This window comes from Styela clava, chromosome 5 (assembly GCF_964204865.1).
Source record: "Styela clava chromosome 5, kaStyClav1.hap1.2, whole genome shotgun sequence".
NCBI lineage: Eukaryota > Metazoa > Chordata > Ascidiacea > Stolidobranchia > Styelidae > Styela > Styela clava.
Genome location: NC_135254.1, coordinates 15,178,123 through 15,296,601, shown reverse-complemented (window position 1 = coordinate 15,296,601; position 118,479 = coordinate 15,178,123). Strand labels below are relative to the sequence as shown.

At 35.8% G+C, this 118,479-nt stretch overlaps 9 protein-coding genes across 9 annotated transcripts; 3 read left to right on the top strand and 6 right to left on the bottom strand.

Annotated features, from left to right (window-relative positions):
* The first annotated feature begins 4,673 nt into the window (after positions 1 to 4,673).
* On the top strand, positions 4,674 to 14,438 carry LOC120344586 (uncharacterized). The gene is made up of 4 exons (XM_039413882.2): positions 4,674 to 4,934; positions 5,090 to 5,354; positions 10,712 to 11,252; positions 13,366 to 14,438. The coding sequence occupies exons 2-4, from the start codon at positions 5,105 to 5,107 to the stop codon at positions 13,802 to 13,804; spliced, it is 1,230 nt and encodes a 409-aa protein (XP_039269816.2). The 5' UTR covers positions 4,674 to 4,934; positions 5,090 to 5,104; the 3' UTR covers positions 13,805 to 14,438.
* A 3,668-nt stretch (positions 14,439 to 18,106) lies between these two features.
* LOC120344602 (tRNA-dihydrouridine(16/17) synthase [NAD(P)(+)]-like) lies at positions 18,107 to 26,924 on the bottom strand. The gene is made up of 15 exons (XM_039413896.2): positions 25,915 to 26,924; positions 25,689 to 25,845; positions 25,150 to 25,262; positions 24,552 to 24,685; positions 24,251 to 24,387; positions 23,832 to 23,950; positions 23,279 to 23,368; positions 23,084 to 23,151; positions 22,720 to 22,780; positions 22,128 to 22,235; positions 21,707 to 21,868; positions 21,248 to 21,332; positions 20,238 to 20,384; positions 19,327 to 19,515; positions 18,107 to 18,439 (listed from the first exon to the last, which is right to left on the bottom strand). The coding sequence occupies exons 1-15, from the start codon at positions 26,113 to 26,115 to the stop codon at positions 18,333 to 18,335; spliced, it is 1,878 nt and encodes a 625-aa protein (XP_039269830.2). The 5' UTR covers positions 26,116 to 26,924; the 3' UTR covers positions 18,107 to 18,332.
* Positions 26,925 to 53,886: 26,962 nt separating this feature from the next.
* LOC120344834 (bile acid-CoA:amino acid N-acyltransferase-like) lies at positions 53,887 to 55,311 on the top strand. The gene has a single exon (XM_078113149.1). It carries the CDS (start codon positions 54,040 to 54,042, stop codon positions 55,309 to 55,311), a length of 1,272 nt encoding a protein of 423 aa, XP_077969275.1. The 5' UTR covers positions 53,887 to 54,039.
* Positions 55,312 to 68,921: 13,610 nt separating this feature from the next.
* LOC120344674 (bifunctional coenzyme A synthase-like) lies at positions 68,922 to 72,874 on the bottom strand. The gene is made up of 6 exons (XM_039413972.2): positions 72,173 to 72,874; positions 71,841 to 71,946; positions 71,106 to 71,281; positions 70,290 to 70,771; positions 69,836 to 70,099; positions 68,922 to 69,458 (listed from the first exon to the last, which is right to left on the bottom strand). The coding sequence occupies exons 1-6, from the start codon at positions 72,864 to 72,866 to the stop codon at positions 69,351 to 69,353; spliced, it is 1,830 nt and encodes a 609-aa protein (XP_039269906.2). The 5' UTR covers positions 72,867 to 72,874; the 3' UTR covers positions 68,922 to 69,350.
* A 34-nt stretch (positions 72,875 to 72,908) lies between these two features.
* On the bottom strand, positions 72,909 to 74,565 carry LOC120344675 (solute carrier family 25 member 32-like). Its single transcript, XM_039413973.2, has one exon. The coding sequence runs from the start codon at positions 74,488 to 74,490 to the stop codon at positions 73,567 to 73,569; it is 924 nt and encodes a 307-aa protein (XP_039269907.2). The 5' UTR covers positions 74,491 to 74,565; the 3' UTR covers positions 72,909 to 73,566.
* A 4,776-nt stretch (positions 74,566 to 79,341) lies between these two features.
* LOC144422915 (THAP domain-containing protein 2-like) lies at positions 79,342 to 80,430 on the bottom strand. The gene is made up of 2 exons (XM_078112914.1): positions 80,047 to 80,430; positions 79,342 to 79,897 (listed from the first exon to the last, which is right to left on the bottom strand). Exons 1-2 carry the CDS (start codon positions 80,197 to 80,199, stop codon positions 79,712 to 79,714), a joined length of 339 nt encoding a protein of 112 aa, XP_077969040.1. The 5' UTR covers positions 80,200 to 80,430; the 3' UTR covers positions 79,342 to 79,711.
* A 5,563-nt stretch (positions 80,431 to 85,993) lies between these two features.
* On the bottom strand, positions 85,994 to 95,008 carry LOC120344759 (uncharacterized). The gene is made up of 15 exons (XM_039414071.2): positions 94,680 to 95,008; positions 94,394 to 94,563; positions 93,534 to 93,672; positions 93,019 to 93,181; positions 91,975 to 92,131; positions 91,810 to 91,894; positions 91,508 to 91,705; positions 91,003 to 91,193; positions 90,707 to 90,932; positions 89,682 to 89,893; positions 89,198 to 89,342; positions 88,201 to 88,321; positions 87,373 to 87,715; positions 86,726 to 86,892; positions 85,994 to 86,337 (listed from the first exon to the last, which is right to left on the bottom strand). Exons 1-15 carry the CDS (start codon positions 94,735 to 94,737, stop codon positions 86,175 to 86,177), a joined length of 2,538 nt encoding a protein of 845 aa, XP_039270005.2. The 5' UTR covers positions 94,738 to 95,008; the 3' UTR covers positions 85,994 to 86,174.
* Positions 95,009 to 95,626: 618 nt separating this feature from the next.
* LOC120345061 (solute carrier family 23 member 1-like) lies at positions 95,627 to 104,199 on the bottom strand. Its single transcript, XM_039414449.2, has 11 exons — positions 103,520 to 104,199; positions 102,011 to 102,177; positions 101,305 to 101,590; positions 100,573 to 100,754; positions 99,873 to 99,996; positions 98,159 to 98,295; positions 97,668 to 97,835; positions 97,252 to 97,372; positions 96,877 to 97,049; positions 96,618 to 96,799; positions 95,627 to 96,034 (listed from the first exon to the last, which is right to left on the bottom strand). Exons 1-11 carry the CDS (start codon positions 103,646 to 103,648, stop codon positions 95,841 to 95,843), a joined length of 1,863 nt encoding a protein of 620 aa, XP_039270383.2. The 5' UTR covers positions 103,649 to 104,199; the 3' UTR covers positions 95,627 to 95,840.
* Positions 104,200 to 109,427: 5,228 nt separating this feature from the next.
* LOC120345003 (solute carrier family 23 member 1-like) lies at positions 109,428 to 117,880 on the top strand. The gene is made up of 11 exons (XM_039414364.2): positions 109,428 to 109,981; positions 110,861 to 111,027; positions 111,448 to 111,733; positions 112,278 to 112,459; positions 112,815 to 112,938; positions 114,640 to 114,776; positions 115,334 to 115,501; positions 115,796 to 115,916; positions 116,607 to 116,779; positions 116,852 to 117,033; positions 117,582 to 117,880. Exons 1-11 carry the CDS (start codon positions 109,853 to 109,855, stop codon positions 117,773 to 117,775), a joined length of 1,863 nt encoding a protein of 620 aa, XP_039270298.2. The 5' UTR covers positions 109,428 to 109,852; the 3' UTR covers positions 117,776 to 117,880.
* The last annotated feature ends 599 nt before the right edge of the window (positions 117,881 to 118,479 follow it).

Genomic DNA, 118,479 nt, shown 5'->3' with positions numbered 1-118,479 from the left:
ACCACCACGGGATTCAAACTTACAAATCCACACAGGGTAATCAGAGATGTGGTGGCAAGCGTATTCCTAACGCTTAGCACGACAGATGACACAGCCGAGCCGATCCGGTGACCGTACATTAGAACCCATGTGTATATCCGCTGGTTCAATCTATATGCGGGTGCTAACATGGGTTAGGGTTAGTATGGGTTCAAATATCCGTGAAACAAAAAAAAATCCATAGGTGCAATTGTCGTGGGTGTACGTGGTTCAAATGTACACGGGGACAAATGTAATGGAACCAGCCGATCCTAAATGAGAAGAAGCGTTAAACGATCTCATCATCAGTGAGGCAGTTCAGGCAAGACGCTGATCGACCGAATTTATAGTAACCGATCTGAACTGCGAGAAGACCCGATCCTTGGTATTCGTAAGCATGATTACCGTTTTGATTAGGCACTTCAAGAGCTGTATATGCTTCCAGTCTAAACGTGAATGAAATACCAAAGGATACAAGTCACAACTGTAGTTTGAAACTTTACCGGTATCTAGTAGTCTACCTCGAGGTGGTTCAAGGTTGCTAGATTGAAGGACTGCAGAAACTTTTAAGGAGGTCTCGCGGGTCGCAAGTCGGAGAAAACCCCAAAATGATCGAAATATCGCGAGTTCACTTACTTTAAATTTATTAAACAACGTGAGTTTACCGTTCTAATCAGACTATTATTATGTTGCCTGGCTGGCGTTCTTTTATAGAAGATATAGATATATATATATATAAGGCCTTCAGTTATTTTAAAATTTATTCCCGAGAATTACCGTTGTATTTTCCGCATCTCGCGTTTAATGTCGCTTCAAATTATATTCTTTCGTGACACATATAACTTAAAATCAGACCAGACACTGTGTGATGCGCAAGGAAATACACTTCCGCCGTGTTTTCCTTATGTCACCTTGTGACACTCATTTTATTACGAATTGTTATATTTGAGTAATTTAAAAACCAGCAGCATGAGCAAGTTTAGTGCCATCGTCAAATAACAACCAAGTCCGTCTAAGTTGGTATTTCGGGACCTAGCTAAAAAAAACTGGATTGCGCGGCGTTGACGTCGGCTCTGCGTTTTGTCACACTTTGGAATAGACCTGGTGAGAACGCTGAAGAAGAAAAGATGAGAACTGAAATGGAAGAGACATTTGTGATAGGTGTTCAAAAGGGCGTCTGCGGCATTGGAAGGAGATGTAATAGATTAATATAGCTTTGAGAGTGTTAAAAGTGAGAGTTTAAGGAAAAATGTAATAGTAGGTAACGGCAAAAGCGTATTTCTAACATATTTTAAAGAATTTGGTACAATCGGCGAAAATTTGAACCAATCAAATCGCCGCATCTACCAAATCTAAACATGATATATAGTAATTTTCCAGAATATTATAGGGCACAGACGGCGTATATGGCATTAATAATAAATAATGGTTTTGTTATGCGTTACTCCGATTAATATTAAATGCACCACAATTTGTAACAAATGTGCAAATAGTTCCAACCTCTAATTAATCGTTTCATCATTTTGTCTTCACATGAATTGTTTCCCCAAGTGCGGCTGAATACTTGAACACAATACAATTTTAACAAAGGGGTGCTCCACCTACATTTTGCTGCCAAGTTAAATTGATCGCGTTACCGAAATAGCTCTTCTCTTCTGGCCAAAATAGCCCTTCATGGCGTCGCAAAATTGCCCACGACAGGGCAAAATGCATTAGTAAGCGCGCAATTCGAAATTCAATGTTAGGATATTCTATCTATGACTATTTAAGTGTAAAGATTTATGACGGATAATACTCAGTTATTATTTGCTAGGTAAATTATATGAAACACACATGATGTCGGAGTAGTGTTATTGTTAGCGTAGAAAATGGATTGGTATTTCCAATATGCATTTTATATATTATGTAGTTACAGAGAAGTGGCCATTTTCACAAAGTAAAGAAATCATTGACACGTAGCTGTTTCAAATACTTTTAACTGTAAGTATAGGCGAAGCTAAAGTTGAATTTAAAGTTGCATATATGTAAAAGTATTATAAACATCGTTGAGTTATTAGAAAGTTGGAAATAAGGAATTCACTCCGAATGGGTACTTTTACACAAACAAATGTCTATATCTCGAGACAATTGCAACGATGGAATATTAAAATTTATTTCTATTTTTTCGTTCAAGCTCGGGTGTATCATGTTACTCTTTTCGTACAAAGCTCAAATTGATTTCAAATCCATATTTAGAAGTAACGCATTTAGTTATCCAAGTAACTACGCAATGTCGCCTTGTAACATTCATGTCTAACTAATGACGTATCTTGCGTGTAAACACATTAGTTATCTGGACACATTCACAAAAGCGTCAATTCATTCACTAACAAGACAGATGATGTATCATCTTTGAGGTAATCAAATATTGCAGAGCTGGGTTGATAGAGTCCGTGTGTTGGGTATACACGGATACAAACATCAGGTCATTAGAACCGTTATCAAGCATGTCTAAAGGATAACTACAGTTTGAAACTTTAAAATGTTGAAAAAGTTTGCACGGGTCAGACTGAATAAACTGGAATGACTGATTGCGTCTCGTAATATATACAGAGTGCTGAAGAGAAATTGCTGTGCTTAGATAAGATGGATTGGTTCAAGTGCACGCGTACCATTCGGTATAACATGACGTGCATTTGAGTTGAGAGCGATAGCCAACGTCATTTCGTGATCGCTTTACGTGCTGAAATGAAATTAAGGCCCGTGGGGTACAACGAAAACTTCAAGAAAAGAAAAAGATTTCTGGTAGTTACAGGCACAAAAAGTTTGGTTACTGATCTTATGATATGTGTTGTTCTCTTTGCACAGGCCAGCTGTTAGGGCATTGTAACGTCATAGGCGTGGATAATAAATTGGACTCAGGTATAGGCTTTGCAACGCGAAGAGGTTTGAATTACTCGCACGACTGAAATAAAAACTCGTTTCGCGGGCCGCACACCATTCAAAATTTGCACTTCTCCGCGGGTCGCACTATTTCTCCTTGTCGGTCGCATTTTCCCAAGTGCAGTTTCAAGTATTTTGTGGCGTCTACAGCTGCCGCAAAACCATGGCGGGATTTCCAAACCACGGCCACTAAGACCAAACCCACGGCGACTGACTTTTTAGCTGCCACAAACCAATAGCGAGCTGCCGTGGTTACGGCAGCAAATCGAATACCACCAATTTTACTGCCGTAACCACGGCAGGTCGGCTGTAATAGCAGGGCTGCCCCTAATCTGCTGATGGTGATAAATATTTGGTGAGTTGGAATGTTTTTCTTATGGATACAGTTTGGATGGATTTGGGGTTAGGGTTAGGGTTCAAGTAGATATAATTTCGCATGATAAACTAAAATATGGTACATGAATTTGTAAATATACCGGTAATAGCGCCATAAAACCATGGCAGGAGACGGCGTGGTACGTTCGTGGCAGGAGCTGCCATGAAGTGGTAAGAACTGCGCCTCCATTTTCCTCGCGGTCCGCAGGTTGCACATCCCTGCCACAGAAGTTATTATTTGTTGGGATTCAGGACGGTATACTGTAGCGTTAACGAACTATTTTCAACGTTCAGTTCGGGATGAATACTTCAAAGTTCAAGTATATGTATATATTTGAATGCTTATTTACTAATTAATTTTTGGATACGTACCAGTATATTGAATTTTATTGAAGTATCAATATGCCGTATTCTCAAGCTGTAATTCGCCTAACTTGAAAACGAGTATAGAGTACATATTAAAACTTTTACTTATAAAATTGTGTCCGCTACTTTTCAGACGATTAATCGCGATTAAGAATTAAATAATATTTCCTAGAAATAATTTTTCAAGTGCCACAGGAAAGATTGACAATGAATCGTATGAACGGATAGAAATTATTTCTTGTCTACCACACGTGTAAACAACGCAAAATATTCGTTCTCAGTATCATGTTTATACTTCTCATTGACCAGCAATCAGAATGGTCACTTATTTCACTCATGAAAAATTTAATTTCGTACGCTGGGAATGTTTACATAATTTGGCCACTTAGTCGTCGAATATCGAATTTGAAATGAAAATTGACTATGTTTTAACAACTCACATTAATAAGCTGCTGTAGCCTTATGAAGAGATTATAGCATCCATGACAACATAGCGCAAAAACAAATACACTTAGGATGGGATAGATGTTAATATTTTACATTTTATTTCGCAAGGGAGAGGGACTTTGACGCACCCTTTTTCCGCAATCGAGATATCAATCAGAGAACAAATCAAACTTGGCAATTTGATTTTTTGCTCATACTTGGTAGACTTTTAATTGAAACTCCACAGTCAATAAAAAAGTACTTTGCAATATTTATCTTCCAATCTTATGTCTTCACCAGTCGCGTTAAAAATATTAAATCGGCACGCAATGAGGAGTATTATGTAAGTGTTGAAATAAGATATTTCATTTTAATACGAATGCAGTATGTATCTATTGTATTTATTTAAACTGTTTTGATAGCGTCAAAAGTTGCCCTGAAAAGCCGACCAACAAAGGAATGTCCGCTTAAAAACTAAAATCGGACAACGGCGGAGTCAAGGCCGCATTGTATCATTATACTATCCGCTGTAAAAATAGTAATCACGAATTGAAACTATTCTTTGTACTCTATTTATATAAGACTTATCCGCGATAAGTAATATGGCATTCAGGTTGAGATATCAGTCTCACGATGTTATACGCTCTGTCGTGACTGATGGACATGATACCATTTGGATGGATAAGTTGATCCGGGGAAGTTATCCCAAGATATCAATCGAATCGGGTTCACAATAATTCGATCTCAGAACTTTGGCGTCGCTATTCTGCTGTGGAAGTGTGTTGTATTAGCTGGCAATAGTTACTGAAATAAGAAGATTATTCTAAGTGAGTGTGTCATCAATTTTAGATGAATACTTTTTATTAAAGAGGTATGATGTTGACGCGGCTCCCGCTGATGTTTCGAAAATCTAGCGGATGTTTGACAGTACGTAGATAGGAGGTTTGAAAATGTCACCTAATTCCTAATATATATCTTGCAGTTATATCTTACCAAAATGGCTGCTGTCATTAATGTAGAAGCAAGGAAACTTACAAGATCGTCAAAACTCGAGCAAACTATTTTATCAAATCGAGGAATGAATATTCACCTAAAAAGATGTTTAAACGTTATCGAAGTCGACAGAAAACGAATGTTAAAATTTGTAGCAAGAAGACAGAGAGAATTACAAGCCGATCTCAAAGCAAAGAAAGATGAAAAATTCAATGTGATGTTGAGATATCAAATGCAAAAAACGCAAAATGAAGGTAAGACTAATTGAATTGAAATTCGATTAACCATTGCTTTAGCTTGAAAAAATATATGAATAAATCCTCCAACGGTGCAAATTTATCGGCTTTACGGAAGTCGCGTCAGTCTATTTTTATCGGCGTCTTTGTCAAGTAGAAACGTGTATTCAAATCTATGTACGCCGATGATATCTATCTATCTATTCTATCGGCAGATTTCGGAATTTTTGCACTTTAGAGCCTGGTTTAGTCTATATAATAATTAAATAGAAGCGGTCGTATAACCCACCATCTTCCATAACCCTTATTAAATAGCGCACCCAAAATTAGATGAACAAAAATACCGATTATATGGCTTCTAATATATCTGGAATTGACGATTTTACGGTTACGTTTCTAATGGCATGGTCGGGTAATAATTGTGCGCAATATAATAGTATTGCTTTGAACTGGACGGAAAAATGTGGGAGTTGTTTCCATATTTATCTATAGATAACTTTTGTGGTTATGACTGAATAAAATCAAATACAAACACGCGTCTTGCGGACTCCGAAAGAATTGTATGTGGGATTAACTAAATCGGTGGTGTATTGAGCTCGAGTCATAGATATCCACACGTAAATAAGGACAGAATCGGGTGAAGTATTGTCTAACTAAACTCTAAACAAACACCGCCAACAGATATTCGAATGCGCACAACAATGTTACTATTTAAAATCGCTAAAACCTATAAATGTTATAAATATATATACACAAAGCGGAAAGCTAAAATACAAATTTATTTCCAATACGGGAAGATTTTAGCAAAACAATATATGTCATCCGTATTTTTACGTATTAATTCCCTAGCAAAATCGGACAGTCATGGAGCCAAAGGAATTTTGGAGCAATTACTCAGTTCACTAGAAAATAGTTTAAAAAAATTTGCGCCGGGTTTAATTTTAAGAAAAATAAACATAAAGTTATCCAACATATTGATCAATTGCAATTAAAAACGTTTCTCATCCCAGATTAGAGATCTCGGTTACAAACTGAATTAGACAAATACCCTATGTGTAAGAAAGTCGCGTATCAGCGTTCATTTGTTCACAGCCATATTCAAGGCTAAAATATGTTGCATCTAATGAAAAATGCTGAATTTTCAACATTTATTTTAATATGTACACGCCCCTTTCACACCCATAACACAAAATCATGCAAAACCGGAAAGAATTATCTTTCATATAAAATCTGGAGTGGGGTTAACCGGATCAAATTCAAGTATCATTGTGATATTTTTGGCTGCGAATGTTCTGTCACTTTAGATACCCACTTACGCTACTGAACGTACTATACCAGTGATTCCCAAAGTGGGCGATATCGCCCCCCAGTGGGCGAAAACGATACAGATGGGGGTGAAAAAGTCTTAGGGGGCGATTTTGCGAAACCTGTTTTATGTTCGGCGCACTTAATTCTGTACTCTGTGTGCATTCGCAGGCTTAAATCACGTGGGCGATTATCACACGCGAAAGGATTTCTGGTCTCGTCTTCGCAGTAAGGCAAGGTAGTTTGCGTATCTTAGTGGTCGGCAAAATACGGCCGGAATAAAATAATCTGGCCCGGGACGATTCACTGAATGAACCTTTCCCTGACCTTTGACCGCGGAAAATTCTTCCCATACTTTACCATTTTAAAATTTTCGGTGCTTATTTTAAGAGTGGTTTCGCGAGTTGTTGCCTGTGAAATGGGGTATTTGTTTCAAACTATCATTCTAATACACACCATTTAACAATCTGTTTTTTAAAAGTACCGATAAAGAATTTGAGCCTAGTCTATCACAGCTATTTCTACACTAATTTTTGATTGCTGTATTTAAACTGAAACTCATAGAAAGACAAAGTATTCATTGACTTATTTGATTTATATTCAAATTTCCGAAAAACAACTAAAAACTAACGAATATAATTCAAAAACGCGAAAATGAGGTAATGTTCACGACCACGCCTGAAAATCTGTCTGAGTGAGAGTGTCTGAGCGGATGCGAAAGGGGGCATTGTTACGTATTTTGCATCTTGCTGATTGGCCAATGTCACGAAGTAAACAAGGAAGTCTATGCCCGGGGAAATATCCAAACGGCGGTTTTGACGATGAATTTTTTTTTATTTATAATCTGCGCTCGAGGAGTAAATTACATTTTTTTACGTAACAGAATTTATCGCGAGACACGTTTATACTGAATTATACTATATCCTAACAATTTAGTGAACAGCCACTCGTTTAACGAGCCTACAATTTAATTATAATTAGACAAATGGAAACACGCAGAAAAGTTGATGCTGAGTGCAGGGGTTCAATAGCGCAGTAAATATTCGAATATATTGCAAAGCAATAAGGAAATAAAATTCATATTCTATTCGAGAGATTGATCACTGCATAATTTTTGTAAGAATGTATCTTCTTAAAGAAAATATTTATCAAAATTTCACAAATCATGCGGAAATATTCACTTCGATGTTTGGAAGTACGTATTTGTGCAAACCATTATTTTCGAAAATGAACATTACAAAGAACAAGCAAAGAAGTGGGTGTGGTGATGCCCATTTAGAAAATGTTTCAATCTTGGCGTCGTAAAGCTATCCAGCGTGATGCAGCAACAAGACAGTGTCACATTAAATGTCATTGTAATATTTTTTTAATAAGACGACTGAGTTGAGTTCACGAATTGTCGCAGTTTTTGCGCGCTGTTCCGTTTTTAACTTTCGAAAAATATATGCGACCCGCAAAATACTAGCAACCCTGAATTTGTCCTGCGAGCGACATAAAATTTGCCGACCCCTGGGCCGTAGCCGATAGTCAGTCACGTCTTCTTCCACATCCGAGTCTATGAATCCAAAAACAAATGGCTGGTTAATTATGAACTGGTGATCGGACTGGAGGCCGTGATAGGATGAGGAATCGGGAATGAATTTTTCCGAAGTTTTTTGGTGCAGGTCCTCAGGCTGTACGAATGAATGAGATGTACGAAAATCATTATTATAAGTTTGGGAAAATCAACTTTGGTTTTATTATTTTAATGTGAAATGGGGTGGATTTAGGAAGTGAAATGCTATAAGACAAGAGTACACGGCGATTTTTGAGGAGGTAGAACCCTGGATTCTTTCATTTCCGACCTATTATATGGTAAAAAGGGGGGTTTTCAGCCCGGCTACTATTGCTATTAAAACAACGAAATCACCTTTCCATCAGTAAACGGGGTAATTTTAGATATAATAAAAAAACTCGCTGAAGAACACCAAGCTCATTTATCTCATTAAAAAACACTATAAACTATGATTTGTCTTCTTATTTGGTCTGTAATATATTCGTTTCTGACTTTATATTTTTTTGTAGTACAAGGGGGCGATGAAGTTGTATAAACTACTTTAGGGGGGCGATGGTCAAAAAAGTTTGGGAAGCACTGTACTATACAACAGCTTATAAAGTGTTTACCAAGTATGGGACATGAAAAACTCCTCCATACAAAAGCTTCTTATCTGCTTGCCATATTATTACCGGGCGTTCCAATTTAAAAATACTTTGCCTCAGTTAAGCCCATTGTAACAAGTGTTTGTTTAATTGAGGTATTTTCTTCGGTAACCCACTCGATCACTCGAACGAACGGTCGCTTGTCATTAAAAATATCGAAATAATAAGCTGTCCAGCCCGGCACGATTTATCGTCCCATGATATGATGAAGGAGGTATTGGAGTGTTCTCGGGACATAATCCTGGTTAATTCAAAAAGGTACATTCGGACGGTTTCGAAAGCCGAACAAAATTCAACTAATATAACCTCGTAACCGTCTAAAGCAGAGGTTGGCAATTACTTTTCTGAGTGAGCCAGTTACGAATAATACACTTGGTTACTGGGCCAGAGACTTAAAACTCAATGTGAATAAAAATCACTTTATTTGCAAATAACTAGAGTAACAGCTCAATGTACAACAACCAGCTGGTGTACCGAGTGACACAATGATTAATGGGACTGATGTAGCCGACGATTTGTTATTTTCATCGATATTTTCAGCGGAAATTTACATCCATAAAAACTATAGTCGTTATTCCAAAAGCCCCAAGTGGGTCGAATGAACACTTCGGTGGGTCGGATCGGGCCTGTGGGTCGTAATTTGCCCACCCCTGGTCTAAAGTCTGAACGAAAATTTATTTGGTCATTTACCAAGTTTAGTCTTGACAAAGTAACAATTTTTGACCCATTTGACCTACTTATCACATCGGACGTTTCGTACCAACACTGACTGCTTTGATGCATACATTACGTAAAATCATGTAAACAGCTTACCAACGTAATTATAAATATGTTTCTCTCGTGGAATACATTCGTTAAGTAGGTCTAACTACGAAAAAGAGATGTAATCGGTAACAAATTTGTCATTGTGGTCTTGGAATTAAGTCGTGCAAAATAACATGTGCCTAAATATGTTACCTATACGACTCGAATGAATTACATCTGTCGCAAACACAAGGTATTTCTACTTTATGTAATTACTTTAAGCTCAAGTTTTGCTGACAAAAATTAGTCAAAATATTGGGCAATCCTCGTACTTTGAACTACAATTTTCACATCCCAATAGGAAAGCTAATATGTATGAAACAACGGCAAACTATAAGCGGTGATTTCACGGACGGCCAAAACCAAGCGAATACTAAATTATTGCTCAACTTCATCACCTTCAGTGTTTCTCAAACTTTTTAGGTCGCGCATCCTTTTTAGAATTTGTCAAGTCTCGCGACCCACCTTAAAAATAACTAGCTAACAATAAGCTACAAACAACAGACGATTAACAACAGTAAGACGAAAGCATGTTTTATTAAAAAAAAACGTTGGGATCACATAGATGCAACGTAAATAATGAAATAAATATATATATATATAAAGTTTTGAAATATTCAAAATAAGGCGGGCAAGATCAAATCTAACAAATATTTTTATTTTCAATTAGTTTCTCGCCTCCTCAAAAAATTGTCTACGCCCCAACGTTTGAGAAACACTGTTCTAGTGATTGATGCACTTGAAAAGCTGATTTTATATTTGGATATATACTTATCCCATGCCAATTTAGTCTTGTAGTAATGGGTAACATCAGTGATTATGATATATATATATCGCATTATTTACTGTAAAAGTACGTACTACTTTTTGTCTGTAATCCATCTAAAAACAGATATTTTAACTTTTAAACAACAACTATCACGCCTAAATTAGTTATTTTAGTCAGACGATACCGCCGTAAGAAAAATTTTTTTTTAACGTTTGCACGGTGATGTGACTTTTATATGAACGCCGCTGAAGAGGTACAAACACAAGCTGATAATATCTCTTTATTTTTCCATTTGAAGGCAAAAAGAAAAATACCCGCCGACCTTCTGTCGCCGCTGACATCGAAGGCGCTCTTTTCACTGATGGCTTAATGAATGCACCCGGTGTTAATCACAGAATGAAAAGACTTGACACTCGACGAAGAATACTTCCTGATTTTGAAGATGATATGGAGGATGGTGCAGAAAATTTAGACGAAGATAATGTTCAAATAGCTGCTGTCGAAGGAAGCCAGAGACGGAATGCTGATGAGTCCGCCTTGACCTCTACTATGAGAGTCCAAAATCGTGTTTCAGTCACTGACAAAGCGAAATGTTCTGAAGGCAATAATCATCACTCGTCACATCCTAACAGTGATGATGCCAAGTCAGAAGCAATGATATGGATGACGTCCGGCGTATGTTCCGTTATAAATCAAGATGCAGAATTGAAGCAAATTGCACCTAAACATGACGAAATACGAGAACCTGAGCCAAAGGGTGTACGGTCTCCACCCATTACCGGATTTAGCATGTCGTCGCAAATGCGAGCCCCGAACCAACGGACGTCACCTGCAACAAGGTATTTAACATTATATAAGTTTTATACTGTGAGCAGGGCTGGACTTAGACCATGGAGGCCCCAGATCAGTCTTTTTTCTTCTCGTCCCACAAAAATTCTGTGGTCCATTAACTTTCTCATGCAAGGAAAAAAACAGTAACGGAAAACAGCATCATCATTCATTGCTACTGCAATCAAAATTGATTGATTTATCAATCAATAATTCCAGCAATTTTCAGTAGGTTCGTGGCCCACCTGAAAATGTTTCTGTTACCCAGCAGTGGGCCATGGCCCACTGGTTGAATAGCGGTGCCCTAGGCCAGGGGTTCTCAAACTTTTGGTGTTGCGGAGCCCTTGGAAAGGTTGACTATTATTCACGGAGCCCCAAAATAAATGTTAAAGTTGTTACTTTCAGATTAATATTCCTGAGCAAGTTAAAAGTACTTTACTTAATTTAAATGCTGAACCTTAGGGTTAATACAAGTCATACATAAATCTAAATTTCAAACATAAATTATATATACACTAAAGCTGTAAATTTGACACTTGACAAACATATTAATAAATAAGGGGTCGAATCTTTTCCCTTTTGACATTTTTGGAAGACTTAAAAGGCCGCTAATAACGTGCGCAATTGCATTTTGTTACAATCGCCGATTTTTTTCGTCAGCATGGCGTGTCATGCAATCAATTGTGCGCGCTCCGTGATGTACCTTTTTTTTCATTCTGAAACTACCGACGGAGCCGAATGCAATAAAATAAATTTCAATTGTTCGTTAAATGCTAAGGTGCGGAAATTTCCGATTCCAATTTTGAACCACCACCCTCTTAAGAATCCTGGCTGCGCTCCTGTGTATAAATAATGTCATTTTTTAATTCCGCCTCTTTGCCATATTTCGAGGCTATTTCGTTGTCAGATTTTATCAAAGCTGTTATTGCTTCTTATTAGAACAGTTACAAAACTAGTCAGTATTTTGAAAAGTAATCCAATAGCTCGCGGAGCCCCTGGGTTTCTCTCGCGGAGCCCTGGGGCTCCGTACGGAGCACTTTGAGAACCTATGCCCTAGGCTAAGCCATTTGTGAGGCTCCTTTTCAACTATAGAATCGTGGCATCCATTATGTCGTCATAGAAAGTATAGGTGAAGTATGACATCATGAATAAATTTTAAATGGAGTGAAATACGAAATTCACGCGCTAATCTCTTAAATAGATTGATGGTAAGTTAAATTTAAAAACCTCAAATCTGTAACAAAACATATTGGTACCAGCAGGGCCGGATTTAGACGGTGATATGCTATAGTGAGTCCCCCTTTCAACAAGAACGTCATAACTTATCCGTTTGTACGTCATAACATGCCCCGTAAAAGGTATTATGACTTCAATTTATAGATTGAAATGCAAAATTTAAGTTTTAGGCAAGATAGAACCCTAATCATTCCAGTGAAGCGGTGTTCCAATTATTGGGTGAATTTGACAGTACTGAAAAATATTTTAAAATTTCAAACTTTTTTAACCGAATTCATTTTTCAATGTATATAGTATATTATTTCATTTTCTAACCTGTCAAATGGTAAATATTTGAAACAAAGATTATCAATCAGATTAAAATATTTCAAAGATTTTACAATTCAAAAACGACTTGAAATAAAATCAGCATAGCAGGCGATGAATAATTGATAAAAACAAATAAACAAAAACTAATTAAAGAATCACGATAGTTATAAATTGGATGTCGGGGCCTGGTAAATCTGACCCTGACTGTGGGCGAGTCTTCACTTTATTTGTTATTCAAAGATATTTTTGCCAATGCAATACTTGCAATATTACTCTCTAATATAAGTGCATAGGCAAGGAGTGAATATCACCTGCCTCCGAGCTTCGTTTATAGTCTAAACAGGCTACCAACAGCAAAATACCGCGGTAGGAAATATATATAATTTGTAACCAGCAGGGTAGACGCGAAGTCGTCATTGAGCTTAGAATTTGAGGATATTCGAAATTGAATGTTGTCATTGCTGGTGACTTCATTTGTTTAATAAACTAATTTATATAGTTTGTTTCAGTCTTTATACTGCATTTGAGGATAGAGCATATTTACAATTTATCTTATCACCGCAATATTTCCATTTACAGACCTGATCAAAAACGAGGTTCCAGAAAGTCAAATGAAACTTTGAAATCTGTGAGATTCTCTCGGCATCGAGGATCGTTGGATGGCATAGAAAATCTTTTAACCAATTTTGCGGAGGACAAAAAATCAGCCAATAAAATCCAAGATAAACAGGGACAGTCGCGTCTCTCTGTGGTCAAGTCTAAATTAGAATCAAATGAAAAAGAATTTCTCTTAAAACTTAGAATTCAGAATCAAAAGTTGGAGAATGAAGACGTTGCAAGAAAAGTGTGGGATTTTATTGGCAAGAGGCCAATAAGCATGTCCGGGGAAAGAGTTTCCAACGATAATACACAACTGTCAGATGACGACACTTTATCAGACGGCGAAGAGGAGCGAAATCTTTCAAAATATTTGGCGGCAGCAAGCGTCACTTCGCGTAGACGTGGGAAAATAGGGTGAAGGATAGCTGTTTTACGTATTTGTTGCACAGATATATTTCGTCAGGAAATTGAATCCACAAGGTCAACGACTGAAATAAATTTCAGTAAAATGCACAGATGAAATATATATAATAAATATAACACATGTGGATAAACTGTACAATAACAATATCCCGCGATGGCTGTATTGTCTGACAGGCCTTGTGCTCAAAATTTGGGGATATGTAGCCAACACAAGTGACCCTCAGCTTACTTGAGCCATATATATATATATATGCATATATATCATATTTTCTTTATAATGTATTTTAGTTTTCGATGCTTTAAATGTTATGAAAATAAATTAAGCCCAGAGCGTAATTGCAATGGTAAAATAATATTTACACGATCGTTGTACCCATGGATATTTGGACTTATCGGTATGTACATTTGCATTCGAGGTTATTTCAAAATATCTACTATAGGCTATGGAAGCGGTTCCCAAAGGGAGTGCCACGGCGATTTGATAGGTGCGTCCCGAAAGTTAACAGAATTGCGTTAATTAAATAACTAATATATGATTGAATATTTACATATTGTATTTATTATAAATGTTTTATTGTTTCTTATTTTAAATGCTGTGTATATGAATCAATAAATTCATTTCATCTTTCCATGTCTTTCACTTTCTGTTACGTAGTGTCGGTCTTCCGTGTTACGTAACAATAGAGTTAGACATTACTTGCTGCACTTTCATGAGCTGCAGTTTGTTCATCTTCTGAACCGAGTTTAGCGTACACGAGCGTTTTTTTTTTTGATATTTCGAAGGAAAATCAGGTAGAGGAGTGTTGACATTGATTTTATTCTCTAGGCCAGGCCTGCCCAACCTTTTCATCTCGCGGCCACTTTCACATAAGAAAATTCGTTGCGGGCCGCAAACGTTTGTACCAAACTTTAATACCAACCAAGTCCTGATTTCGTTAGAATTTATATAATACATAAAAGGAAAATATATTAACATAAAATCAATCACGTTAATAATTATTTACTGCATGGTTACTCATTAGTGCTGGCGAAATATTCGTCGAATATCTGGTAACCCAAGGCGTGGACATTGACACTCGCGCGCCGCTGAATCAAAAAAATCAATCATTACACAACGCAATTGTGAATTCATGACAACCACACGAGAATCTGCACAGAGTTACTAACAAACAAAGACGTAAAAATTGAGTCTTATATTTGAGTCATGGAGTTTAATTATTTATTTATTTTCAGTGGCTTTGATATTGTCTCAATGAGCGTAATGTGCGCCAATGCGGGAACATCAAGTTTTGGTGGGCCGTTTCGTGAAATTTGAAACATTAATACAAGTATTTAGTGAAAAAAAAACATTACAATAACTTTTGGACGAATATACCGCATATACTAAATTTGAATATGTAGAATTGTCAATAAGTCAATTTTATCAGAATTGTTGACGGGATACGCAGTGATAATATTTCCTGAATTTTGTTTAACGCAAACATATCATAAACAAAAATACAAACATAAAAGAAAAACGAGTCCCGGAGCCAGAAGCAAAGAATATTGTTGACTATTTTTTTTACGTTGGCGATAAAAACGATCAAAGCCTACACGAAAAAAAGCAATCAGAATGAAACTAATTTGAAAATTTAGGTTCCAAATTCATTCCCACAATTGCGCTCAGCGTTCGTCGCCTATGATCGCACAACATCTTTCGAGATCGTCGAACAGAACGCACAGTTCTGCGAAAAAAAAACGAACGTCGATGTCACCCAGGACGCAAGACTTGATACATAATACGTAATAATAGGAATCGGCATCTGGATGTAGATAGATGGCGGGAATAATTACACCAAAACCACGAAACATACTTAAGCCTATTTGTAACATAGTAAAAAATTGAAAAGTATGCTTAAAAATATTTATTGGTCTGGGCCGCGAAAAACAGTCAGGCGGGCCGCGGGTTGGGCACCCTTGCTCTAGGCCAGGGATGGCGAACCACTGACCCGCGGGTCACAAAGTGACCCATGTCGTTTTATTCGTGACCCGCCAAGGCCATATTATATACACGCTTTGGCCAAGGCACGAATAAAATTTAAAAATAAACTGCTAATATATCAGTGATAAAAATTGATAAAACCGGTCTTAAATTAATCTAACAATAACTAAACTATTATAATGTACCGTCAGTTGGGCAGTCAGGGCTGCGATCGCTCATTTAAATTGTTAATTTCGGTGCCGTTAAGGTAGTTTTCAAAACGCCTAATGTTGGACGCATGTTTGCATCGCTGTGTATCGTTATATTCAGCTATTGGCTCTGACATCGTTTATGACACAACAATGCAATTGATTCGTTCCTTTCTCGCAACGTGTGGTTCCTTTCAGAAGTACATCTGCAGACTGTTTTAGGGGTTATAAGAGAACTAGATATAGACTAGAACGGTATTGATTCTCGCAGCCAGAAGCCCGTTGCTGGGCACGCCATATTGGTTTACTGTATGCTTAGTCAGCATTATTTCGCAATTCTTTGTTGTCATTGAGGCATATCCTTCTTACAGATGTCGCTGTTAAGTCATATAATACGATGTGATCATTGTAGTATCTCGGTGTTTATTTCGATTTTATTTTGTTCTTACTCTGTATGATCGAGTTTAATTAGGTAAATATCTAATACTCCATAGTTATTATGACATCCTGTATTTTATTTTTCAAACTTTCTGTTCCTTTTTGTGATTGAGGCTAATTAAGTGAATGTTTAGGTAACTTTTCGTGGTCATTGTGGCATTCTTTTTGTTGTCCCTTTTATATATATGATTGTGTCGAATTTAGTGACTATTTAATATTGAGTTGTTCGGTTGCTATATTTGCTGCTTCAATGCAGCTACAAGGTGTCGCTGACTGGATGACTCTTTGAGTCTTTCGCGATCCCTCGTCTATTGCAACAAGCCGATATCTGTCTTCGTAATTTGTTATATGTCTTTTTTTATTTATTTTTTCATATCGTATATTGGTTTTGCATGACGAAAATAAAATCTGAATCTAGATGTTACTTTGCATTTTATTAGTCTCTCGCCTACAATGGCGTTGAGAAAGCAAAATCTTCCAGACTTGAAATAAAAACCTAGGAATCTGAAATAACAATGGGGCAGTGTAAAAGTGCTTTAATGTGCTTGAAAGCTGATTGAAAAATATAAAACTATCAGAGTTGAATTAGCTCTAAATTCTTTGTAACCGTAAAATAATTTGCCGCATCATCCTAAACGTTTTTGTTTATTCATATGCGTGTTTTCGTACTCTAGTTTTATAAAATCCAGTGCCATAAAAAGTCCCTGATAGAAGTCCTGCATAGGTAAAGCCTAAAACTACACCACCACCTACAGAAGCTCATAGGATTTCAGAAGTTTTTCATAGATACAAACATTGATTAAATATCTGTGACCCACTCACTTCAGTTCCGCGATAAAAATAAACTTTCTGACCCATTCATTGAAAAAGTTTCGCCATCCCTGCTCTAGGCCTTCATGTTTTCAAACTTTGAAAAGCATAAAGTGCACACTAACGATAACAAAATGAGTTTTATTTGATGGCAGCAATTTTTTTCGTGTAAGTGCGCCGTGAGTTTATTCCCTTATAATTGTCGCCTCGAACCGCTGGGCTATGGAACAAAAACACGGACGTATATTTTATGGAACTTTGCTGCTACAAATATGCCGCTGGTCGGACGCATCTGGCCCGCGGGTACTACATAACACCACGTCAGTCAAAATAAATGTATTCCAAATCCATACATCGATCTCAACAATACCTGCTTCATCGTTATTTCAGTGGAATGTTTCTGGCAATTTCAATCAGCCATAGTCATTGTTTCACCGGTCTTAATTCCTGCGCTGCCCAGACGGGGTACGAAACTAACGGTTCCATTACATTTGAGCCCATGACAATTGCACCTGTATGCTATTGCACCTATGGAATTTTTTCTGTTTCACGGATAGTTAAACCCATACTAACACTAACCCATGGGTTTTAGCACCCGCATATAGATTGAACCCGTGGATATACGCATGGGTTCAAATGTACATGGGTTCAAATGTACGGTCACCAACTCTAACATCTCAATTTAAAACTGATCAGCCATAAACAAAGTTTACGAATCGATAAGTATGGAGTTCTTATCACTCAAGATATTTAGATTACCGAGCTTAAATAAACCCGACAACCTAATCCCTTGTATGAAATATAATACTTGCAGTCTCAGTTTGACAAAGAAATATCCCCAAAAATCGTATTTTTACTTCCGCCCAGTGAAATGCACAAATAGGTAGGCCCGGTATATAATTTTTAAAAGTGTCCACAATTCACATATTTTAAATTTAAATTTTTACAAAATGCGAAAGCAAAATATATATTTCATTTCTCAAGAATAGTCCAGGCATGAATGTTATAAGAAAATCATTCTCGTAAAATGAATACTTTTAATGATTGCCGATAGAGCTGAAATAAATAGGCAACACAATCAAGGCATCTGTGGTGCATAGATATGGTCAGCTAACATCCTCATTTATTAAAAATCCTTTTCTTGGAGGCATTCCTTTCATCAACGCTTCTCTCCAATTCTTAGTGCAATAGTAGGACAACAAGATGTCGAATACTAAATAAAACGTGGCATTAGAAGGAATCCCCATCGCTGTTAATATAGATATTATTAGGTGCTCCCGAAGTATGCGAACCAAGATGGCGGACATCGCAATGTAATATGGGTACTAGGGTTAGGCCATAATTTTAGGTATAATTACTACGGGAGGCTCTTGGCTAGTCTCCGAACTGATAATAGGACTAAAATAAGGAAAATTGGAAAAAAATTATCGCCTAACCCTAACCTGTTACGTTCCGATGTCCGCTATCTTGGTTCGCATACTTCGGAAGCCCTTATTATTATAACATATACCAGTATATATGTATTAGGTTGAATAAGTATTTGAGTATAGATATTCTTTCTTGAGCGACAAGTACATTTAGAGCAACTAAATATTAGTATATAAATAAAAAAAACATTTGTGTTTTGTTCAAAAAAAAAACATACATTTGGTTTAAGAAACATACTAAAAATGACTTTTCACAGAAATAGTATGGACTTAATATAAAGTGTCCTACTCATAAACAATGGTTTGGAATCTATTGTCAGAAACAATATACATAACGAAACGAGCTGGAAAAGTAAAAACACAAACCCCCTTGTGTGTATCAATATGAAGGTAACTAATTGTGCTCGCCTACTTTACATCAATTTGTGCAAATGGACTGAAACCTATGACCAGGGGGATTTTCACTTGGCTAACACAGACAGTCCCCAAACTCTTAATAGAACTAAAATGAGGAAAATCGGAATAAAATTATGGCCTAACTAACCCTAACCTGGTACACATACTACGAATCTACGATAGTACCATATAGATTTTGATCAGTAACGAACACACCATTGAAGCAAGCAAATAAATATCTTAGCGTCAGAAATGCAAACATTTCTTTTTCCCATACCTTGATTGATAGCAAGCACAGTTGAATAACTGTGATGGTGACCAGATCGGTGCATATATGTATGTATGGGAAGACGTCGACAAGATATTCTTATTTCAGAAGCTCGATCATTGGTCAGTTGTTTGCGGACAGTTTCATCAACTAATCCACCGAGTATATAAATATGAGATGCATCGACAGCGTCTAATTCTGTAATTTTAAACATTTGGAGAATGAAAAAAATTATAATTCTTGGCAACTACATCACATCATTTATTGAACTTTTAATCTATGATATAAAGGGAGCATTGGTTTTCAACCAGGGTGCCGTTCAGGGTTCCGGCAGCGCAGTCCAGGGGTTGCGCAAGGTTACACTTGAATACGAGAGTCTATATTATTATTCTATGTATATTGAACAAATATACTCTAATACACGGTTCTAATGAACAAATAATAACTGTTTCGTGTTCCGTGACATATTTTATAATGACAATTACAATCAATTTCACAGGGGTTTCCAGAGCCTAAAGAAATTTTCTATCGTTCCACAATAAAGGTTGAAAACTACTGATATGGAGTTTCATAGTGTTTTGCATTGAAATACAGCAATGTACTTCATTGTTCATTAACATTGCTGGAACAGGGCTTGTGTACTTAAGGAGTTTGGTATGTTTTCAACAACATCGAAAACTCTTTGCAGTCAAAATTCTGAATTTCCCAGAAATGTCAGTCGGAATTACAAACTTTTAATGGTGTTGATCGAAATCAAAATTTCTGACAATACCTCAGAATTAAGACAACAAGGCATTTTCAAAAGACAATTAAAAGAACACCTGAAATCTTGAGTAAGAAATATTTTTCAATTCGAGGAGGTGCCAAAAGTACTTAAGCAGTGATCTACTAAATCAAAATCTTCATTCATAACATCTTACCTATCTCTGCATCCGGTGATAAATAGATAAGATTTTCTTTATCAAACAAAGATAAAAAACTATTTTCTGTCACAGTTATTTTATAATTCTCAAATCCATTGTGTTTTCGAGTACATTCCTGATACAGGTGGGAATCCGAAGAAAAACCTGGAAATTCAAACAAAAATATTGTTTTCTTCTTATACTGGAAACATTTTCAGCTAAAAAGAAATATTAATTGCATTTAACTCATATAAATGCACAAATACTTTGAAAGACATTTGATTTCAAATTTCTCTTAAATTCCGTTCTCTTGAAATCAAAATTATGAAGACAGATTTATTTGCAATTGACTGCAATACATGAAAACCTTTATTTCCACAATGCTTTGGATACTAGACTTTGAAATTAGCATGATTACAACATGGATATTATGCAAAGGGATGAAGTTACTACATGTGAATATTTACAGCAGATGTCAACAATTCAAATGTTTGTATGAACAGCCATTCAAAATTACAGCAAACACAAATATTCCTTAGCATTTTCAACAGGGTTATGGAGTCAGAGTTTAAAGATTGCATGTTTTTATTGTTGTTGGAATCTGGGCCATAGTCACATTTCAAACTCCCAGGAAATGAGAGTCGAAATTTGAATTCTAATAGTCGAGAGACTGAATTTAAGACCTAATGCTGATAATTATCATGGTTACAATCAACGTAAAATTTTTTAAAAAAAAAACTCAAAAAACATCAAGTTGAATAAGTATTCTCAATTAAAAAAGGCATGAGCACGCCAAAGTTCAGCTTATCAAAATTTTGTTGCCACGGAGTTGGGAGTGCAGTATTTAAATTGGGCCGCAGTCCCAATACAGGATAAATTTTGAAGCACTGATTTTATAAAAACAACGTTCAGTTTTCACAGTTACAGGCAACTTAACACAAATTGCAATGATAAAAGTTTTAGTACTGTATTTTTAGGGGACAGAATTTAAAAAAATGCACAGTTGAAATAGAGAAAATGAAACAAACCAGTAAAATACAAAGAAGCAGGAGAAGATGCTTTTCTGTTAGATCCATATAACCTTCCTATTTGACCTGCTAACTTTGATACTTCCTGTACAGAAATGATATAATTTACAAATAGTAAATAAGTGACAGAGAATTCGGATTATCCAAGGGAAAAAAATTCATAAATCTCAAACATTAAATATTTATATAAATTCCTCAACTTGAGAAACTTGGCTTTGTTTTCTCTGAGCAAGAGTTAGGGTGTCACAATATTAAATTTTCCTCCCATTCACAAGATATTTGGATTACACTGAAATCTGTTCTTCAAAAAATCATGAAGAATCTGCATAGATTAACATACCCAGAAAGCACAGTTGGTTGTTCACGATGTTCACAAATTTGATCCAAAATGAAAAAATAAACAACAATCCAAAACGTTTTTGAATTATAAAAGTGTGATGAAACAACTATTAAAACTACCTTGTTATTCATACTATTAGTCCACGACAGATCAACACAAACTTTAAGAGAATCAATACATTGCATAGCTTCTTTTAATCGACAGTTTATTAATGATTTAGCAAGTTTACTTGTAGAATGCGTTCTTGGTGATGGACATGATTCCAGGGTTAAGTCATTGAGCTGTAAAAATTAAACAATAGTTCATGACTGAACAAAAAAGTCAGTATGATGGAGTAGGTGACATAGGTAGCTGGATTTTTCCGTCTATCCCTAACCCATTTCAAGTACCATTGACTGCCCAGCTTGCTTCATGCTTCACCTTATGATTGCCATTATATCTGCATCTTCAATACATATATGTCGTCATGCAGGTCTATAGGTCAACGTGTAATTGTTATTCAAAACGTTAAAAAGTTGGCGTTATTGTTAAAATTCAAACCTTTTCTACTGCTCTTTTTTCCTTTCTGCGTTCCCTTTCAGATTTTCGTTTAAACTTTAATGTTTCAACTTTACGCTGATAACGTAAAAGACGTCTTTGCTGATTACGCTGTTAAAAGTTAATATAATCAAGAGAATAATCCAGCCATAGGTTTATTGCGCAATAATGCAATTTCAAATATTAATATCCTGAAAAGTAGAATGAAAGTGAAAATAGGCAAAGTATCCCCCGAACAAGAGTGAAAATAGCAAATATCTCTATCATAAAATTATATATTGAATATGGATACTTATAGCAAGGTTGCAAGCCTAAATTTGCAATGACTTCTAGATAGAGGAAAAGATAGGAATAGGACCACTGAAAGAGCAACGTGTGTATTCTGTTTTTTTGTTACGAGAATTTTCATTGGATACTGGTTCACACAGAGCTTCCATGTCGATATCTGGAGCGGAACTTCTTGGAAGCTGATATGGATAATTCCTGGCTTTGAGAATCGCTACAGTAAGCATAAACGGAGTTTTGTTCCCAATCTAGTATACAAAAGTATTACGATTGTCTTAGAAGAACTACATAAGCCAGAAACCATACTCACAGACAACTCTCTTTCAGTTTTATTTTCACTTTCATCTTGTTCTTCTTTATGCTTTCGAGTTCTAAAAATAACATACCGGTAGTTTTAAAACAGAGAAAAAATGTAAAAGCAAAAAGTGTTTGATCAAAGATCTGAGTTGTGCAATGGTATTTCACAGATTCTGCAGATTTTTCCAAATAATCTCACAGCAATAATTGACATAATGGCATTGTTGTGAGATTGAAACATTAACCAGTTAACCAGAAAAATATTGTATCAACTCTATCAGCCCCTGACATTGTGACCATGAATCCCCCAAGCAATAATAATAAGCAATGTATCAGGTAAGGATGATACATATATCTGACATAAAAGTAATACCTACCTTACATAAGGTTGACAAACATAGTGAGGAAAACCATTTACAGTGATTGGACAAGCTTCATCATCCTCCTATATTGAAAATTAAAGTTATAAAAAAATTTGGAAATTAAAATGAATTCATTTAAGGTGAATGATATTGAACATTTTCAGTTTTTTCTTACGTGAACGTCTGAACAAATTGTGAATTAATACAAACCTGACAAGCTTGGTTGATCTCATCATTTATATTTTCCATGTCATCAAGATTTTGTGCCCTACCGAGTGCTAATTGGAAGTCGGGATAGACCTGTAGAAAAAAGTTTTAAAATGAAGTTAAAAATGTCACATATCATGACATGACTGAAGCAGAATCATATACTATGCCAAATACATCCTAAATATTTTTAATTTAGAAAATTTCCAAAATTGGGTCATATTCAACGAAGGATGCACAGATCATTTAGTATTCATAGAAACTGATTTTAATAACAAAATTGGTTAAAATACCCATTATTTATTTCAAATGATTTTCTAATTTCGGTCAAAGTCAAATTTTTGTCAAAGAATCAGATATCAAATGTTATATATGACAAATGTTCAAATGAAAATATTTCTACCATCAAAAATTTACAATCACAAATATAGTCAAGTTTTATTCACAGTTTTTGAGTGGATGCAATAAGGAAGTCGATACAACTTTACAGACCAAATTGTTTGAGGCAGAATATAAAGGTATTCCACATAAGATAATACAGATATATAAATGTTACTTTCAAAGTATGAACCCATAGCTTGAAAAGATGGGATCTCACAAAACTGATGGGACATTGATGGATCCGAACAAGGGCAAGATACTCTTTTGTCATCTTATACACACTAGGATTTTCTCCTGTAAACGAAAAGAAAAAATGAACATAAATGAATCTAGTTAGAGCATGAACATATGCTAAAATTTTAGTTCAAATAACGTTCAAAGTTTCACATCAACTCTTGTCTGATAGATGAATGAAAAACCTCGATAGCAATAAATATTACTTTAAATTTAAACCACGTTAACAGGAAATGTTAGAAATACGATATAACTGATTAAAATTTGCTTGCTGAACATTGAGAATAACATCTTTCAAAAGTCAATATTGAACTATATTCTTGGAATTAAATTGAACAACATAAAAACGCCTGAACTTACCAATAAATATACAAGGATTGGATAAATGGGACTCCGCCACCATAACACCATCTACTCCTGTTTGTTCAATACATTGATGTATGTCTTCTAAATTTTGGATGTTTCCATTTGATATCACAGGAATTTGTAAATTTTTCCTGGAATATTTGAAAATAAATTGCAATTTAGAAAAGTATCTGGGGTATGAATGACATTTGTGAAAAAAATTTGTGTCATAATTCATCTTGATTGATTGTATAACCAATGAGAAATTGATAGGAAAACTACTTTTGTAGATCCATAGCTAAAGATAAAAACTTACTTCACTTCTTTCACTTGATTCCAATCAGCCAAACCAGTCATTATTCCTTTCTGCTCAATAGTTCTACCATGTACTGATAACATACTACATCCGGCAGATTCCAACATTTTTGCATAAGCTACAGTTTTCTCCACCTTCGGTATCAAAGAAATTCATGAGAATTCAAAATAGTTTAAAAAAATCGTATTTTACAAAACCGAATGCTCGACACTTCTAATAAATTTTCTACACTTTAGAGATCATTTTGTTTTGTGATTATTAGATTTGCTCTTATATAGATTCATAGTCTGTACAATTTAGACAATTGAACTATTGTACAGGGGGTCCTAAAGTCTTTGAAATGTTACATGGTGTCACTCCACCAAAAAGGTTGAAAACCACTGTTGTATGCTCGCATGCCACAAGTTAATAGTACAGGACAATGTTCAGAGTGAACAGCGAGAATAGCAATCATATTAAAAATCTCTTACATACCGTACCACAGACACTTAAAGTAGATATTCTTTTTCTCAAACACAAGGCTAACAGATTAAAAGCAAACTAGCTTGAACTTTGACAATTTTTTAAATTAAATCATGCTTTGTCAATTTCCACTGACCTCTGGGAAGATTCTGATTTTTGCTGTAACCGGGATATCAAGCACATCGTTAGCAGCATAAATCATTTTGTGTAGCAACTCCCAACTGTCTTGTAAGAACGCACCAAAATGACCTGTTGTATATAAATAGAATATGCAATAATATTGAATCTAGAAAAAGGGATTGAGAAGGATTTAGCTGGTTTGGTTAAGGTGAAAAAATAGGATATATCTACTGTTTTAGCTATATCCTACACATTCAAAATCAATGACAGGTTGCTTCGACTGTGCAAAATTTTTGATAAGAAGGATTTTGCGATGAAAAGCAAACATATATTATAAAGATTAAATTATAGTGTCATTACATTACAATAAAATCGAGCTATATTAAGCTATTTTCGATACAAAAAATGCAAATAAAAATGTAAACGAGGACTATTTTTTTACAAAACATGTAGTTTTTTTCCGAAAACAAAAACGTCTTTGACAATTACAGCCATTGAATCAGACAGTGAACTTCAACCTGATTTAACCCTGCTATTAAATCAATTTCTACTCACCGCGTCTTGCAATGTGTTGAGGACAACCAAGGTTGAGATCAATTGCATCACAGAAAGGTTGAACTATTTTTGCGGCTTCCAATAGCTGTTCTGGGGTATTTGCACAAAATTGGACTATCAATGGCCGGTCTTCTTCACAGGAAAGGTCCTTCAACACCTAAATACAGCAAACTTTAAAAGTTGATTGTTTATCATCGGCTAATAAAACAAATCAAATATGTCTCACCTTTTTGCGATATGTTAAGTCTTTTAATATTACATTTGCATTAAACATTGGTGTAAAACATAATTGTGCTCCATATTTTCTCGCTAAAATTCGCCATGCCAGCTCACTCTGGTCAACCATAGGAGCCAGAATATATTTCGATTCTCCAAGAACATGATTTATAGATTTTGTTTTTTTGCTACTTGCTGAGCTGATGAGCATTCCACAAATAGTATAAAAAATACTTCAAGAAAGTTGAATAGTAATCGAGAAGTAAAAAACTGATGAACTAATTTTAAAAAAAATCATAGAAAAATGTTATAAGCATGAAATGGAAATATTGAGAAAGACAGGTTCGATCGGAAAACACAATTAAGGTATTAGAAGTTTATTCATTATTTAATCCTCAAGAGATTAATGACAGCATGTAAACATTCTGATGTAACATCAACAAGACTGCATGACCCTGGAAATAAAGCATGATTGTGCATAATAATCCTGTTCAAATAATAGGCCATTAATGTTATCAATTTTATTTCATCTCAGCCGTTGCAAGTGACTACTGCTGCCCTAAAAGCTGATATTTACATATAAGTTATATACTTCAGATAACTCAATAAATAGCAGACAACATAAGGCTTGGCATCCAAATAAATATTACCATTCACAGCACTATTTACTAATTCCAAATTAAACAGACTTTTGATATCTATTGTAACTCACCATGCACAAATTAAAATACCGGGTCAAAATTTAATTTGACTTACAGCAGCGCTCAAAAATTCCTACAGTCATTTGAGCTTAATATTAAAGATGTCAAAAGCAGCTTAGCCCAACAAAACAGCAAAATGCTGAAACACAATACCGCATTACTGATCTAACTTCGCAGTTCGATTATTTCAGTACACTATATTCTGATAATGGTCAATGCAACAAGATCCAAAGTACTTTCAACTAATGCATGATGTACAGGGTTGCAACCCTTCCAATCTGCCAGACAGTATAGTGATGCAGTGATGACTGTAAATGCAAGGGTGTCACTCATGTTGAACAAAGGGATTGGGAATTGCTTCCATGCCATCCTGTGGACATATCAAAACAACATTTGTTCCTCGACATACAGTCAGTCCAAGCTGTCTTGTATCTTCTGTGAGTTTGTATGGATCATCTGGATCCCGAAGAAACTCTGTGGTACTGTCCAGTACAAGATTTAAAAGTGGGTCAAATCCTTTCAAAACTCCTGTTGCCTCTCGTCCGCCGTGAAATTTAACCCTTATAGGTCGATCCAAATATTTTGAAAGGTCTAAAATGCTCTCCTTTTTCTTCCTTTCTGCCATAGTGGTGTTTTATTTCCGAAATATTCAACTGAGCCAACGCGCCAAGCCAACAGAATACAGGAATAGGTGTCAGAACAACCAAACAACTGGAACACCAAGTCTCGAAACACGCGCTGAAAATGGCTGTGACGCTAGCACTAATTTCCTATAGTGGTGGTATAGTGATTAGTTACCACTACACATAGATTGTTTGTAGATTGGTCTGGTTTATGTGTTATAACCCCAGCATTGACTGACAATAGTTTTGTCTTGCGTTCGTTAATTCGAACTGTCTATCTGTCGATAGCCTTCGGCTGTAGTAAGGAGACGTTTGAAAACACCTTATGAGTTTATTGCAATTCCGACAATATATACAGAAATACAATGTACACACAATTTGATCAAATCTAGTCTGATTAACACAAAACACATTGCTGAATATATAGCTTTCTACCAAGCAATTAAAATAGAATAAAGAAACAGATTTTTACATTAACGATTAAAGAATCACGCGTCATTCCGGTTTCTGGTTAGCTTTCGGTTCACTATAATCAAACATTATTAAAAGTGTTTTCTTGAAGTTCATTACTAGCAATTAACTTGTTATTGCCAAGTCACCGTGTTCCTGGTCACGTACTTACTCCAATTATGAGATGTAAAAAATTGTTCTCAAGTGGATAATTTGGTTTTAACAAGATATTTCGAATTTACGTTATTGGAATATTACTGGAAATAAATTTTATTTTCACATGGGATGGCACCGAAAGGCTATTAAATCTTGAAATTGGATTTTGAGAAATTGATAATTGCTATAACGGGAATAATTAATTTTGGTTTTCATGAGTTTCTCACGAATTGGGCCAATTTGGTGTAGTTTTGTAGTTACATAACAACTAATTGGCTACATAACTCCCCCGCAGGAGTTCGGAGAATTCTAAGGATGCAATTTGGGCTGAGAAGGCGGAAATGACGTGCTGTTTTCATGAAATTCAACTAAAAATAAAAAATAAATTTTAAGCTGTATAAAGATAGATTAAATATAGTTATTCCTGAGATAGTTATACATGAGGTATATTATTGTTATAGGTATTGATGTAAATGCACGAAGTATTTAATTCTTCGTAAAACACATGTTAGAAAGAAATTATGTTAAAGTATAATATATATGTACAATATGAGCATTGCTATTCGACTAGTCTGCCAGACTAGGGTATAAGTTCGAATTTGATCTATTATTGGGATTTGGTCTAGATTGATAGATTTGACCCCCCTGATCTTGTCTATTGTTTTGCACAAGAGGTTGAGGTGGTTCAACAGGGTTCACTTGTTCCCTGCGAGCAGCCAAGTATTGCCGAAGCCGTTGTATTCTAGGAAGTCCTTGATCTCTCAGTTTTGGGCAAAGTTTCTTGATAAAACAAACGGTCCAAATAGTGGCCCAAATGAGAGATAAATGGAATAAGAGCATATAAATACCTGATAAAATTGACGTCTTAATGAAGGAGAGGGCATGAACAAAAGTGTCTTGCACTTCATGTGAGATAGCATCAGTATCAGTGTCTGATGTGCTATCTGCATTAGTTAGGGTTTGCTCACTTAATATTCGTTCTCGAATAAGGTTAATGTGGCTGATTGATAATAACATATTATTAATATCATCATAACCCTGGTGTCCCCTTGGTAATTCGTTATATGCTTCGTTGTAATCGATAGGATTAAAATTGTCGACAAAAGGCTTGAATGTGGGTCTCAGAAATTTTACATGCATATCCGCATGATTTAAAGTATAATTGACGTAGTTATAGAACCGACCGTCAATTTGAAACGTAAATATACGACCAGGCGTATAATTTTCAAAAAAATGAATACCCACATAAGCGTTAGAATCAGGGAATATTTGTGCAATGATCGTTTCATTGCTATTATTAATAAAGTGCACTAAAGGTCGGGTAGCATATTTACCCTGTAAAAAGAGGTTCCTAAGAACGGTAACGTTAATACGTTGGCATTCAATTTCGGTCAATATATCACCCACGGTGATAGCTGCTCTGTTCCCACCTAGTAACTGACTTAGGATCTTACCGGGGTATTGTTTAGACAGGAGTTTAATATTAGTGGTTAGAATGCTTTCAATTTGGCATTCCAAATAATTAATATCTGCTGTCAATTTGTTTATTACCTCGGAAACCCTATCAGTGCTTTCTTGAATAAACCCAATTAGAGGAGAAGATTCTGAAAAATTCTTCACAGTATAATCGTAATTAAAGGCGGGATATTTAAGAGTAAAAAGGGATGAACCATCAAGTGCAATGCATTGTTGCGTTTCGAATAACAAACCATTATTGGTACAAAAAGTATCAGACTTAAAACATCTTTTAACTGACTTGCCACATGAACCCCAGTTATGGATTGATTGCCCAAGTTTTGGAAAATCTAAGCGGTAAATCTGATTAGAAGAATTATAATGTAAAATAAGTTCAGTAACAGTTGTTTGGTATTGAGGGCAATCAATTAAAGGATGGTGTTTCCAAATTAAAGTTTGACTTCCTAACGTGCATGACCCAGTTAATATGTTGCAGGTGGAAATTGAAGGGAAAGCACCTAACATTACCCCATGAAAAGGATCATACGAAATTTGAATACGAGACAAATGAGCATTGATCACTTGTCCGTGTCTAGAGGATGGCCAACTATAAGTAACTTTTGCCTTGTTTTGAGTGGACCAAGTATCTGGGGAAGTGGGTTCTAAATCTCCAATATTATCAGCTTTTAACGTGTGTACCCAATCTTCACAATATAAAGGGGTGGGTGGTTCTATCATGGTAGAAGTCAGTTTACTCGAATGTGCACCAAAGAAAAAATAATGACTAGACCATTTAGTAGCAGATTTCTGACATACATATAAAGTAATATTTGTATAGCTAGAAGATAATTCATGTACCGTAACAGAGCATTGCTTAATGGTTTGGGGTGTCTCCTTAGTACAATTATTGGGCTTCTGAATAAAGTATTCAGCTTTGGGTCTATTGGGGTGGCATAGGTTTACTGTAACTGTTGGAGTTGGTAAAGCAGATTTAAATGGCAGACTAGACGAATAAACAAAAAGATACATACAGATTGCGAGGCACTTAATAGTAAACATAATCGTCTCTCTGTGGCGGTCTAGTTGTCCTTCCGTGTCGAGTCCTTGATTGTATTGATCCTGAACCTTGTTGATTGCTATTAGTTTCCTCGTTCTGCGTAATAAGTAAAGAGTCGTCAATATCGGTTGATATTGGTACGTTATATCTGTGTATTAGTACGTCAGATTCAAGAGTTGGGGTATTTGAATTAGAAATGTCCTGAGTATCGGGAGTGAAAATTTCTTCATGAGCCGGCTTAACTCTATCAATAGAAACAGTGGTAGGTTTGCCTTTAAAATCAATCTTAAAAAACTTGTCGTATTTTTGTATAACACGAAAAGGTCCTTGATAAGGTGGTACCAGTGGTCTTCTAACTGCGTCAACACGTAGAAAGATGTGACTGCAAGTATTCAATTCTGGTGATAAGAATGTCTTTCTATTTAGAGGTGTTCTCGGTTGGATTGGTTTCAACTTATTGATGAAACTGCTCAAGCGTTTCATAAACGCCTGAGGGTTAGTGTTGATACCCGGTTGGTTGGTCGAGAAAAATTCTCCAGGCAATTTCAATGGTGTTCCATAAAGTAGTTCGGCGCTACTGTATCCTAAGTCCTGTTTAATGGCAGTTCGCATGCCAAGTAGAACTAAACCCAAGTTTTGATACCAATCTGCAGTATTCCGGCAGTGAGTCATCAGAGATGCTTTTAATTGTCGTATTTGTCTTTCAACAGCTGCGTTTGAGGCTGGGTGATAGCTAGTGGTTGAAATGTGTTGAGAACCGAGAAATTGCATTGCTTCTTGCCATAGAACACTTTGAAAGCAACCTCCACGGTCACTGGTGATGATTGCAGGTACGCCATATTTAGAAATCCAGAACAGAAAAAATGTTTTAACTACCGTTTCAGATGTTATGTCTTTGATAGGAATAGCTTCCACCCATCTCGAAAATTTGTCCACAATGAGGAGTATATAATTATATCCGTTAGATGGTGGTAAAGGTCCAGCAATGTCAATGTTGATATGGTAGAATCTTTCGTCTGGAGTTACGATAGTTTGCAAAGGTGAGATCGTGTGCCTTTGAATTTTACATGATTGGCATGGAATACACGCTCGGCACATTTTCCTGATGTCAATGTTCATGTTTGGCCAAATATATCTTGCTTGAATAAGATCTTGAGTTGCTCGAATTCCAGGGTGACTTAATTGATGATTCGTATCGAATATACGTTTTCGAAATTTCTTCGGAATAACTGGGCGTAGTGTTGATAGTTTTGAATCGCATAGTAGATGTAAATCGTCACTAAGTTTCACAAATCGTAATTCCATGCTTTTAGGTTCATTGTACAGGTTTTGAATGTCCGGATCCTTACGTTGTTCCAAAGCGATGTCAGACAAGGTTAGAGTTGTAGGCAAGTGTGAGAATGCGGCAATTGTCGCTCTAGACAAAGCATCGGCTACCACATTACTGCTTCCAGCAATATATCTCATGTCATTTGTGTATTGACTTATAAAATCGAGATGACGAACTTGTCGTGGAGATGATCTTTCAGCACTTTTGTGTAGGGCATACGTCAATGGTTTATGGTCAGAGAGGATGAAAAACGAACGTCCTTCCAAATCATATCGAAAATGTTTGACACTCAGATAAGCAGCCAGTAGTTCCCGATCAAAAGTAGAATATTTCCGTTGGGCTGGGTTTAACGATTTTGAGAAAAATCCTAATGGTTCCCATTGATTATTTCTCTTTTGTTGTAATACACTTCCAATCGAATCTCCTGAAGCGTCCACCGCAAGAGATATTTCTGCTTCTGGGTCTGGGTGGTTTAATAATGCAAAATCACTCAATGCATTTTTCGATTTTTCAAAAGCTTCGTCATGTTCTTTGGTCCAAGTAATTTTCTGATACTTGTTCGAGTAATGAGAGCACATTTTATGAAGTGGAGCCAATATGTTAGCACAATGAGGTAAACATTTTTGGTAGAAAGTGTACATTCCCAAGTAAGCACGTAGCTGTCGTTTGGTTTTCGGACGAGGGTAGTTCCGTAAAGCATTTACCTTTGATTTGATAGGCCGTATTCCTTTATTATTCACATGATATCCAAGAAATGTTAATTCAGGTACTCCAAACAGACATTTGTCGAAATTAATTATTAGACCGTAGTCGTGTAATCTTTGAAAAAGTTGTCTGAGATGCTCTTCGTGTTCTTCCGGTGATTTGGAAAATACCAAAATATCATCGACATAAGCAAAAACATTTGGAATGTTGCGGATTACCATATCGATGAGTCTTTGAAATGTTGAACCTGAATTTTTAGTGCCATATGGAGTCACGTGATATCGAAATGCGCCAAAAGGTGTAACTACCGTTGTTTTGTCCATGTCTTCGGATTTCATCGGAACTTGATGATAAGCAGATCGCAAGTCAACCTTCGTAAAAATTTCCGATCCATGGATTTCATTAGTGAAGGACTGGATGTTTGGTATTGGGTATGTGTCCTTTTTTGTTTGTATATTGAGGTTTTTATAATTTCCACAAATTCTGTATGAGTCAGTTTTATGAATGTCTCCATTTTTCTTCAAAACAACCGTAATAGGGCTACCCCACTCACTTGTAGATGGTGAGATAATACCTTGTTTCAAGAGTTTGGAAAATTGTTCTTTGGCTGCTGTATATTTCATCTGTGGTAATCTATGAACTTTACTTCTCACCGGCAATCCAGTTGTAGTAATTGAATGCCTCACATCATGTTTTGTTGTAAGTGGATTGATTGTTTCTCGTAGTATTGAAGGAAATTCTTTCAATATTTGAACGTAACGATTGTCCTTGTTGATGCCTGAGGCGATGTTTGCCGCTACCAAAGTCATTGTATTTTGCTTCATCTCGTTCGTCGTGCTAGATGGATCAATTAGTAAGCGATTTTTAAAATCAAGTATAAGTCCATAATTAGTTAAGAAATCGCTACCCAACACAGGCATATTTACGTCAGCAATTGTAAAAGTCCATGGCATTGTCTTGTGCTGTCGTAATTTCAAATTCAAAGTTTTATCTCCAAATGTAGAAATACGAGTACCATTAACAGCTTGAAGTTCATGTGTTGCGTGCCTGCTAGTAGAATTGAATTTCGAAAAAGGTAAAACACTTATAGCAGCACCTGAATCAATTAAAAAATCAAGTTTTGTACATTCGTCATATATAAACAATTGCCGACGCTTACCATCCGTGTGCAGACCATTCGCATTCAGCGTCTTAATCGAATGGCATTTGCGTTTGGGTGTTTATAAGTACATCCCGGCATACATTTCTTGGCTTTATCCCCGAATGCTTTATGATAATAGCAAAGTCCATTTGATCTAAAATTTTGGGGACCATCGGTATGTGGAGCTTGGTTTGAATTTCTATAATTATTCATGGGTCGATAAGATTGGGATCGAAAGTTATTCTGATAATCTCGTCTCGGACGCCACTGGGGCCTAGACGAATTATTCGTAAAACGTGTAGATTGAAATCCTCGTTTATTTTGATGATTGACATAATTCGGTTTTTGCCAGTTAGTGGAAAATTCTCTGAAGCTATCGGCAAGGTCATTAATTTTTGCTTCAAGTAATTTATTTTGCACCTGACTTTGTACATACGTGTCTTGTTTTGAAAAATCCGAGTTTTGTACGATTCGATCCGCTTGAATTGCCAATTGGTCCACTGTATTGTCGTAGTTTGACGCCAAAATATTTCTGATAGATGACGGTAACTTTTCTAAAAATAACTTCTTGAGCAGGCTGTTAGCAAGAGTTTCCTGCAAACGTTCAGGTCCGATTAAAAATTTCAAACGTTTTAGCATTTCAGAAGGCATTTGATCTCCTAGTTCGGAAGTGTGCAAAAATGCAGTCAATCTCTGATCTTCCGTGGGTGCAAATTTTGTCAACAAGGCTTCCTTAAGCTGAGCATATGGCCTAAGTCCATGTATCTCTAGTAAATCCAAGCCAATTCTATCGATAACTGAGTTATCTAAAACAGCCAAAACTTCATCAAATTTTTTGGTTTCAGTAAGTATGCCTGCTCGTGAAAATGCGCTCTCAACGCATCTAAACCATAATTGCGGGGAATCAATCCAAAATGGTGGTATTTTAAAAGGATCTCGAGAGACACATAGATTGTTTGTAGATTGGTCTGGTTTATGTGTTATAACCCCAGCATTGACTGACAATAGTTTTGTCTTGCGTTCGTTAATTCGAACTGTCTATCTGTCGATAGCCTTCGGCTGTAGTAAGGAGACGTTTGAAAACACCTTATGAGTTTATTGCAATTCCGACAATATATACAGAAATACAATGTACACACAATTTGATCAAATCTAGTCTGATTAACACAAAACACATTGCTGAATATATAGCTTTCTACCAAGCAATTAAAATAGAATAAAGAAACAGATTTTTACATTAACGATTAAAGAATCACGCGTCATTCCGGTTTCTGGTTAGCTTTCGGTTCACTATAATCAAACATTATTAAAAGTGTTTTCTTGAAGTTCATTACTAGCAATTAACTTGTTATTGCCAAGTCACCGTGTTCCTGGTCACGTACTTACTCCAATTATGAGATGTAAAAAATTGTTCTCAAGTGGATAATTTGGTTTTAACAAGATATTTCGAATTTACGTTATTGGAATATTACTGGAAATAAATTTTATTTTCACATGGGATGGCACCGAAAGGCTATTAAATCTTGAAATTGGATTTTGAGAAATTGATAATTGCTATAACGGGAATAATTAATTTTGGTTTTCATGAGTTTCTCACGAATTGGGCCAATTTGGTGTAGTTTTGTAGTTACATAACAACTAATTGGCTACAGTGGTAGCATAAAAGTCATATTGGGGATGGCAGAATAGGGATGGCGAAATACGGTCGAAAGGTGGCAGATTAGGGATGGCGAAATAGGGACGAAAAGTCAAATTGGGGATGGCGAAATGCGGTCGAAGCGTGGCAGATTAGGGATGGCGAAATGCGGTCGAACGGTGGCAGATTAGGGATGGCAAAATGCGGTCGAAGCGTGGTGGCAGATTAGGGATGGCAAAATGCGGTCGAAGCGTAGTGGCAGATTAGGGATGGCAAAATGCGGTCGAATTGTGGTGCAGATTAGGGATGGCGACGTTTGAGAAAGTGAAGGGCATGGTGTCAGTGTTACCGTACCGTACGAACATTTTAAGGTTCTTAAGTTTAGCATGTAGCCCGAATGTACCTGCATATGCCAGGATACGGTAATAGGTACCACCTACCGGTACGTACCGTAGTGAGTACGGTACCGGTATGTGACCCATTACAGCATTAATCTGTTAATGCTAATCCAGTCCTTGACGGCATGGGCAGCGTAGAGAATGGCAGTAGACAGAAAATAAGAGATTTAACATTCTTCTGGTTCAAATTAGGCTACCCTGGCAATTGTTTTGGTGGTAATTACAAAGACAGTACGGTACCGTACCAAGACTTGGACTTTTAATTAATATGGTAACGGTAGACTACCGGTACCGATACGGTATCGTATCATTGAACTACGGTATGCCTTCGCGGTGGAATTATTGTGTGGCAAGATGTAGGCACGAACACGGTATGTCAAATTGGGACTGGTAACATTGCAGCATTGTGTGGAGCAAGCGATAAACTAAAAAGTGAAACTGCTAAAGCCATTTGACTGTTTGAGTGAACTCCGCAGACCTAAGCAAAAAGTTAATATGCATTCTAACCATTTGATATATTTAATTGCTGAATTGTCTAACTTCAAATTAGCAGTGGTGTGGCTCATCGTGCTAAGCCTGTGAGCGGAATAAGCTTGGCATTGCACCTCTTATTACTTACACTACTGCACTATGTCAGTCTGTGTAGGTTCGCAGGGTAAATGTGGAGATTGTTAGGAATACGCTCGTCACCCCATGGTTATGTGCGGAGGATTACTGGACTCCTCGTCGCAGTTGGGTGGTTCACACAACTGCTGTTCGGTTACAGCTTCCTCCACCATCTGGTCCATTATCTCTCTCCTGGGATAGATATGTAGATCCTATCGTTAATCCGAGCGAGACACATGTCATGTTAATTAACTGTAGTAAAAGCCCCGAACTTCCAATTCCATTATAAAATTTGATCGTAAATGACATTAAGTCTATAATGACTACTTGAAACTCTGTCAAGTATTTTGATATAATTTCAGATATGAAGATTAAGGTTATCTAGTCTTTAGGGATATTGCTGCAATGACTGAAGTGAGTCTATTTGTGCCAGAAAGGGGATCAAGAACTTTATAGTTTGCACTTTCAACAAGAGAGCAATGCTCAAATATATGGACATGCAGCCTGAGCGAAGCAGTAGTCCAGCTTACCTTTGACGGTTCGCTAAACACTAGAAGCACCAATGTTCGCTGACCTCGTGACTCGCTGCGCACGATGAACCGCCACATGGTGGCAATTTTTGATGAGGTCATAGCACAAAAGAAATGAATTCCATGCAGCTCTCAGAAATATTGGAAATACATGAAAGTAATAGCCTTCAGGCAAATCAATCTTAAACCATTGAAAATTTCAAAGCAATTCGTCCAGTAATCAACAAGAAAAGCGGTTTTTCAATATGTGTCAAAGAACAACAACATAATAACAAAACGATTCATAGGTCCACTACATGCCCACAAATGAATTGTGACATGGGACTTGATATAGTTTTATCTCCAAAACTATCTTTGTACTTCAAAACTGTGTTTTGAAGTTGATGACCGGCTCACATACTCTACTGTGTATTGTATCAATCTGCAAATATTCTGAAACTTGAGAATGTTTATGAATTTGAAGTGCTGAAACTTACGTTTCAGTTCAGATTTGGTATCATTGCTGATCATTGCTTCGGACAACTCATTAAAAAGTAATAATAATCGTTCAGCAGACGGAGGTTCCTATTTTGTTATAGTTAACTTTACCCTGGTACAAAAATGTATTGAAGATACTTTCTAACACAATAGCTTTGTGTAGTACCGTATTTCACAAGTTCTTGGAATATGATTATGTTCAAATTTCATAAAGGAACCATTCTAATCTAGTAATATTTAATATTTATTTAGCATTTTAGCTTATAAGGCAAATGTTAAATGAGAAATTAGATACTTGTTATTTGTAAAGGGCATGTAAAGCATTAAACTTTAGTGTATGTTTGCTAATCCATGTTAGTAAGAGTTGTTTATTTGCCATAATTGCTTCTATTAAAATAATTTTCCTATTTTTGTTAATGAAACTTGGATCAATCATAAAAATCACTCTCATTGTTAATCTTGTTTTATAGTTTATTTATTGCTACTGTTTTTTATGCAAACTGTATTCCAATTGTTGCATCCAAGGTTATCCATCCAGCTAATCTAAACATTTTCGTGACAGATCAACTTTTTCATAGATTTCACCTAATAGCACATAGTCAGCCCTATAGTTATCATTTTATTTACACAAACATTTGAAAGAGTGCAATCTCCTGGTCTGATCCTTTACTGCCACGAATATTTTATCATTTCGACTTGCTACTAGTATGCAATCTCACTTACTTTTGTGATTTCCATTTTCGTGTCTTGAAGACATTCTCATAAAATTCAGTTCCTAACCCTACCTAAAATCACTGAGATCACACAATCGCTGAGTTTGAATACCTTTATATGTTTAATAGGTGCTCCCGTGTGTGCATCCCGTCCCATCATGTGCACCAAGATGGCACACAGCCTGAACATAGTATGTGTACCACGTTAGGGTTATCAGGTTGTACGCCATCTCAGTGCACATACTACAGAAGCGTCGTTTAATAACCTAATAGCTCTATTTGTGCTACTGTTCAAATTAATATCACTGACTTCAACTTGTGTACACAAATTCCAAATATTTATTTTTTTTCTTCAAATAACGTGCAACATACTAAATTGTATTTGTTTGAGATTCATTTTTCCAAGATACAGAATTATGTTTTAATTTGCTTTCAGTATTTTTTGCCAATTATTAAACACTATTTATGGGGACTGTAGCATTTGTGTACACGATATTATATACTTTGTCTAGTCCTTGTTTGTTTTGAAGTCAATCAATAAGATCTGATTTCATTCATGAATCATAACCACTTTGTACTAATGCATTGTCTGCAATCCTAAAATAACAATTTCTCTGCTACTACTCCATACTGTGTTATTTTGTTCTTGTTATAAGATAAACTTGTTATTTATGTGGGTGGGTGCATATGCTGTTATATATATTCTATAATGAAGTTCCTGATTACTTTCTGTAGCAATAGTTTTCAGTGTGTAATCTTGAAATCTTGCAGTGAAAATATGTCTTCCCCCAGATAATGTCCTAGCATTTACTAAGTCCTTTGGTTAAGTTCATGTTTTAATATGCCAAACTATGCATGGAAACACAATATAATTGTGTGACAACATTTCGAATCAATATGATATACTGGTGTTATATGCTTTCATTATTATAAAATATTGTAAATTAATTTCTCAATAATGTAATAATTTTTTATTGGTTGGATATCCCAATTTTTGTGTTCACATTTTGAACCTTACTGTAAATGATGTAGGATTTCCCATTTTGCATTTATACCCGATATCTTTATAGCATCATGTCATCTCAAATTATGTGCTTCATGTTATCTCAAATGTCATCTCTTTATTTCCGTTTACAACTTCTTTCTTGCGCGCATGTATGAATAAACATGCATGGTTCACTAGCATTTGCATGTTTTCTCATGAATGTCCTGCTTGTAATTTTCTTAAAAGCAGAATGAAAAACTATTGTAATTTATAATTTAACATTGGTGTTCTTTCTTCTATTTTTATTAATTCCCGGTATTCAGGGAAATGCTGATGCTGACATTATTGCTGATACTAAGCGCTCCAATTAGCATTTAACCCTCACTCTCTATGCCTTCCAATGTCATATATTTCTTGTTGCTTGTGAACACTATTTTTTCAAAAACGGGAATATTCAATTCATCACTTTCATTAGGTGCTGTATACATGATTCATTCTGGCCTTTGAAGGAATATACTCTCACTCTCATGTCAGTGCGCTTTCGTTTCTATAATATAAAGCTTTCAAAATCATATCATATTACATGAGCCAACTTTAATGTTGCTCAATTTTGAAATGATTGATGATGATGATTTTTTTAAACCTACTTAGTTACAACAACTAGACCATTATAGTTACTTTTTAATGCCTTATACCTTACTTTGAGTCATTCACCATTTACATATCTTAAGTAACCAATGCCATTACCTCAAATTTGAAAATACCATAAAACCTACGATCTCTGGTCGTTCTTAGAGCATCGATTCACGGGCTTGTCAAACTCTCTGGTCATTTAGTTTAGGGACATTTAATTCATCCCTACATATATACCGTTCAATATGTTTTCAATGTTAGTCTAGTCTTGGAAAGTTTTGAGATTGTTTTTATCGTGGAAAACTGAATAAAATGAAATAAAGAGGCCTCCTCATTCACTGTTTTTATCGTGGAAAACTGAAAATGAAATGAAGAGTTTATAACGCCTCTTCAATCACGTAGTCGTTAGAGGGTTGTGATTAGAGTGGTAGTGACTTCAACGTGGCAGAAAGCCAATCTAAAAATGCAATTCTCATACAGTGAAATCCCGTTTCAAAGCTCTTTTGAAACCACGGGAATATTTACCGTAGTCCGTAGCGTTGGAACATATTTCGGTAATTAGTATTACACAAATTACATAAAATCAAGTACAAGATATTACCTTAGTCCTTCAACGTCAAAGATTATGAGTCTAACGGAAAAATTGCGGTAGCGGGTTTACCTACGAGTGGCCAATACCGAATAGTTCACTGTTTCGAATACATTTGAAGTTCAAAAAACGCTTATCTATAATATGCGGAAGAATTTGCATGCAATAAACAATGGAATAACTGGCTATATTACCAGGCATTTCATATTCACAGATTACTGCGATATATATTTTAGAAACGTAACGCTTTTATTCTTTCACAAGTCGACGTAATCATGAGTTAGTTACGTTAACAGATTTAAATTAATATGGCAAGGCATTTGAAATAGTGGTATCGGTCATGGATTTGAATATTTGTCGCAACACAAAATCATCCTGGTAAAAAGTTCATACTTTCAAATACCAACCATTATTCAAATTATTTGCCAAAAAGCGGGATAAAGTATAAATTATTTTTCTGACTTGGGACAATTTTTCCAAGAGTCTGAAAATACGAATCAAAAATTAATTATATTCAGGCGCTTTACCACACATTTTAAGTCCGCAAATCGCCGTTATATTTTTGAGTATTAATACTTTTATTATTTTGTGAATACGAAAATACGAATAAAAAATTAATTATATTCGGGCACTTTACCACACATTTTAAGTCCGTGTAGTGTATTTTTGAGTAATATTATTTTGTGAATACGAATCAGAAATTAATTATATTCGGGCACCTTGCCACACATTTTAAGTCCACGAATTCCAGTAGATTTCAGAGTAATAATACTTTTATTATTCAGTAAATCCGAAAATAGGAATCAAAAATGAATAATATCGGGCAGTTCACTACACATTTTATGCTCACAAATTGTCGTCGCAACCATAAGTTACGTCAAACAAAACTAAATTAATAACGCATAATAATTTTATATGCTGGTATCGGTCATGGATATGAATAATTTGCACAACAGAAAATCATCCCAGTAAAAGTCGAAACTTTCAAATATCATTATCAAAATTATTTGCCATAAAGCGGGAAAAAGTATTGATTATTTCCTCTAATAAATCGACTTGTTTTCCGACTTGCGACAATTTATTGGGTATCATAACAATTACGACATTGAATAATCTTCAATTTCTTGACGTAATGGAAATGAATGTGTAAAATCGTTTGAAGATTCCCGCAAAAACGAAAAACCGTGTTTACGATGAAAAGAGACTATATATTATTCGAAAATCAGCCGAAAATGTATTCAAATATTTGATTCGTTTTAGACAACCCTGTCTACGAACCACAGTCTTCTTTTCTACAATACAACAATAATTTTCGACCCAATTCTTTAAAAAGGTTCGCCATTCCTGCTAGACTAACCCATCAAATTGCGTGTTCCCTGACTACTACATGAAACATTAGCGTTTTCTGACCATCAAATGTTTGAGATTGTTTTGTAAAGTTCCAAAACAATTAGGTTGAAAATTTTCAGTTGCAGATTAGTAGTAATTTGACTCCAGTGTAAATGTCGAATATTCAGGGAAGTATTTCACTGGCTTTATTTCGCTAAATGTCCGTACAATTATAGAGACCCTGCTCAGCGCAGAATGTTTTCAAAACATTTCGCCTATAAGTTTTTGAAAGTATAATTTCATTTGATTTCAATTGAAAATCTAGAAAGGCTTTTTGTATCTTATACTCACCAGAACAAATATTACAATCATTAGATATGAATATTGAACGTATTACTAGCTCAAAATTAATCCCTCATCAAACGCATTTGAACGCGAAATAACGGTGCACGAAACTACGCCAGTTATAAGCACCTTTAAATATTAAACAATGCGGATATATATAGCACCAAGGTCTAACCCACCCTATTCCAAACAGCACGGAAAATTCGTCGCAAATGCGTCTTTCCTTGGAATTCAATTGCAACAGAGAACAAGACTTGCGTTACACGTAACACATTAATTTATAAGTTGCTCCTTCGCTATCCAGTAAGACATGGGTTGGATTCTGTACCAAGTAATGGTAATTAAGTTCCTCAAGAAGTAAAGCATGCAAGAAGATTCCTAAAAAGTCAAACTAGTCTTCGACATTTTCTTTCTGAAAAACGATAAAATGGATGAATTTGGTGGTTTCCAACATTTTGTGTTGAAATCTTCTATTAGTTGGTTTTTGAACTGTTTATACCAAAATCCCTATGTTTAATTACCTTGCCTTTTGTAGATTCTTCGCCAGTGTTATACAAAAGTCGCATTTTCATTTTTACGCAGTTCAAATAGTTTGTCGCGTTTTCATGAATAATATTATACAAAAGTGAGTAATACTACAACGTATATTCCTATTCAAAGACTCTCCTCTAGATAGGAATTCACCCAATATCATAAAAATCATTTTATAGCATAATATATCGAACACATCTTTACATCAAAAGGTTATATTCAAATTATAAAACCAATTAACTTCGAAAGAAATTTTGAGAATTGAGCTTAACGAAACACGGAGAATGAACTCTTCAAGCAGTGTGATCGTGAATTATGCCAAAAATATTTTAAAGCAAAACAGGATTCTTCTACATATATACTTGAGCAATTTAAAATATTTGTAATTGAAAAGAATTGTTTAATAACAGTATTTGGAATAGAAATATCGCAAGCTTCGGGGTGGCGTAAAAAATTGTAGGGACAATATTACCAGGGAAAAACTGAAATTTCCATGACGAAAGAGATAAAACATATGACCTCATAAATGATGGCACGATCCACAATGCTATGCCAGCCAATGCAGACCTCTTGAAATATGCGCAATAAGCTGGCGCGCAACCTGAACTCAAGTTGTGTACCAGGTTGGGGTTCAGGTTGTGCGACATCTTGGTGCGCATACTTCAGGAGTACCCAAAACTTGATGAGAGAAACGTAATAATATATCAAACATTAAAAGATTGTATTAAAATTATTAATCAGAAAAATATAATAAAAATGTTCAAGACTTGATGAGAAAAATGTAATAATATATAAAACATTAAAATTAATCATAAAATAAAGACACGATGTAAAATCGGACAATACCTTTTAAATGAATTTTAAAATGTGAAACACTGATCAGATTAGTTCCTTAAATTTGACAATGTTTGTTTCCAAATCTGACACGCATTTCGCCATCCTTAACATGACACCCGTCAACCCACTGCCCTATTTCGCCCTCCTTAATCTGACACGCATCGACCATATTTCATCATCTCTAACCTGACAGGAATCGACCCTATTTCGCCACCCCCAATTTGACACGCTTCGTCCGCATTTCGCCATCCCTAATCTGCCACGTTTCGACCGTATTTTGCCATCCCTAACCTGCCACGCTTCGACCGTATTTCGGCATCCCTAATCTGCCACCACGCTTCGACCGCATTTTGCCATCCCTAATCTGCCACGCTTCGACCGTATTTCGCCATCCCTAATCTGCCACCACGCTTCGACCGCATTTTGCCATCCCTAATCTGCCACCACGCTTCGACCGCATTTTGCCATCCCTAATCTGCCACGCTTCGACCGCATTTCGCCATCCCTAATCTGCCACGCTTCGACCCCATTTCGCCATCCCATTTTGACACTCATCGACTGTGTTTTCCCAGCCCGAATTTGACAGGTACTAATCCATTTCATCAGCCCCAAATCTAAACACTTTGGCCATATTTCTTTGTAATTTTGAGGCAATTGTTTATTGTTATCTGTATACTAAACAGCGCATTATGACAGTCGATTTGGCAAAAACTGACAGCCATCGACCGCATTTTGCCATCCCTAATCTGCCACCACGCTTCGACCGCATTTTGCCATCCCTAATCTGCCACCATTCGACCGTATTTCGCCATCCCTAATCTGCCACGCTTCGACCGCATTTTGCCATCCCCAATTTGGCTTTTCGTCCCTATTTCGCCATCCCTAATCTGCCACCTTTCGACCGTATTTCGCCATCCCTATTTTGCCATCCCCAATATGACTTTTATAAGTTTGCTCAAATCAATGTTCTTATATGTTGAGTTATGCGAACTTTTCACAGATCTACAGATAATTACTCAAGTGTACATTTGGTTCATTGGTCAATCAATATATGCAATATTCCGTGAAAGCTACGTGAATTCTCGTTTGTACAAAGTGTTGCCCTGTCCTTTTGATCAGTGTTCTGTATGTATGTTAATTCGTCTCACAATAATAAGCAATATAAACACGTTGACAATTATTAATATTGGCATCAATTAAATCGATTTAAAAGTTATTGCCGATGTTTTTATCGTGTGTCCAATTTTATGTTAGTTATGCTCGTCTTCCGGGAAATCTCTGTTTTTTTTGTTTGACCGTTTGTTGTTGCCTAATGTACTAGATCACAATGTAGCACTGGTATTATATATATTTTACACATGTCCTCTAAACTCTATCACAATGGGCTTTTAGTGTGTAATCGTGGAACTAAAATATCTGCCTACTCATTCTCCGTCTTTTTTATATTTATATTGTAACAATTAATTCCGACTTCTTAATCAATAACAGTGTGAAATTGGTCAGGAGCCTTGATGACCTTCAACGGTCTGGCATACTGGCCAACACAAAACATGGACTACTTCTATGAAAATCATCGATATTGTTTTATACTGTTTTTCATTGTTTTCATTATAGTCTAACTCTGTAAAAATTATCGATATTATTTAATATTGTTTTTTTATTGTTTGTGGAAATAAATCTCTCTCTCTCTCTCTCTGCCTCGTTTTATGCCAGAGCGACCAAAATAAAATTGATTGGTACTGCAGTAGTAGCCTACTGCCTACTACAGAGCAATGTGACTATAAACCTAGTGCCTAACGCGGGACTGTCCCGCCTAAAGCGGGACGTATGGTAAGCCTACCGATGTCACATATAGAAAAGGTAGACCGTCACAGTAATTAATATATTGCCATTTCTCATATCATAAAATTAATAGATGTAGCTTACTGATAATCGCCGTTATTTGAGTTATTTTAAAACAGACCTGGGGGCGATTCATATGGTCTCTGCGGGCGACTTGGTTCCCGCGGGCAACGGGTTGGTGAGCCCTACTGTAAAGTAACCTTAACGCCACAAATTCTTCTGACTGGTGTTCTCTTCGATAATTTTGAGGTTTTTTCTTCTTGAAATAATGCACGTTTGAAATAGAGATGTACCGATGTATCGGTATCGGCAATATCGGCCATTTTTTCGGTATCGGCCATGTATCGGTATCGGTTAGATTAAGCCCGATATTTCCGATACATTTATCTTTTTGATACGGTCCAGAATGTTTTAAAAGTTAAGTAAGAATACTAATTTTTATTTTTTCGTCTGGAGAGATCGTGAGCTATGAGCCATACATGTCCCCACCCCCGTGAGGGAATAGGATTCACCTGTTTTTAGCTATTTATCAGCAAAACTAGCTAGACTAATTTGGCTATTTTCGCTGTCAAATTTTTATACTGACATTTTTTAATATTACATAGTAATTATGAAGAAATATATCAACACGGCACATAACAAAAAGCAACTAGGCGCCCAGTTTATTAAATCATATAGTGGAGTTGGAGTCCTTATTAACGGCACATGCACTTTGGGCACGGCTTTGAATTCTGACTGTTCGTTGTCAATTACGAGTGTCACTTAGTCCGTCGACATCGATAAACTAAATTCCGACACAATTATCCCTCTACGCAGGTATTAATTTTATTTTGTTTAACTACACAATTTCTTTATTGATATATTGACATGACCGCATAAAGCCCTAGACTAGTAGACTGTCTCAAATATATGATAGCAATTGTAAAATATTATAAATAGGTGAAGTAAAAAAACATCCTCGACGGTTATAGGTAGGCCCTCTTCTTGTCGGTTCTGATTGATATTCTTTAATGTTGGCTTCGATTTATTGCGGCGACGATTACGATTAACCACAAAATAAAATATTTGTAAAATGCTTTTAATTTGAACGAAGGACGGCAGCGCTACAATGTGTGGGCGATATTCGATATTCTTTTAAACACGAATAACGAGATTCGAAGGTCGTGATATTAACATTAAATTCGAATTGGACATCCCGGCTTATGAGTTTTCTAATTGAACAGCGAGATTACTAGCGTCACTAATCAAAAGCATCTGGATACCAAACATCAATTTCATATTATGTGATATCTCTTTTTCCGATCTGAAATAATGTGTACTATGAACGATGCTCAAAGACCATTGTTTTAACCCGTCTGCCCTACACAGCACACCTAATTGAGTAATAATTACATAGTATCGGAATATCGGCCTTTTTGGCGTTTTTAACTGGTATCGGTATCGGCGACAAAAGTGGTATCGGTACATCTCTAATGTGTACCAGGTTAGGGTTCAGGTTATGCGACATCTTGGTGCACATACTTCGGGAGCACCGTTAATTGTACCATGTACAATTATTACTCTATTTCATTGGAGGTATGTAAAATCCGTCATTTTCCCATTCATTTAATAAAAATCAAAAAATGACTGAGTGGAGTATAAATCGCCATCATGGCGTTTCGATTTTATATTTTTAATTTATATAACATATGTGAAGCAAGTTAGGCTTCGATTCTGGAGGCTGCTTTAAAACAATTCACTGGCCAGAGCTCATTTAAATCTTGGCATATTATTCCATATATGTAAATATTAAAACATAAACAGAAAATCTTTTTTAGAACTTTGCTTATTAAGACAAAGTTTCACTATATACACGTATGTACGTGGGTTCAAATGTACGGTCACCTTTTTTTGTAATGGTATGCTCATTGACTGGCATTTCAATGTGATCAATAAATATACACACTGCACGAAAACTTCTTTGAGCGCAACAGAATGTTTGAACGTAAACAAAGCCATATCAGCTTATGCAATGAAAAATTCCAGATCAAATTCCTTCTATCGCATGCCAAAATAAGAAAGCCGCAGGAGACCATTCTTCAAATTGCAAGTGACACATATTAGACCGAAAATTTGGTTGAATTGGTAATATCAAACACCGTGGTTAAGAGCCGTGTTCAGATGAATGTGCTGTTCCAAGTCAGGAAGGTCATGGGTGATCTTGTAAATATCGTTTTTTTTATATGTCAATTGGAGTTTAAAATGCTACAGCCGGTAAATGTACCGTTTGTGGATTCTCTCGGCGGGCCGGTGCAGTCTTCGGCCTCCGAAGTGTTGCCCTTGCATGAGATACAATATTTTGTGATATTACGCGTCACAGTAAGAAAAATTCAAAGTGAAAAAATGCAAGGATTACTGAGAGAATTGCCGTTTCCTAATGTCAAATATTTACAAAAAATTGTAAACACCTTAAATTTAGGGCCTTCAATGATAGCTACGATGGAAACTGTCAAAGATAACTTTGAAACTTGCTGGTATACATTGAATCAAATATGATTTAATTTATACTTGAAAATAACTTCTAGTTTTATCGTTTTACCAGCCTTGACTTCTGATACAACCAACTCTCTTTCGTCGACCACTGTGCCAGTTAGATTCCTAATATTGAAATATAAATAAATTTAGCTGAAAACTGAATTTATTTGTTACATTTAACAATATTTATATCGAGTTACTTCAAATGAATGCGTTTTCACTGCGTCCATTATTGGTAATCCAAGATATTTGTCATTCCGAAATAAATATGGTAAGGGATAAATTTTATCAATTTTGTTACCTGATGGAATCAACAACAAATATTAGAAAACGTGAAATTATTTATGCTTAATTCAATATCTGAAAGAAAAAAATCTATTAAAACAGACCTTATAAAATATACCACACCATCCTGTTTTAACAATTTCTTTTGTAATTGCGTACTTGTGACTAGTCTGTGGAAAAGCTTGAAATGCAATTCTTGCATCAATGAGTCATCTAGTCACGAAGTTCGTGGGGAGATAATGTTACTTCGCCATACATTATTGTGGGCAAAAATGCTGAGTTTGCACAAGTTTAGCATCTTAAAGTTGAATCGGGAGAAGCAATGGGTGTTAGTGTTATCGCCATTTTTGGTCAAATGTAAAGGGCTAACGATATGACTATTGTATTGTTATGAAAGGGATAATTGAACTATTGGTAATTCGATTTAGGGGTAACAAATTAACAATACTAAAAATTTTGGCAACCACTGGTCTAATACAAAACATAACAATTTGAATAAAAGTATTTTTTTCAAATATAAACGCTTTATTATTAAAAGATAAATTTTCGTATCAACCTCAGATTGAAAAAATAGCGATACAGTAAGATGACTCATATTGAAATGTAGATTTTTGGTTTTTGTATTTCTTCCAGGATTTGGCCAAATTTCTCATCACTCATAGAAAATTTTAATGATTGATCGTTATGATTCTTTTTCGAATCCTTCCATGTCCAAAAGCAGTCGAAGCAAAGCTGTAAAATATACAGAGTGTTAAAAAAATAACGCAAATTTTAATCTTTAAAAGTGGAAAAAGTAACGCAAAATTAAAAAGTTTTATTTATTTTATAAATCACATTGAACAAAGAGATGAGGACAATAAAGTGTTCACGATGCAAACGAAGAGACTTTATTAAAATGGTGTAAAATCCACGCTTAAACCAGATAAAATAAGAGCGACAAAATACGGTTCTCATCCAGCGACAGCAGAAACAAGAAGAGAGACTGACACTGCGAATCCGCAGCACAGTTTACATATGCAGTGGTGGTTGGAGTCGAGTAACTGAAATCAACTGTCGGGCGAATTAAGGCTCAGACTCCACACACCAATGCATATGCAATAACTAGACACAAATATAAATATAATACAAAACAATAAAAAATAGGACAACTCCAGTCCCGCCACACAAGCTCTTTCAATGTGTTGAACACAGTAACCTGAGACACTGAAGCATATACTTTGCTTACCTGTCTTGGATACGTCACAAATTCGATGTTGCCACAACAGAGGATTTGCACATACTACGTGATTTTTCTGCAAGGCGGACTGATCCAGAGACACAAATTACACACACGACACTCGACAGCGTATATATCCTCTTTCAGACTGAGAGAAAGTCAAATAGGAGGCCGAGACACTGATGGCAGAGTATCCATTAGTATAAAATCTAAGTCTTCCGAAGTTCAATGGAATTGCTGGTTATATTTTCATCGTTTTGCTAATATCTCACACTTTATTTGAAGTCACGACACAAGGCAGGCCTGGCGTAATAAATGAGCATCGCGTTTGAGTTTGGTAAACTACAAAACCGGAGCTTGGGCTTGCAAACAGTTATTTAGCTTTAGCAATTCTTTCTAGAATAGTTTTGAGTTGCTATGAGGAGATTCACATCGTCATTTCGTGTAAGGTTCGATTTTTCCAGGAAAAGTAGGCAAGGAAGAAGCAGTGCTATACAAGTATCTCGATACATCTGTATTTAACGTTTGATAGGGAATTACAGATAAAACAAGAAACGCCAGGAACTGGGGCCGGCCAGGATTTCCTAAAGGGGGTCAAAATCGTGATCCGAAATTCCGATGCAACGGCTTTCGAAACGGTCTCGCGATTACGAGTTCATTAAAAGAGCTTTTTCAGGTATAATGACTTTTTCTGCTGCGTAATATTCAATCCATGACAACTGTGAGAATTTAAAATGTTTTTCTATATCAATTTAATTGTGTTTAAGGTAACCCGTGATTGCGTCGCCCCACAGCAAAATTAAAGCATTACTACTCTAAAAGTCTACTCTAAAGCACCACGGCAATCTGCGGACGGAATATTGTGTGGTAAACTGTCCAATTATATTTAGTTTGGATACGTATTTATGCGATCTTGCGAATTCGTTATCGCCGTTAAAAAAATCCCAAGATCTGCTATAATCTCAGAGAGTACAATTGAACTGTGTACAATAAAAACACATTTTATTATATCAAAATCTCTCCTCGAAATTCCTGCGAGAGGTTTCTGAAACGGTTGACGCGATACGGGCATATTTAAAATGTTTTGCTTTGTTAATACAATTGTGTTTAATTTAACCTGTGGTTGCGTCAACAACATAAAAGCCATACTACTCTGAAATACCACGACAGTCCGCGGACGTAAAAATCGTCTTGTTGTGATTCGTATTTTTGCGAATTCAAAAAATCTGAGATGTTCTAGCAACACTGACTTGACTCTACTCTGCCGCAATGCTGCCATTCAAATTATTTTAAATATATATATATCACCGTTAAATCCCCAAGTCTGCAATATTTTTGGGAATGAAATTTATTTCAAAAAATTAATTGAATATACAATAATTATCTAAAATCATCATATTCCGGGCCCCGTGGGTAGTTTCAGAATTGATAAAAAGGTACTTCTCGCACACAATGGACTGCTTAATAATGTAAGCCGTACGCACACGAAATTTTGCGATTCACGATGTCTAAAGAAGCGTTTTAATCTGTCGCGGGCCTCCTAAAACAACACTTGCGTGTTCTTCGTTTTATTTTTAGTATTTTATACGGCCGCTTTTCAATCTAGAAAATTTGGGCTGCGGATTCAATCCTTTCTTTATCTTTGGCATCTCGTTCCTGAAGATTAAAGTATAGATATGAAAGAATATTTAATCGAGAATATCGATCAGAGACCGAAGACTTATCGATCGAAAGTTATGGGGTTCCCTCAAAACAGCGCTCTTACTTCATAGTGACACCTTGTGTCCCATCACCAATTAATTAATAACTAATAACTCGCTAATTATACGACATAATTCATCCAAAATCAATAGGCTTCTGGTACGACATATGATGAATGCACATGCAAAATCTGGAGCAGATTCAATCTCGCTTTCGTGAGATATCGCGTGCATCTAACAGACAAACAAACAGACGAGAATATCGGTTGGAAACCGAAGACTTATCGATCGATAGTTAAGGGATCCCCCAAAACAGAAACTGCAGTTTCGATTCATCCGCTCTTGTAACTTGCGCACTGCGCATCGCACACACACACTCGGCGGGTTTCAAAATTCTCTCGCTTTACAAAAATCTAGATCACTATATCAATAATTGATTGATAACTCGCTAATTATACGACATAATTCGCCCAAAATCAATAGGCTTCTGGTCCGAGATAAGATGAATGCACATGCAAAATCTGGAGCAGATTCAATCTCGCTCTCGTGAGATATCGCATGCATCTAACAGACACACAGACAGACAGACAGACAAATACCTATCAATATACTTACCGATCTTAGGATCGATAAGTAACAAGCCGGTAGGCGCCCAGTTGGATCTCCGCCATTGCTTTGAGGCCCGCATCGTTTCAGTTTACTAACTGATTAGGAGACACTACTAAAAACGCCAGTTCATTTAATTAAACGCTGCGCGTTCCGCTGAGTTCATTTCAAGCGCTGCGCGTTTCGTAGTCTTACTCGCGTGACTGGTATATTGTGGCTGAAAATTAAAAAATAATCTCCACTAAAATCCCTGAGGCTTTTCCAGTTTATGGAGTATCGAGACCAAAAACGACCTATTGGAAAGAGTACTTTGCTATGCGGAAGGTAGCGTTCTTGGAATTTTAATTTTCGACTTGGTTGGCGAGAAAACGGCGATGAATTGTGGAAAAAATTAAAATTTCATAACAATCAGCGCGTTTTTCGCTGTTTTCATGGAAACGAAACCTCCATCCGGACTTTCTATGAAACGCACAATACCAGGGTGATAAGATAACCCACGTGACAAATTTCATCTTAATTGGTCCAGTCGTTTAGACGCTACGTCTAAACAGACAGACAGACGTAGACAGACAGACAGATACACAGACAGAACACTGATAATAGGGGTCTCCTATAGAGCGGAGATCCAACAGACACCTATCAACATACTTACCGATTAAAATCGATAAGTAACAAGTGTGTTCCTTAAAATATAATAGCTCGTTTTCTCTCAGGAGTCACAGTTCCGTGCTAGTACAAAGGAAGTAATTGTCATCGTCCTCGTGGCACAAGACATATATATATATATGAATAAAATATGTGATTTAGGGAGAATAAACATGAAACAAAGTGTTTACGGATTGAATAACACGTCACGCCAACAAAAACAATCGGCGGTTTTAACAAAATGCAATTTCACGCGTTATTAGCGACTTTTCCATTCTTCCCAAAATTTCGGGTTCGAAACTGGCTGCGACACTGAGTCGCCACACATGTCTGAATTGCTAATTTACTAATATCTAATAGCATACTCAGTGTATAAAAATATTTTTTATCGGAATTGACTGAGATATATACAACAAATATAAAGTGCTATGCGCTGGGAAGTCAGGAAAAATATGAATATCGTCACGCTAATAACCGAATTGCGTAAGTCATTTTTAGCAGTTTTGAGAAAAACGTAAAAAACTTCCTAATGATATTGTTATGCCATTGAGAGTCAATAATTTTCCATGTTTCAATTTTTTGATCGTAGCCAGAATTAAGTTAATTGGAATGACGCAGTTAAGTGACGTCATAATGGCGCACTGTGACTTAGGCAGACATGTGTCTATGACTTGGGGACATACGCAATTTTGCAACTTTACTATATGTATAGCATATATGATTGGTAAATGAATGTGATGTCACCGTATATTGCTATTTCGCAGACCGTCTCAGAACTGTCAGTCGCATCAGAAGGTTGCGTGTTCAAATCACGTCGGAATCACCATTTATAGCATATATGATTGGTAAATGAATGTGATGTCACCGTATATTGCTATTTCGTAGACCGTCTCAGAACTGCCAGTCGCCCGTTCACCCTTCAGCTTCAATGCTCACGTTAATGAAGAAACTTTAGAAAACTCTGATTTTATTCTCAGATTTCCACGATACACAGAATACAAATCTTAAAACATTTATCCAGACTAGCTTCACATTGAAAGATATCGAATCGTATTCATACATTGATCATAAATCTAATTAAATACTATAAACGTGAGCTCGTGATTCACGTTATAAACAGAAACGCCTATTATCTCAATATGGGTAATTATGAACATCGTACGGATGAGAACTTACATATAATTAGTGTTTAAATATCGTGATAAAATAAATTTCAATTTGATAATGGCCGGACGAAACTTGTTATTTTCCTAAAAGTGGATTAATTTGATTCAAACGAAAGTCTTTGTTCGAATTTTGGGGAAAATTACCTTTGTTTTCATATCTTTAACATGAAATGGAGTACATTTGGGGGGTTAATTGCTATATATGCACCAGTCCAGAAAACTAAACATTCCGAATACAAATGTAATTCTCGGTATCTACAATGTCTAATCCCCAAAATAGCTAATCAGTTTCAATTACAATATTTTCATGTTCAAAAATATATATTTCACCAATATAACACGTTCTGCACACCCACCGAAATAAGACTAAGATTAAATATAAAGAACAAAACAGCAATACACCCAATATAAAAGCCAACCAAAGTGAATTGACTCGGACAGTGAATATCACCAGTGAACGCCTTCCTATACTATAGTATAAATTCAAATTAATACGTGCTAAGCTAGAATCCGAGATGCAAAAACTCGAAAATACTTCGGCGAGGGTTTTTGTATTTGTGACGTCATAATAGTCCTGCGGTAACAATGATAATTCATTATGACGAAACAATTGCACAAATGTGCATGTCATACTAAATCTCCATTTTTATGGGTTTCGAAATTCCTAAAATAAAATCTAAATTAACAGACAGCATTACATAAATACATATTTTATAAAAAAAACTCAAAATCCCCAAAAATGACTTACGAAATTCGGTTATTAGCGTGACGATATGTTTGAGGGGGTGTTTTTAAACTCCAGTTTATAACTAATTTTTGTTGAATCAGAGATTATATTAGTTAGACCTTTGCAAATTCAAATACAGTATATATGTAATAGTTTGGTTTTGTTCATTTGTCGACTAGATTTATATTGTGCCAAAATTAGATTTTAATGGCAGAACTTGTTGCCCCCCTGACATCATTAATCGATGAACTTGTTGAAATAAAAGCACGAGGCTTGAAGCCGAAACAGAAAATTACAATTCAGTCGCGGCAGACTAGCGAAAAAGGTCAACTGTTTCATGCTCTTGCTCACTACATCGCGAGTGAAACGGGTTTAGTGACTGTGTCCAGCGATGAGTCACTAGGTGGAAGCTATGTCGGCGTTGAACAAATGGGTTTGTTTTGGTCGATGAAGAGACCAAGCTACGTTGGTAAAAGTTATGGAACTCTAACAAAATACAATTTGGTTGTACCAGCTGAAATTCAGTTGAATTTGTACGATAACTTTCTACAAGAAGAAGATATTTGGAACTTTAAACCAATCGCCTCTCTAACAATAAAACGGCAGTATATCTGCAAAACAGTCGACAGGATACAAATTAACAACGGTGACATATGCGGTACACTTTTTAGACCCCGTTGTACGCAAAAGTTACCCGGGGTTTTATATATCGACGGATATCATGGCGGTGTCGCGGAGTTCCGTGCATCACTTTTAGCAAATCACGGGTTCGTTGTTCTTGTGCTGGGATATTTCAAATGTGATAATAGACCAGATGAATTGAAGTATATAGACCTAGATTACGTACAGCGTGGAGTAAACTTCCTGGTCCGTCACAAAAATGTTCTTGAGTGCGGTATAGGAGTCGTCGGATTCTCACTGGGAGGAACGATAGCTTTGGCAATATCGGCGTTCTCACCGAGCATCAAGTGTGTCGTTAACATATGTGGTATGACATACGCTTGCTTGGGAATTGACATTCATTACAGAAAACGAGTTTGGAAGTCGGTCGAATTCGATGAGCAGAAAATATCAATCAACAAAGGCTTTCAAAACCACGCCAAAACTCATACTATACCCTCCGTAGTTGAAACTGAAAAACACATACCCCATTTTTTCAAGTCTGACGCATCGTTTCTTTTTATCTATGGAGATGATGACGGCATAATGGATTGCGATGAAAGTATGTCTATTGCAAAACAACTCTTCCAAACATCGGGGCATAATTCATGTAAATTTGTAAAATATACAAATACTGGGCATTTAATTTGGCCCCCTTTTATTCCTCCAATTAAATACCACTATCACTCAAAAGGGCATCCCGGCATACCAACTGATTTCGGGGGCATTATGAAATATCATTCTGATGCCCAAGAAGAATCGTGGAGGGAAATAATCAAGTTTTTGAAGGGAAACCTTGTTTTTAAAGTTAAGGGATAGAGTTTTTCATTTATCCGATCGTATTGAATTATGTAATCTTACAAATATTTCAGACAAGGATTATTGACCTAATAAAAAATAAACTGGTTAAAATCTGAAACAATTTTTTTTAATTAAAATACGACTCATAAATATATATAGAATTTAACGCCGAATCCACAAGGCTTCAGCCCACTCTGCCTAATGGTACATCCGGTCCTGGCTGTATCGCATTTGTGTCCAGCTCAATATCTTCATCGTATATCTCAGCTTGTTGGTTTTCCTCTCTTTTTCATCACGGAAAACGGGCTTCTTTAGAAGCCAATCGTTTGAGTTTAGATTTACCATATATATCTGGTTCTTGTATGTACTGAAAACATAAAGAAAACAAACCCAGCTGCGGAGAATTTGAATAAAAGAGCATATGCTCTTTTGGGCTACTCAGCACCTGCAACTTATCTTGACTGTGCTGCGTCCAGGGCTGGTTTAACCAATAAATTAATTAAAAAAACATCAAATTAAGCACATGCTTAGGGCACCAAGTGAAAGGGGACACCACAAAAATGTTCATAATTTAATGAAATGATTCGAGTTGGTGAGACAATCTTGGCCTGGTTGAAATCAATTTTGCTTATTTTACAAGTATCATCATAAACCTCTTTATAGATGTTTGAGAACTTTGAGGCAAGAGAACCATTTCCAAAAAAATATCATGTAAATTTATCATAATTTGGCCTTCAATCAGTAATGAATATTGAAACATACTTGTTCACTAGTTACATTCGAATCTAATAATACGAGATAGCAATCAGAGATCGCCATCGATCTAGCGGTGTGTATACTGCGCTCTGACTCAATAGCGACACCGCGTGTCACATCACTAATTAATTGATAACTCGCTAATTATACGACATAATTCATCCAAAATCAACAGGCTTTTGGTCCAAGATATAATGAATGCACGTGCAAATTTTGGAGCAGATTAAACCTCGATTTCGTGAGATATCGCGTCTATCTAACAGACAAACAGGCAAATACCTATCAACATACTTACCGATCAAGATCGATTAAGTAATAATACCTTTAACGAACGATCAACCCCACTGTTAAAAAATCTTACACTTGGGAGTAGATGACATTTTATTCAATAGATAAGTTAAATAGGGAGAAACGTTATTCAAATAACAATTTTAACACTCGCGCGAATTCATCCCAATATTTTAGTGTCCTTTTTCTAAAATTAACGGTACCCAAGCCTAACAAAGCTTAACTAAACTACCAGTCTTGTTTCCCTCGAGAAAATGCCACAGTCAAAAATTGTGTTATAGGGATGGAGAAAAAGTGATGGGAAAATAAAACTGAATTAAGTGAATGTATGGTGAAATGTTGTGACCCGTTGAATGAATAAACGAGAATATCTGTCGGAGACCGAAGACTTATCGATCGAAACTGCGGTTTAGATCCATCAACCCCGTGCAACTAACTTGTCCCATTATGGCGTCATATGGACGCCATTTTCGATCATTCGGCTCGAGTAGTGTAACGCAAACAAGCCTAATTTTAGTAGTTTTAAAAGGCTATTGGGGCAGATTTAAATCAGTAGTTATATTCCGAGGGCGCAGAAATCCGATAGGATGTCTCAATCAGTATCGAACCCGATACGGGGCACGGCAACAAACATAATATAGACGCAACGCACGGTTAGTAAAGTAAAGTTTATTTCGATTTTCCGTAACACTAAAACAAATATATAGGCAATGCAAGTCAACACACACACATATAGCCTACGGGAAAGTAGGCAAAATCTAAAACTCTTCGAGACCTGATTATGCTAGAGCTACCAACCGTCCCGGTAATGGCCGGGACAATCCCGGATTTGACGTCTGGCGTCCCAGAATTTGCTGACAACCAAGGCGTCCTGATGGCGCAACAAAACATCCATGTTGATTTTCCCATTAGGATAGTAGACACACACAGTTTCACAGTACAACAGGCCTAAAACGAACTAAATTTTTCGACAGTGAAGGCGACGTCAAATGGGACTGTAGCTAAATATTGATGTCAATGTTACATTAGAAATTCGCTCTTTTTATACACTCCAGGCTCCAGCTGCATAACTGAATTGTAAACGTCCTTACACATGGTAGTACAATGAGAGAAATATTTTATTATTTTGTCAACCAAAAAATACAGTCATCAATAAAATAGCCACAACCACAATTTTGAGAAAAACGCACAAAACAATTTGGATTTTTTCCATTTTTGAATATCTAGCTAGATATTCACACTTAGTAAAGACCTGAGCTCTGGTTATTTTGATGTGCATGAGAATATCTTTGTAAACAATATTTTTGCCACTTCAGCTTCAATTCCTCCCTGCTTTTTATCCCTATAAAGCTTTTTGGCCCATTCTCTTCTCAACAATTTCTGAAATTTTTTGTATGGGATGAAAGGTAAAACAAGGTGACTTAGGCCTAAGTTGCACTGAACAAATTTTTAGGGATGTAAGTTTTCGGACATTTAATTTCTCATGCCCATCATATTGGAACTTAGGACTATCTTTTTTCAATATTTTGATGTTTCGAGCCATGCTCTACATTGTATTTATTTACATTTATTATTGAAAAATTCAGGATTTCAAGACCACCACCTTGTAGAGCAGTGGTTCTTAAACTTTTTCGAGCGCGACCCAAATTTGAGTTTTATGAATACTCGCGACCCAATCCTAAATAACGCAAAATGTGTTTTTAATGTTAGTACAGTTTGACTCAAATACAGACAACTATTTATTAGAAACAGTCCATTGACTCAGTGAGATTGATGAAACTGAAATTTCCTTTTCATTATATCTTCAATACACAGCTCTATTTTACTTAACGCAATACGCAAGTTGTCACGGGTATCGAGGCGATTGCGAGCTTAGTTTTGATAACCGTCAGTGCCAAATATCCTCGCTCGCACAAGTGCCTTGTCGCGAATTGTAGCAGAAAAGGCGTCCGCTGTCCGTCGCAAACACGACATCCTAGCTGGCCTTCGGTATCTCTCGCAATATACAACTTTTTACTCATCAAATGTGCACACACTGCTTCGTTCGCGGTAAATAGTGCCTCGAGATGAAGTCACATTTTCCCTAGATATTGAATAATCTAATGTCGAGAAGCGAGCTTTTTCATTGCGTCGTCTATTACAATTTACATTACCAAAAAGACACCCATTTTTGGTTTTTTTAATCCACTAATACGACATTCCACGCGGTCAACACAACGACAAGCGACGTGCATGGTTACCGATACCATAAAAATAATACACGTGACTAGCATATCAGAATTGTGATGTAACAATGAGCTCAAGACAGTTCTTTCCGTGAATGAAATTTTATATTTCATTATTTTTAAATACCAGAGTTTAGAAGCTAAATTGAAACATTGGGAAAGCTGTAATATCTTCCTTCTCCTCTTAGATTGCCCTTGCATTGACGACCTTGTCGCGACCCATTTTTAAACCTTCCGCGACCCATGTTTGGGTCGCGACCCATACTTTAAGAACCACTGTTGTAGAGTCTACAAGATGGTGGTCTTGAAATCCTGAATTTCTCAATAGTAAAAATTTTAGCATTCACAACTCACTGTAGGGCTATTGTTATTTTTTGAAACTTCATCTCAGTCAATATTTTAGTTAATTCAGGTCTTGATGATTTGAATAATTTGGTGGATTTGGCACATCGAATATTGTCATCCCCTTTTATTTAGATTTTTTCCATTTATCCGTACTCTTCGGATCAAATTGGTATTCTTCAAAAATGAGTCTGAAAAAGGAATGAGTTGTAGGTTACACAATGAACGTATTTTCGAATCCCATTTTTAACACAAAATATAATTGACAGTGACTTAACGAAACACGCATTCAGTTCAGAAATTCATTATTTCCACTAAGCTCCGAATTGTCTACTCATAATGCTGCTAATTACTATAAATTTTTGTTACCGCAGTGCTTTAAACAATCGTGACAATGAATCTGATACATTCAATGCAATGTTCTGACTTTGCATTACTTAGGAAGATTTGAAAACAGTTTCCCTAACCTGACACCTGAAGCCAGCGTTTATTTTAGAAAATCTCACTAATTTAACTCTCAACTTTCCTGGGGTCAGAGCTAACTTAAATGAGTCGAATCGGCAACGTGACATAAATAATTAAATATGACATCATCCTAAAACTGTGTACAACCTATCTTTCCTGGTGTTAGTTCGACATTAGGCCATTCGTTTGACTAACCTCACACAAGGAACTGCCTGGGCCAGATTTCCAGCCTTTACGTCGCCTACAATTATTTTCCCATTTCCTCCTTCTCTGCTTCTGATGATAGCTTGAATAGTTGCACTGTTTTGCTATTCCCGCTGCAATTAAGAGCCGAACGGCCTTTAATTCTATAGCAGAAGGCACCAGTCTAGCCGCGGACCACGCAGAACCGCCGTAATCTCGCAGGCGATGTTGATCGAAAATGGCGGCCAATTTCCATTGTTGCGCAACTTAGGTAAATATGGGCTTTGAGATCCATCAACCCCGTGCAACTAACTTGTCCCATTATGGCGTCATATGGACGCCATTTTCGATCATTCGGCATGGGTAGTGTAACGCGATCAAGCCTAGTTTCAATGGTTTTTGATGGATCTTGGGGCGGTTTTGGAGCGGTAATTTTCTTTCGGCAGTGTGGGATTCCGTCAGGACGTCCTAATCGGCATAGAACCCAATTACATTAACGTGCCAGATGCAACCCTCCCGGTAACAAACAAAATATCATATATACAACCCATAAGACTCCGCCCACCCCCTTCTGACGTTGTTGTTAAAATTATTATCACCCCGTCCATCTATTAAAACTCATGTAGTCGCGAACAGGTATAAAATTAAGTATTGCTGAATATCACTCATCTACCCGATCTAGGTTGTAGTATTTTAACGATTGAAATAAATGAGAGAAAGAGAATTTATTTCGTCAACCCAGAACATAGTCATCGTAACAACAACAAAAAATGGAGCAACAAAAAAAAAAAATTCCTGGTACAAACAAAATGGTGTATTACTACCTCACGGTTCTCTAAGTCAGCTCCTACCTTCATTGCTATCGATTATCGGGTTCAAGATTAGGAAAACTAGCTTGAACAGGTAAACGTTTTCACTATAATGACAACAAAATCGAAGGGAGGGGAGTTTACTCATATCATGCCATTAGTCTATTTAGTGGAGACAAATTTTTGTAGAGAATCCTTATTTTCCCAGATTCATATAATGTGATGATAGTGTATCCGACGTGAGATAAAATTACAATAAAACGCAGGACATAAAACTAAAGTTTTATTTGTTCTGGCCAACAACAAATACTATGGCGAGTCTATTGGCGAAAAGAAAACGAAATATTCGAGGAGTGTATTAGCTAATACAAATTAAAAACAAAGATAATATATATGATCTAGTCATAGAAAGTCAGAGTCAATACTTTGTGATTAAAATAAAATAAGGTACGCAATAACCCAGGAAAAAGGTGCAGCAGAGACACCGATGAAAAGATTAAAACGCAGTTTCCCTTTAAATTTCTTTGTCACAAATTAAGGATATAATGTACGGTAAATCACAGAAACGAATGTCATGAATGGGACATTCGGAAATATGTTTAACTAAGTACGCACAACAAAGTAGTATTATAGCAAAATGGAATTACCACATAAAATGATGTGAAATTCTGAATATGATTCAATAGCAGAAATTTATCATTCGTGACAGAATTACAACCAGTCATAAGTTACAATTACTATATTTTCCCAATGGATCTAACAATTTGCTACTTCTAAAATGCTCGAATGATGAAGTGTAATAGTACACTATTAGGTAATTTGAATAAATATATATATGTGAGTAAATAATAACAGTATACTTTTAATAATCACTTAATATTAGTAATTCTCGCTGCCGTTCTGCTCCCAAATTGCTTAACAGATGCAACTGCGGTTATGTGTCGTGCATGGATCCTAAGCCTCGCTTTGATGAATCGCTTTACACAATTTTCTGCCGTAGTATGGCATTCTGGAATATTAGCTGGAGGTGGTGGTAACGAGGACAAAACAACGTTTTCGATGTTGGAAAGTTCTTTGACACTTTCGATAATCGATCGGAAAATACATTCTACTCGAACAAAATGTTCAAAAATTAATGGAGTTGGATGGCAAAGATGAGCGGTTAGGTTGTCAGTGGTCAGATTCTGATTGGAGTTGTGGGATTTAAATAGCGAAAGTATTGCTTCTGTCTTTTGTGTGATTATGTTTATGTCTAATGTAACAAAAGCACTCATAAATCAAGGCACATTCTTTAGGAAGTTCCTTGTGGATACCCCACCCAATTAAATAATATAACCCATTTCCCTCGATAAAATCTAACAAGGGAGTGGCGGCACCAACGAGTGTATCGAAAGGGTCAGGAGATATGCCTTCACCGTTTTCTTTTTTCACAGATGGTAAATGATCCTTAACGAAGCTTAGTAAATGAGGTGTATCGTCAACATCATAGTTGGACGACGTCGGCACATCCATAAATTGTCCCACTATCACGAGCTTCAAAACATTTCTAAAATGAATCGGAGAAGGATGGGAATTTCCGAAACCTCTGACCTGAATAACAATATTGCGTTTATGCCTGGTGGTATATCATCTTCGGTCGCTTACTTGTGATTGTATTAGAAATTTATTATTATTATTATTAAAACCCACCTGTGAAAACAAATTTTCAAGAGCATCTTGGGTGAAGCGACCGCTCAATATATAATCTAATTCTCCATTAACAACCAACTCTTGGTGAAGTGATAGCAAAGCAGTTGTGGACAACTTAATTCCTCTCATCACAGGTTCAAAAACATTATCAGGAAAAGCGATGTTTTGAAGTACAAACAAGGCCTAACAAATGATGAAAGATAAATGTTTATCTCTTTGCTGCAGAGTGGCTCGAATTTTTGTTCTTTCAAAAGATTAAAGTATTTAAAATCACCTCATTAGTTTTCTCCAACTTGCTATCTGAATCTGCATAAAGTGTCGTGCCTGTATGACGACAATTCATCAGGTCGAACCAGTTGTTCACAAGCTGTAGCAAAAACGCTGTTGTCCGCGCATGATTTGAAAAAACACCAGCCGCTACGAGTGATCTTAGTGCTGTAGCGACTGTGTGGCTCATCACCTATTTATAACAAAACAGTGATTTGCCATCCAAATTCTGAATATCATGAACTACAGATAAAAAAAAACTCCGTGGCAGCATAAAATAATTGAGTTTAATGGGAGAAATTGTAGACAAATTCTACCTGACACGCCATATTAACGCGCATTTTCTCATATGTAGAAGGGAACACATGTCCTTTCGTAAGCTTCGGGGCTAACTTCATCTCTTTTGTGCCTTGATATGCAACCAGCCTTTTCACAAAGGATGAATCAACCTGCAAAGATTCCAATGCAAATATAGGTCAAAAACTTCATTGGAATGTATAGAAATAAGGCAATCATAAAATTATTTATACATTGTTGTGTTTAGAAATTTTTGGTGGAATTTCCAATTGATTTACTCACTGAAGCTGTTGAGAGTGCATAGCGTCGAACCGTGGCGTCAGGTAACGAAATAATATGGTTCGAAAACGCAGTCCTTATATTTTTTAATAAATGAGGAACGTCGGCCATGAAATGCAAGTTGAAGTTCTCGTCGTAGGGATGTCTAATTTTGCAGTTAACTCCCGTCCTGTAAATATAGACAGTTTCTTTATATTTTCAGATTGTCCCATACCTATAAAATAAGAGCATTTCAATTTCAGTAAATATACCTGTAGCATGACACACCCGCAGATCGCCACATAGCCTTATTGGAGGGCCCCATATCACTGACTATGCAACATACAATAAAACCTCGTTTCCCCATTTCCAACACAAGCTTTTGTGTTACTGGATGATCCCGTATAAAAATATGCTAAAAAAGTTTGTGCAAAATTGTTTATTTAAATATATTAGAAGTGCAACGTGATATTGATGATAAAGTCACACATTACCAATTAACTGTTTGCATTTCGTCGTGACGCCTTTAACCATAAAACAAAGAACATGCGACGCCATTGTTGTTGTCTGGCCAGTTGCAAACTCGCTACTGATGTAGCCAACGATCATATTCAGAGACGGATCGTACTCCACAGCATAACCTATTTGTACTTCATCCAGTAGAAGAGTACAAAGTCGTTCACGCGGTGAGAAACCGTCCATTTTTATCTTCATCCAATCCAGAATACTATAGTATGCTGAATCCCCAGGGCAAGTTTTAAATTAACCACACGATTGCAAAGTGTTCTACTCGATGGCAACGGGTAGCCCAAACTTCGAATGAAATTGTAACTAAAAATAAATTAAGGATATATATCCGAAATATAAGTATAGAATCGAAGGCTGCAATGATATTATTAAAGTAGAAGTGATGCATTTTAAACATGCTTGTTAATTCATTGAATAGGTTTGGAAATTTTTCATCACACCTCAATCTGAAGATTAAATGAAACAGGACACATACCCTTTCACACCAGGAGCACATCTAACTTTTAAAGCAGTCATCACGGTTTCATTCGCCCATTTGTTTCCCTTCGACGCGAATGTTCGTTGCAATGCGTCAATTTGGTCCTCATTGAAACAGGACTTGAGATTTCGCTCCATATTTGAAATTTTTTGCTCGACTTGCGCGATCTTAAAGCATTGAGACGTTGATAACTTGATTGTATGGAGACTTATTATTCTCGTGATTAACAAATATAAATTATACCTGATATTTTAAACTCCAGACTTCGTTCTTCAAGCTTGCACAGTTCTTACAATCCTGTTCTGTATCTGTATATGCCTCAAAATTAAATGTTTCGGACACAACTGGTTCGTCCTGGTGGCATTTAGCGTAGGAGTGCTCACTCAAACCTTATACGTTGATGAAATTATTTTTATGGCGCTCAAACTCTTAAACAGAGATCATTTCGGAGTTCACAACTTATTGTTTTGTTCTTTATCGACACTTCTTGCCTCATTTAATATTTTGGTCAAGTCACGTCTTGATGACTTTAATTTTCTTGGTGCATTTGGCACATTAAATAATGTTGGTATCGCATTCCATTTCAGTTTTTTCCAATTATCTTTCCTTCTCAGTTCAAATTGACATTCTCCGAAATGAGTCTGAAAATGGAGTAAATTATATACAGTAAACGTAGTTCTGAAATATTGAGCGCTATGCATCCCATTTTTTCAACATTATATTTCGTCTTGGTGTTCTACAACAAATGATACGTACTCAGGCTCAAACGTACTCTATTTCAGTATACACTTGAATTCCTAAGCACTGCTTACAGTAATAGAATCCTTTTATATTATAAAAATAGAATCAATCCAGTGGAGATTCTCCACCCCAACCATAGAGTCTAGAGACCACAACTAAATCATCTAACCCTAATCCTGATGTGTGATGATTTTTTACAGATAGTTTAGGAAATATAATAGTAGTTGCTAGCTGATTCTGTTGTTCTGATCTTGTACTTATGGTTCCGAATACATGTATTGCAATTGTATATATTTACAAATACAAAGGACAGTTCCCAGTCATGATTGATAAGCCAGACAAAATACCAAGTTGCACTGCACGCACGAGTTCGTTAGTTACTTGTCCATTGTTATCGTCATTACAGCCTACAAGACGTGTTACGTGTTTTATGATTAAGAGTTCGTTTCTAATTTTAAGATTAGAATGATTTTAAGTTGAAACACGTAAACTATTAACCAAAAGCAGCTAATTTAACCAATATCCGATACAATGCACCTACTATAACTGCGGAGCAGTGGCCAAGCTTGAGCGTGCAGTGAAAAAATACACGCATGTAACAAAATTCTTAAAAATATAAGAAAGTTGAAATCATGAGTATGAGACAGAGTTTGTGTGTGTTAAACAGTGTCTGGAAAGAAAAAGATTTGGCATTAGTTTATTTTAAATTTAGGTGACAAATTACTACAAATAGTTATCTCTAATACAGTTCGTTTCACATTAATAATTTTGAAGCGCTGAAAAATAATAAATAAAAATATGCGTGTTGCGTTGATGAGCCTTTCCGGCTGTAATTGTGATGAGCCCCTTTGGTCGTTTAAAAAATAAAAATGAGGATTGCGTTTATGCAAATACATCAGTAATGAGCTAGTTCGAAATACGATCATTTTAAAATCTTAAAATGTTAACTTCAACGTGAAGTATATTTGAAGAAAACGAATGCTAATATCTGTCATAACCAAATAAATTAAGTATTTTTGAGTAAACCTCGTTGGGTTCAGAACCAAATATAGAACGCCTTAAAGATTAGAAAAAAGAAGTATGGAATACCTGTGAAGAAGAAGAATGTCTGTCCATTTTGTAAACGAAATTTAAATAATTATAATACGATATAAAATGCTATAACCGCGCGGTTTCTTGAAGTTGATTCGCGGGCGATTCTTTCTGGAGTTCTTTCATTTCATATCTTTCTCATTCGTTTTTGGAGTCAAGATTCCTGACTAGTTTTCAATTTTACAGTCTCTTTTTCGGTATGAAAAACAGTTCATATAGTATGATTTTTTTTACACACATTTTTTTTATAACAGTCCATAGTTCCAATAATATGAATGTTTTACACATTTTTTTTAACATAACAGTCTTTTTCTTTTTGTCATAGTCTTTGGCTCTTCGCTTTTATTCATGGATTCATCGCTGATTTTTGGTTGATATCGAGTTGTTGTTTTTGGTTTTTCCTTGATCTTTTTATCATGGGCTTGCTTGTGCAGTTGATGTCTTTGGGAGTCACCTTTCGTACGATTGATCTGACTTCATCTTAAAAATGCGCTAGTACGTCTGTCGGAGATACCATTTTTTAGAAAACATAATTTGGTACTTATGTTGTTGTCTAATTCTGTTGCTCTGATCTGACGTTGACATTGTATATACATATCTCCGTATACATGTAATGATATGATATATTTTCACGCATAAAATGAACAGGTTCAAATCATGGCTGGCTGATAAGCCAAACAAAATTAAAGTTTCACTGCAAGGGGCAAGAACGAGTTCGTTGATTGTACATTGTTCAAGTTCTCCTTTTTCTCCTAAAGAATGGTCGCTTTTAAGCTGGTATTGGTATCATCAGGGCATGAGGCGTTATCGTTATTACAGCCTGCAGGACTTGTTACGTGTTTTATGACTCGTTAAGAGTTCGTTTCTAATTTAAAGATTAGAATGGTTTCAAGTTAAAACACGTAAACTATTAACCAAAAGCAGCAAACCTACAAACATTAATGAAGAAGGTTAAAGTTAAACTTGAAAAATAAAATAAGCGAACAGTCTAAGTAGTCAGACCAGCTAGTAATATTTTATTAAACACTAAGGCACCATTGAAAGTTCTGCTTCCATCCCCCACCCCGCCGGCAATTAACCTCCCATTTTTTTCTTCTTTCGTTATCTACCGGAAACTTGAATAACCAACCTTTTTGGCTATTTCCATTACAGTTGGGCGCTGAACAGCCTGTCATTTTACAGCACACAGTAGCAGCCTGAACGCGAATCAGGTACAACAGACAGAACCGCCGGTACGCACGAAAGACGACGTAGCGATTATGATCGAAAATGGCGGCCAATTTCCATTGTTGCGCAACTTAGGTATATAAGGACTTTGAGATCCATGACTCTATAGTGACACCGCGTGTCCCATCACTAATTAATTAGTAACTCGTTAATTATACGACATAATTCATCCAAAATCAATAAGCTTATGGTCCGAGATATGATGAATGCACATGCAATTTGGAGCAGATTCAACCTCGCCTTCTTGAGATATCGCGTTCATCTAACAGACATACAGACAAATACCGACACTACTTATGGTGGTAATTGAAGTGTTTTCTGAGTCCACTGACCCCAGTTCAGGGGGTAGGATTAGGTTCATCGCTTAATTAAATCTATAGAAATTAGTGATATTAATATGGGATGGAATATTGAAAGTTATATTATAAATAACTTATTTTGGATGGGTTTATATCATATCATTCTATCACGATAAAACCAAATTTTAGAAACGAAAAAGAGAATGTAGTAATGTATACCCTGGTTATAAACAATTCAAAATATGTGAGAAAATCGCGGAACAGCCAAAGTGACTCAGCGATTCAATTTCCATACGTGCGAAAGTCCTCCTGATAGACAGAGAAGTGGGGCAGCTAGATTCTGTTAACAAGAGCTGTTGAATTTGAGCATTTTACGTTACCACAAAAGTTTTAAAGGATTGTGAAGTTATATTTAAGTACGTTTAGTTATAATGGGGTATCATTATCAATTTGAACAGTGTAAGATATGAGAATCGAATTATTTATGGATCGCAGTCATAGCTTGATCATTAGATCACTTATCTTGTCAAGATAAGTCTTTGACATCTCTTTGCAGAGGCAAAGAGTCAGCAAGGAGAAATAAAAAGAAGCTAACAGAAGAGGGTCAGCCAAATTTGGATAGCATTGACAGAAAGGGTAAGCGAGAGCTAACGAGCGTTACAGAATACAATCAGAAATTAAAAAAATTCGATTGTATTGTAATTCATTTTTGTATTAAGTCATGAAGGAGATATTCGAGCTTTGGCCAAACAGGGCCGGATCGCGGCCTTTAGATGCCCTACGAATCTAAACTTTGGTGTCCTATATACAAAAAATATTATTATTAGGAATGTTCCGTGTCATCTAATTTTAAAATTGAATAAGGTATTTTCAATATTCATTACTGATCGAGTGCTAAATTATGACTACTTAGCATGATATGTTTTGAAAATAGTCCAAGTGCCTACAAACATTTGCGCCTCAATAGGCTCCTGTTTACAAGTCGAGCCTACGCTTTAATATTTCAAATTATTGTACCTTTCGTTATTAAGTTCATGTGTGTGCTTTCTGAATTGAAACGAAAAATCGCGGGGTGGTTGTGCAATATTTCCAAAATCAGTTTCGAACCACAACGCTACTGGAAACTCACTACCCGCATTCAAACGTCTGCGGATTCCTGGTGGCTTCTATTATTTTCAGCAAACAATTTTTAAGAATCTTGTAATTTAATATGGCTGTTCTCACCTGTGGCTCTTCAATATTTATTACCTGAATATTTCTTTATTCATGCGTGTAACGAGCAAACAATTTTTAAGAATCTTGTAATTTAATATGGCCGTTCTCACCTGTGGCTCCTCAATATTTATTACCTGAATATTTCTTTATTCATGCGTGTAACGAGCAAACAATTTTTAAGAATCTTGTAATTTAATATGGCTGTTCTCACCTGTGGCTCCTCAATATTTATTACCTGAATATTTCTATATTCATGCGTGTAACGAAAGTAACTATGTTCACCATGTTATTGGAAGTTGAAAAATTTGAGTACTCTGTCCTTTTAAACTATATTGTGGTCCAATAAAAAAGAAAGCCGGTTTGCGCATCACACTTAGCTTCACTTAAGCAGATTTCGTCTCCCACAAAATAAATCCAATCCCAAAACACAATTACAATAATTATTTTGCATAGAATGTAATTAAACATAACTAACGGAATTTAAACAACAATAACACTTATTAACATTGTGTAATAATGTACACCTGATCACAATTTAACATATTGTCTATAATAATGTCAAACCGGAACCAATCACACTATTTTGAAATATATCGAAGTCCAAAGCATAACCACAAACTTTACAAGTAAACTAAAATATATATTTAGACTAATTTTTAGCTTAATTTTTATGTTTAACGAAAAATGTTGCACAGTTATAATAGGATTAATACGAAATCAACTTCACATAATTAAATTTACTTACATCAGTCACTGGGTAATACCCACTACTGATGGCAACAATAAAGTGTTTAAGGAAGAGTTAGAGTTTATCGGTTGCACAAAACTATAAGCTTCTCAAAAGATGAAGCAAAACAAACAAATGGTGCAACAAGAAAATGATACTGCACCATGCACATTAGAGCTTGTGACTCTTATCTCCTACAGATGATGCCATATTACACAGATTCGCTTTCGAAGTCCTTTTATTAAGCCTTTGTCCAAGCAAATCCCATGACTTCTCAATCTAAATAAATATGAGATCAGCGTTAGTTGGACACAATAATTCCATTTTTAATTCTAGACAGAGGTGGGCAAATGAAGCGTGAAAACACACCATATTATCACCTTGAAACTAGTACTAGTTTTCTTTGTGGAAAGATCCTTTTTATTTTAAAACACATTTTTATAAGGATTAAGTAATCAATCAACTTTCGTGATCAAATAATTACTTAATTTAATATTTAATTTTTTTAATAATTATTATAATAATTTTGAGTCTGTGGTTGTTGATTATTATAAGTGTGATTAAATGGAGATGAACAGGGTACCAAATACTTATTTCTGTTTTGTACTCAAGTCTTTGTTTTATGGGCACACTTGTGGAAGGTAAAACAAATATACCAGTTTCTGTGTTACTGCTGGATCCCAAAGCGTACTCAAAACGACATTAGCTCTCTCTGTTCTCCATTCATTTGTTGACTGTGAATTAATTCTCTTCCTTGCATCTTCCTCAGAAATATTATTACGTTCAATGATTCGTTGGATTGCTTCTTCCACAGGTACATTTACTGCCCAGACTTCATGTACAAAACCATCCCAACCAGCTTCCAATAAAATGGCAGCGTCCAAAACAAAAACTTGAACAGGCTTTGATACATCTTTGGCCTAATAAACAAATTAAACTAAAAAAAAATAATCTAATCTGGTTAAATACCGAGAAATTTTCTAGAAATGTGTATAAAAATTACTCAATTTTCGAATTTTATGCTAGATACAATCATGATGACCTTCACCCCTGCTTACCACTCTAATTTTATGACCTTGCAAAAAGTTCAACAAAAAAAAAAATACTCACACTTATCAATTCTTGCATATGATTAGAAATTTCTTGCTTGCACAGGCGCTCGATTTCTGGCCAGACTACCGAGTTGAGAAAATTAAGTTGAGATTTGTCTGCAAAAACCTTCGCACCAAGCTTTCTTCTATCAATCACATTATCTATATCAGATACAATATTTTTTCCAAAATGTTCAACAATTGCAGTGTACGCATTAGAACCAGGAATATAAGATTTATGTCCTAATTTATCGCAGTCGATGATTATAGCCCCCATTTCTTCCATTCTTTTAGCCACAGATGATTTCCCTGCAGCTATTCCGCCTGTGAGGCCGATTATGTAAGGAATAATTGGCATCTTTGAAGTTGGAATAAAATCAAGAGATAAATCTTTGCTAGGCTTCAGCAATGTACCAAGAAGACGAAATCTAGCACTCGAAGAACTTGCTTTGTTCTCTTCGAAAGGAATAGTATCAGATGTAGAGTCCTCGAGTAATGTACCTGTAAAATACAATCATAATTTCATGCATAAGGAAAATTCTAGTAAAATATTGATTAAATCAACTTGTAATTGATTAGCAAATATCAATGCATAAAATTTTGATACATAGTGAAATTTTAACAAGTTTTAGACAAATTCTAAATCTTATTCAAGTTGAATTACTGATTTCCATTTCGCAAGTCACAAGTTCGGTAAAGACACCACTGCGAGTTACCAGATTTTATCCAGTAGATTTGATTTGCTTCCATTAAAGAGTGAGCATCATTATAGCTCAACTTAGCACCAAGAGTTTGTGAACGAAAGTTTTTTTTTATAATAATAGAAATATTTTACCTTGTCCAATGATATGTACATCCAATATAGACAATTCTCTTTCTCTTCTTTTATCATTAACCATATGACCACCTTTTTCCGTTTCTCCACTGACTACTATCATTTGAAGATCTGGATCAACGATGGATGGGCCATAAGGGTCATTGATGCTCTCTATAATAAGTTCAATACCAGGCCTGAAAACAAAGAGAAGAATTGATGAATCATCTTTTCAGGTAACTTCAGTATAAAATATTTACCATTTATCCTAGACAACTTGATGACAGAAAGTGGAATCCATGATCAAGCCAAATATTACTGTGGTCTTTTTATACAATAAAATTACTACTTTACATTATTGACTCTGGTGTCTACTTGAGTATTAACACTATAAATCGACATCAAATATAAAAATCAGTAATGGTATATTTTTATTATAATTCATAAAAAAACTACAATCAGGGATGACTGAAAATTGAACAAGTTTAGTAAGAAAAAATATTTTCAAAAAGAGAGTATTGATCTAATTGTGGTCATATTCTATATATTCTATGCAGCAATCACTGTATATCAATAGTGCATAGGTAACTTTATAGTGCAGAAAGGTCAAGATTAGCATTGTTTCAACTGGCTCACTATTTCTACAGTTACTTTAGTTTAAATAAGCATGTAGTGGTAAGATCTTCAGATGCCAAATGGCCAAAATATCTAATTTCAGGGATAAATATTTCAAATTTCAAGTAAAAAATCCCAAACCTTGCAACAGATAATATAAATTCTTCAAGAAGTCTCTTTCGTAAAGATATGGGCTGAATGAGATCTTTCAAAGTTTTTCTTGCAAGAAGTGGTCCATCTGAAAGTCCTACAATATAAAAATTGAAGCTTTTAATAAACTACAATATGATTATTCAACACTCCAACCACATACAAATATTCGACTGAACATGTTATTTAAATAAATTCAGACTTCAGAGGCAAACTCCATTAATAACATAGTGGATAAAGACAGAAGGCATATTGATGCATTTCTGAAAAATAGCCCTATTAAACACTCACCACCATGATTGTGACATCATAAAATGCCTCACCTATAACAATCTTCCTGCTTGCCATTAGGATTGCTTCACTAAGTAAAACTTTGTGTCCAGAATGCAAGTGATCAAACGTACCACCCAATACAACCGCTTCTCTTTTTATTATGGTAGATGTTTTTCCTACATTTTCATCGGACTTGTCGCATTTTACATCACTATCTGTGAGGTTGAAAGTGTAAACAGGCATCTTTTCAACTGGATCTACTGAAGTGCCTTGTGAGGTAGCACCTGCTTCATCTTTGCGGTTGGAATAAGTTGAATCAACATATGTCCTAAGTGTGTCTTCCACTTCATCACTGCTTTTTGGCAAATCCACCAGAATGCAATTTATTGGTTTTGGTAGAGGTTGAGGGTGCGAAGAACTTTCTCCAATATTGTGAAGAAGTACATTGACATCAAGATGTCCACAGTGTAATGCACATTGTGAATAAAATTTTGTCACAAATGGCAGAACATCTGCATTGAAGGTATGTGGTGTTAGAGGGCGAGAACCAGTTGAATGAAGTAAGTTGGATACGGTGAAACTAGAATCTTTATTGATGCTTGTACTACCATGAACATTGATCAAGTGAACATACAGAGTCGATTTCACAAATTTTCCAACATTGGTCAGTATTCTTGCCACAGCATCACCTTTACATAGTGATGATATATGAGTTGTCAATATGAGTAAACCTGATGGATGCATTGCCACTTTGCAGCATTACAAACTTATTCAACAACCATAAGCCTAACAATATGAAGAACAGTGGTAAAACAATGGAGAGATATTTTGTCTAGGGTGGTTGGTCTTCATGGTGAATATGAAATGTCACATTATTTGTGAAGACGCTGATAATCATATAAGATAATTAAAATTTATCAGTTACATTAAAAACTAGCTAAATATGTAGGCCTACTATGCAATTTCATATATACGGTTTAAATAAAGAATTTTTCATCTAACTTTGATTTGTTAAGTTTGCTTTGAAGAGGATAAATCATATCAATAACAATAAATATTATTCAAATATAGAGTTTCTAAATCCTATCATAATATGATTGTTTAATATTCACTTCCAGAATCAGTCATAACAATTTATTGAAAAATTGGTGTAGTTGTTGGCAAAACCACAATGGTTATGAGTGAAGCAAACATGCCATATTCATCACACTGCAGCTGTATATATTTAGCATAGAAAGCCCCTTATGGAGCACGGAATAAAAAGATTGTCCAATACAGAAACGATTATTGTAATAAGATTGAACTCAATAATTGTGCTATCGAAAATTAAATTTATTGAATTAAAAAAACAAAAAATTGAAGTAATTTTGTAGTGAATAAATTAGAATTAATAAATTAGAACAGTATTGTAAGAAGTTACGATTGCACCAAAAATTTCATCATTTTATGACGATTTGTTGGCTGTAGAACCATGTATCAAATAATGTGATACGCTTTCATACATATAAAACGTTATACAACAAGCAGGTGTAACACGCAACAAGTTTGCTCCAAGACCTTTATAAAATCCTCTCCATGTCTCATTTTTCCATGTTTTTTTGACAACGTCAATAACACCATTATATCTTTGGTGTTGATCCTGTAACCTTGCACGAACAACTTGATACGGATAAGTTGAACTTGCTGCAATCATTTTTGAAACTGCAGACATCAAAATACATTCCATAGCACCCATTTTATAATCCACGCCATGGCCATGCTTATCCCTGTACCAATGTTTCAAATTCTCATAGACAAGGAATTGTACTGCCCCATGTGATGTCCCGACTAAGCCAGGAACGAAACCTTTATACAAACCTTTGAAACCATCCTCCTTATATAAAACAGTTAGAGCATGGGTCATTCCACGATACCGCTGATTTTGTGTTTCATATTCAAGACAAAGTCGGGTTTTTGTAATCCAGATTGGATTAGTAAGGGCAAGGGTCATGGAGCCCGAAATACATCCACACAAAAGATATTTAGGAACCGTTAAATGGGGATTTGCCGACCCATCTCCTAATAACACTTTAAATGTATTATAGTAAAAAAAATACAGTCCCCAACTGAGGCCATTTCCAACAATATTTGGGGTTACTCCGCTGTATAATCCTCGGATTCCACCCAATTTCCAAACTGTAGTTCCACAATGCCACAAGCTTTTATATTTGGGTCGTGAAGTTAGTCCATCTGTAACTGCGAATCGGATTTTTATTAAATCGAGTGGATGCAGCACCAATGTTGATGTAACTCCTCCGCTCAAACCTGCAACCAAATGCTCATATCTGAAGGTTTTCGTGACATCCGAGGTAATCTTTTTATCTGGCATTTCCAGACGTTTGTCGAATGTCTGATCAAATGCTGAACAATTTCACACACACTATAGTATAAAAATATAGGAACATCTGAAATATAAATTTGTATAACACCTTTAAACATTTTCTTTGAATGGCACTCATAAAAACCAAGGATATCACTGTCATATCGTCTTTACTCTGCCCCGAATAAATATGCAAACCCTATTTCTAAATTTCTTGGAAAAACTTCGACTATCACTAAAAAAACTAAAACCCAATCCGTTTACTGTCGCTGGTACAGTACGGTAGTACAGGGGTGGCGAGCCGCATGCGGATCTTGCTCCGATTTAATGCGACTCTGGATATGATATGATTTTACATATTTATCCCGGGGGAGAGGAAAGCCGATAAGACGGCTTATCCATATGGCGAACCACGGCCTCTCGTCCGGTTACCATTCCAAGTCGGGTATATGGGATTAGTTTTACTGTATTGTTTGTTTTCGGAAGCATGGACTTGGTGGTGGAGGAAGCCGTAACCGACCAGCGGTTACGTGAACCACCCAACGACGGCGAGGAGTCCAGCAATCCTCTCGCACATAACCATCCCTGCATGGGATTCGAACCTGCGAACCCACGCAGAGTGATTAGAGGTGCGGTGGCGAGCGTATTCCTAACGCTTAGCCCGTTGAGCCACACCACCGCGCTCTTCTCGCCTTGGTTATTTTAAGGGGAAAATAAACTGCAAGATACGATTCATCATGTTTCGATCAAACATACCGGTATTACTGTATTATGATTCGTGCATACTTTATTTACGTCGAAGACACGTGAGCGTCTTCAGTTACTCCAAAGTGACTATAACCCAAGTGAGGACATGCATTGGTAACGTTATAAGCGCTTGTGTGACGTCACACCCGCCATTTTGGGTCCAAATTTCCATCGCTGTATATGATCCCCAAGTGATTTAACGCTGCGACCAATCAATTGTTTATTTGTCATCACAGAAACAAGTTCAAATAAAACTGATACAATGAATAAATATACAGTACTAATTATACTATTTGTGTAACCGGAGTCGCGAGCGACCTGAAAAGGTCTCCAAGCTGCGACACCTACAGCGCTGTTACAGGTTAAAATAAAGAGCAACATAAATGAGGGATAAAATACATAGACCCTACAAACGAGTCACAGCTGATGCAAATATATACAGTAGTTGCGACATATGAAATATTTGATATTATGACACAGAGTAAAACTAGGGATATGTAACTATCTCGGAATATTTACTAATAAAAATGCGAGGAAAGCAAAGTATAGGAAAGGCTAATAAACTATAGACCAGACAATGCAAACACTAACACAAAAATATTTACAGCAGATACAATTTAGAGACTCGTACAACAACTACAAAAGTTGATAGAGTCTAATGAAGATTACAAACAAACTATTATATCTATATAATAAAAATCGTCAAACAGTTGAACAAAAAAAAACGTCCGTCTATAATTCGGACCTAAACGAATGAATATTATTCTGAAATGAATTCTCAGCAGATGTTTTCTCAGATAACTCGACCCAAAAATATTAAACAAAGAGTAACACAATTTATTATAAAAATGGTGCGAGCACCACTACGTAAACAGAACTTTTACCATATAAATTTTGCAACGAATAATGGATTTTTTTATTACTAGATATTACCGAGTATTGAATGAAATATAAAACCAGCGTATAACCGAGGAATAAAGGTAAAAAATATACTCCGTGCATTGAAGGATGACGATATATCAAAAAAGATAACAAAATATTCTAATAATATGGAGTGTTCAAAATAATAAACGAATTTATTTGACTTGAGCTCTTGCTGCAGCTTTACTTGCAAACTGTTTTTCAATAATTTTATTTGTTACTTCTTTTGCGTGTATATTTAATCTTATATTAAGAAAACGTTTCAAAATTTTGAAAGCGGCATTGCGGCAAGATGGAAAATCAAATTTAGAGCTATCAACTCTGTCAGAAAAGTAACTGGCGAACTTATATTATAAAAAAGCATTAACATTGGCGCGGAATATTGTTTCTACTTCGCGCAAAAATAAGATTGCTTTTTTGGATGGGTGGCACAAATGTTGGGTAAAACTATCAATTTTCAAATTTTTATCATGTGTGTAAGACCGAAAAAGAGTTAATAGCGATTGTGGGCATTCATCGGGATTGACAATATCCATAGTAACAAAAGCATCTTTGTAAATTTCACAGTCTTGTTTTTTTACTTCCTTGTACACAGCCCAACCAGTTAAATAATACAAAGCATCTGCTTCACAGGTGTCAAAGGAAGCTGTTGCAGCGCCAAGTAACACCTCCATTGCACTGGAGTTCTCACTTGTTGTTTTTTCAGGGTCTAATTGCTGGTTTTCTAAATTTGTTTTGATGAATTCGAGTAAATGGGGTGTGTCGTCGTTGTCATAATTTGTCGTGGTCGGAGTGGTCATGAATTGTGAGACTGATATAAGTTTAACAGCCACACGAAATTGCGTTGGTTTCGGGTGCTGAACTCCCTTGCCACGAACCTGAAAAGTAATTAAATATACTACAAACTTCTTTTACAATGAAATAACATTTAAAATAAAACCTATATTTCATTAGTACTTGTGAAAATAAATTTTCCAGGGCATCCTGTGTAAGCCTTCCTGCCATGAGAAAAATAAGTTTTCCATTCATCACAAACTTTTTGTGTATATAAGCATTGAGGTTGTTGACAATTGCAAGCCAGACTGCACAGGTTTCCATCCAGTCCCCACGAATTTTATACTTTGTATAACGTTCAATGCCTGAAACATGGTTTCAAAAAATTCAAATAAACTTCTTTTTTGTCCTTGTCGCCTTATTGTTTACTACTAAAAAAAGCTCCAAACTAGCATTAGGTATTCTGATCAAACACCAACAGGAAAAAACCGGCGTCCCAAATACCCAGCAACCAGACTATTTCCGAATTAAAAATATTCACCTCAGATAAGAGTTCCACCTTTTTTTCAGAATTTTCGAATAGAGCATCTCCCATATGTCTACAATTGGTTATATCAAACCAATTATTCACGAATTCACAAAAGAAGGCGGTTGTCAAAGCATTTTCATCCATAGCTTTGTGTGCGACAAGTGTTCTCAATGCCGATGCAGTGGTGTGGCTCAGTAACTGCCAAAATATAAAACGATGGAAACTGCTGTACCGAACACCCATCATTAACAAATTGAATGAATATTTACTTACCTGCGAGGCGGTGTTCACTCGCATTTTTTCGTAGTGTGATGGATTAACATTTTTTCTCGCAAGTTTAGGTGCTAGTTTCAGTTCTTTTCCATCTTGCAACTCCACCAATGCATGGAAAAATTTTGAGGATACCTTAAGATAAATAATGAAATGTGTTATATTATCACATACGAAAACATACATAATATGATAACTAAGTAGTAAAACTCACCACTGAAGTTGGCAAATTATATTTTTCTACTGTTGATTTTGGTAGTTCCACATCGTATTTTAATACAGCAGATCTCAAATTTTTTAGCAGATGAGGCACATCGGCCATAAAATATAAATTTTCATTAGCAAAATAGGAAGGATGAACAACACATGGTGAAATCTGAAACCTGTATAAGTGTAAAATATGAATGACCATATATTGTAACATTTTAGCCAATACTAACATACATCAAACTTCTACCTGTTTGTAATCACTCCCGCTTCTTTCCACATACCCTGGTTGGATGAAGCCATGGTACTAACCACATTAACAACCTTGTATTCGCATTCTCCAAGGTGACATATAATCTGTTTAATCATCCCCCACAGCTGATATGGGGCTACGGACATGCCGGTATAAAAATATGCTAAAATAGCAAAATGTTATTTTGTCACATACACTCAATTACTCGATAAATATTAAATCCTCTTTTTATGTCAATATTTCGCATATTTGGTACGAAGCCGTTTTTGCATTATGAGCGGGGATTTGTACAAAGATCTTATGTTTCTACTGACCTATTAGTTGCTTCCACTTTGTTGTTATGCCTTTAACCATGAAACATATAATATGGGATGCTACGTCAGGTTCCTTTGCTGTCGAAAATTCGGAACTAATGTATCCGATAAGACGATGCAGTCCGGGATCAAAATCCACTGCCTTGGCTATTTGAATTTCATCAAGCATCAAAAAACATAGCTTTTCTGTCGCAGTCATATTTACACCTTTTTATTGCATCCATTCCAACACAGTGTGCTGTATTCCTGGAGCAAAGTCTAAACTGACAATGCGCCGACACAGTGTGCGGTAAGATGGCAATGGATAGCCGAGACTGCAAAGGAATTTGTACCTAAAAGCAAAACGAATACCGAGTTTTATCCTTTGTTTCAAAAGAAAAAATTAAACAATATAACCATTCTGATATAGCATTATTTTTCGAAGACAGTCCAGTTCAAAGACCATAGAAAATAAACTGCTTTATATGTATGAAGAAAATGACAGCTATGTATAAATATAAATATCATAATTTCACCCTTGCACACCGAATTTTAAGCGCTGTTGAAACAGTCTCATTTTCCCAAATAACTGGCTTTCCCGATGAATTCTTCATTGCATCCATTTGATCTTTGTTTAAAAAACTACCAACCCTCAACTCCACATTATCTATTTTTTTGCTTCAACTGATGGATCTAGACGCATATGAACACAATTCTGAATTAGGGTAAACCAGTAAATTTCTAATAAGAGTTTTACTTCTTATGTGGAGATGTACATCTTTCTGTGTGATGTATATGAATACCATGTTATTCTTTTACTATGCACTTTAAAAGCACGAAAACTACACCTAATTAGAGATTCAAGAACTCCTGACTCAGTTATCCTGGTGGGAGTAGCCAATATCCCGTATAAGTCTGTTCTGTTTCTTGAACTGCCAGCTGATTATAAAACATGGGCATACTTGTCTTTTTAAGCGTCGGATCTCTAGTTCTTTCTCTCTGCATTGAACACATTCGCCATCAACCTGTTCTAATGTATCTCCTCCATCTAACTCATTGTTTTCTTCCCTAGAATCTTCCAGCATCTCGTTATTCTTAACAAATACTTTGCACTGAACATCGCTAACGTTTTCTATTTTTCTATAGTAGCAATGCTCCTCGGCTATATCTATAAATATTTTGAAATGTAACAAATATTAATGAGAGAACTAAATTACCTACATAAATTTTGTTAAATTACTCACTGCCTGAACACGAAATCTTTTTTGCCTCGGTTAACATTGCACGCTTAAGAACACGTCGCTGGCTTGTTAATAGTTTCGGACAATTTGGGACATCAAATAGGGTAGGAATCGCGTTTGGTTTCAACTTGGTATTGCCATCCAATCTTTGACCTTCAAACTGAGATTTCTCAAAATGATCCTAAAAAGGAGTGAAATGTGTTAACACGACCATTATAACATTTATTAGGGCAATTACAATGCACTAGGGACTAGGTAACGTTTAAATGAGAAATATAAACTAAATAAATGTGAAAAGGTTACACAAGATTAAAACGTCATAAATGTCACCTGGCACAGACGAGCATTTTTGGATGGAAACCATTTATCTCGACGGCAGTTGATTGACCATCGTTTTCGCCTGGAAAGATCTGTTGGAAACCTGAACATTCTTTTTCCCTTCTCATATCTTCCGGTACAATTCAGTGCTGAGCATCCTACCATCTTGATTTATTTCGTGGTATCTATGTACAGTACTATTAAAATTAGACTGAACAAGTTTATATTAATTTAGGCGTTATAAAAACTAGTATTGGCAAAATGAATGAGGACCAGGTGAATGAAACGACCCGTAGGAAGCGGAAATTTACGGCCACAGAACATTACCCAGAGTGGCTAACCGGAATCGACTTTCCATGTACATGTATTTGGCCACATTTTATTGTCTTTCTCTATCTTATGTGTTCCGATCACAATAGGCTTGCACGTAATTGACAAAAATCAATTCCGTAATTACGGCAAAATCAATTACGTAATGACCCCGTAATTGCGATATTTTTCCACGCATTTAAACCTATCATAACAACCAATTGAATCCACATCTTTTCCGAATGGGACATTGAAATTGGGTTTTCATATTCTTGGCAGTACTACACGCCGGCGGCAAATGTTAAATACAAATATCAAGGGGTGAATTCAAATTAATTTTATTCTGATTTTTATCTTTTGTGTTAGCTTTGGTTTTCCTTTATCACCTTCGCAAATTAACCGTCCCATTTTTATGCGATCAATTTTATTTTATCATTACCGACACTGATATACGGATATTTATGAAAACGATAGTTTTTTAAAACCACCTTAGTACTGAATAAAAATTACGGGTTTCTAATTTATTAACCAACGACGAGCGTATTCTCTCGTTTGATTATACTTGCGATTTCCTCGCGACGAAGACTTGTTTTTGCAGCGTCTTCTGCATTATCCGACATTACTGCCTTGTTAGCATTTTATAATAATAATTATTGATGTCGACTTATTGACGATATTCCGATTACAATGCTTCATTTTACATTTAATCATTTCGCGGACTGAATGTTTATAACATTATTTGCGATAAATTTAGATCAAATATTATTTATTTGCGTATAATTTAAATACCGAACTTACATGATATGCCTTCTCCGAAAATACAAAGTTATATCGCAAAACAATGCATTTTGTGACATTTATTTTACACTCACGACATTTATTTGCTAACTCAAGTCGGCGATCCTATCGGCCAAGATTGACACAAATTTGGTCGAGTGCCGGTGGTATTCAAGTCGACGATAAACCAAAATAAGTTGCCGCATTTGGTGGGACAGTTAATCATATATGGCCGAAATATTGAGAAGAATTGTGAAAAACATCATGAGCAAGGCCAAGTCCGGACTGATATATAACGATAAAACCGTTAACAGAACATCAAGATTTTGTAATAGAAAATGGATCTCTCACAGAATAAACACACTGGCTCATATTTGATAGCAGTTAAAATTTTTAGCGGTCCGCGAGGAATCCGTCGTTTTTTTGTTTCTCTGCCGTCTCAATCGCTTTACCGATGCCGAGAAGACGAAGTTGCGTTGGTTCATTTCGCAATCTCTCTTTTGTCGTCATATTGCTATTTGATACGCGCGACATTAATTATCACGGCGAGGAATTGGCGCGAGTGATCAATCGCTCTTTTCGCTTATTTGGTTCCAATTCGTCGCGAAAGCTCTTCGTTAAATTTCACAAGTTCGTCGTGTTGAAAGGTTATGGATATTTTCCTGTTTATACCCCAAGTCTGAAATAAAACAGCCAAAAACAGTATGATATTCCATGTTCATATATCAAGTGTTGATATTAACAATAAAGAATGGTTAAGCATTGCTAATCCACACTTGGTGGGGAATTCCCACTATTTAAACGCGTGACTATAACATAGAAACGAAACATATATACCATAAGTAACGGAAAACTGGAACAAGTAAATGATAAATAAAAGTAATATGGATACAAATGTTTGATAGACCGTGTTTGATAGATTGATCCCCTGCGTTCATTAGTCACTTCACCCGAAGAAGTTGAAACCGGGCGTGTTAGCGTCCATTGGTCTTAACACAATTCTTCCCCCTATCTACGGTTATTATGTACATTGGCCATGGCCATGCTAGATAAGATGCGAGAGAAGTTGAAATCAGGTGTGTTGGCGTCAATCAGTCTCATCGCAATTCTATCCTTTATCTACGGTTAAGTTGCGGGAGAAGTTAAAACCAGGTGTGTTGGCGTCAAACGGCCCTACTCAGTTCTTCCCCCTTAACTACGTTAATAATTTACATTGGCCATGCCAGATAAGTTGATAATAGGTTAGTAAATGGCAACGCTTCATGCCTTCCTTCACCTACGTAACAAGAGAGAGAAAAACGGCTGCGAATACCGGAACTCTCTTCTACTTGTTGAGCTTTCATTTTTCGCAATCGACGAAATTGACTGCTTTGAAGAAAGCTCGTTTCAATGCAATAATTACGACTTTACGTAATTCGTAACTTCCCTTCCGTAACTCCAAATAATTACGTAATTCCGTAAATCCGTAAATTACGTGCAAGCCTAGATCACAATATAATATGTCTTTGTAGTCCCCGAGCTATCACTATATATATGGAATAATATGCGATTCTCTCTCATTTTGCGGGATCATCTGAAGATCCCGTTTTGACTTTGGTGAACTTCTCTCTCGTGGAGGTTATTGCGTTTTTATGAGATCAGTCAAAAACAATTATTTCCACTTATATATAGTGTGTACTGTGTAATCGCCTAAACAACTACATTTTCAAGCACGAGATCCACACTAGGCCGAGTTCGACTGCTCATGAACTAACTAAAGCATATTTACTCTTGACATGGCGGAGATTTCCACTGATATAAAACAAGTAAACATGATTTCCACACTTTCACATTACTGCTCCAAATAGTTTTAATCGCAATAGCGAAACATTTACCACCTCCTAAATTGGGAAACACCCGCCCAAAAATGAAGCCCACCAAGCAGAATGCTCTGGTTCTGACTGTAGTATAAGCACTTTATGGAATGGAAGCCTGATATCAAGATGTCCAAAACTCAACAGTCAAATATATTAGAAGTTTGTTATATTCAATATAATGATTTAGTTCCATTAGCAACATTTTGAAAAATCAAAATTCGCAAATTGTCGATTGAGACGTACATTTGGCATCGATCAAGCAGGGCAAAGCAATGTTCATCAAACGCATGCAAAAATGTGATAACAAAGGTCCTCATCTTTGCGCTATTTCAAATGTGATTGAAGCAAATACATACAGAATAATGCAGTTTTGTAATTAAAGTTATTTTCAGTATAGAATATGTTCTATATTTGAAAATCTATTTTTGAACAAATTCTGAATATTTAGGCATTCGGTTTTAGCCATCCCGTTGAAATACGATGGACATAGTCATAATCAAATACATAGGAAGACTTAAACGATGGTAAAGCTTCACTTTAAAAAGTACACTACATTGAAAAAACATTGCCATTTAGCTGAATCAAATGAAAAGCAAATTTTGTGAAACCAGGCTCAGCTGGAAGAATTTAGCACCATCTTCTTATGACGCTTGGGTGTGACATTTAAGACTTTGTGCACATATTGATGTGCTTTATTAGAAAAAGAGTAAGAAGTCAAGTTTTTCTTCCTAGGGTCTTTATCGCGGCATCAATGGATTTTACATGGTTGCGCGACCCGACAGATAAGGCATTTTACTGTTTTTAAATGCTGTAAGAAAACCCTTAATCTTTTATTAATTTGTAGGCGAATCAACGTTCTGCGAGTATGGGCGGCCATGGAGCACATTGTCCAATTTCCCTTTCCGCTCCTGCTTCACAAATAATGAAGATTTCTTTTTCGACCTGCAAGGAATTTTGATAATTGTTGAATAAAAACAATCTTGCTCATCACATAGGCTAGCAAGATTATGATACAGATGATTTTATACTGTAATATCATTTGTAGAGCAATTGCATATAAATGACACCTAACAGAACCTACAGACAGACAGGTACACTTTCCATCTGTGAAAAATTTCAAGTTCAGAACAACGAACTACTCTACCTCTTACTATAATTTCTACAGTGAGCTTTATTTTAGAATGCAAGATTTTCGAAAACAAATTACCTCATAAAATATGTGACATTTGTTATTTTTTTAAATTCTGGGTACAAGTTACCATTTTTCAGTAATCAAACTCATTAATCCTGTAGGATTCACACATTAGGATAGGATATGAATTACATATTTATCCCGAGGGAGAGGAAAGCCGATAAGACGACTTAACCATATGGCGAACCACGGCCTCTCGTCCGGTTACCAGTCCATGTCGGGTATGGGATTAGTTTTAGTTATTTGTTTTTCGGAAGCATAGACTTGATGGTGGAGGAAGCCGTAACCAACCAGCGGTTACGTAAACCACCCTACGACGGCGAGGAGTCGAGCAATCCTCTCGCACATAACTACCCCGCATGGGATTCGAACCTGCGAACCCTCGCAGGGTAATCAGAGATGCGGTGGCGAGCGTATTCCTAACGCTTAGCACGATGAGCCACACCGCCGCACCATTAAACTTCATACCTTTACAGCATGTCAACATGTAGAAAGACTAAATGAAACAAAATCTGAACAGCAAAGATCCCATAAACCAGTAAACACAGATATTGTTACGAATACGGTACCGTACTGCTAGGCACCGTACTATGTTTGCTTACTTCAATCATTATCTCTTTCGCTACAAGAGTATACGAAAAACAGGCAACCCAACACAAAACGAGAGAGAAGTTTGCTCCATATGTATTTGAAGCTCAGTGCCCAAGACGCAGTGCGGTTAAGATGAGATACTATCACAGCTTTCACGAAACCGCACGGTAGAATTATTATTATACTAGGCAAACAGCAAAAGAAAAATACTAAACTCACCAGAATGAAATCCAAAACAGTTACAAATCAAAGACTAAATGACTAACGAAACCTGATCAGTAGACTGACGAAGCCAAAACAGACTGAGCCTGGTTGCGGACCCGCGCTTCGCCGGACCCAGAATGGCGGCCGATACGCATCATTGCACTCGGTGTCCTCATAGTCACTTTGAGTTACTCCATCATGCATTCGTTCATTATTACGTCATAATCCAATTTTCTCCGGCAGTTTGCAGATTACCATTTGGGTGAAGCAATTGAAGTGTAGACAAAACACCACAGATTACGTCATCGACGACTAAATTAGTTTTGAGACGGATTGTTTGAAATTCCCTCCCTTATCGATAATTATGAGAAAGACCAACTGAAATCACCCTTATACGTCTCAATTTGATCCAGTCCTATCCCAGTGAGGTGGGCCAAAATATTTGATAAAATTGATTTGGCAGAAACGGAATCCATTTCCAAATCCTGTGAAGCGCTCGCACACTTCGCTACCGCCCACATACCTCAAATCAATGCTTAGTTGTTCTTTCCCCGAAATATCACACGATGCAATGTAATTAGCAAGCATGACTGCGACCGAATAGTAAATGTCACAAAAACTGGTTGATTAGGAATGAAAATCTTGGAAATTTGGGAGGGGTCATGGCCCCTCTCGCTCCCTCCTATCTACGCCTATGTAATGCACTTATTGTTGAAAGTGCAGCTGCTCGTCAAGAGCCAAGTGTGAGGCGAATAAATGACAGATACTGCGCATAGTCATTGGAATGTCGTGTCCACATATATAACCATTGCTCTCTCGTTACATCTCAAGTCATCGATGCACTAGGAGGGTTGCTGCTGAAATCTGTGAATCGCGTTTAATCACCTCTCCTCAATAAAACTTGTAGAATATCAACCAGCATACTAATTAAGGCCCATTAAAAATTGACAGCTAGGCATTTGTAAAAGCTCTGTTTTCATCAAGATGACAACAAAAACAGTACAGTATAACTTAATCACATATATATATATTTATATTACATGATAATCGTTGGTTAGATACAAAAATATAAACCGTGAATTTATTTGTAATGCATAATATTTATTTAAGACAAAGTAATATATATATAAATTGTGAACTGAAAACTACGAACTATAGTTAACAAGGTATTAATACTGTTTAATCAGAAGACAGTGATATTTTGTTAAACCTCAGCCATTCAAATTGAAAGCTTGCTTGCAAGCCATAAGTGCATCCATAGCATTCGGTGAAATACGTAGTTGATTCAACGTCAAATTTTGGAAAGAAGAATTGTAGCCTCTGAATGTCACCCACTTGCCATCATCTTTATTTTTCGTGTGTATTCCATTATACCTAAATTTAAGAATTAAGGGTCAAAGATCTACATTTTATAATAAGCATCTAATTTAGTTACGACACAACGTATTTGTATTTAAGGAATTTGCTTGTTCTGTAATAGTTATCATAAAGACGCTATCCACAGCTCAATCACAAAAAATACATCTTCTACAAAAATGAAGTATTACTACGTTAAATCACAATATGTGGCAGTTTGACAGTACATCAAGTTCTGAAACTGGATAGGGAATATTTCGAGTCGCACTTCGTTCAATTTACTTTTTATTGTGTTTGACTCAGATGTCTATTAATTGCTTTTAAAATTATACCGACTCTCATCTAATTTTCACTCAAAATACCATTTATTTGTTTATATTTTATGCAAAATACAATGTATTTTTACCGTGTGATTCCATCTTCTCTTGTGTCAATTGAAGTAATTTTGCCTTGGTGATAACGCTCTCCACCTGTATTATTTCCCTCAGTTTCACCATAGGAGCCTTGTGGAAAAATTACAATTGATCCAACCCCTATTTCAGAAGAATCAGGAATAACATCCTTTGCAACATCCTGTGCGAAAAAGGAACAATATTGAATGTGCGCTCGAAGCCTCTCTTTAAAACGTGCTATAGCAAAGTAACTTTTCAATGGATTCATACCATTCGGTATCTCCACTATCTCTTATATATATATATATATATATATAAAGAAAAACAGACGTATCATGGTTGTATATATATATATATATATATATACATATGACCTGTATAAGACAGCAAATCACAATTTTACCCAGTTCGGAAGACGAGGCGTTCTTCGAATTACTAGAATTTTGTTACCATGATATGCCACTATCAAAATCTGTTGCCAGTGGTTTAACTATGCTGACAGCATAAACAGTTTCTGAACTTGGCACAAATAGCCTACCATTGATATATCTTTTTATCAGGTTGCAAACACAAATTGAATAAAAATTGCATTTTTTAATTATAGGTATAATTGTGATTCAAATTGCGAATAATGAAAATTGAAAACTAAATTCTCCATTACCTGATAAGATTGCACTCTGCCGGAAGGATCGCCGTCGTCCCAATCAACAGTGTAAACAAGATCGGTTGGGTCAAACTCGACCACAGTGGCTGTATAGTAAGCCCATCCTTGATGCAAACAGACGACATGGTCTCCAATCATTGGAGCTTTGAACTTTATAGGTGAAGTTGGTACAATAGATCTTGTCACAATTTTTGATTTTTCTTTGAAAAATTTTACCGCTCTCTTCTTCTTTTTCAGCGTTACCACTCGCTCATTCGCGGAAGATGCCTTTTCACTTTCGTCTCTTAGAACACTATCACCCAACGATTCCTCAAAAGCATCTACCTCAAAAATTGCGTTTCTGACAACATGTAACAACAAAACTGTAATCAGTTATTTGTGATTTTAACAACAAGAACGGGCATTACAACAACGGGCGCTCCTGAAGTATGCGTACCAAGATGGCGGACACCGCGACGTAGTATGTGTACCTGGTTAAGGTTAGGCCATAATTTTAGGTACAAATACTTGGTACGCATACTTCATTGTACCCGATAACGAATTATTGGACACGTTTAGTGGCCATAACGATCGTTTCAAAATTTTGTTGTTATTGTTATTTGTCTCCGTCTCCATTTTTAAAAAAATCGCTTTTCTCTTCGAATACTGGACCAATTGCTTTGATATTTTCAGTGGTTAAAGATAAAATTTTTCTCCCGAAGACTTTTTTTCGCTATGACGTCATCAAAATTATTGCCACTGGGTGGCGCTACGTGTCCATATATTTGAGCATAGCTCTCTTGTTTGCTATTGAAATTGAAGCCTAAATCATCACGACCAACTTACTTGATTTCCGTGATTTTTCGATCAAGTTCCTCAGTGCTTGTTATATTTTGCATATTAATTGTGGCATTTCCGAGCAACGACACTTTCCCTACTACGGTTTCCTTCCACTCTGACCCTTCGCCTTTGATATATATATATTATAAAAGATTATTATTTGATCGACCATGTTGACTGTTACATAGCAGTGGGATAAAGTCGGGATAGAGTGTTTGCTTTTACATTAAAATTGCATACAGAGTCGACATTTTGAAGTCTTGTGAGTCGGGACAGAAGCGAAGTTTGTTGAAATGCGGTGCCAGAGTCAATTTTTTTTGATTCCCTAATAGTCGGCTGCATGATATTTACAAACTCGTCTCTAAGCCAGATTTTACTGTTCTCATAAATAAAGCAGAACAAATACGATCAACGACATGACTAAAGAAGATGCCAATGAACTGTTTACTGTGGATATGCTGTAACAATGGAGAACAAATATAACACAATAATACTATATTCTCCAGAGTAAACAGAATGCTGGACGATTTTCCTTGATGAATCAGACAAAAGGTTTGATTTATGAAATGAGCTATAAATATATTTGTGCTTCATTGACTGTTACTTGTGACATCCTTTGTCGCCGCCATAAAAACGTTTAAAAGATCATGATTTTCATTAAATTATGTAGGCTATTTTAAAACTGTTTCAGAAAGAAGACAACATAATGACACAACTAAAGAGTGTGAATTTTCTTGTGAATTAGAACAAAGAACATTTCCCGAATCACAGACATTTTAGATAAAAAACGATCTAAAATATTACTACATGCATTAGGACAACGATATACAATACAGCATTAAGTGTACGATAGACTGGAAACAATGGGGGAAAAATTGAGTCTACTTGTTCGTTCAAGCTGCACAATAGTTTGTTAGCTTTCTTGATAACGAAAGATAGTTTATTTTACATTTTTGCAACTTAGGTTCATCACCGTTGAAAGTACTTTATGGTTATGACTCACCCACAACGAGAATAATGAGCGGTTTTTGCAAGGAAGAACCAGCATATTGTAACTCCATTCTACAATTATCGCTGTTGGCATATTCATTGCTAACACACGCCACAGCCGCTTTGCAATCTCCAATAGCTGAAGCGATTTGTCCAAACTAAACGTAAAATTGTAAATTAATATTATATTCAGTAATGTAATAAAATACTTGGTGATTTAAAATTCTGTCTGACTGAATATGATTATAAGAGCTACAAGTAATCATATGGTATAGCATAACGCTGGTTTTGAACGCATTTTCACATTTCTTTGTCCAAAATCGTTTGTCCTCGAAAATGGGGACATCGTATCGCATGATCATTTATATCTGTAATAATGTTTTTATAATATTCAATATAATCTCCTGACTTGACAGTTCGTTTCGATGATGCTATTGAATTTTCTACCCAGAATATAATGTTTGGTATATATATAAGAGGTATATCTATTTGATTACCATGCCCATGCCATCGGCAGCACTTTCTAGACGTTTTATGTCGATCCACGTGGCAGCTCCGCTTGCTTGTGCTAACTTGTCTGCAATTTCCCTTGGATCATTCCACTCGTTTCCAATATATTTTGATATTTGATTTCTATCAGCAGCAGACTTGGAGTTTGACCAACAATAGCTGAAGAAAATGTCAGGCACTCCCGTCTCGAGTTGCGCACCTTGATATTAGAATTTGCAGAAGTTGGCATTTAAGGCGGAACAGGAAATATTGCAGAGAAGCTTGTTGTTAGTTACGGCCCGCGGGCCACAACCCGTCTCGCCAAGCCATTAAGTGTGGCCCTTATCAACACTCAGATTTTTCATCATCAAGCATTAAATCCTAATTTGACAGTTTATCCTTAATTGAAAAGTCACTTACATAGGTAAAAATATTTAATGATATTTCCTCTTGTCTCTGCGTTAATTTTGTTGCCGTTTTGCCCGGTGCCTTTATTAGTGGAAGGAAAAGCGATAGCCGCATTCTCTTCTCTTGCCTTTCCCCCGGCGCTCTAGTAGTCGATATTTTTTTAATTCGTTGTGTACATAGGAAAACTAATTTTGTTTTGGGGCCCAGCTAGATGTCTGAATTTGGTTATGTGGCCCACCGACAAAAAATGTTACACACCCCTACCGTAAATTTTAATTTGGTACATAAATACAGAGCGTACATGCATGGTAGATTGAGGTATGATGATTATGAGCTGAAGCACTTGACTTGCATGAGGTGAATTGTACGCATGCATAAAATGCGATTGCGCTTTTTCAAAATTCAATGATTGTAAAGTTATGATAATATATTTCAATATTAGTCTAGTAAATATTTAGTTGAATTCCACCAGGCTAAATGTGTTGGCGAAGTGGGCCAGAGGCCACGGGTCAGTTGTCATAACCATGCATTTTTTCACCCATTGTTAAATTAAATAGGCTATGCGTATTCTCGCATATAGCAAGTGGACGTTTGTATCCCGGGCGAGAATATTAAAAAAACACACCTGTTAGAGTTAGTCCTGGCGTTGTTATGAGATCTAATGAGGCGTTTCCAGTCGCCGCAAAATTAACGTTTTTTAGTTGAAGTTCGGGAATATGTTTCTTGATAGAGCGGAAAAGTTCGTTCATTTTGAATCCTTCCACGCTTTTGTCTTTGAAATGAATGTAAAGTTCCCCCGCAATGAGAAGTCCGACAACAGTCATTTTCCACTGAAATGAACCCGTGCCGACCTGAAACAATTTGACTGTTACGGAACAGTTGATTGTAAAAAAAAGACAGAATGCCTTCAAATGATCTTACCACCAGCGGGATAACAGGTATTCTCATTGTTTTCTTAGCATACTGAAATTCCATCCGACACCTGTCGTTACTCGCGTATTCATCGCTTAGACATGCGATAAAGATTTTAGACCGTTTTAAAGCCGATACAATTTCCAACAGACCTGCTTCATTATCATCAACTATATCCTCTGTGATGTAAACACTAACTCCTATAACGTTATATGCATCATATTAATAAAAATATTCAATAAATTACAGAGTCGCACAGAAAAAGTATAAAAGGCACTGGGTTAAATTATCAATTTTTTTTTCATTTTTTTGCTAAATATTATTTATAATAGCCTGTTCCGCGAAACATATTATGCGCAGATTATGCCATAGCACAACATACTGCTGATTTGATCTTGTTGAATCAGACAAAAGTGTAACAAGTTTTGATCTATAAAATGGCATATAAATCTTATTGTGCCCCTTGACTGTTACCTGTGACATGTTCTGCATTTTTTACATTATAATCACTAACCCATTTCCTTCAAGTGCGATACTATATCTCTTGGATCGCATAACTCTTCAATCATAACTTCTTCATACGATGGAGGAAGAAGACTTGACTCTATTTCATGATTTTTTATTGCTGCAGGACTGTTAACTTTAGCATAGGATATGAAAACATCTATACTTCCTTGTTCAGATTGCTGCGGGCGAGTTCCTTCGGATGGCCCTGATTGAAGAAATGTTGCAAATAAAAGCAAAATACTTTCGTTTTGACCTTCATAACATATTATGTTGTTTTAAACTAAGTATATACATAGATAGTTCACTAACCCGTTACGGAGTCCAGAATGTCAAATACGTTCGGTGGCATTCGAAAATCATCTATTTTGTAATTGTAGAAATATTCAGAATAGTCCTAATATAACAACAAAACAATATTACTTTTTGAACATTACGAAAGTGGCTATCTTTCATTGGTGATAGTTTAAACATCACCTTGTACAACACCCATTTTCCGTCACTTGCCCCCTTTGTATGTTTGCCTTGGTATTTCCTTGTACCGTCCGGCTGTCTGACACTTTTAGTAATTTCTCCCTGGTGCCATCTGAATCCGCCAGATCTTGTAACTCCGTGTACTTCTTGCTGCTTGTATCTAAAGAACAACTTTAAACTTTTTTCTGTATATAATTTTGATTATATTCTCTGCTATAAAGCGGAAAACATGAGAATATTACCGATAGACGCGACAATATTGAAAAATATTAAAAAGTGTACGAAAAGATATTTTTGCTATAATATACACTTAGCGCTTGACACTCATGTTCGATTATTACTCTGCAGTTGCACACCTGAACAGAATGGACATAAAGAATATATATTAATGCAAACTACGTACATTAAGATACCTCATTTCAAATTATTCATGTTCATGAATTGTGATTGAAACAAATTGATATGGATGAGATATTTCTATATCTATGCTTTTTTGTTAAATATACAGTTATCGTAAACATATTCTTTCTCAACTTTGAGACCAAACAACAAAATAAAATTTAAAACAAAAAACTACGAAATACTTGATAAACTGAATAGTCTGCTCAAGAAGCAGTGGACACAAATATCTATATAGTCTAAATAGTGAAACCAGATAAATACCAAACATATAACTAGAAAGTAAACAACTTGAACCCAACATAAAAAATTGCCAATGAGGACTGTCTGTCCCCTAAACCTAGCTTCTACATAAATGGAAAAAGATGGTCTAATATACTAGGTAACTAGGGAATCATGGCACCACTGACAAACAAATAATACGTTCATCGATTCAATTTTTCTGCACAATTCAGAGTTGATTTTTTTGATAAGGTTACACAGTGGGTATAGTAGGCTAATAATCACCAACAGGGAGTTAGTCTGAGTTTTGGCGGATATTCTTTTATTCTAAAATAAATATTTTGTTTGTTCTCAAATGTCAACAATGTTGTCTTTTGATGAATCATACGAAAACAATCAACGAAAATGTTCATGTGAAATACTCACTCTCCCTGGTGAAACAGCACTTTTGATCCAACTCCAATTTGATCGGGAGAAGGTACTTTATCGAGTGCAAGATTGTAGTAATCTATTACTCGTCCAGTGGGATCGCCATCATCCCATTCTATTGTATACTTTAGGCTGGAGGAATCAAATCCAACAATCGTCGCTGTTAAAGAAAATAAAAGTCAAGTTGATTCGATACTTTTAAAATAAAAACTTTATTGAAAGCCTTATCCCAGAATTTTTCTGTGCTGCCCGAGGTAATGGCCACAAAAAATTGTACAATTTTGAAACGAATTGAATTCTAACTTGTTGAATTCTAAAATATATATGAGGTAATTTTGAAGTAATTTGAAATAATATCGAATTCGTGTTTTTATCATCTCCCGAAAACCAGCGTTCGTGACAAAGGTCAGGTCATGTGAGAGTGAAACTCGCATTCAACTTATAGTGTGTGGGTTTCCAATCCATAATTGTCTATCAAATACGTACTGTTTTAGGTATAAGCCCATGTTTACCTGTAAAATATTGCCACTTGCTTGCGCCCCACATTGATACCACGTGATCTCCAATCTTCGGCATGTTGCCTTGAGGAGCTTGAGACGAAATAACATCTTCAGGTGTCAGAATATTTGAAGAATTGAAATTTGGTTGTTCCTGCGGAAACACAATAGGAAGGTGCAATTAAAGATTCAGAAACCAAATACCGGTAATCCGGTATGTTATAAGCCATAATGCTTCCCATACGTTACAATAAAAATATCAATAAGAAAGTACCGGTAAATCTAATTCTTTCAGATTATTATCTTGTACATTTTGTCTGAAGGTCTGAACCCTTAAATTGCAAACCCCAACTTTAAACAGCGCTTATTTAAAACTGTTAGGATGGCTAAAATCCAGAATAAATCTATCATTGGAACAGATCGTTCGTTATACCAAATTGCCATTTGCTGAGCTCACATAGAAACCGTCGAATTATAACAATTTGGAGAAAAATATTTGTTTGCCGATTCCCGCGAGTTTCAATAATAGTGAAGCTGTGATATTTTTACTACGAGATAGATAAGAAGACCGTATCTGTGGGTATATGCTTGTATCCCTATACTAATGGTTATTATGGATTTCAATACTTTCAACTAAGTACTAATAATGCTTGTTATTGCATGGGAACAGCATTCCTTATGTGATTTACGATGACAAGCTTTTCAATTCGATTGTGCAAATTTTCAATATCTGGCAACGCAGATATTGTTTGCTCCTTGACATCTAATCTAAAGTGAGTCAGGTTAGAGCTATTACGTTAAATTATACAGGAATATAGAGTATAGGCACGTTCCCAAACATGCTGATGCTAAGTTATTTTTTGACAGCTACTCACATTGTTTGAGATTGGTTTCTGTATCGTCGCTGATATACGACTGGTCTCCAATTCATATTTCAATTTCTTAATCTCCTCTCGTTGGGCTTGGTTTGCAGCTTTCAACCGTTCGATTTCAGTCTGTTTTTCCTCGAGTCGACGTAGTAAAGATGCAAAACTCAAATCACTAACTGAAGCCAAGTAATAATAATAATAAATGTCAGAATATTTAATCTTGGTGAACTAAATAGGCAATACATTATACGTTATATTCATTACACTTTTCAAGGAGTGCAACTAAAATTACCTTTGCTTTGTCCAATAGTTGGTACAGTTACGCTATTTTTCGATCCCGAAGAGCCCATTGCCAATTCATGTAAGTTAAGATTTCTGACCAACTTAATACGTGGTTCGACAACGAATTAGGCTACTATTTACCTTATACGATGCGACTAACACAAAGAAGAAAGCCTGCGCAAACAACGGTATCCATAGCTGACTTACAATAATATCGACAAGCGCTAATAATAGAGTAGTTTGAAGAAAGCCTTCGGTAACTGGAATGAAGCAATACGATATGCGAATAGTTTTGAATGAGCAACGCTTCAATGTCCGCTATTTGTGAAGGGAAGGTGTGGGTTATTTATCAATATTATAACTGATTGTTAGTGGGTTCGATAATAACTAGGATGCCAGGTTTGCAACATAGGAACTTCGGAATGGTAACATTCAAGAAACGTATTCGAGATATTAGAAACGCAGAAAATGCCATTTCTTGAATTTTACCAAAAGTATTATAGCGACGTACTCTAATACTTATATTTCAATGTGGCTCGTTTTATTGCCGGTACATTGCAATTATATATATATATGAGTGAGTCAGATTTACTCCTCAGACCTGTCTTTGCATTTGTCGGGAGAAAAAAATTTTCTGCATGAGCTTGCTCAATGCTCACACTTCTGGGTGTTTTGTTGCACATGTATTATTTGTTGCAATTGTTTGCCAAAAACTATTTTTGACGGTGCTGAGTTAATGTACTTTAATGGGCTTAGTTAATTGGCTTTTCATCCACTATTTCCCTCTGTCATTCTGAATGAGGAAAAGACTTACACGTAGACTATTTATGCTCCCTGACCAAACTAACGAAGAAAGAAAATCTAGGGACCAAAAGTGTTTTTGATACCAAAAGCAAACTTGCATGTATTGTCCTGTGTATTCTAATAATACGTAAACATAAGATAATCATAAACACATTTCTGTTTATAGAATATATATATTTGATATATATTTTTGAATTGGAAACGATCATGGCTGGTGATACAATCTAGATTTTCAGAAAAGAAAACCAAAACAATTGAATGAAAAGTTCAAAAGCGCAAGCAATCTTTATTCCTATTCTGATGATCCTTGTAGGCGCCTGATCTATTTCCTTCATCCTAATTAAGGAATTGATGATATTGTTTTATCCTAAGTAGGTGTCACAAAATTTTGAGCTTCCTCTTCTAGTCCATATTCCTCCACTGTCGGTTCAACAAAATCAGGACATAACGGCAGCAATCTCAAACCTTTCACACCAACACAACAGGGAGGATCATAAGCCTCCATTCCTTTAGTTTCTGAAGATATTTGGTCATGAAATAACCCTCGTGATTCTCTAGAGCCTGTGAAGAATATATAAGGTTACAAACGCGTTATTATCTCAATTGCTTTTTCTTATGGCGGCTGTGATCGCCATTTAGAAGTCATCAATGCGCGGATTGCTTCTCACTATATAAACTAAAAAAGCTTTATCATATATAAATATATGCCTCAATCAGTTGCAGCATAGCTCAATTTTATTACAACCACTCAATTTTAAATAAATTACTCTGAAAACCTGCTAGACCTTTAAACTCATTTCAAACTTTGTCAAATGTGTAATTTGCAATAATGGCATCTTCAGCAACAAGTCAGCATATCGAAAACATTTACAACCAGCAGCTGCACATGAATGAATAAATTAATTGTTGCTGGAGGATCTGATTACAATCTTCAAGTTGGAAAATTTGAGTCGTAATAATTTATATATAAACAATTGAATCCTATGTTAATATACGCGTTGTTAAAAATATCTTCGTGTGGTTACATTATGGAACAAATACATGAAAGCAAAAGTTCGAATTAAACAACTCTTTTCCTTTCTAAAATTGTGCTCATGTTAATTTTTTTCCGGTTAATGCTGAGAATCAGATAACTAGCTCATACCTGGCAACAGGTTATCCAAAGCTAGCGCCACAGCGCCCCCAATAAACATCGGTATTTGAAGGAAAATCGCGATCACATTATTTATTTCTGGAACGCCGACGTCAATATCCTCAATTCCATCAGCGGCGTAAACCGAAACGACCAGTCCAAAGAATATGCTGAAACCCAACACAAACAAATTCCTGAAAAATGAAATCAGATTGTATTGTATTAATGGTGACGTTATTCAATAAAGCGTAAATAAATAAGTAATGAATACCTTATACTTCTCAAATCTACTGTTCTCAACATAGCTATAGAAACTGATGCTATCATGCCCAGAACAGAGAGTAGAACACCGCCGATCACTGGACTTGGTAAAGAAACAAACAAACTGCAAAATTTCGTGAACAGACCAGTGAATATCAATATGCACCCAGTTCCTTGCAGTACCTGAACGTGATAGAATAGTTACACTGTTTTATAGCGAAGAACTAATGCCGCTCAATTCCATTTATGTGTTTTACACAGGTCTGAATAATAAAATTACAGCAACAATTGTGTATTTCACGGAAAGACAAAATTTATTTCCCGGCATTTCTTAAATTATATTCTGCAAAATTCTCTCTTTCGTGATCAAAGTATAAATATTTACTCTTCTGCTAGCAACTCTTGAAATTCCAACCGCAATTGCACTGTCCATAAAAGATGTTGTGGAATTTCCGTTTCCAAAAAGTCCAGCGAAAAACATACCAAATCCTTCCATTAAAACTGCTCTGAAATTTGAAATGTAATTTTTTTTCGAGGGCTTTTTTGCCGATTCAGTCAACTATTTTTAATTTTGACCGTTAAAATTTAATAAAGTTTTATTGCCGCAGTTATGAATTTTAAACTAGGATATACGTTGAGAAGGTTGAATACGGTTTTTGCCTTGCCTCGTGATTTTGTTCAGAGTTTCACACGGGCCAATAATGTGAACAGACATTTAGTGGCTGGTGAACTGGTACTTTAATAAAATATCATCGTAGGTATAGAATCGTTGAAAAATTAAATACGATGAAACGCACAAACCGGTTAATTGCATGTTTCGGTGGGGGAGGCTGGCGACACATTTCACTACATGTCATATATACTCCAAGTGACTCAAATATTCCTGGAAAAATCGCCGAAAACATTCCAAATACGGCAATCACACTGAATGTTGGAGTACCCCATTGGAAAGGATATGGTAGCCGGAACCTAAAAGGAAGAAAACAAATTGAAATGGTATCACATCTCATCTGCATTGATTTGTGATATTCGTTTCATATAACGTACATTTGCCGCCGACAAGATTCTAGCCATCTTATGCAGAAAGATACAATGTTTATTTGAAGAAAAATAAATGTTGATTTGGAACACAAACCATCCATGTTATACATCATGAATTATGTTAGTTACGCGGTGTTTCAACGCGATAACTTCAAGTGTCGACAGTCGACACCAATATAAGAAGATCCAGCGAGTTATCACCTGACCACCGCTCCCACTATTGATATGCTCATGCAAAGCAATTTTATTACCATGGACTATTTGAAACTACTCCAGGTTTTGTGTCAGTTCTTGCTTGGTAAGCTGGGACTGTAGGATCATCTGGAAATCCACCAGCAACAGTAATAATGTAACAAAGTAACCATGTTGTCACTACTGCAATCAGAATCTGTTTAAAAAAAAAGAAAAATTAGTTTGCAACTGAGATATGAAAGTTTTTTTGTCAGTATCAAAATTGTATGATATATATATTATTGATGGATTGTAAGTGAAACACAGTGAAATTTTTTTAACGAATTTGCAAAATATGCGCTGGAGTTTCTTCAAATTCTTCACTTTTATGTAAAGCATATAAATCTAACTTCTATTTCTCAATGCCATTGCTGACCGGACAAGTGACTTTTGACTTTTTTTTTCGTATTTCGGTATTTGTACCCGATGTCGTCCTTTTCTGCAACCTCTTTTTTTGGTAATTTTCAACACCAACAACAAGAGCAACATGTTGAAGCTCGACCACCCATGTCTTGTCTTCCTATAGAACTTTGATAGGCCTGAAATTGACCTACATCTATGCATCGAATCGGTGTCAATGATGACCGTTTGTTTTTGTTTATTAAAATTATATTTTGAACTTTTTTGCCACACACATTTACATGATCATGGTCGATAATATTAATACCGTTTAGGCCACATATTACGAAATATTGCTTAGATAAGAAATGTTGATTTTACACGGAATGCTTTTGCACGTTCGTACAATATTTTCGCGACAATCGATCCAGTCATATGGGGACGAAATAGTACCTAACTCTGTACATACACTACAGTGTTTACTGAGAGATAGTAAACTTCCGAATTTCAACTTGTAAATGTGCTCGTTTGCCGTCAGCATGTTTTGTACACAGAACTACATCATATATTCAAGTTGAAGTAACAGTGTCAACAGCTACTAAATTGTACATTTAACATATATTTACTTCATTTCATGTAGAAACATACTCTACCGATTACACCTCTTGAAACTACATCAATAAAATACCGCATCCCCCAAAAAAGTATACCCATTAAAATGCAGTCCGAAGAATTCCCCGTTTGTACATAAAACCCAACATTGCGCCCGAATTTTTTTTATATATATATAGCGGTTACCATCCTTTTTTTGGTTCAAGTTCCCCTAATTACGTCTTTCAAGCATATGGCGAAGCCTTGACCGATTTTCGTAATACATGTACATTGCAAGCAGTAAAACGAATTTGGTGTAGTTTAATTTTCACCAAACAGCATCTTGGTCGAAGTGACGACTGCAATGGCATTTCCATCGACAAATTTGGAATTGGGTTTTTATTAGAGACAAATGCGAATAGGCAAATGGAAATAGTATTGGGAACGCTAGTCATATATGCGTGTTCTAAATTTGTTGTTTTGTATTCGGGATACTTGGTTTTATAGCCAGAGCTAATATCGACACTGAAAAACACACGTTGCGGACTCTCGACTAGGTTTGATATCACGTCAGTTCAAAAGTGCCGACACAATTTCCCTCCTCACTAGGGTTTGATAGAAAACGATAACAATCGATGGACCTAGTTTAGGAACCACTCTTCTGATAGACTATATAACATGTGAAATTTAACTGTCAATAGGGTTCAAATACAATCTCTTAAATTTTTCCGCGAGTTGATGTTTTATACTATAGGACCTGTATTGTTTAATCTTCGAACGTTTGAATTTAGGTCAAAAACTTACCGGAAACATTTCAAAAATGGGTATTTTCATTGTTGTTAAAGTTTTTTTGTGTGGATGCATCAATGGAAATGGAATAGTGATTTTCTTTAAAATAATGTTGCAGAGAATAAAAATTGCCACGAATCTGGAAAACAATAAACATGTCACTCAACGCGTCAACAACCAGAACAACGCTCGCCTGGTCTAGTGACATACATTGATTCATTCAGTAAACATTCACCAGATCAACCAGAGACCAACACTCGCAATAAGCTAATGACCCATTTATTAGTACGCCGGTATATCTATTTGGGTCATACATGTTAAAGATCATTAGTTCAATTTCTATATCCATTAAAACTCACGTTGATAACAACAAAATAGTATCGGCTCCACCGAATTGGGAATATTATTGATATTTTAAATCTTAGCTCATCTTTATCGGAGGATGACTTGGAAATGAATCAAATATACAGTGTGTTAAAAAAGTTACGCAAAAATTAGGATAAAATTTTTCGTCGTGGCAAGGTCAAAAAAGTAACTGTTAAGAAACGTCAGGCGTGAAATGTTTAAATGGCAGTACATCGTAATTTGATACTGTTAAAGGGTGTTAGTCTCTAAACGTTCCAAGTAGCATTTAATATTAACTTCTGTTAATTTTGCGTTACTGTATATGAATTGAATGATTATATAAACAATAGAAATATGCTTCTGGTCTTACAGAAGAGCAATTCCCCATTGTGTTCTGGCTTGAGCGGCAGTGATCTCCTTGAGTGATATCGTCACTAATACCAAGATGGGTGTGATGGTGAGAGGTCCAATATATTGCATGACGAATCCAATAAATCCACTGAACCCGATGAATATTTGTATAAGAGAACTTATTATGATTGCCCCTTGAACCTGCCCAAAATATTCAATAAATAAAATAGTAATATGTAAGTGCACTCCCCAATGTGTTTCGATATTAGTAAATATGTGTAGTTTTGGTTATTTTCCACGTCAAATGTTCGGAACGAAATATTATGAAAAAAGAACAAATGAAAGATTTTAGTGTGTTTATTTTAGAAAAATGATTCAAAAGCAGCACCGTCTCAGTCTTAATGTTGTCAAATTAATAATTACGTCAACAGCGCAGCCCTCAGACGAGAGTTAGACGCACCTGTGGCCGTATCTCAGCGAACCACTGATTCTGATTGTTTCCACAAATCGGGCTGGACAACAATAAAGCTTTAATGCCTGGCAGGGGATAAGAAAAGTAGAAAAAACGGGTGGTTGGTGAACCGAAAATATTCCTTATATATTTAATTCGTTCCGGTGGTAATTATTGCAAAGCATCCACAATAAACAGGATGACTGAAGTCGTATTTTGAAAGTTTATTTAATCAATGTCTACATCGGTTGGTCAAAAATAAACTTGGTCAATCTTCTCGTTTAACTGTGCCTTACTGACCTCTCGTATACGTTTCGCCCACAGTTCGTTGCTGTCTACAAATTCACCATCGTTATCAATATAATAATGATAATAATTCGTGTCGATTTCTAACGTCATGTTAGAAGAATGATCTGTGAGATGCTGACTCGAAGATGAGTTAGTATCCACTGAAAATACTGACAAATTAGCAGGCAAAGAAGATAAGTTAAAGTTAATAGGTGCCGGACACTTCCATTTATCAGTTCCCATGATTATCACGGTTGGGATGAAGTACGCGATTGTAATACCTTGAAATGTTGGAAGTCTGTAACAAATGAGGGAAATGAAAATATAGATAGGTTTGAAAAGCACAAAGTGTTTAAAAATTTTGTTTAAATGCTCAGTTGTTTTAAGTAGCTGATAGTTAACCATCGAAAAAATAAACTATGAATATGAGTTTGATTGGTCATTAATAATTTGATTAATATTTTCGAATTTTTTTTACATTTGACAAATCTTTTTATTCAAACCAATAAACGATTAGGAAGTGCCATTAGGTGGTTCAGTCACCCATGGTATGATAGGTTACATTGACTAGTTAACGACGACCATGAATTTATTGCTTTCATGATTAACTACACTGATTTCCGACACGGAATGGTAGCAAGAGGAGAAGCCATGGTTCGTTCGGTCGTGTGTTCCTTTTAATTCTTCGGAATAAATAGTAATAAACGATCAAAAATACCTCAATCCAAGAGTTGTTTGTAGTAGCGTAGATATTCCGCAAACAACTAAAACTGTGCCCAGAACTTTTGTTCGCGCAAGGTTTGCTGCCTGACTGTCGTCAAAGCAGATTACGTTCATCACCAATAGTGGAAGCATTATAACACCACTTATCGTCATAAGGTATTGCTGAAAAACAATAATTGGTGTGAAATTTATCAAATAATGTCTCATTTAACAGAAATGCATTTAGTTGGTTGACATTCATAGATAGTCATTGTTAAGTCTTATAAACAAATTCAGTAAGAGAAAGAATGCCTAGTTTAGTAATTGGGGCTCTTTCATGCTGGCTTTGCAGTTTTGAAGATATTTGGCGCAAGATTTTTTGGAGTTGGTTGTTGGGGACTGTGGTATGATTCCGATATTATTGATAGATAGATATATGGTAGCTCTTTATTTCACGCTGACTGCTTCTGGATAGCCTTTTTCAAAGTGAGGTGCTAAATAGGTATAAAATATAAGATGTAGGAGGTGCAATAAATCGCTTGTATTAGTCTTTTTCTATATTGTATTCTCGGCGCCTTGTGCCAACCCTAATTTTTTGAAACCCCTTACACTAAAATGTAAGAATATATATAGGAAATGACGAATACAAACATAACTGCACTGAAAGAGAGAGAACGATGGGAATTAATCAATACCGTCTCGTGAAGACAAACGAGAAAACAATGCAGTTTCAACATGCAACAATGCTTTTCTTTAAAACAAGGATCTTTACCATTGTTGTCTGATGAAATATAGAGATGAAATATTTAAAACGTTCATGCATATCATTGAAATTAACGGTAATGATGTATTTTAAATGAAAACATAACATAACGAAGACCTCAATTTACGCATGTAAACGCATTGGATGAGTGTGATTACTTCAAATTTTAAGCCCATCATTTCGCATTAGAAAGGTGCCCAGAACTATCTATCAGTGCATATTGCAAACGTGCCCGGTTTTTGGATAACTCTGCAGAAGTCAAAAATACGAAGTCGAACACAAAAAGTATTTCCAAGAACCGGAATTAACGGAATTTTTGTTTTGCAAGTATGTACATGGAAACGCCTGAATGTACCACAATTTTTAAAATATATACAGTGTCGTGATTTGAAAAATTTATTGAAAAATCTGAATACAAACCAGTCTTACGCGTTCCATGACAAATAGGAATTAGTTATCAAGTTAAAATATATGAAATAACCCAAGAGTATTTGCAGCATTAGTGATTAATAAAATAAATTGCGTGTTTGGCGGTCGTCGATTATCTCCGGGAGTTTTTTTAGTAAGAATTAGAAATGCTGCAAGTAAAAATTTTAATTCAAATACAGTAATCAACATTCGCTCATTCATTTTGAACTATAAAAATGAGGAAGGTTCGGATTTACAACCACTTATCCATATTGTATATAAAAATAAATCCGCAGAACACGAAAGGATATAATGAATGTTAACCTGAATCACTACTTATATACAAAAGTTTACCTGGAGACTCAATAGCATACATAAATGCCATGGTGGTGTTTCGTCCACCGAATACAAAAGGTCATTCTCTGATTCGATGTTATCTTCAGCTGCCTCATCACACTTTTCACGTCTTCTGCAGCACTTCATATCCGTTACGATTGGAGAATCAAGCTAATATAAAACTAAATACAGGATGAACAGAACCCTTAAAAGCTTATGACACTTGAATTGCCGTAGCTACAACTGAGTACAGGATACACAGATGCATAAATGTAAAAGAGCTTCTGTCAATCTAAGCACTAAGACAATTTTACGATATCAGCAAATAATAATAAAGTGGGACGCGGTAGTAAGACGCTCAGTGCAATTGCAGAATATCATACAATGGTGCAATGGCACTTTGAGAACATAATCATGTCTCAAAAACATTTCCTCAGCACACGTCATAAAACGTTCTGCACAGACTATACAAACAGTTATTCCTACGTTGGCATCTGAAGTTTTTTCTTTCTGCAGTAGAGTGTAGCGCGGTACCCTGGCCAACAACACAAACTATTGAAGCACGAACAGATATCATGCTCGTTGTTCCACTGCATCTATATGATGATATTATATCTTCAGATTATACCGCACTGCATCCACATGAAACTTCTTCACAGGATAACTGTTCAAAATGCGATTGAACAACCATGTCTAAGGAATAATTATGATCTTTATACATCACCCACGCATGAAAGGCAATGATAAAGAAAAGAAATGGATACATTCAATAAGCGAAGTTTTGATTTGCAACCAAGCCGGACACCAAAAAAGAATGCATAAAATTGTTTGGTTCATTGTTTGTATTTGATAATCCAGACAACGATTAATCTGGACAACTAAATTGATATTTGCTTTTGTATTTAAAGCGGGGGCTGTTGATAATTCGTAACGATCTGTCGCTATCGTACAAACATACTACCTTCTGTCACAAAAATAACTTTCAGGCCCAAAGAATAGCATTATGTTCTCACCTCAAGAGTTGTTTACTAAACGTGAAATTTTGCAAAATAGGTCGAAGACGTTACGATTGCATTATCAATACAATCACATCTTTGCAATATTGATTCAACATGCGTGCAAAAACTATACTAAATGGTACACGCACTTTCTTCATTTTGGTCGTTTATAGCGGTAATGATTAGTTTTATGAAATTTGGCTGTCCTGTGTTGGAGTCTTTGATTTGCTCAAAACCCCTCGTCGGATATGCGTCTGATAGGAGCAAGTAAATGAAGAAAAAGGGCAATATCATGGTGTTCATCAAATATTAATTGTAGGTACTGTTATTGCTATTAAATATAACAACGCGTGAATAGCCTAAACAAACCTTATCTCTCTCTCTATCATTATATATATATACTAAATAGGTTCTAAACTTTCAAAATTCCGATATTCGACCAGTAAACTGCAGTGAAAATTTTCAGCAAATTTCTTGATTGCCAGAATTTGCGATGAGCGATTTGCAGTCTACATGCTAATTGACAGATTTCGCTAACGGATTGCACGCGTTATTGGATTGGTCCCTTGGATCGGTGTACCCCGGGAAAACGTTGGACCGAGAAATTACATTATACAAAACATTTTCTCGACGAATATAGGTTATATTTTTATAAAAATACAGAAAGAAAACACCCGCGTCCATGTAGTAAAAAACGAACATAAATATTTTTATTACAATATTACCGATAGAAAAATTATGTTTGTCGACAATTCAGAGTCTGCGATTTATTTCCATAGTTCGTCCATAGGGTCGTCCAATCCGTGGCCCGCGGGCCATATCTGCATTCCTAACCCTAATTTGGCGGGGGCTTTGTACAAAAGATCCTAAGAGAATTCATGAAATTTCTTCTCAATAAATTTTATTAGCCATGTGCTTTTGTATGCTTATAAGGGTTAAGAACCACTGTCTTATAACAACTTTATATTTGATGCTATGACATATAACGGCCATGAAACCTTTTCGCCTTCGTGGATTATTTTCAAATTCATTGTCAGATATGTATACTTGAATGATTAGAAAAAATCATACCGGATTACAAGTGATAAACATTAATAATAAAACTGACCCTAATTCCTTTTACTAATAACAAGAGATCAAGGCTAAAATGAAATATTTTAGCCACAATTTCCCCCAAACCATATCCTGAACGAAACTGGAATGGTAAGCGTACCCGTGTGTCTAGTGTAGTACCTCAAGTACTTCTAGTGGCCGTGGTGTAACAAATTTCGCATATCTCATTCCTGCCTACGTCACCCAAAAATGACGTCACAATCACGTAATATAGCCTGCTAAAATATAGAGACGATCGCCCGTGATAACGCTTGTGACAACGAACTCACTAAAGCCAGCTATCTTTCTCGTATTGACTTGATCTCGGCGGCATAGGGACGTAATTCTTGTATTTCGTAGTCAGGAATGACATGTGTAAAAGTTGTTACGCCCATTGGAAGTACACTACACTAGACCCACCGTCGCCTGCTGTACCCGTCTCAAAATCCTTCTGACTTTCGCGTATCACGAGTTCGTAAAATCAAACCCGAGGACAGTTCTGACCTAAACCCTAGGCGGAATAAAAACCTTGTCCCATGAATAAAAATAAAACCGGAATTTTGAATGAAATATCAGATTTCAAAGAAAACTTATGAATAAATAAAACACCTTTTTGGCGACAACAACAATGTTTAACCACTGAAAATCCCAAAGCAATTGGTCCAGAAGCTGTGGAGAATTTGTTTTCACAATAGCAAGAATACTTGCAACATCAACATAGTTAATTATGAACAAGGAAATCTTTCGTTTAACATTCAATAGATATATTAAAGAGTTTGTTCAAATCTTTTGATGTATATTATGAATAGGGTGTTTACGGATGTAAAACGAAAAATATCCTTGTTCACAATTATCCTTGGTAAAATGAAATTCTTTGCAGAACTTTTTGAATGCTGTAGCATACCGCGTGTCTACAGGCTTCGTGCGTTGTTGCCTCCCTTTCGTGAATCGCGTATAATAGACAATACGTTTATTTCGTCGTGCAAGAAATCACAACACCAATTCAAAACAAATTTATGCATTACAGTAACGGATTCCATTGCAATGGACAGGAAGTCGCGAAGGACCGGAAATGGTCATCATAAGTCTGCGACACTGTCGAATGTTGTTCTACTCTCGTAATTGAGTTCTTTGAAACGGAGGATCATTTATTAGCAGTTATACACAAAGACATTATATGCAAGGCGCTTACTCGGTGACAACCATGTTGACTAAGTTTTTCATCGAGTTGCTTTTTTTATTTCAATCTTTTGACTCATTTTAAATCCTGGTGTCGCAGACTTATGATGACCATTTCTGGTCCTTTGTGACCTCCTGTCAATTGCAATAAAATCCGCTGCTGTATTGTATAATATAGTTGTGCTTTGAATTTGTTTATGATTTCTTGCATGTCGAAATAAATGTATTGTCTATTGTCAATAGATAAAAAATTTAATCGCTGCAATTGTACAGAAGGTGATGAACTATTTTTATAACTAAAGTGTAATAATTGAATTTTCCCGACTCGTATTTTTTTCTCTCTCTCAAATGCTATATGAAGATTTATATCAATCCCTGTCTTGTTGGTAAATTTTTGAATGACTAAGTTTTCTCTTTGTATTTATTGCTTTCTTTTATCTCAATCTCGACGAAATGAACGTATTGTCTATTATACGCGATTCACGAGAGGAAAGAAACAACGCACGAAGCCTGTAGACACGCGGTATGCTACAGCATTCAAAAAGCTTTGCAAATATTTCATTTTGCCAAGGATAATTGTGAGCAAGGAAATCTTTCGTTTTATATTCGTAAACACCCTATTCAAAATATACATCAAAAGGTTTGAGCAAACTGTTCGATGTATCTATTGAATGTTTAGGAAAGTTAAACGAAAGATCTCCTTGTTCACAATTAACTATGTTGATGTTGCAAATATTCTTGCGGCTGTCATGATGAAATGTCATGAATTCTTTTAGGATCTTCTGTACAAAGCCCCCGCCAACGCTCAAAATAGGAAAATCAGTAATTATCTCCCAACTGAATAATTACTAATTTATAATTTTAAAACGTGGCGGGGGTGATTTTCTCAAATCTCACATTTTTGCATTAGTGGCGAAGACTTTGTACAAATGATACTTTTCCCGTATATGTATCGCAACGAAATTTGCCTAATAGCGATTAAAACAAGCTGATTCTGCATGCCAAATATTTACACTCCGTCGCGACGAAAACCTACCTTTTGTTTGAGCTCATCAGCATCTGCATTAAATTAAGGGGCACTATTAGGGTATTGGGCAAAGTGTTCGTGTTTTGATGGTGTGACTAGGCAGTCATGAGATTATTTAATTTGTATTGGAAAGCGTGTTGCATTTTTATTTGTAAAGTTTTTTTAAACTATGGAGATGAACTGCAGACTCTAAATTGTCGACAAAACATAATTTTTCTATCGGTATTAATGTAATGAAATAAAAAATATTTATGATCGGTTTTCACTACATGTACGCGGGTGTTTCCTTTCTGTATCTATATGAAAATATAACTTATATTCGTCATAAATTTTTTTTTTTTAATTTAATTTCTCGGTCCAATGTTTTTCCGGGGTACACAGAGCCACAGGACTAATTCAATAAGGCCATCCGTTAGCGAACCCGATAATCAGCATGTACAAATCTGCTAATCGCAAATTTTCTTAATTTAGAACAGAACGACCACTGACGAATTGAGTTATGTTCATCAAATTCATTTAGTATATATATAAAATAAAAGGGTAAGAGAAAGAGATGAAGTATTTTGTCATGATATTGCCCTATTTCGTTATTTACTTCTATCAGACGCTTATCCGGCGAGGGGTTTTGAGCAAATCAAAGACTCCAAGACAGCACATTAAAGCCAAATTAAAAGCTGGTTATTTTATGTGAGACTCAATGCAAAAAACCTCCATTAGTGGCATTTTGATAGTTACCTATATTAAAGCACATTCCCTGGAGTTTCTGGATGCTAACTAAAGAGATCATGAAACTAATCATTACTGGTGTAAACTACCAAAACGAAGAAAGTGCGTGTACCATTTAGTATGGTTTTTGCATGCATGTTGAATCAATATTGCAAAGATGTTATTGTATTGATAATGCAATCGTAACGTCTTCGACCTATTTTGCAAAATTTCTTGTTTAGTAAACAACTCTGAGGTGAGAACATAATGCCAGTCCTTGATGTTATGATTTCAAAAGCACCGCTAGACCTGAAAGTTATTTTTGTGACAGAAGGTAGTATGTTTGCACGATGGCGACAGATCGTTACGAATTATCAACAGCACTTTAATCAAAAAGCAAATAACAATTTAGTCCAGATTCATCGTTCTCTGGATTATCAAATACAAACAACAAACCAAAATTTTTTATTCGTTTTTATATAGTGTCCGGCGTGGTTGCAAATCAAAACCTCGCTTATTGAATGTATTCATTGCAAAAGTCAGCGGGTGCAAGTGTATGCGTACAATTGTTCATGGGTTCAAATGTCCGTGGGTGCAAAAGTATGCAGGTGCAACTGTCCTGGATGCAAATTACGGGTTCAAATGTACGGGTGCAAATGTACGTGCTCAAATGTGCTGTCACCATAAAGAGCATCTTCTTTAGACATGTTGGTTCAATCGCATTTTGAGCAGTTATTTTATGAAGAGGTTTCGTGTGGATGCAGTGCGGTATAATCTGATGATATAATATCATCATATAATATATTTTGTTGTCATGTTGCAGTGGAACAACAATAGTTACTGTTTGTGCTTCAATAGTTTGTGTTGTTAGATTCTGTTGACCAGGGTACTGCTGTAATGCACTCTACTGCATCTAGAAGTATGAAATGAAAATGATCTTTTTCATACACATGAATTTAATCTTTGAAAATTTGGCATTCAGTCATGTGCATATTCAGATTCCAACGTTGGAACAACTGTTTGTAGCTCCCGCAATAGGTTCTGTGACGTGTGCTGAGGAAATGTTTTTGAGCGTGATTATGTTCCCAAAGTGCCATTGCACTATTGCACGTTATTATGCAATTGTGTGAATGCAATGGGCGTTTTACTACCGCGTCCCACTTTAGTATTATTTGCTAATATCGTAAAATTGTTTTAGTGCTTAGACTGACAGAAGCCCAAGTTCTTTTTATGCATCTGTGTATCCCGTACTCAGTTATTACTACGGCAATTAGGGAGACATAGCCTTCTATGCATCTGTTCATTCTGTATTTAGTTTTATATTAGCATTATTCTCCCATTGTAACGGATATGAAGTGCTGCAGAGGACGTGAAAAGTGTAATGAGGCAACTGAAGATAACATCGAATCAGAGAACGAACTTTTGTATTCGGTAAACGAAACACCACCATGGCATTTATGTATGCTATTGAGTCTCCAGGTAAACTTTTGTATATAATTAGTGATTAAGGTTAACGTTCATTATATCCTTTCGTGTTCTGCGTACTTATTTTTCATTTATATGAATATGTGGATGCAAATCAGAACCTTCTTCACTTTTCGAGTTCAAAATGAATGTGCGCATCGTGTCCTTGGTTACTACAAGTCCGTATTTGAATTGAAATTCTTACTTGCAGCATTTCTACTTCTTACTAAAAAAATTCCGAATTTTCTTCATTAATCTCTAATGCGGCAAACCCTGGGTCATCCTATATTTTCAAAACCAACTTGATAACTAATTCCTATTTGCCATGTCAGCCTTACGCGTAAGATTTTTTTGTGTTCAGTTTTTTTTTTTTGAAATTTTTTTAAAACAATATATATTTAATAAATTGTGGTACATTTCGCCGTCTCCATGTCCATAATTTCAGAACATAAACTTGGACTGTTCTGATTCTTGCTAATAATGTTTTGTGTTCGACTTCGTATTTCTGACTTCGGCCGATTCATGAAAAACGTAGGCACGCTTACAAAATGTAATCGCACGCATCTAATGCACTTACGTACGTAAATTGAGTTCTTCGTTAAATAATTTTTCCATTAAAATTACATCATCAAATTTATGACATGGCGGAACATTTTATTATTTCACTCCCTATCAGACAATACTGTTCAGGATCCTTGTTTTGGAGAAAAGTATGCCCTCACTGCATTGTTTTTTTTGTTCGTCTTCGCGAGACGTTATTGATTGAATCCCACCGTTCTCTCTTTCAGTGCAGTTGTGTGTTGTATTGACTATCTGGGAATCTCAATCAAATAAATTCATTTCTGTTAAATGAGACATTATTTGTTAAATTTCGCACCAAGCATTGTTTTTCAGCAATACCTTATGACGATTAGTGGTGTTATAATGCTTCCACTATTGGTGATGAACGTAATCTGCTTCGACGACAGTCCAGCAGCGAACCTTGCCCGAACAAAAGTTCTGGGCACAGTTTTAGTTGTTTGCGGAATATCTACGCTACTACAAACAACTCTTGGATTGAGGTATTTATGATCGATTATTACTATTTATTTCGAAGAATTAAAAGAAACAGACGACTGAACCATGGCTTCTCGTCTTGCTACCATCCCGTGTCGCAAATCAGTTTAGTTAATCACGAAAGCAACAAATGCACGAACGTCGTTAACTTGTCAATGCAACCTATCATACCATGATTAACTGAACCACCTAATGGCACTTCTTAATCGGTTATTGGTTTGAATAAAAGATTTGTCAAATTTTGAATTTTTCAAAAATAATAATGACCAATCAAACTCATATTCATAGTTTATTTTTTCGATGGTTAACTATCAGCTACCAAAACCAGCTGAGCATTTAAACAAAACTCCACTAAATATCGAGAGTTTTAAATACTTTGTGCTTTTCAAGCCTATCTATATTTTCATTTCCCTCATTTGTTACAGACTTCCAACATTTCAAGGTATTACAATCGCGTACTTCATCCCAACCGTGATAATCATGGAAACTGATAAATGGAAGTGTCCGGCACCTATTGACTTTAACTCATCTTCTTTGCCTGCTAATTTATCAGTATCGACAGTGGATACAAACCTATCTTCAAGTCAGCATCTCACAGACCATTCTTCTAACATTACGTTAGAAATCGAGACGAATTATTATCATTATTATATTGACAACGATGGTGAATTTGTAGACAGCAACGAACTGTGGGCGAAACGTATACGAGAGGTCAGTTATACGAGAATATCGACCAAGTTTGTTATTGACCGACCGATGTAGATATTGATTAAATAAAGTCACAAAATACGACTTCCCTCCCCCCATTTATCCTGTTTATTGTGGATGCTTTGCAATAATTACCACATGAACGAATTTAATATTCTAGGAATCTTTTCGGTGCAACAACCACCCGTTATTTTTTTCAATTTTTTAGTCCCTACCAGGCGTTATTGTTGTCCAGCCTGATTTGTGGAAACAATCAGAATCAGTGGTTCGCTGAGATGCGACCACGGGTGCATCTAACTCTCGTCTGAGGGCTGCGCTGTTGACGTAATTATTATTTTGACAACTTCAAAACTGAGACGGTGCTGCTTTTGAAGCATTTCTCTAAAAAAACACACTAAAATCTTCCATTTGTTCTTTTTTTTATAATATTTCGTTCCGAACATTTAAAGTGGAAAATAAACAAAAACTACACATATTCAATAATATCGAAATACATTGGGAAGTGCACTTACATACTACTATTTTATTTATTGGATATTTTGTACAGATTCAAGGAGCAATCATTATAAGTTCTTTTATACAAATATTCATCGGGTTCAGTGGATTTATTGGATTCGTCATGCAATATATTGGACCTCTCACCATCACACCCATCTTGGTATTAGTGACGATATCACTCAAGGAGATCACTGCCGCTGAAGCCAGAACACAATGGGGAATTGCTCTTCTGTAAGACCGGACGCATATCGATATTGTATATATATATAAGCATTCAATTTATATATATTTCTTCGAGCAAGATGCGCTAATATTTGAAATATCAATAATATTTCCAATTCGATGGAACCGATACTATTTTGCTGTTATCGATGTGAGTTTTAATGAATATAGGAATTGAACTAATGATCTGTAACATGTATGACCATAATAGATATACCGGCATACTAATAAATGGGTCATCGCTATTGTTGGTCTTTGTCGATCAGGTAAATATTTACTGATTGAATCAATGTATGTCACTAGATCGTGCGAGAGCATTATTTTGTTTGTTGACGCACTGAGTGACATGTTTATTGTTTTGCAGATTCGTGGCAATTTTTATTCTCTGCAACCTTATTTTAAAGAAAATTACAATTCCATTTCCATTGATGGATCCACACAAAAAAACTTTAACAACAATGAAAATACCCATTTTTGAAATGTTTCCGGTAAGTTTTTGAATCAACTTCAAACGTTTGAAGATTAAACAATACAGGTCCTATAAAACATCAACTCGCGGAAAAATTTAAGAGATTGTATTTGAACTCTATTGACAGGTAAATTCATTTTAGTCAAAAACAATAGTCTAACTTCATCACATGCTATATAATCTATCAAACGAGTGGTCCCTAAACCAGGGGCCGCGACCCACACGGTGCATGGTCGCGAAGATGTTGATAAGCTGTCAAAAATCAATCTATCGTTTGTTGTCGTTTTCTATCAAACCCTAGTGAAGATACTCTAAGGTGAACTTTTTTTTTATTTCTACGTGCTGGAGAGAGAGCCAAACAAGTCAGTTATCTTCTTCAACATTAGAATAACTTGTACATAAGTATTCCGATTTCATTCACTCAGGAAGTAATATTACGTGTGTGCTGAAAATATTGCGAACGTTTCAATAGTAAAACCCGGAATATGAGCTGTGGTGTTGATAGGAGCGATCCCAGCAGTTAATTCGAAACGCAGGAGATCAATTGTGTTCGCAATTTTGAACTGACGTGTTATCAAACCTTGTTTGATTCACTTAACCATGCGTTGATGCAGTGTGTTTGCAATGCACTGCATTTGTTTGTCTTGTTTGAAATAGTGATAGGGCATTAAATGTGGTATATTGGGCAAATATTAGCTCGGGAATGTATTTGATATTTGCTTTTACTTGTCTGAAAAGCAATGATATATAGAAGTCGCAACGTGTGTTTTGCAGTGTCGATCTTAGCTCTGACTATGAAATCATCGAAATTGAAACGTCACTTTGAAGCCAAGTATACCGAATACGCAACAACAAATTTAGAACCATACACACGCATATCTGACCAAGCGTTACTAATACTATTTTCATTCGCCATATTTGCTCTTGTCCGTGATAATGTCAAAAACCCAGTTCCGAATTTGACTATGGAAATGCCATTGCAGTCGCCTCTTTGACCAAGATGCATCAAAAAAACGTTGGAACCACCATATCAATATTTTTTTTCTCGGTGCAATGTTTGGTTTTATGTACAAACGGGGGAACCTTTGGACTACATTTTACTATAGGTATAAATTTTTTGGGGGATGCGGTATTTTATTGATGTATTTTCAAGAGGTGTTATGGGTGTGGTACGTCATCTATGTTGTAACTTTGTGTACAAAACATGCTAAAGCATATTTACAATTTGAAATTCGGAAGTTTACAATCGAAGTTACAATGTACATTAGACACTGTAGTGTATGTACAATGTACAAATACATTTTCGTCCCCATATGACTGGAACGATTGTCACGAAAATAGCGTACTAAGTGCAAACGCATTCCGCATGAAATAAAAATTTCTTATCTGAGAAATATTTTGTAAAATGTGGTGCAAACACTATTAATATCACCAATCATCTGTATCTGTGTGCTGCAAATAAGTTCAATTTATAATTTTAATGAACAAAAAAGCAGTAATCATTGACACCGATTCGATGCATAGTTTAAGGTCAATTTAAGACATAATAAAGTTCTATAAGAAGACATTGCAAACAAATCGCAAAGTCGTAATGGATTTAAGTATTTCACTTCACTATGTTTGACTTGCTATCGATCAAAAATATATCCTTCAATTTTTATAGTGACAAAATAGCTTTTATATCTCAGTTGCAAACTAATTTTCTCTTTTTTAAATTCAGATTCTGATTGCAGTAGTGACGACATGGTTCCTTTGTTACATTATTACTGTTGCCGGTGGATTTCCAGATGATCCTACAGTACCAGCTTACCAAGCAAGAACTGACACAAAACCAGGAGTAGTTTCAAATAGTCCTTGGTAATAAAATTGCTCTGAAGTCATCATCATATTGCGAGTGGAGGCGGTGGTCAAGTGATAACTCGCTGTATCTTTTTTTATTATCGTCGGAACTTGAAGTTATTGCATTCAACCACCAAGTACCGTGTTTCCCCGAGAATAAGGCCTAGCGCGAATTTTAAAAATAATTTTAATATAAGCCCTACCCAATAAGACCTAGTTCATAGCGCGAATTTTTGTTTTGACCTCTTCGATAGCAAGAAATCTCACCTACACGTTTTAAATGATTTATAATCTATATGTTTAGCAGTTATTTAAAAAAAAAACATATATTTATAGGTAAATAGATATCGGTTTTCCTATTTTATATATTTGAAAATATCGTAATAGGGTTATTACTTGAAAGAAAATTGAAATAAGACCTTGTCTTATTTTCAGGGAAACATGGTAACTAACATAATTCCTGAAGTTATAGCATGGGTGGTCTATGCTCCAAATCCCCGAGTGCTATATGTGGTAGAAATTATCACAGACTGCATATGAGATGTCACAGCATTTAAAGTTTTTTTTTCTTTTAGGTTTCGGTTACCATATCCTTTTCAATGGGGTACTCCAACATTCAGTGTTATTGCCGTATTTGGAATGTTTTCGGCGGTTTTTCCAGGAATATTCGAATCACTTGGAATATATATGACATGTGGTGAAATGTGTCGCCTGCCTCCCCCACCAAAACACGCAATTAACCGGTTGGTGCGATTCGTCGAATTTATACTTTCAGCGATTCTAAGACTACAGTGACATTTTATTATAACAGTTCACCAGACACTAAATGTCTGTTCACAATATAGGCTCTGTAAAACTCTGAACAAAAATCACGATGAGAGAGCAAATACCGTGTGCAACCGTCTTTACTTAACGTTTATACAAGTTAAAAATTCATAACTGCGGTACTAAAAACTCCAATAAATTTGAACGACCATTAAAAAAGAAATGACTGATTAGATAAAAGCCCTAAAAGTAAATTATATTTTAAATTTCAGAGCAGTTTTAATGGAAGGATTTGGTATGCTTTTCGCTGGGCTTTTTGGGAACGGAAATTCCACAACATCTTTTATGGACAGTGCAATTGCAGTTGGAATTTCAAGAGTCGCTAGCAGAAGAGTAAATAAATATATATACTTTGTACATGTATAACCAACAATGCATATAGCCATAAATATGATTCTTATATTTACAAACATTCTGAGCTTCACTGCTATAATAGTACAGTACAAGAGAGCAACGCTCAAATACACTGACACGTGGACGAGATCGAAGCAGTCCTTACCTTTGACGTTACCGGTACCGTACCTTCAAAAAACTTCCGAATTTTCAGTCACAAGAATTTTCACAGTCAGCCGTCACGCTTGCCGGATAAAAAATCGTGTTCACATAATTAAAAAGTAATACAGCGCAATTTTGGATTAAATATTAGATCTCATAAGATCTGGCAAAAAATCAATCTTTAATCACTGAAAATTTCAAAGCAATTGGTCCAGTATTCGAAGAAAAAAGCGATTTTTTAATGATAATGATGACGAAAAACAACAACAACAACATAATATTGAAACGATCGTTATGTCCATTGACGTGTCCAATATCATACTCTAATTTGGTTGGCGAATCATAATTACAAAACGAAGAATTTTGTATAACATAACTTAAATTTAAAGAATGCCGGGAAATGAATTTTGTCTCTCCGTAAATAACCCAATTGTTGATGTATTTTTATTATTCGGGCCTGTGTAAAACAAGTAAATGAAGCCACATTAGTTCTCTACAATAACATTGTAACTCTGCTAACACGTTCAGGTCCTGCAAGGAACTGGGTGCATATTGATATTCACTGGTCTGTTCACAAAATTTTGCAGTTTGTTTGTTTCTTTACCAAGTCCAGTGATCGGCGGTGTTCTACTTTCTGTTCTGGGCATGATAGCATCAGTTTCTATAGCTATGTTGAGAACAGTAGATTTGAGAAGTATAAGGTATTTATTACTTATTTATTCACGCTTTATTGAATAACGTCACCATTAATACAATCTGATTTCATTTTACAGGAATTTGTTTGTGTTGGGTTTTAGCATATTCTTTGGGCTAGTTGTTTCGGTTTACGCCGCTGATGGAATTAACGATATTGACGTCGGCGTTCCAGAAATAAATAATGTGATTGTAATTTTTCTTCAAATACCGATGTTTATTGGGGGCGCTGTGGCGCTAGCTTTGGATAACTTGTTGCCAGGTATGTGAGCTAGTTATCTGATTCTCGGCATAAACAGAAAAGAAGAAATTTAACATGAGCACAAGTTGTTCGAATCGAACTTTTGCTTTCATTGATTTGTTAGATATATATGTATCCACAAAGATATTTTCAATCGTATGTAAATAAACAAATCATTCAATTGTTTATATATATAAATATTAACACCACTCAACTTTTTCAACTTGAAGATTGTAATCAGATCCTTCAACAGCAATTAATTTATTTATTCATAAGCAGCTGCTGGTTTTAAATGTTTTCATAAAACTGACTTGTTGCTACAGATACCATTATTGCAAGCTAAAAATTTGACGAAATTTGAAATGAGTTCATAGGTCTGGCAGATTCTTGAAGTAATTTATTTAGAAGTGAGTGCGCTGGTTGTATTAAAATTGAGTTTTTTAGTTTATGTATTGAGAAGCAATCAGCGCATTGATGTTTGTAACTGATTGTATGATGATGATTTGTAACTGTTTGCAACTGATTGATCCGCGCATTGATGCGTTTGTAACTTTTTATATTAATAACAGGTTCTAGAGAATCACGGGGGTTATTTCATGATCAAATATCTTCAGAAACTAAAGGAATGGAGGCTTATGATCCTCCATGTTGTGTTGGTGTGAAAGGTTTAGGATGGCTACCGTTATGTCCTGATTATATTGCATCGACGGTGGAGGAAAATGGATTAGAAGAGGAAGCTCAAAATTTTGTGACACCTACTTAGGATAAACAATATAAATTCATTATTCCAGATGAAAGAAAATAGACAAGGCACCTACAAGGATCATCAGAATAGGAATAAAGATTGCTTGTGCTTTTGAACTTTTCATTCAATTGTTTTGATGTTTCTTTTTTGAAAAACTCGATTGTATCACCAGCCATGATCGTTTCCAATTCCGAAATATATATTAAATATATATATTCTATAAACAAAAATTTTTTTATGAATATATATTTTATGTTTACTTATTATCAGAATAACGCGATACAAAGCAAGAAAGTTTGGTTTTTGTATCAAAAACATTTCTGGTCCATAGATATTCTTTCTTCGTTAGTTTAGTAAGATTTATTCTCAATTAAAATGAAACCCGGAAATAGTAGAAAAACCTGAAGCACAACAATTCAGCACCATCAAAAAAATTGGACAATCAATTGGGAACAAATATTACATGTACAACAAAACACTTATAAGTGGGAGCAAGCTCATGCAGAAAATAGTTATAGGTAATATCGGTACTAGATAGAGTACGTTGCTATAGTACTTCTGGTAAAATTCAGGAAATGGGATTTTCTGCGGTTCTGATATTTCGAATACGTTTTTTCGATGTTGCTATTCCGATGTTTGTATGTTGCAAAACCTGGCATCGTAGTTAATATTGATTAGACCAGGGTGTTCAAACCCAGGCCCGCGGGCGACATGTGGCACGC

Coding starts and splice junctions, on each gene's coding strand:
- LOC120344586 (XM_039413882.2), top strand. CDS start 5,105: ATGGCTGCTGTCATTAATGTAGAAGCAAGGAAACTTACAAGATCGTCA. Junction 5,355..10,711: donor GCAAAAAACGCAAAATGAAG/GTAAGACTAATT, acceptor TTCCATTTGAAG/GCAAAAAGAAAAATACCCGC. Junction 11,253..13,365: donor CGGACGTCACCTGCAACAAG/GTATTTAACATT, acceptor TTCCATTTACAG/ACCTGATCAAAAACGAGGTT.
- LOC120345003 (XM_039414364.2), top strand. CDS start 109,853: ATGAAGTGCTGCAGAGGACGTGAAAAGTGTAATGAGGCAACTGAAGAT. Junction 111,028..111,447: donor CAAACAACTCTTGGATTGAG/GTATTTATGATC, acceptor CATTTGTTACAG/ACTTCCAACATTTCAAGGTA. Junction 112,460..112,814: donor CAATGGGGAATTGCTCTTCT/GTAAGACCGGAC, acceptor ATTGTTTTGCAG/ATTCGTGGCAATTTTTATTC.
- LOC120344834 (XM_078113149.1), top strand. CDS start 54,040: ATGGCAGAACTTGTTGCCCCCCTGACATCATTAATCGATGAACTTGTT.
- LOC144422915 (XM_078112914.1), bottom strand. CDS start 80,199: ATGGTAGGATGCTCAGCACTGAATTGTACCGGAAGATATGAGAAGGGA. Junction 79,898..80,046: donor AAAATGCTCGTCTGTGCCAG/GTGACATTTATG, acceptor ACTCCTTTTTAG/GATCATTTTGAGAAATCTCA.
- LOC120344674 (XM_039413972.2), bottom strand. CDS start 72,866: ATGCATCCATCAGGTTTACTCATATTGACAACTCATATATCATCACTA. Junction 71,947..72,172: donor AAGCAGGAAGATTGTTATAG/GTGAGGCATTTT, acceptor TTTATATTGTAG/GACTTTCAGATGGACCACTT. Junction 71,282..71,840: donor TTTATATTATCTGTTGCAAG/GTTTGGGATTTT, acceptor CTTTGTTTTCAG/GCCTGGTATTGAACTTATTA.
- LOC120344675 (XM_039413973.2), bottom strand. CDS start 74,490: ATGCCAGATAAAAAGATTACCTCGGATGTCACGAAAACCTTCAGATAT.
- LOC120344759 (XM_039414071.2), bottom strand. CDS start 94,737: ATGGGCTCTTCGGGATCGAAAAATAGCGTAACTGTACCAACTATTGGA. Junction 89,894..90,706: donor GCCAGGACTAACTCTAACAG/GTGTGTTTTTTT, acceptor TCTAATATCAAG/GTGCGCAACTCGAGACGGGA. Junction 87,716..88,200: donor CGAAAAATCACGGAAATCAA/GTAAGTTGGTCG, acceptor ACATGTTGTCAG/AAACGCAATTTTTGAGGTAG.
- LOC120344602 (XM_039413896.2), bottom strand. CDS start 26,115: ATGCTCATCAGCTCAGCAAGTAGCAAAAAAACAAAATCTATAAATCAT. Junction 22,781..23,083: donor GTTTGTCAACCTTATGTAAG/GTAGGTATTACT, acceptor TGTTATTTTTAG/AACTCGAAAGCATAAAGAAG. Junction 19,516..20,237: donor ATCACCGGATGCAGAGATAG/GTAAGATGTTAT, acceptor TTAAAATTACAG/AATTAGACGCTGTCGATGCA.
- LOC120345061 (XM_039414449.2), bottom strand. CDS start 103,648: ATGAAGTGCTGCAGAAGACGTGAAAAGTGTGATGAGGCAGCTGAAGAT. Junction 97,050..97,251: donor CAAGAGTTGCTAGCAGAAGA/GTAAATATTTAT, acceptor TATCACGTTCAG/GTACTGCAAGGAACTGGGTG. Junction 96,800..96,876: donor GTAGATTTGAGAAGTATAAG/GTATTCATTACT, acceptor TTCATTTTTCAG/GAATTTGTTTGTGTTGGGTT.